General features: G+C 42.9%; 2 protein-coding genes across 2 annotated transcripts; one reads left to right on the top strand and one right to left on the bottom strand.

The window, feature by feature from the left end:
* Positions 1 to 14,081: 14,081 nt before the first annotated feature.
* Positions 14,082 to 17,163, top strand: LOC132874581 (paraneoplastic antigen Ma1 homolog). The gene has a single exon (XM_060910884.1). It carries the CDS (start codon positions 15,692 to 15,694, stop codon positions 17,159 to 17,161), a length of 1,470 nt encoding a protein of 489 aa, XP_060766867.1. The 5' UTR covers positions 14,082 to 15,691; the 3' UTR covers positions 17,162 to 17,163.
* A 7,275-nt stretch (positions 17,164 to 24,438) lies between these two features.
* gls2b (glutaminase 2b (liver, mitochondrial)) lies at positions 24,439 to 94,829 on the bottom strand (the record flags this gene model as incomplete). The annotated part of the gene is made up of 20 exons (XM_060910187.1): positions 94,609 to 94,829; positions 83,751 to 83,756; positions 77,786 to 77,879; positions 76,954 to 77,072; positions 74,665 to 74,794; positions 74,504 to 74,583; positions 74,223 to 74,386; positions 68,855 to 68,913; positions 60,828 to 60,860; positions 60,117 to 60,175; positions 59,965 to 60,031; positions 59,830 to 59,880; positions 52,635 to 52,811; positions 52,211 to 52,342; positions 48,255 to 48,347; positions 34,421 to 34,482; positions 34,256 to 34,332; positions 33,561 to 33,624; positions 33,110 to 33,184; positions 24,439 to 24,535 (listed from the first exon to the last, which is right to left on the bottom strand). Coding segments are annotated over exons 1-20 (1,860 nt in total), but the record flags the coding sequence as incomplete, so codon positions are not given.
* Positions 94,830 to 128,708: the final 33,879 nt, after the last annotated feature.

The raw sequence follows: 128,708 nt of genomic DNA, 5'->3' as shown, positions 1-128,708 counted from the left end.
ATATATATATATATATATATATATATATATATATATATAATACATGTGTGTGTATAAAAAAAACATGACCCCCATTAACAAGGCTACTTAATATGCAGCACCCCTGACCTAAAATGTGTTCCCGCGCGCTTGGTAGTGGTTTCCTGTTGTCTTCTCCTGGATTATTATAGAGGTTTTCTTCTCTCAATTATTCATACTCACACTTATGGACAATTTGGGCGAAAGGCGGGGTACACCCTGGACAAGTCGCCAGGTCATCACAGGGCTGACACAGACAACCATTCACCCTCACACCTATGGTTGTTGTGCACTTTTCCAACTTGACTAAACACACATCTAAGGTCACTGTTGGATTTCTGAAGAAGAACAGGGTGAAAGTGATTCAGTGGCCAAGTATGTCTCCTGATCTGAACCCAATCGAACACCTACACTACCGTTCAAAAGTTTGGGGTCACTTTGAAATGTACTTATTTTTGAAAGAAAAGCACTGTTCTTTTCAATGAAGATCACTTTAAACTAATCAGAAATACACTCTATACATTGCTAATGTGGTAAATGACTATTCTAGCTGCAAATGTCTGTTTTTTGGTGCAATATCTACATAGGTGTATAGAGGCCCATTTCCAGCAACTATCACTCCAGTGTTCTAATGGTACAATGTGTTTGCTCATTGCCTCAGAAGGCTAATGGATGATTAGAAAACCCTTGTACAATCATGTTAGCACAGCTGAAAACAGAGTAGCTCTTTAGAGAAGCTATAAAACTGACCTTCCTTTGAGCAGATTGAGTTTCTGGAGCATCACATTTGTGGGGTCGATTAAATGCTCAAAATGGCCAGAAAAATGTCTTGACTATATTTTCTATTCATTTTACAACTTATAGTGGTAAATAAAAGTGTGACTTTTCATGGAAAACAAATCAATGGACACAATAAATCAATATTTTGTAGTCATTTTCATAATTTTAAAAAAGTAAGGACACCCTGCAAAAAGTACATACACCCTCACATTTATCACACTTTCAAGTCCATAAAACTAGACTCAGATGATCCATATTCATTTTCATTGATTAAAACCTCCTGCAGGTGGAGGTGCAGGTTGAACCTCTTTTTTTTTTTTTTTTTCCCCACAAAAAAACAAAAACACCCATCTAGGGTCTGGTGTTCTCTTTGCTACTAAAGTGTGTGAAGTCATGTCAAGATCTGAAGGACTGTCCAAGGACCTCAGAAAAAAAGGTTGTGGATGCCTATGAATCTGGCAAGGGATTTAAAAGGATCTCTAAAATTATGAGAAATAAATCATTCCACTGTAAGGAAAATCATCCACAAACGGAGGAGACTCCAGCCCCGTCTAGTCCAGAATGAACGATCTAAAGTTGGCCAACTTGCACAATAAATGTTGCAATCTATACACACACCCTAAGAATGCCTACCTATTTTCCAGAAAGGATCCAAAACGGTGAGGAATTGACCGAGAAAAAGCTATTTTTGTTGAATTGCTCATTAAGGCTTAAAGTTAAAGTCCTTCCCGCGCCGTGTGGCGCATCGGGCGGCACCGATCTCCATAGCCCTCGGCCTCTCACCTATTACATAGCTAGGGTTACAGTGGGGGACTAGTTCTCTGGTAACCACGAGAGTTTAACCCCCCACTCACATCTGTATTGCAGCGTGCCTTGCCAGATGGTAGTAGGTACCATTTTTATGATGGTCTTTGGTATGACCCGACCGTGAATAGAACTCACGAACTCCTCCCCTCACGATCTCGAGAGGCAGACACTCTACCACTAGGCCACTAGCCGGTTCATTAAGGCTTAATTGGTCCATAACTTCATTAATAATTGTAATTAAATAAATCTGGGTAGAAGTTATATGCACCGGTACACCTACCTTCATGCCAAAAAGAATCAAAATCCGTGAAGAATTGAGGGAGAAGAAGCAATGTGTGTGGAAACTGCTCATTAGGGATTAATTGCTCCATATCTTCATTATTAATTACAATTATCCAAATTTGGGTAGAAGCTATAGAGAGCGTGCACGTGACATCACGAGGTCACGTGATATTTGTTTATCTGCCATCTTGGACGGCAAGGCCGCGCATAGAACTTAGACGAAAACGTTCTAATTATCAAGTGTGTGGGAGTAGATCTTTCGAGAATGGTTACATCTTGTTCAGCATTTGGTTGTACCAATAGACAGGGCCAAAAGGAGGGCCTGTCATTTTATAGATTCCTCGCAGATGAGGAGAGACGCGCAAAATGGGTATCCGCTGAGCGAAGAGAAAACTGGTACCCCAGTTCTACCAGCCGAATTTGTAGTGAACACTTCATATCAGGTAGGTGTAATCTTCTAATTCAATACTCCTAGTACATCTGTTAAGTTGATTTTCGGATTGAATGATAACTGCATACTTAGAAACTAGACAGTACAGTGTTTGTGGCCGTCAGTCCGCTTGATCTCTAACGTTTAAAATGGCTATGCCTAGCCCTACTACCCTGGCCTAGTCTATGACAATGTTTTATCTTTTTGGCTCATATATGCTTTGAAAGGCCAATCCATAGTAGGGATGGCGAAAACTAAAAAAAATCTTGACCGACCACCGAGCCTCATTAGCTGGTTAAAGTTGGTTAACCTATGAGTTTAAACAGGGATGCAAATGGCAGATGCCGCCTTTTTCACGGCTGAATCGTGCAGATCCGATTTTTTTTGGGGGGGGGGCGTTGGAGTGTCTGAATAATTTCATCAGAGTAAATTCTGTATTAAAATTACTAAATAAGCAAATGCTGTTACAGTCCATGAAACAGGAAGTATGAGAAGAAAACAGTAAATCAGAAAGCTGCGCACGTTTTCGCGGAAGCTGCGCAAATGTGCGCAGCTTTCTGATTTACTGTTTTCTTCTCATACTTTAGAGTTTAGATTTCGAACATTCCTACGATAAAACGTCCTGCATAGTCTCTTTATGATAAACGTCTTAATGCCACTTACCCGTGAGGTTATCAAGTAGACTTCCTTCTTCGGAACCTTCCAGAGGTATAGTTGGGATGCCCATCCCGCAACAAAATATTTATAAGCTTCCAGGCTCTTGTAAGCTTTGAGGGCTTTGCCAGTGTAACACGATTCACGATTAACAAGAAAATTGTAAATGTCGTGGTAGGCCAGATCGGGCAAATCGCCGGCACCGCAGCTCCGAATTTCCCTGAACAAGGATTGCGGCAAGTTGTATGTATCTGCAATCCCCAACCTGGAACACTTTTCCACGTAACGCTGCCTCACGTCACCTTCAAGATGCTGAACAAACTTAGACAAGTAATCGCGCGATGTAGATGGGGTATTTTCCGAATTTTCTTGGGGATTACTCCCTGGATCCATTATGCTCGCGCAAGGTAAACAATCCTGATGCCGTCCAATATGGCGGAGTGCACACATGCAGGTCACGTGACTGCACATCCTCTATATGCACCCCAGGCAGACCTAGCTTCCTGCCAAAAATAATAAAAATCAGTGCAGAATTGAGAGAGAAGTAATTTTCGTGAAACATGGATGCCAGACGGACGCTGGATGACACATGCTGGCATAAGGTCACCTGTCGGCCGGATGAGCTAACAACTGCCAATTTGTCCAAGACTGGCCACCCCAGCAAATCCAGCCAAGTGCAGACCATCTGATGCTAAAAGAAGTCTCCAAGAACTCCAAATTTTTAATCACTGGATCTGCAGGTAACTCTTGCAACTGTTGGTGTGAAAGTGCATACATTTACAACAACCAGAAAGAGACTGGAGATATTTGATCTGCTTCGGAGGCATGCCAGGAAAAAGCCTTTGCTGTCCAAAAGGAATGTTAAAGCAAGACTACAGCTTGCCAGTACATAAAACTAGAAGGGCACATGGTAGAGTGCCCTTCTAGTTTTATATACTGACAAGCCACATATCAACATATCATATCAACATATCATACCTCTGACAAGCCACATATCAACATCAAAATCACAGGGGTGATAGCGTTCCGGCGCCGCGCCGGATTTCCGGCGTACCGTGGCTGGGGAAAAAAAAAATAATCTAGTTCGCCCATTGTCCTGTGTCATTCTGAGATGCGCAGATAGACAGTAAAGGGAATTCCGAATTCCCTTTACTGTCTATCTGCGCATCTCAGAATGACACAGGACAATGGGCGAACTAGATTTTTTTTTTTTTTTTTCCCCAGCCACGGTACGCCGGAAATCTGGCGCGGCGCCGGAACGCTATCACCCCTGAAATCAAATCACTTTAACCTAGGTTAATGCTAAAGCTGTACACTAAATTTCATCAAAGTGACAAAAGTCACTTCTTTTTGAGTTACATTGGGAACAGATAAAAACATCCTGTGTCCACATACATATCTGGATTTGCATCAAAATTTAATCAGTTGTTCCTTGGCCCATGGCCCACCTTGCCCCCCAATTTCATCAAAATCCATTCACTTTTTTTTAGTTACATTGGGAACAGACAAACAAAAAAAACAAACCAACAGAGGCAAAAACATAACCTCCTCCAACAAAGTTGGTAGAAGTAATAAAATATCAATAAGTTAAGCTATTTATATTAATTTGTTTATCTAACATTTTAAATAGCATTTTTAATTTTACATAGCATTTTACACTATGCTTTACACTATTTTTCTTACAATATGTTGTTTTCTTAGGTGAAGCCAAAGGGGCACGAAAACAACAAATACTGTATTTTTAAAAAAATCTTGTATTTTGTTATACACAAGTTCAGTTGATACATTTAAATTTTATTGAAATAAAAAGACTGATAAAATACATGTTTTATGTCACATACTACATAATCTCATCTCATTATCTCTAGCCGCTTTATCCTGTTCTACAGGGTCGCAGGCAAGCTGGAGCCTATCCCAGCTGACTGCGGGCGAAAGGCGGGGTACACCCTGGACAAGTCGCCAGGTCATCACAGGGCTGACACACAGACAACCATTCACACCTACGGTCAATTTAGAGTCACCAGTTAACCTAACCTGCATGTCTTTGGACTGTGGGGGAAACCGGAGCACCCGGAGGAAACCCACGCGGACACGGGGAGAACATGCAAACTCCACACAGAAAGGCCCTCGCCGGCCACGGGGCTCGAACCCAGAACCTTCTTGCTGTGAAGCGACAGCGCTAACCACTACACCACCGTGCCGCCCATACTACATAATTTACAAGAAATTTTAAGATTGTTGAAATAATTTTCATAAAATCCTTAGCCCCTTTTTCCCATTACAAATATATAAAGTAATATAGAACACAGTAATATTCTGCCATTGGCAGAAAAGAAAAACTAAATAAAAAATTTAAATGGGGTAGCATTATCAGAACAAGGAAATTATATCTAACCAGTTCAGTCTCTACTGCAGCTTTTCCCTTAAAGCTAATTTGACAGCCATTTATTTGACAGATGATTTTATCTGAATTGACTTACAAATGATACTCTGACAGTCTGGGGATGTAAACTCACAACTTTCCTGTCACAACCTTAGGACAATGGTACATACAAATGGGTGACAAATTAAAGCATCATGTCCTAAATTGACATTCATCACAAGAACAGGGGCCTTCTGTTCTTCCTTACATATAGCTGTTCCTATCTTGTTCCTTACATAATGCATGAACATTGAATATTTATTTTAATCATAATTTCCAACCCTTTCATTGACAGATGTCTTTCCCAGAGATCTTAATGTAGGAATGTATTTTCTGTTTGTATTGAAACACAGCCAGCTGAGTCATCTTTGTGACTGAAACTTCTGCTATCCAGCCCCACTAAAGTCTCTTAGATCTTTTTCTTTTTGCCATGTTGATCCAAACTCAAACGTAATTTGGTCTACTCAGCATTTTTACACATCGTGTACATGGTAGTGTTACTTGCTTAATTGTATCATACATGCATTATGTTTCTAAGCTCAGTTAATCAGGTTTTCTGTTTAATTCATCATCTGTATATACTGTTAAATACAATTTTGGGGATGTAGCTAAACAAATGAGTCTAGGTAAGATTTTATGTCAATGTGAATCTATACAAGCGGCTCAAAATGTACATGCTATATATACTTGATCCAAAAAAAGGGATTAGGAAGTGGTGATGTGATACACAGATACTCTTGGCCTTTTGAGTGTGTTATTTATTTAGCTTGCTCACTCCATATGTCTTCTCCTGCACTGTTTCACTTAGCTGAACAACCACTCAGTGAACACTGGCCTCTGACAGCAATTCAGCATGCTCAATCAGCCAAACAGAACAGGACACAATGCAAAAATTACAGGTGACAGTCATCTTGATGTGCCAAGGTATTTACAGTGGATATAAAAAGTGTACACACCCCGTTAAAATTATGATAGGTTTTTCTAATATAAAAAATGAAACCACAATTAATAATTTCAAAACTTTTCCCACGTTTAATGTGACCTATAACCTGTACAATTCAATTGAAAAACAAATAAATCTGTTCGGGGGGACATAAAAAATAAAAAACTTAGAATAAGCTGGTTGCATAGGTGTGCACACCCTTAAATTAATACTTTGTTGAAGCACCTTTTGGTTTAATTACAGAATTCAGTCTTTTTGGGTACACACCTTCCATCATTTAAAATGACTCTGATTAACCCCAAATAAAGTTCAACTGTCCTAGTAGGATTTTCCTGATATTCACTCAGTTGCATCCTCCAGCAACGGCATGCTTCCAAAGCATCAAAGGGATCTCATTGTTGAAAGGCATCAGTCAGGAGAAGGGTACAAAAAAATTTCCATGGCATTAGATATACCATGGAGCATAGTGAAGACAGTCATCAAGAAGTGGAGAAAATATGGGACAACAGTGACATTACCGAGAACTGGGCATCAGGGCTCTCAAGTCTCACGCATTGAGCATGACAGTCACGCTTTTCGGTCTTTTGTCACGCACTCCCGCCACACATTGTATTTCTCACGCTGAAAAAAAATTATAATATAAATTTCTCTGGCGCGCCGCTATAGCTATGGAAACAGCAGGAAACAAGAGCGTCTCCCATGAGTCGAGCCTGCCACTTACCAGCCAATGAAAAAAAGGAAAAGGGCGGGGCTACACAATAGCCAATCAGAAGCACTATTGTATCTGGGTTGATAACGCAACAACCAATGAAAAAAGCATTGTTATCCCGGGAATTGTTCACGTGATTCTGCTACAACCATCTTCTGAAAGTTTTGTTCAGTGGACACCATGAGGATGAGCTCCGAGCAGCACAGAGACCAAAGGAAGGCATATCCTGTTTTAATGTTACAACAAATTCACAACTTGTTTGACACAAGAAATGACAACTTGCCTGCTGTGAGAGAATGTTGCCCAGATAATTCGCATGGACATGGTAAGGTTTTACAGGAGGTGAGCTGTATTGCACCTGTTTAAATGATCCCCTGGCGAGGAGCTCCACTTGTTCACAGGCAATAACAGACACTGGTCAGTAATAATAACAGTGACACTAACGTGTGTTTAAAGCAGCATGTGAATACCAGTAAGAGTGAAGATTTTTTTTTAATTTGTCAGCAGTTATGAAAGCTCCGTTTGTGAAAGATTAAGTTTTTATTGTTCATAATATAGAAACTGCATGACTCCAGGGGAAGATATAGGGAAGAGGAAAGTCCAACTATTACAGATTACAGGACCCAACATCCTTTGACGTTGAGGAGTTTTGGGGAAGAATGTCCTCAAAAAAGAACAAAGTAAGAAATTTTTTGCACACGACTTGCTCATTATTAAGATAAAAGTAATAGAGGCCCTTGGCTCCTTTTTCAAAGGTGACTGGCTTGAACCAATTTGGGAGGTTATCAAAGATAACAACCTTGGTTTTGGTGCTTCCTCATTCAAATACTGATGCCAAGAGGGTATTTTCAATGGTCAGTCTGAACAAAACCTCAACCCAAAACAGCTTGTCTCTGGACGGGACATTGGCCCCTATCATGACCCTGAAAATGGCTGGACTTGAGCCGAACTGTTTTAAGTGGGAGCCAACAACACAAATGATGAAGGACTCCAAAAAGGCAACAAACACTTACAATAAACAACACCAGTCATAATATCTCTCTCTCTCTCTCTCTCTCTCTCACACACATACACTTATTCAATACACGGAAATTGAATAAAGACTTTGTATTTGGTTGAGTTGTCAGTGCTGTGTGTTTATCCTTTCTTCTGCAAGTCTGAGCAGTTATTAATAACAAAAACACTAATAATAATATTATTAATGAAAGACCCCCATTCCTGTGACCCGTCCAACCGCCCCCCCCAACGGGGGGAGGGGGGATGTCACTCTTGCCTGCATTCAAAACTTGAGAGCCCTGCTGGACATCCCTCCAAAATTGATGAAAAGACTAGATGAAAACTGGTCAGGGAGGCTGCCAAGAGGCCTACAGCAACACTGAAGGAGCTGCAGGAATATCTGGTAAGTACTGCTTGTGTACTACATGTGACAACAATCTCCCATATTCTCCATATGTCTGGACTATGAGGTAGAGTCAAAGAAAAACATCCAGACCCGGCTAAATTTTGCAAAAAAAAAAACCATAAGCTCTCCCAAAAGCATGTAGGGAAAATGTGTTATGGTCTGATGAAACCAAGGTTGAACTTTTTGGCCACAATTCCAAAAGGTATGTTTGGTGCAAAAACAACACTGTGCATCACCAAAAGAACATCATACCCATGATGAAGCATGGTGGTGGCAGGGTCATGTTTTGGGGTTGTTTTTCTTCAGCTGGAACAGGGGCTTTAGTCAAGGTGGACAGAATTATGAACAGTTTTAAACACCAGTCAATTTTGGCCCAAAACCTTCAGATGTCTGCTAGAAAGATGAAGAGGAATTTCATCTTTCAGCATGACAATGACCCCAAGCATACATCGAAATCAACAAAAGAATGGCTTCACTAGAAGAAAATTAAAGTTTTGGAATGGCCCAGCCAGAGCCCAGACCTAAATCCAATTGAAAATCTGTGGGGTGACCTGAAGAGGGCTGTGCACAAGAGATGCCCTCGCAATCTGACAGATTTGGAGCGCTTTTGAAAGGAAGAGTGGGCAAATATTGTCACATCTAGACTTGGCAGGTGTCACAGTCCGGTCCAGTCCATCCATGCCTGAGTTTGTGGGACCTCCACGCCGGCTCCAGGGCAGATCCGGGACAGGAATTCAGTCCTGCCCTGCTGAAGGCCATTTTCCCTGAAGCGGCACTCCCATACCTGCTACCACATCTCTCCCATCAGCCAGGGTCTTCTTAAGAGCTGTTTGGAGCTACTCCAGTTGCCAGACTGTCTCTTGCAGACTTTCCTCACCCCGCTACAGCCCTTTGGTATTGTGACTTCTTGATTCCCCCCACCTGTATCGCTCCGTGTTTTTGTCTAGTTTTCTGTCCAGTTTTTGCCCCTGTTTTACCTGCCTTTTCCTTTGGATTGTGTTTTTCTTCCTCTGTCTGGGTTTCCCTTGTCCCTGTTTTCTTCAGTTTTTGTGGAGATTTTTCTGGCCTGTTTTTGTCCCTGACCGTGCTTGCCTGCTCTCCTGTGTTTTGACCTCTTGGCCCGTTCTTTGACCACCGATTTTTGCCTGAGCCCTATTGCATCTCTGCCCTGTACTTCATTAAAGAAGTTTCCTTTTGTACACTGCCTGTCTTGAGTCTGCTCTTGGGTCCTCACGTCACCTCAGTTTGCCATTTCTGACAACAGGCTGATAGACTCCTACCCAAAAAGACTGAATGTTGTAATTAAATCAAAAGATGCTTCAACAAAGTATTAGTTTAAGGGTGTGCACATTTATGCAACCAGCTTATTGTATGTTTTTTTTATTTTTTATGGGTTTTCCCCCCCTTACAGATTTTTGTTTTTCAACTGAATTGTACAGGTTATAGGTCACATTAAAGGTGGGAAAAGTTTTGAAATTATTTATCATGGTCTCTTTTTTTTACATCAGAAAAACCTATCATTTTAACGGGGTGTGTACATGATCCTGAGACTTCCTGTTTACGCACTTCCTGTTTCCTGAGTTGTTCGCGCCGAGTCCTTTTTCCCGCGAGTGCCGGCGTTAATTACTAATCCTTTTTTAACTTTTTTTCTATAAATAAATTTCCAGTATCGTCTTCATTTTTATTATACTGTCGCTTTCATTTTTGTACTTTTCACTTTCGCTTTCCTTTTTCCGTTTTTTTTCCGGTTTTTTCTCTTTCTTTTTTCGGAAGAACGCCGAGACCGGAAGCTTTCTTTTTCTCTCCTCCTGTGTAAAGTCCACAAGCGGAGGCCATCTGATCTGCTTTAATATCAACAGATCTTCATTTAAGGTACGTGAATCTTTTCATCATGGCACACCTTCAGCCTGTTCAGTGTGCTGAGTGCAGGATGTTTAGTCATTCTTCCTCCGTCACTAGCGATAGCTCTATTAGCTTTACTTGTGATAAGTGCAGATTAGTTAGCTCTCTGACGGAGAAGATTTCAGTGCTAGAAGCGCGTGTCCAGGCTTTAGAGCAGGTTAGTGAGCGTGAGAACAGTGTAGTTTCTGTAGGGGAAAGTCTGGACGCCCTAGGTGGAGTTAGCAATCCCCCAACTCCGGCATTAGAGCCCTTACAGCGGGGCGAATGGGTGACGGCTCGGCGGCATAAGCGTAGAGCCAAAGCTACCGCTGAGGCTCGCCCACGGGAGCACCACTCCTCTCCGCGTCACGTGTCGAACAGGTTTGCTCTCCTTAGTGATGCACCCACTGAGAAACCTGAAAGAGCTCTGGTTATAGGGGACTCTATCATACGGCACGTGAAATTAGCTCAGCCTTTAGGGGCACCAGCAGCTTTAGTCAGGTGTATTCCGGGAGCCAGGGCGCCGGACATAGCAGGTAATCTTAGGGTCCTAGGCAAGCACAGGTTCTCAAAGATAGTTATCCATGCAGGAGCTAATGATATACGCCTTCGTCAGTCTGAGGTTACTAAGAGTAACTTTGTAGAGGTGTTTAAATTAGCGAAGGCGATGTCCGATGCTGTAGTATGCTCTGGCCCCATCCCAATGCGGCGTGGCGATGTAGCTTACAGCAGGTTATGGTCGCTGAACTGCTGGCTGTCCAGGTGGTGCTCTGAAAACAGTGTGGGCTTTATAGATAATTGGGCTAATTTTGAGGGCACTGCTGGCCTGTTAGGGCGGGACGGTATCCATCCCACTCGGGAAGGTGCTGCTCTCATTTCCTGCAGCATAGGTCATAGTCTCAGAACAGGCCTAGTTAATTTCTGACAATCCAGAGCCAAGGCCAGGGAGCAGACGAACAGGCTAAACCGATTGTCTGCTAGCTGCACAGAGTCGTCACTCAGGGCCCACTACATCGAGACTGTGTCTGTTCCCCGAGCTCAACAAAAAGGTAGAAATTTTCAGAGAGTTTGTTCCAGTAACCTAATCAATATAAAATTAGATCAGACTGACTGTACAGCTGCTGCCAGCACCTTTGATCTAAAGGTGGGGCTATTAAATATTAGATCTCTTACATCTAAAGCGCTAATGGTTAATGAACTCATTACTGATCAGGAGTTTAATGTACTGTGTTTAACAGAAACATGGATTAAGCCAAATGAATATATAGCATTAAATGAAGCGAATCCTCCTGGATACAGTTATATACACCAGCCTCGTCTAACTGGCAGAGGAGGAGGCGTCGCGGTTATTTATAATGATTATCTAGGTGTAACACACAAACCTGGTTATAAATTTAATACATTTGAAGTTCTTCATACTCATATAATGTATGTAGCCTCGAAAAATAAGTCTACCCAGTTAATTCCATTGCTTATTATTTACAGGCCCCCGGGGCCATATTCTGAGTTTCTTTCTGAATTTGCAGATTTTATCTCAGATCTGGTTATTTCCTTAGACAAAGCTTTAGTTGTCGGAGATTTTAATATTCACTTTGATAACCCAGAAGACCCTTTAAAAACAGCGTTTGTGTCCATCTTAGATTCAGTAGGGATTAAGCAGAATGTCATAGGACCGACCCATAATGGTGGTCACACCCTTGATCTAATACTAACATTCAGATTAAACGTAGACAATATAGTCATACTTCCACAGTCTGAAGTTATCTCAGATCATTGTCTCATCTCATTCAAAATATGTCTGAGTAATAATATATGCACCTCACCACGCTACTGTATTAAACGTACTTTCACGTCAACTACTGCACAGAGCTTTATAAATGATCTCCCAGAGCTGTCAACTTTGATTGGGTCACTGTCAGCCCCTGCAGAACTCGATCAGGCAACTGAATGCTTAGAGTCAACATTCCGCCATACTTTAGATAATGTAGCTCCTCTAAAAAGGAAAATGGTCAGAGACAAAAAATTAGCACCCTGGTATAATGATGACACTCGCACATTAAAACAGACCACTCGAAAATTGGAACGTAAATGGCGTCAAACAAAATTGGTAGTGTTCAAATTGGTGTGGAAGGAGAGCTTCCTGAAGTATAGAAAAGCTCTTAGTGCTGCGAGATCAACATATCTCTCCTCCCTAATAGAAGATAACAAAAATAATCCTAGATTCCTATTTAATACTGTAGCAAAATTAACCAGGAATAAGTCCACTATCAACACATGCACACCTGCAGTATGTAGTAGCAACGACTTCATGAATTTTTTAATGACAAAATTGAGAATATCCGACAAAAAATTCAAACTACTAATTTAAGGTTAGACAATGAAAGTGACCTTGTAGTTAACAATATAACTGTATCAGATCATCAGTTAGAATGTTTTACTCCCCTAAAAGAAACTGAATTACTTTCATTAATCTCTACATCAAAAGCCTCAACTTGCGTACTAGATCCCTTACCGACACATCTATTCAAACAGATAATGCCTGGAGTAATTGAACCGCTTCTAAAAATAATAAATTCTTCTCTTATGATTGGCTATGTACCCAAATCCTTTAAACTAGCAGTTATCAAACCCCTGATTAAAAAACCTGACCTTGATCCCTGTCAGCTGTCCAATTATCGGCCAATATCAAACCTCCCCTTTATCTCCAAGATCCTTGAAAAAGCTGTGGCACAGCAGTTATGCTCATATTTACATAGGAATAACATCCATGAAATGTATCAGTCAGGATTTAGACCTCATCATAGCACAGAGACAGCACTGGTTAAAGTAGTAAACGACCTACTGTTGGCGTCTGATCAGGGCTGTGTCTCGCTACTTGTGTTGCTTGACCTTAGTGCAGCATTTGATACCATTGATCATTCCATTCTTCTGGATAGACTAGAAAATGTTGTGGGAGTTAAGGGAATGGCCCTCTCCTGGCTCAGGTCTTATCTAACTGATCGTTATCAGTATGTCGATATAAATGGTGATATTTCTAGACGTACCGAGGTAAAGTTTGGTGTTCCACAAGGTTCTGTCTTGGGTCCACTGCTTTTTTCTCTATATATGTTACCTCTGGGCGATATTATTCATAAACATTGTATTAGTTTCCACTGTTATGCTGATGACACACAGTTGTATGTCTCTGCAAAACCTGATGAGAGACACCAGCTTAATAAAATTGAGGAATGTGTTAAGGACATTAGACACTGGATGCTTATAAATTTCCTTCTGCTTAACTCTGACAAGACTGAAGTACTTGTGCTAGGACCACATACAGCTAGAAGTAAGTTTTCTGATTACACAGTAACTCTGGATGGCCTTTCTGTTTCTTCACGTGCAGCAGTAAAAGACCTCGGAGTGATTATTGACCCCAGTCTTTCATTCGAAACTCACATTGATAACATCACCCGGATAGCTTTCTTTCATCTCAGAAATATTGCAAAGATAAGAAATTTAATGTCATTGCATGATGCAGAAAAACTAGTCCATGCTTTCGTTACCTCCAGGTTGGATTATTGTAATGCCTTACTGTCTGGATGTTCCAATAAGTGCATAAACAAGCTCCAGTTAGTTCAAAATGCCGCAGCAAGAGTCCTTACTAGAACTAGAAAATATGACCACATCACGCCTGTCTTATCCACACTGCATTGGCTCCCAATCAAATTTCGTATTGATTATAAAATACTACTGTAAGGTCCTCTAAAATAACACTGTATTTTATACTCTATATTGGATTGCCCTATTTTCTGTGTAATTAACTCCATTTACCATAATGCCTTGTGGTTTGGAATATTTTCACTGTTCTGATGTGTTGTGACGTTCTGTGCATTCGGACCAATCAGACTTATTTGCTCGTTGTAGTTTTATTTGAATTTTGATGTCAGCCAATGGTAATTGGTATATGTTTAATGCCCGCGAGTTCGCGGGCTTTTTGAGATGTTTCATCACTTCGCGAGGGAGAAGCTCACGGAGTTCCCGCCTGCTGCCGAGCAGAGAGAGATCGCGTTGTTTGTGAGCTCTATTTCAGCACTTATTTTGCAGACAGTTTTTTTTTTTATAGTTTGGTCTGCTTGTGGCCATAAACTCCGGTGTCACTCCAGTGAGTGATCTTGCTGTTTTTTTTTCTGCGGACACATCTGCCCTCCGTGCTGTGCCCACCGGAGCGCTTTCGTCAGTCCCGGGAACTCACTGTGTCGGGTCTGGGACCCAGCCCGCTACCGAGGGGTTTGGGGTGAGCAGCATCTTATTCGAGCGAGCTAACCCACAGCAATAGCTAGCCCTCTGCTCAGGAGCATCTGCTGCGTGACTGTACCGACATCTGTAACCTGATCCGTCTGGTTTGACCGGTGGATTGTGAGTAACGCGAACCCACACTTACACTGACACACACACACACACACACACGCGTTCCTCTGGTCTCGCCTGGATAGCCAGCGTTTTAGAAGGGCATTGCAGCGGTTGCTGTTCTGTCTGCAGTTCACAGAGCTGCCACCTGTGCACCAACGGGCCCCAACTGCGCGCGCGTTTTTCTTTCTTGTCCACTTCTTTTCTTTTGATACTTTACCCAGTTTTATTTTCTTACTATGTACTGCTGGTATACACACTGTTGATGTGCTATCTGTAACATCTCTATTATGTAGGCTAATTGTTTCCGCTCTTCTTGTGCCGGTGTTACTATTTTCTTGGTGATTACATTGCATGCTTCTTTGGGAGCATTTATTGTCAAATACTATTATTATTATTATTATTATTATTATTATTATTATTGCTTATTAATAAATATAATCATTATTATTTAATTATATCTTGGGTGTATTGGCTGCTCATTTGGTTGTTTATATTTGAACATTCTGACATGCACACTGCAGACTAGCTATTAGTTCTTTCACTCATGCTACTGTTATTTTAAAGTCTGAGGAAATACACCATACACTAGCTTCAAAGGTAAGTGTAGTATTTTCGCAGTGGAGGCACCGCGCTGTTAAATTTATCATTTATTAGATTTATGCTTATTATTCTCTCTCTCTACTCATACTTGTACCCTTATGGTATCAGGAATCTCAGCCAGCTCACCACTCCACCGCTGAGAACTTAGGACCCTGTTGCGCCATTATTTATTGGGATTTAGGGTAACTCTTTAGTAGCCTATAGCCTACTGTGCTGGGTAATCAGCACCTGTCCAAAAAAAAAAAAAAGGGGGTTACATTTTGGAGGCACCGCTGGGATTTTCCTGTTTACCAGAACAAGTAGATCGCTGTGTTTTGCTTAGTGTTTGTGTTGTGTTAGTTATTGCTGTTTGCTGGGCAGTTTTTTTTTTAAACATGGACCTTAGTCAGGCTGTTGAGTGGAGCCGTGAGGAGAATGTGGAGTTGTGTCATGCCATTTTACTTAGCAGAGTGCCATTGGAGGCCACTGATGATGTGGTTAGCCGTGTGCTCAGCACAGTTAAGGTTCTGGGTAGGACCCGGATACGCGGTCGCCGTGGTGACAAGACTGGTAGGCACCTGTACATTTTAGTCGAGACTTCTGCTGAGTTGGATCAGAGCTCTGTCCCTCCTGAAGTGGGAATTGTAGGTGAGGCAGGTCCATGGGCTGTTCATGTAGTGAGTAGTTTGCTGCCTGCTAGTCCTGTTCTTGAAAGTGATGGATTCGAAGCCAAGCTATTTTCATTATTACAGCAGGAAGGCAAGTCTATGGGTGATGTGAAGGCTGTTTTGGGCACGCAGCCTCCTAAACCTGATGTCAGCATGGATCTTGTGAATGCCATAGGCCAGCTCGTTGATCGCTGTAACCAGGCATCTGTTGATGTGCCTGGCTATAGAAAACTGAGGCTGTTTTCCGGTTTACGGCCCGTTCCCCCAGGCGAGGAAGAATATGAGGCCTGGATGGAGCAGGCTACTCAGATGATTACTGAGTGGCAGTGCAGTGATGCTGCTAAGCGACAGCGCATTGTTGAGAGTTTGCGTGGGCCTGCTGCGGATATAGTAAGGTTTTTGAAAGTCAGTAGCCCATCTGCTACTGCTACTGATTACTTAACCGCTCTTGACACTACTTATGGATCAACTGAGAGTGGGGCAGACCTTATGGCATCGTTTCGCCATACTTTTCAAGAAGATGGTGAGAAACTTTCTGCTTTCTTGTATCGCTTGGACAAGCTTCTCCACCGTGCTCTTTTGAGAGGAGGGATTGAAGCTGCAGGCCTGAATCGTGCACGTCTGGAGCAGTTGTTCAAGGGTGCTCTCACCACTGACATTGTGGCTTTACGTGTGCGACTTCTGCACACTTTGCAAGCTCCGCCTTCTTTTTCCCAGTTAATGCGAAATGTGAGAGAGGAAGAGCACTGGGTAAGTGCAAGGGAGAGTGCAAAGGTTTCTGTGGCCTCATCTACATTTTGCCAGGTTCCTGTGACTGCTGCTGTCGCTCTTCCTCATGTGCCTGTTACTCCCCTGGCGTCTGAGGTTGACAGTCTGAGGAAAGAGGTCAAGGAGCTGACGTCTTTAGTAACTAAACTTTTGACTGCTACTACCGTGGCTCCTGAAAATCCTCAAGTCTCACAGTTTGGTGTAAGCCACAGCACAGAAACCACAGCCCCAGCTGTTCCCACAAGGGCTGTTTCTTCGAACCTGCCGAAGTCTACGACATCCTCTTCTGTTCCTGCCATTTTTTGTTACAAGTGTGGAGAAGACGGCCACACCAAGCGAGAGTGCACACGCCCTGAGAACTTGAGGGTAGTGAATCAGAAGCTGCTTAAGAGGGTCACGCAGCAGGGAAACTTCCCCGGAGCTCAGTGAAGGAACGGCACAGAGCTCCATCACACAAAACACGTTCCGCTCATTGTTCACCTCCAATCAAAGTCAGCCAATCACAACTGCCGTCTGGGTTAGTGGGGCCCTCGGCTGAGGTGCCCGTGCAGATAGAAGGTATTTATGCTAAAGCTCTGCTTGATAGTGGTTCTCAGGTCACCATCTTGTATCATAGCTTTTATAATGCATATTTGAAGCATTTGCCACTGCAGCCAGTGGAAAATCTGGAAATATGGGGTTTGAGCTCTCACAAATACCCATATGATGGATATTTACCTCTTAGGCTTGAGTTCACTGAAGCGGTCACTGGTGTGCCTCAGGTGGTGGACACTTTAGCTCTTGTGTGTCCTGACCCTCAGACAAAAGAGGGTATAGCCATTTTGGTAGGCACAAACACTCACTTAGTGAAGAAGTTGTTCCACTCTTGTCGTGAACAGGCAGGTGACGGGTTTCTTAACACGCTGACCATACACCCGGTGATAAAAGAGGTTTTTGAGTCCATTAAGCACACAGGTGTATCACCGGAGGATGTGAATAAACACGGTACTGTGTGGTTCACGAAACCTAAGCCTGTTGTTTTAAAGCCTGGGCAGGAGCTGCAGCTTTCAGGACTGCCCAAGTTTCCTGGTGAACTCAATGACTCTTTAGTCCTGGTAGACCAGCCTTTTAGTGCTGATGATACATCTGTCCCTGAGCTTGAGGTTCGGCCTGAAGTCCATCCAGTCTCTGCGGTGTCCTGCCGTCGTATTACGGTAAATGTGAGGAATGTTTCTTCCAGGGATGTTCTTGTGAAGAGAGGTAGTCCCCTCGCTCACATATACCCTGTAGAGATGGTGCCACAGTTTCCGTCCACTTGCAGTCCCATAGCTGCTGGTGAGCTTACTTCTGCTTCTTTTGATTTTGGCACTTCTTCTATGCCAGAGGAGGCAAAACATCGCCTCTGCGAGAAGATGTTGCAGAGGAAGGAAGTGTTTTCTTGTAGCGAGTGGGATGTAGGCTGCTCAAAAAGCACTCAGCATGAAATCAGGTTAAATGACTCGCGGCCTTTTCGGGAGCGATCTCGACGTTTAGCTCCTGCTGATCTAGAGGATGTGCGTCAGCATTTGCTGGAACTCCAGAATCATGGCATCATTTCGGAGTCTCGGAGTCCGTATGCTTCGCCCATTGTTGTAGTGCGCAAGAAGTCAGGTAAAGTCAGGATGTGTATTGATTATAGAACGCTTAACCAGCGGACCATCCCTGACCAGTACACAGTTCCCAGGATCGAAGACGCCCTCCATTGTCTCTCTGGTAGTAAGTGGTTCTCGGTATTGGACTTGAGAAGTGGCTACTACCAGATTCCCATGAGCGAGGCTGATAAAGAAAAGACAGCGTTCATCTGTCCTTTAGGTTTCTATCAGTTTGAGCGTATGCCTCAGGGAATCTGTGGTGCCCCTGCCACATTCCAGAGAGTCATGGAGCGGACAGTCGGAGACATGAATTTTCTGGAGGTTCTGGTGTATTTAGATGACCTGATTGTCTTTGGTAGCACCTTGGAGGAGCATGAGGAGAGACTCTTAAAGGTTCTGGACAGGTTGAGAGATGAAGGTCTCAAACTTTCGTTGGATAAGTGTCAGTTTGGCAGGACGTCTGTGAACTATGTGGGGCACATAGTTTCACAGGATGGCATAGCCACTGACCCCTCCAAAATAGAGGCTGTTGTTTCATGGCCTCGACCACAGACTGTCACTGAGCTACGGTCATTTTTGGGTTTTTGTGGATATTACCGTCGTTTTGTGAAGGGTTTTTCCACATTATGCCGACCGCTGAACGAGTTGCTTCAGGGCTGTCTGCCTCGGAAGAAGAGCTCGAGTTCACAGGCTGCTGACTCGAAACCTTCTTTCCGGCCCTCTGAACCTTTTGGCCCTAGATGGAGCGATCAGTGCGAATCCGCTTTTCAGGAGTTGAAGTCAAGGTTAACTCAGGCCCCGGTGCTAGCTTTTGCAGACCCCCAAAAGCCATATGTTTTGCATGTGGATGCAAGCCTGGATGGTCTAGGTGGTATCCTTTATCAAGAGTACGTTGAAGGATTGCGTCCTGTGGCGTTCATCAGTCGTAGTCTTTCCCCTTCAGAGAGGAATTATCCAGCTCACAAACTGGAGTTTTTAGCTTTGAAGTGGGCTATTGTGGATCGGCTGCATGACTACCTTTATGGAGCCAGTTTTGAAGTCAGGACGGACAACAACCCCCTGACTTATATAACCAAGTCTGCCACATTGGATGCCACTGGTCATCGCTGGTTGTCGGCATTGTCCACTTACGACTTCAGCCTGAAGTACAGGCCTGGGCGGAAGAACATGGATGCTGACGCACTGTCGCGACGCCCTCACGTCAGTCTGTCCCTTGACGATGAGTGGCAAGAGATTCCCGCCCCTGGAGTGCGAGCTATTTGTCAGGTGGTGGCCACACAGAGAGCTGGTTGTTCTCCATTCCCCCGGGTTGCTGATCAGATTTGCAGCCATGAGTCAGCTGTTCCAACAGCATTCTGTCATGTTGCTGCTGTAGCACCTGATCAGTTGCCTACTTTTAGTTCTAGTGAGCTTCAAGAAGCTCAGAAAAGCGACCCTGTTATAGGAGATGTCTGGCAAGCTATAAGTCTGAAGAAGCCTGCTAGTAGTATCCTGACGCGGCATCCTGACTTTAAGATCCTGAAAAAGGAGTGGGCAAAGCTGTCTATTGACAAGGGACTGCTATACAGGACTGTTAAGCAGGGTGGTCAGTGTGTGAGACAACTGGTGCTCCCTAAGCAATTCCATGGTCTGGTTTTTAAGCTGCTGCACGACGATAGTGGCCACTTGGGGTTTGACAAGTCATATAGTCTGGTTCGGGACAGGTTTTACTGGCCTCGTATGAAGCTTGATGCAGAGAAATACTGTAAGACATGTGAGCGCTGCATCAAGCGGAAAACGTTGCCTCAGAGGGCTGCTCCTCTTTCCCACATACAGAGTTCTGGACCCATGGATTTGGTGTGCATAGATTTTCTTTCGATTGAGCCTGACTCTCGAAATGTTTGCAATGTGTTGGTCGTCACTGACCATTTCACGCGTTATGCACAAGCCTTTCCTACTAAGGACCAGACAGCTGTCACAGTGGCAAGGACTCTCTGGGAGAGATATTTTATTCATTATGGCTTGCCCACCCGTATCCACTCCGACCAGGGTAGGGACTTCGAGAGTAGACTGGTGACTGAGATGTTGACAATGTTGGGTGTGAAAAAGTCGAGGACGTCTCCTTACCACCCCCAGGGTGACCCACAACCTGAGAGGTTCAATAGGACTTTGTTAGACATGTTGGGCACCCTAGAGTCACATCAAAAGTCAAAGTGGAGTCAGCATATAGCACATTTGGTGCATGCGTATAATTGCACTCCTAATGAGGCTACCGGGTACTCACCCTATTTCTTGATGTTTGGTCGGGAGGCTCGCCTCCCTGTTGATGTTTGCTTTGGTGTTTCATCTGATGACACGTCATTTGCATCACATTTAAAGTATGTGGCAAAGATGAAAGAGGAGTTGCAAGCTGCTTACCAGCTGGCATGTGCCTCTGCGGATAGGATGAATCAGAGCAACAAGGAGAGGTATGACCAGAAAGTTCGCTATCATAGCCTGAGTCCTGGGGATCGGGTTTTGATTAGAAACTTGGGTCTGAAAGGGAAGCAGACGCTAGCGGATAGATGGAGCTCATGTCTTTACAGTGTTGATGGTCAGCTTTCTGACCTCCCTGTGTACAGGTTGACGCCTGTTGATGGTAATGGACCAGTCAAGGTGATGCACCGTAACCATATCTTGCCTTTAGGACAGGAGGTAAGACTAGGTCCAGGGGTCGCCACCACTCCAGCCGTGGGCCCAAGAGCTGTGAAACACAGAAGGGCTAGGGAAAATCGTAGGACTGGTGTCTCTGAGGTGTTGCCTCCTGTGGTACATGCACAGTCTAGCACTTCTGATTCTGATTCGGAATATGGTTGTTATGCTGAGGATGCAGTGCAACATGCTCCTCTGACTGCTGGCACGCATAATGCCCAGCCTGTACCAGATTCTACTGCGCCGTGTGTCTCCACCACAGTTAGAAGCCCTAGGTTAGTGCCCACACCTAGAGATGTGATAACTCCACTCAACCCTGCACTCCTTACCTCTCCACATAGGTCTCCTGAGGTAGTGAAGGATTTAGTAGCCACAGACCAGGATGTTAGTTGTCCTGATGTTCACTCTGTAGTTTATTCTGCAGCTCCCACAGACTCCGTTCTTCCCTTAGTACGTAGGTCACATAGGGATAGGAAGCCTACTGACCGCTTGACTTATGGCAAGCTAGGAGTGCAGAGCAGGAATGTTGTAGCATCACACTTTGCACTTGCCGAGCCATTCCCTGCACGATATAAAGTTTCTCATGCCTGGTGGTGTAATCCGCAGGCTCTTTGCAGTACATGCACAGACCGGCCATTCCTTATGCCATGCACTTCACCTGCCTTTACACCCATAGCTAGTTTTTAAGCAATAGGCCATGTTTGTTTTGGGTCTTTGTTTTGTTTTGCTTATTTGTTTTCTTACCTATTTTTCCTGTTCACCTTATAATATATGTAACCCAGCATGGGGGCATGCTGTTTGTTGGTGGGGGGAGAGTGTAAGGTCCTCTAAAATAACACTGTATTTTATACTCTATATTGGATTGCCCTATTTTCTGTGTAATTAACTCCATTTACCATAATGCCTTGTGGTTTGGAATATTTTCACTGTTCTGATGTGTTGTGACGTTCTGTGCATTCGGACCAATCAGACTTATTTGCTCGTTGTAGTTTTATTTGAATTTTGATGTCAGCCAATGGTAATTGGTATATGTTTAATGCCCGCGAGTTCGCGGGCTTTTTGAGATGTTTCATCACTTCGCGAGGGAGAAGCTCACGGAGTTCCCGCCTGCTGCCGAGCAGAGAGAGATCGCGTTGTTTGTGAGCTCTATTTCAGCACTTATTTTGCAGACAGTTTTTTTTTTATAGTTTGGTCTGCTTGTGGCCATAAACTCCGGTGTCACTCCAGTGAGTGATCTTGCTGTTTTTTTTTCTGCGGACACATCTGCCCTCTGTGCTGTGCCCACCGGAGCGCTTTCGTCAGTCCCGGGAACTCACTGTGTCGGGTCTGGGACCCAGCCCGCTACCGAGGGGTTTGGGGTGAGCAGCATCTTATTCGAGCGAGCTAACCCACAGCAATAGCTAGCCCTCTGCTCAGGAGCATCTGCTGCGTGACTGTACCGACATCTGTAACCTGATCCGTCTGGTTTGACCGGTGGATTGTGAGTAACGCGAACCCACACTTACACTGACACACACACACACACACACACACACGCGTTCCTCTGGTCTCGCCTGGATAGCCAGCGTTTTAGAAGGGCATTGCAGCGGTTGCTGTTCTGTCTGCAGTTCACAGAGCTGCCACCTGTGCACCAACGGGCCCCAACTGCGCGCGCGTTTTTCTTTCTTGTCCACTTCTTTTCTTTTGATACTTTACCCAGTTTTATTTTCTTACTATGTACTGCTGGTATACACACTGTTGATGTGCTATCTGTAACATCTCTATTATGTAGGCTAATTGTTTCCGCTCTTCTTGTGCCGGTGTTACTATTTTCTTGGTGATTACATTGCATGCTTCTTTGGGAGCATTTATTGTCAAATACTATTATTATTATTATTATTATTATTATTATTATTATTGCTTATTAATAAATATAATCATTATTATTTAATTATATCTTGGGTGTATTGGCTGCTCATTTGGTTGTTTATATTTGAACATTCTGACATGCACACTGCAGACTAGCTATTAGTTCTTTCACTCATGCTACTGTTATTTTAAAGTCTGAGGAAATACACCATACACTAGCTTCAAAGGTAAGTGTAGTATTTTCGCAGTGGAGGCACCGCGCTGTTAAATTTATCATTTATTAGATTTATGCTTATTATTCTCTCTCTCTACTCATACTTGTACCCTTATGGTATCAGGAATCTCAGCCAGCTCACCACTCCACCGCTGAGAACTTAGGACCCTGTTGCGCCATTATTTATTGGGATTTAGGGTAACTCTTTAGTAGCCTATAGCCTACTGTGCTGGGTAATCAGCACCTGTCCAAAAAAAAAAAAAAGGGGGTTACACTACTATTGACCTTTAAAGCACTAAATGGTCTCGCACCACAGTACCTGAGTGAACTTCTGCTCCTCTATGACCCGCCACGCCTACTTAGATCAAAAGGTGCAGGCTATCTGCTGGTACCTCGTATAGTGAAGGCTACATCAGGGGGCAGAGCCTTTTCTTACAAAGCCCCACTGTTATGGAACAGCCTTCCAAGTAATGTTCGGGAATCAGACACAGTCTCAGCATTTAAGTCTAGGCTGAAAACATATCTGTTTAGTCAAGCCTTTTGTTAATGGTGTTTATGAGGTAAAGGAGTAGATCTGGAGGGTCCTCAGACATAGAGTGTTTTGGTAAACTGGGATGTATGGATGCTGTCAGTCCCCACTCGCTTGCTCACTCGAGTTTGTTGACGGTGCAGTGGCTGGCTGCTTTATGTCCCGGGGCTCCCTCATGCCTGTGTTACCTTCTGGCTCTCTCCTTTTAGTTATGCTGTCATAGTTAGTTGCCGGAGTCCCTGCTTGTACTCGGTGCAATATGTATACTGTTCCTACTTATTCAGGTGACATTGGGCATACCTAACCACCTGTGTTTTCTTTCTCCCCCCCCCCCCCCCCCCCCCCCCACCACCCCAAATCTGTCCCTCTGAGTTACATGGAGTCAACAGGAAATCTTTTGGTGGAGACGGTGGGGACCTCGACTGGCTATCGTAGCCTGCAGGGAATCGGCCGTCAGACATTCTGTCGCATGTCCCAGACCCGGTGAAATGTAACTGAATTGTCTTGGCCAGGCCTAAGGGTCCCATCTGCATCTCATCATTGCTGAGGAGTGTGCTCCCATCACCCAATCAAGCATCCAGCCAGAGCAGGTCATGATATATTTTTTACCATATTAACATGCCATTGTGCGTCATGCCTGATGTAAAGACTCTCGTCTCTGCGAGCCTACCACACAGATTTAATACTTGTCATTTTTAGGGCATACCTAACAACGTGTTTTCTTTCTCTCTCTCTCTCTCTCTCTCTCTCTCTCTCTCTCCCCCCCCATCTGTCCCTCTGAGTTACATGTTGATCCTGGGATTGAGATGCTGGCCTCTTCTGCCCCTCGGACCTGCTTGATCCATCCTGGTGCCCTGTGTCTGGTCGGAGTTTTATCGCCCCACTCCTGTGAAGGACGGCCCCATGAGGACAGTTGAGGGTTATACCTGTTAAAACTGTTAATATTATAGTCAGGCTGTCTGTTGTTGCCCAAATGAGGATGGGTTCCCTTTTGAGTCTGGTTCCTCTCGAGGTTTCTTCCTCATGTCGTCTGAGGGAGTTTTTCCTTGCCACCGTCGCCACAGGCTTGCTCATTGGGGATAGATTAGGGATAAAATTAGCTCATGTTTTAAGTCGTTCAAATTCTGTAAAGCTGCTTTGCGACAATGTTTATTGTTAAAAGCGCTGTACAAATAAACTTGATTTGATTTGATTTGTACACTTTTTATATCCACTGTACTTACCTAGTCAATACTAAGGAAGTTCAGCTGAAGAATTCAAACAAGGTTCTTCATCAAAGTCTTAAATACATGACTTGTTCTTAAGGCATACATATCCATCTATTATCTGTAATCACTTATCCTGTGCAAGGTCACGGGCAAGCTGGAGCCTATCCCAGCTGACTATGGGCAAGAGGCAGGGTACACCCTGGACAAGTCACCAGGTCATTGCAGGGCTGACACAGAGACAACCAACCAATCACATTCACACTCTCAGTCAATTTAGAGCCACCAATTAGCCTAACCTGCATGTATTTGGACTGTGGGGGAAACCGGAGCACCTGGAGGAAACCCAGGCAGACATGGGGAGAACATGCAAACTCCACACAGAAAGGCCTCCGTTGGCCATTGGGCTTGAACCCAGAACCTTCTTGCTGTGAGGTGAGCATGCTAACCACTACACCACCATGCCGCCCTGCATGCATATCCATTCATATACAAATAGAGCACTATACTGTATGTGTATTTGTCTTCACATATCATTATCTTTACTTAAAGGTTCTGACTGTAAAGTTGAATTCTGGGCAAAATGTTCTATTTTTGTTGCTGTTGGAGTTCCACTGCTGCACACACCGTGTATCCAAAGTTTTGTCGAAATAAAATGCATCCCACATTTTACGATTCAGGAGATTGCCTGAGCAAGTGAGCAGCAATATCACATGACCACCATGGGGCATGTTTGCCCTACTTTTAACCAAAATAAGTCAGCATGGGGAAACATGGCGGACTATGCTCTCCCACCAACTAAAAGCCAGCGGAACAGAAAAGGAAAGCCTGCCTAGTGAGTGCAACTGCAAGATAGAGCAAGGTTAGATGGCATGTCATTTTTCTGGACAGATAACTAAATCATTCTAGCTAGCAATTAGCTATCTTAGCCTTAGAATGCATGGGCTTGACTCCACGATAGCGAGTATGGAGTTATACACCTAAATGTTTTGATCTTACAGAGAAAGAAATAACACAAAAGCAGTAACTGAGAATATATAATATATATATATTCATCTTTTATTTCACAGATCTATTCATGAATGTCAACCACAAATTACATATTACATTCAAAACTCTCCGAGGTCGATTATAGAGTCACGATTTTATCCATGCGTCGCCATCTTGGTGTGACGCAGTTCCATAGTTATACTAATTAGTTAAAGCTCCTCGCATTCAGCTGTTTCTGTAGGACCATACTGTTTACCTCAAGAGGTAGGATATTCTGTCCCAAAACTGAGAAAAGTGACCCTCAGCACATCAAAATGATTACATCTCATCTGCATGATATTGTTCTTGTAAGACATAGGAAAATGCCATGCACAATAAAAAAAAAAATTTGAAAATTTCAGATGACTTTGCAGTCAGCACATTTAATGTCATACAAGAGTAATTTTACTAACATTGTAAACTAATAATTTCCTATTAATTTATTCTTAATAAAAGTATGAAGAAGCTAATTCTAATATAGTATAACAGCATACACTCGGACACTGAGTGACACTGTGAATAAACATGTTCCAGCCATCTGTAGTGCAATAAAGAATGCAGCATTCACAGCCATTTTATCTGACACCAAAACATATTTGCTTTCAAGATACTGATTAAAGGGCCGAGGCAAAGGTTTTCAATTTATGTACATTTGAAACTTTATATGTTAAAAAAACCCTCTGTAATTTTCTACTGGTCCAAAGAAGTATTGTTAATAAGTAATAATTAAAATAAATTAGAATAAGTTAGTGCGGATCGCGGCGAATTTCTGCTCTTCGATTTTCGTGACCACTCGGCGCGTGATGTCATTCATGGCAAACAAATCGTTTGAGTTGAGTCCACTTCCATTTATTTGCATTGCCATTCAGCTTGAGTGCAGACGTGCTTTCGAGAATTTCCTGTTATGGGTGGCGAGATGTGGCGAGTTTGGATCCAAAAGCAGAACACAGACCAGAAAATCCAATAAATAAAAAAATTATTTAATTGAAGTCAAAGAGTAAATGAACAAAAATAGCAAAATAATCCAGACAAAAAACAAGGCAGGCAAGGACAAAAATGCTAGCGTGAAAAAACATGAAAAATAGTCCTGACAAAAACATAGCACAAAAACATAGCACAAAAAAACATGAAAAAAAAAAGACAAGACATGAGTGCAAAAAACTGTGGCAATGAACAGGTAAAACAGATAGCAAAAATCCAAGAAGCAATAAGGGTGCAGAGACAACATGAAAAACTAACGAGACGTTCTGGCAAAGTCCCCTTCTGAGAACGGCGTTTAAATACACAGCATAGAAAACCAGGAAGTGAATACAGGCCAGATGGAAGTCCTGTCCCAGATCCAGATTAGCGCTGAACTGGGAGATAATAAAATCTCTGGAGTGGATGTCCGGGGCGGAGCATGACATTTCCAAAGAAAAAACATGCCTTATTGTTGTGCAGTGAACTGTAACAACAAGACCAGTTCAAGAAGAAGTTTTTACCTTTTTCTGAGAGAGGAGAAGAGGTGGAGAGAGTGGATTGTGTGCATGAAGCGAGAGGGTTGGCAGCCGGGTAAATACGCCACTCTGTGCTCCGATCACTTTTTGAAGTATCCCCATCTGTTGGAGAGTTTAGGTGTCAGTGTCGGACAGAGAAGGCTCAAACCTGACTTTGTTCCGACAAAATTCGAACACAAAATCAAGCAGTCAAAGAAGAAACAGACCAGCAACGCTCAAGCAAAAAAGGAGAAGATTGGAGGTAAACATTTTTACCTTTGCTTGCAATTGACAAGTCAAGAATCCTAAGGGATCCTGTACAATCATTGTGGAAATGAGACAAAAGGGATATTTCCTCACTTAGAGTAGGATATAAATAGTATAATGCTTGTATTACTCTTAGCAATATATTATATTGGCAATATAAACAAATCCACGTTATACAACCCCGATTCCAAAAAAGTTGGGACAAAGTACAAATTGTAAATAAAAACAGAATGCAATAATTTACAAATATCAAAAACTGATATTGTATTCACAATAGAACATACACAACATATCAAATGTCGAAAGTGAGACATTTTGAAATTTCATGCCAAATATTGGCTCATTTGAAATTTCATGACAGCAACACATCTCAAAAAAGTTGGGACAGGGGCAATAAGAGGCTGGAAAAGTTAAAGGTACAAAAAAGGAACAGCTGGAGGACCAAATTGCAACTCATTAGGTCAATTGGCAATAGGTCATTAACATGACTGGGTATAAAAAGAGCATCTTGGTGTGGCAGCGGCTCTCAGAAGTAAAGATGGGAAGAGGATCACCAATCCCCCTAATTCTGCGCCGACAAATAGTGGAGCAATATCAGAAAGGAGTTTGACAGTGTAAAATTGCAAAGAGTTTGAACATATCGTCATCTACAGTGCATAATATCATCAAAAGATTCAGAGAATCTGGAAGAATCTCTGTGCATAAGGGTCAAGGCGGGAAAACCATACTGGGTGCCCGTGATCTTCGGGCCCTTAGATGGCACTGCATCACATACAGGTAGGCTTCTGTATTGGAAATCACAAAATGGGCTCAGGAATATTTCCAGAGAACATTATCTGTGAACACAATTCACCGTGCCATCCGCCATTGCCAGCTAAATCTCTATAGTTCAAAGAAGAAGCTGTATCTAAACATGATCCAGAAGTGCAGATGTCTTCTCTGGGCCAAGGCTCATTTAAAATGGACTGTGGCAAAGTGGAAAACTGTTCTGTGGTCAGACGAATCAAAATTTGAAGTTCTTTATGGAAATCAGGGACGCCGTGTCACTGGGACTAAAGAGGAGAAGGATGACCCAAGTTGTTATCAGCGCTCAGTTCAGAAGCCTGCATCTCTGATGGTATGGGGTTGCATTAGTGCGTGTGGCATGGGCAGCTTACATATCAGGAAAGACACCATCAATGCTGAAAGGTATATCCAGGTTCTAGAGCAACATATGCTCCCATCCAGACGATGTCTCTTTCAGGGAAGACCTTGCATTTTCCAACATGACCATGCCAAACCACATACTGCATCAATTACAGCATCATGGCTGTGTAGAAGAAGGGTCCGGGTACTGAACTGGCCAGCCTGCAGTCCAGATCTTTCACCCATAGAAAACATTTGGCGCATCATAAAACGGAAGATATGACAGAAAAGACCTAAGACAGTTGAGCAACTAGAATCCTACATTAGACAAGAATGGGTTAACATTCCTATCCCTAAACTCAAGCAACTTGTCTCCTCAGTCCCCAGACGTTTACAGACTGTTGTAAAGAGAAAAGGGGATGTCTCACAGTGGTAAACATGGCCTTGTCCCAACTTTTTTGAGATGTGTTGTTGTCATGAAATTTAAAATCACCTAATTTTTCTCTTTAAATGATACATTTTCTCAGTTTAAACATTTGATATGTCATCTATGCTCTATTCTGAATAAAATATGGAATTTTGAAACTTCCACATCATTGCATTCCATTTTTATTTACAATTTGTACTTTGTCCCAACTTTTTTGGAATCGTGGTTGTATTATAGGGATTATGTGTGTGCCTGTGTGGTTTAATTATTCTTCAAAAGGGCTCTTATTTAGTATTACGAAGAAAGTAAGAATTTATCATAACTACCAGGATAAATCGTTTGGGCTTGAGTCTTGTTGAGGTCCGGGGTCACCATGATCAGAGTTGGCCGAGTCGCTGTCTGATTCCGAGGCCACACGGTCAAGCCAGTGAGCCACATTCACTGATTACTTCCCAACAGCCATAGGTTTATACCTGTATGGTTTCACATCTCAATATTCAATTTGGAGACTTCCTACTGCAAAATCGCTATCGCTTTCAGACATTTTACACAACCTCTCATGACCAAAGTCCGTACACGTGCTCAGTTCGCAAGTAAACACAGAACTGCTCCCAGTCTGTTTGCCTTGAATGACAGCACGGCGACTGTCCCCGGCGGTAAAAGTGCGCATAAGCAGTGTTGGGTAAGTTACTTTAAAAATGTAATTCGTTACAGTTACAAGTTACCTTGTTTAAAATGTAATTGTAGTGTAACTTTTTCAATTACTTTTAAAAAGTAATGTAACTAGTTACTTTTGGATTACTTTTTAATTACTTTAAGGTTTTAATGAATATTGACCCATGTTCACCATTTAATTTTTGAAAACCGACAGTGTGAACCTTAAAGCAGTACTAAGCTGAGAGGGAATTGCTGACAAGCAATCACAGGAGGTCCATAAGAGATGCTTGCACCGTGCATGTGATTCTCAGACTCCTGTCATAGGGGCCATACTCTTCTGTTCCTCCCCTAGGCTCTACCGTTTTCACAGTTTGCAGACTACACAAGCAGGTTCAGAAACCACTTCTTTCCCACAGCAGTCACCTTATTGAACTCTTCCCAAAGACCAGTCTTTCGTTCCCCTCTATCCACACCTTACCATCCATATAGTGTTCCTCTTCAATTCACATCTGTATAGCCCTATCTACAGTGGTATAGGATTACCTGTATAATGATTCCATCTGTATTCATCACATTTATTTATACCATGCTATTTTTCATTGCCCTGTGCATTGTACTGCCATAACTACATTGTACATACTCTGCACATACATGCTCTGCACATATAACCATCTTTACTTACACTAGCTGTAAATAACGGCATTTTGTCTCTAAATACTGCATTATGTGCAGTCTGCACGTGTTGCACTTGATTAGATGCCAAACTGCATTTCATTACTTCATACATGTGCAATGACAATGAAGTGTTCTACTTTAATCTAGTAATAAATAACCAAAGTGAGACTTTTACATCACATTTTATTTTTCTTGTTTTTCTCTTTGCTTGTAAAATGAAACATGGCACAATACAGTCCATCAAGAATTAAGACTGACGATGGGTAGTCAGTCATTGAACATTTAAGAGTCAATGGAATGTTGATTACAAAAAAATACAATAAACAATAAACACATTCAAGTGAATGGTAGTAGCCTAGCACGTAGCTAACTAGGGAAACGACATGTGTGCTTAACCGTTGTTGTGATATATGACATTGAATCAATCGTACATCATTATATTATGTTGCCCACTGGGATTAATAACAACGATGGTATGTAGGTGGGTGTCAGTTGTTCTAGAGCTGGTAGTTCAACATATTTCGTCAGCATAGCCTACCTTGCTGTTAATGTGCTTACAACCTCAAAATGAATGCCTTCTGATCGGAAATAAACCAGTGAGTTGCACTTACCTCTAAATGTTTCCTTAGGTTTGACATAGACTGCTTCGACGTGGACAACTTCTTGATGGCCGGCAAACACTGCTTGCATTGGACAGTTAAATTTTAGCCATTTTCAGTGATGTAGATGAAATGCTTCTTAAATTTCCAATGCTTGAAGGCGTCTGACATGACTGCTGCTTGAGCTGAACTGAACCGAACCGCGTGCTTCTTGCTGCTCGAGTGCTCAAGCACAGAAACAGAGTGGCGCTGCTGCTGGCAAACATGATAGGAAAACCCAGGACAGACAAGGAGCCGTGGCGGGAAACGGCAAAATTATGCGCAAAGCAATAAAAATATCCTTGCTCATGTCGCAAAGGTTTTTGTTTTTCAAATGTAACTAAAATTGTAATTCTCAGTATTTCCATAAGTAACTGTAACTGAATTACATATTTTCCTGTTGTAACTGTAACGAATTACAGTTACACTTTTTTTGTAATTAAATTACGTAACGTCGTTACATGTAATTCGTTACTCCCCAACACTGCGCATAAGTGAGATGTAAACAAACCTTCGGAACTTGCACAAACCAGTATATTTTAACCGTTTTATTAAATTTTAGGGTGCAAATTAGACACCAGGAAGATTGAATTCACTTTTTGGGGCGTTCTTCTAGAAAATAAAGTTGATATTCCACGTTCCACCTCCAACCCTTGCCTATGACCTTTAAGGCTAACTGGGAAGAAAATCGGACTCTGCTGATGTGATTTCATGGCGATGCTCTGTTTGTGGGAATATCTACAAAGAGCCTTTGTTGTATATTTAAGCTTCAGTCTACACAGGAAAAAAAATCCTCAGGACATACACTTGATTATTATAATGAGTATATCCTTTTATCCAACCAAGATTTACAGTATGAGTAAAATATTTTCTTAATTGCAGCTGGTATGTTTATTCTTGACCTGGCAACTCAGCTGGGACAGGCTCCAGCTTGCCTGCGACTCTGTGCAGGATAAGTGGCTACAGATAATGGATGGATGGATGTTTATTCTTTAAAATATATATGATATTTAATGTGACATGCACCACTTTCTTTATAGCAGTATACTAATGTTTTGTCACAGCCCTAGATCCAGTATGTGTCTGGGTCAGAGGTTTGTCTGCATACATGCTGTTTACAACTAATTGGAGTTTTCACTCAATCTTTCACCATAGATCAAAGCAGCAGGATTAAACACACACTGTCTTCAGTACAATGGCATCAATAAAATGCAAGAGCAAGTTACACTGTAAATCCGAATAAGTTGAGTTTACTTAAAAAAATTGAGGAAAGTGGTTGCCTTAAAAAAAATAAGTAATTATTAATGATTGAATTGAGTACCTTAAACTTACAATCTTCTGGTAAGTTTAAGGTACTCAATTCAATCATTAATAATTACTTATTTTTTTTAAGGCAACCACTTTCCTCAATTTTTTTAAGTAAACTCAACTTATTCGGGTTTACAGTGTAGAGATCTGTTCCCTTTCTTAATCTCCTATGTGAGACAAATGTCTTTACATTTAAATGTTAAATGTCTCATACATAAATTACAGTGACAGTTTTTAACACCAGACTCCAAAGCACACATTCAAATCAAATCAAGTTTATTTGTACAGCGCTTTTAACAATAAACATTGTCGCAAAGCAGCTTTACAGAATTTGAGCGACTTAAAACATGAGCTAATTTTATCCCTAATCTATCCCCAATGAGCAAGCCTGTGGCGACGGTGGCAAGGAAAAACTCCCTCAGACGACATGAGGAAGAAACCTCGAGAGGAAGCAGACTCAAAAGGGAACCCATCCTCATTTGGGCAACAACAGACAGCCTGACTATAATATTAACAGTTTTAACCCTCAACTGTCCTCATGGGGCCGTCCTTCACAGGAGTGGGGCGATAAAACTCCGACCAGACACAGGGCACCAGGATGGATCAAGCAGGTCTGCTCTGGCTGGATGAACACATTCACTGCCATGCAGCAGAGCCATGTTTTTGGCTGTCTCTTTCTGCCCCAACCCCCCAGGCCTTCTGATACTCCTGCAGAATCTTCACGATGCTGTCATGACTGGACTGCAGTGCATCATCCAGAGGAATGTTTCCCCACCTGGACACCAAAACACAATTATTAGATGATGATGATGATGATGATCCACAGGTAACAGGGATATGTAACAGTCCTTACATTTTAGCTGTAGCTAAATCTTAAATTACATTCAGTTAGGTAAACATATAGTGCACTATGAGAGTTACAGCTTAAACCCATGCAGTGCAGTGAACAAACCAATTTGCATAAAGTTAAGTTCTGCTGAACTAAATGACCACCACAAGACCAAACATATTTTGCTGCACCACATTCATTGTACAGACCTCTCTATTGATATGACTTGAATGTGGTACAGTTAATTTGCAAATGGACATACACCATAAAAATGAATAAAGGATGAGGATTTGATAGGGGTTTTTTTTGTAAACCCTCTGACCTGTCCTTCACAAAGGGGTTCACTTTACATGTAAGTGTTAAAAACTGCACAACCTCCACATGACCTGAAACAAAACAAAAAACAAATAAATTATATATATACACACAGTATATACATTATCTGTAGCCGCTTACCCTGTGCAGGGTCGCATAGAGACAACCAACCATTCACACTCACACCTACGGTCAATTTAAAGCCACCAACTAGCCTAACCTGCATGTCTTTGGACTGTGGGGGAAACCGGAGCACCCAGAGGAAACCCCCGCAGACACAGGGAGAACATGCAAACTCCACACAGAAAGGCCCCCGTCAGCCACTGGGCTTGAACCCAGAACCATCTTGCTAACCACTACACCACCATGCTGCCTATATATAGAACTGTTGCCTCACAGCAAGAAGGTTCTGGGTTCAAGCCCTGTGGCTGACGGGGGCCTTTCTGTGTGGAGTTTGCATGTTCTCCCCGTGTCTGCGTGGGTTTCCTCCGGGTGCTCTGGTTTCTCCCACAGTCCAAAGACATACATGTTAGGCTAATTAGTGGCTCTAAATTGACCGTACCGGTAGGTGTGTGTGTGTGTGTGTGTGTGTGTGTATGCAAAATTTATTTATTTAACAGAATAGTGGCATTCATTGTCATTACTATTTGCAACATATATAGAAATGCAAACATATTCAACAGTTATTAATTACTAACATACCTTCTGCAGCAGCAATGTGAAGCGCTGTACGACGGTCATAGTCCGTCTGGTTCAAATCCATAGAAGACAATGCAAACCTAAAAGAAGAGAGTTTTTTTTAAATGCAAAAACATGAAAGAGTTACAAGGAATCCAATACTATTCAATTAAATAAGCAGCAAATTACCTCCTGAGGGCTGAAACATCTCCACTATGAGCTGCAAACATCAGGTTCACCACAGACTTGTTCTAAAGACGGTCGATTAAACACAGAGATGAGAATATCAAAGTTGATTATTTTTTGAAAAAATTTATTTATAATGGGTGAATGTTTCTGTGTATCATCAGTAGAAGCAAATAGATTTTTACAAATAAAATATCCTTAATGTTTGTATGAAGATTACAAAATAATTCAACTACATTTAATGCAGTGTTGTTTATGTCCAGCAAATGGAAAATACAACTAAAAAGAGACATTAAAAGCATGTGGTTTTGACTGAAATGCAGAAAGAAACTTTAGGTATGGGAATTGTTCCACCTGAAATCACAAAGACTTGAAGATGATGATCATATTGATGATGATGATCATCATCATATGATCATATTGTATAGGTCTGAACTGTTATATAAAAGCTAGGGTAGGTCACTCTGGAGAAACCAGGAAAAACACACTTGATTTTAAGAATATCCAACTGAAAGATCCAGCTCCCTCCCTTTAGCCCTCTCTCCAAAGCCACTCCTCCAAATCACATGAACGCACACTGCCTGATTACTGCTGGAGGATGAGTTCACAAGAGTCAAGTCAAGTTTATTTGTATAGCACTTTTAACAATAAACATTGTCGCAAAGCAGCTTTACAGAATTTGAATGACTTAAAATATGAGATAATTTTATCCCTAATCTATCCCCAATGAGCAAACCTGTGGTGATGGTGGCAAGGAAAAACTCCCTCAGATGACATGAGGAAGAAACCTCGGGAGGAACCAGACTCAAAGGGGAACCCATCCTCATTTGGGCAACAACAGACAACATGACTATAACATTAACAGTTTTAACATGAAGTCAGTTTCATTGATGTTATAATTCTTCATTGATGGAAACTTGAGTGCAAAACTGTTCATGACAACTGCAGTCCTCAGCCATAAAAGCATTACTGTAAGTGTCCAGAGCGTCCTCCAGGTGTGACTTTCAACTGTCCACACGGGGCCGTCCTCCACAGGAGCGATGCGATGAGACTCCATCCAGACACAGGGCACCAGGATGGATCAGGCAGGTTCAGGTGACAGCTTGGTAGCCGATGACTGCAGGGTGTTGTGGGCGTACTCTGCCCATGGCAGCCAGGTGCTCCACGAAGTCGGGTTATCCATAGCCAGGCCTCGCAGGGTGGTTTCCAGGTCCTGGTTGAGCCTCTCCGTCTGGCCATTGGACTGTGGGTGGAACCCAGAGGAGAGGCTGGCAGTGGCTCTGATGAGCTTGCAAAACCCGTGCCACACTTGGGAGGAGAACTGGGGCCCCCGGTCTGAGATGATATCCTGAGGGAGACCAAAGACTCGGAAGACATGATTAAACATTAGTTTAGCAGTTTCAAGGGCAGAAGGGAGCTTGCACAGTGGTATAAAGCGGCAGGCCTTGGAGAATCTGTCCACTATGACCAAAATGACAGTGTTACCTTGTGACTCCGGGAGACCCGTGATGAAGTCGACTGCCACGTGGGACCAGGGACGCTGGGGAATGGTCAGAGGATGCAGGAGGCCCTGGGGATGCTGTCGTGGGTTCTTGCTTCTGGTGCACACCTCGCAGGAAAGGACGAATGACCTCACTTCCTTCTCCATGCTTGGCCACCAGAAGCATCTTCTCAGGAAGTCCAGGGTCCTTTGAGCTCCCGGGTGGGCGGTGAGAGGGGATGAGTGACCCCATTGGAGAACCTTGGCCCGGGCTTGATGTGGGACGTACAAGAGGCCCGGTGGCCCCATCCCAGGACAGGGGTCCTGGCGTTGGGCTCGTCAGATGGTCTCCTCAATACCCTAGCGGACAGGGGCCACAATCCGGGACACAGGGATAATAGGCCCAACTTCACTCTCCCTGTTGGTAGGAGCGAACAGCCTGGACAGCGCGTCAGGTTTGGTGTTTTTGGAGCCGGGGCGGTATGATAGGGTAAAGTCGAACTGACTGAAAAACAAGGCCCACCTAGCCTGTCGTGGATTGAGTCTCTTTGCTTGCTGGAGGTACTCCAGGTTCTTGTGGTCCGTCCAGACCAAAAATGGATGTTGCGCTCCCTCCAGCCAGTGCCTCCACTCCTCAAGGGCCAGTTTAACTGCTAACAGTTCTCGATCCCCCACGTCATACCGGGACTCCGGAGAACTCAGGCAGTGGGAGAAGTATACGCAGGGGTGCAAACCTTCCTTCCGAGTGTTGAGAGAGGACCGCGCCGATGCCGCTGTCCGAGGTGTCCACCTCGACGATGAAGGGTTGCGAAGGGTCCGGGAGGACCAGAATGGGTGCCGTGCAGAAGCGGTGCTTGAGGTCTTTGAACGCCTTTTCTGCCTGAGGAGACCAGACATACGATCCACCTGTCCCTTTGGTGAGGTCCGATATGGGCGCTGCTACAGAACTGAAGTTCCTGATAAACTTGCGGTAGAAGTTAGCAAATCCTAAGAACTGCTGAACCTCTTTGACGGACTTGGGGGTGGGCCAGTCCCGGACGGCCAGGGTCTTGGCTGGATCCATCTGGAGTTGGCCCGTCCGTACAATAAAACCCAGAAAGGAGACCTCGGGAACATGAAATTCGCATTTCTGGGCCTTAGCGAACAGATTGTTCTGTAGCAGCCTCTGGAGAACCTGGCGGACATGGTGGTGGTGCTCCTGTATGGTCTTGGAAAAGATTAGGATGTCGTCGAGGTAGACAAAAACGTACTGGGTAATCATGTCCCTCAAGACGTCGTTGATTAGGGCCTGAAAAACAGCTGGTGCGTTGGTGAGTCCGAAGGGCATCACCTGGTACTCGTAGTGCCCAGACGGGGTGTTAAAGGCAGTCTTCCACTCGTCTCCCTGTCGGATACGGATGAGGTGGTATGCGTTCCGTAAGTCCAGTTTGGTGAAGACAGTGGCACCTTGGAGCAGATCGAACGCTGTGGACATCAGCAGAAGGGGATAGTGGTTGCGTACAGTGATCTTGTTCAGACCCCTGTAATCAATACACGGTCGGAGCCCCCCATCCTTCTTGCCGACAAAGAAGAAGCCGGCACCAGTGGGTGAGGTGGATGGTCGAATGAACCCAGAAGCCAAGGCATCCTTGATGTACTCCTCCATGGCCTTGCATTCTGGCTGAGAGAGGGAAAACAGTCTGCCACGAGGAGGGGTAGTCCCAGGGAGCAAGTCGATGGCACAGTCGTAGGCACGGTGCGGAGGAAGAACGGCGGCCCTGCTCTTGCTGAAAACTTCCTTGAGATCCCAGTACTCTGTGGGAACTTGAGATAACTCGGTGAGATCAGGAGGCTTGGCAGGAGACACAGGAGAGCTGGAGAGCAGACAAGAGGCATGGCACGCAGGGCCCCATTCCACAACCTGGCTTGTTACCTAGTCTATGCGAGGGTTGTGGCGGGTAAGCCAAGGAAGGCCTAGAATCACTGGGAACTCAGGTGAAGGAATCAGGTGCAGGGATATTTCTTCCTTGTGACCTTGAGACTGGAGGAAGACTGGAGAAGTTACTTGGGTGACTCTTCCGTCACCTAAGGCTTGGCCATCCAGGGCAGACACAGACAGTGGGACTTCAAGAGGTGCAGTAGGGACATTGATACTTTGGGCGAAGTGAACATCCATAAAGTTTCCAGCCGCCCCGGAGTCTAACAAGGCCTGACAAGAGTGGACAGACTCACCCCAGGAGATGGAGACCGGGATGTAGACTCCTTGGCCAGGGAGTTCAGGAGAGAGGGTAGGCCCTGTCACAACCCTCCCTCGGCTGGACGGGGCGGTCCTTTTCCCAAGAGCTCAGGACATGATGCTTGGAAATGGCCAGGCTTGCCACAGTAGATGCAGCACTTGTCCCTCCTTCTGCGCTCCCTCTCAGCTGCGGAGAGACGAGTACGGCCAACTTGCATGGGCTCTGGACAGTCACTGGAGGAGGTTGATGGGCTCCAGGTTGAGGTAGTGAGGCCGGGGAAGCTCAGGACTCGGCGGCGCTCTCTAATCCTGTTGTCAAGATGAGTAGAATGTGAGATCAGAATTTCGAGGCCACTTGGACATCCGATAGAGGCCAGGCCATCTTTGATAGGGTCAGACAAACCATGGTGAAAGGCTGAAACCAGGGCTGCTTCGTTCCATCCGCTGACAGCTGCGAGCGTCCGGAACGCAATGGCGTAGTCCGCGACGCTTCCTTCTTGCTGGATGGACATGAGCTTCCTGGCTGCATCTTTACTGGTGTCTGCCTGATTGAAGACACAAAGCATCTCCTCCATAAACAACTTGAAATCAGAGCACTCGGGTCCCTGTCTCTGCCAAATGGCCGTTGCCCAAGCTCGTGCCTTACCAGCTAACAAGGTTATCACAAAGGCAATCTTGCGGCAATCCGTAGTGTAGGTGGTAGGCTGAAGCTCAAAGGCGAGTTGGCACTGGGTAAGGAACTCCCGGCACTCACCATGCTTGCCGTCATACCTCTGTGGTGCAGGAAGGCTGGGTTCGCGAGGTGAAGGAGACAGCGTGGCGGGAGGCACTGGAGCGGGTGCAGATGGTGGAGCAGGAGCCGGATCAGGAGATGTGGGCAGAGGAGTCAACTGTGCCAGGGTTTTCCCAATTTGCTGAAGCAGTACCTTGTGGCGAGCAAGGGCCTCATGTTGGCTCGTAAGTGTTCGTCCATGAGTGTCCATGGTAGCTCCGAAATGTGTTAAAGAAGCCATAATTCCCTGAAGGTTAGCCGGGTAGACCGTTGACACCTCTGCTGAGTCGGTCATGACGGAGTCTTTCTGTTAGGGTTTTGCTGGGATTTGAACCTGGGTCGCTGGTGTGATAATCTAGCAAACCCCCACTAGGCCACCAGGGGGATGACTCAAGTGCAGAGGCGTGAGGCAAAAGTAGAGTATCAAAAAACAGTTTATTTATACTATATACAATCCAATGGAAAAAACAAAAAGAAAATCCAAAAGCTCAGAAGATCAAAAAGGTACAAAGTCCAAAGAAAGCAAAAAATATCAAAAACACAAGGACACAGGCAAGATACGTGAGACAGAGGAAACTAGCACAAGACAGCATAGCATAAAGACTCCGTGACAAGGGAACAAACAGAGGGGTATTTATACACAAAACAATTAAGGAACAGGGCGGGGCAGGAAACAGACAATCAAGACAAACACAAAACACAGTGGCGGCCTCTAGAGGCCAAAACAAACATGACAAGATAAACATAACAGCGGCCTCTAGAGGCCAAAACAGTCCCAGTCCTAACACGTAGGGGTCAATTCCCCCAATCAAGGCCAGTTTGGCTGCATACCGTTGTCATGAGATGTCGTCTAATGTATCTATATACTTCTATTTGCTTGATTTTGCCGACAATGATCTTTATTTTAGAAAACTGTCTATATAACTTCATAAATTCGGCCGAGATAATGTAGCCGGTAGTGGCGATGGTCCGTTTTGTTTGCCCCCCAAGATGGCAGCTGGGGGGGCGTTCCCCGGAATGCCGTGACGTCAGTGAAAACTATCTATAGCATGCAATAAGTGCACTGGTGGATCACACACAGGTACGCAGGTTGGTAGGTGGGCAGGCAGGTAGTCTATCCAATCATTTCATTTGGACTGAATAAAGGCTTTTTACAGCCCTGCAACTGCCAACAGTGACAGATTTTGTTTTTATTTTTATTGTCAGAGCATTTGATTTATTCACTGTTATTGGGCTGAAAAGAGAATTTCAAGAAATGTAATGAAATTCTTGTGTAAAATAATATATTCTAGCTGTAAATAAAAGAAGTTAGACTTTTGTCAGACTTCGCGAGACTAAATATCATGCACTTTACCATAGACAGTAAAAACAAGATGTTGTAGATGGAAGTGTCATGTTGCACAGATATGATGTTATATTTAAATGTCCATTATATATTTTAGAGACACAAATATTTTACTGGGAAATACACCATTCGTATTCTTCATATGAACTACATCCAGGACATTGAGTAACGTATTTAACAGTCATTTCACAAAATCGAGTCTGCCATTCAACTTTTTTGCTAGGGTCCACACTTTTGGCTCAGTCCCAGCTCAAACACCATGAGCAAATCTGGAGAAATTCAGACTTTATAATGGGTGTCTATTGCGTTACACACCAGTGGGGCTCAGGAATTTAGAGTGTAGGCAGCCTGAAAAAAAAGCTCAAACTTTCTCATTTAAACTGTGTTTTCAGCCACAATTTTCACTCTACACACATAATTTTCTCAAAAGTAGTAGTCACACTTGTCCTGATTCACACAATGTGTCTACCTAAATGATAGGATTTACAGTTTTTGAATTAGAAGCCTGAAAGTAAGGAGAGGACAAGCGCGCTGCCCCATAGACTCCCATTATAAATGTGGCAGCGCTTGTACTGCAAAATCAGAAAAGTCACTCATTTTAACTCGCTCTAGTGTCCTCATTTTTTATACTACAGACAAAAAAATACATCAATGTGTTCAGGAGAGCCTTGTGGCACTCAATATGAAAGGATTTTGTGAATATCTCCTTCCGTTTTCATGTAAATCCCCGTTGTTTGGAGGGAGCACTCTGAGGAAAAACTGCACTTTCTGTGTGACACTCTGTGTCTCTGCTCTCAGGGCGCGGGTGGGGGAGGGGCTGCTCACACTCTCACACACACACACGAGGGAGGGGCTGCTCCCTCTCAGACAGAGACATGCCTGAAGCCTCATGGCAAGTCACACGTTGTCCCACACTCTCTTGCTTAGTTTGGCCAACACACCTGCTGCTTTTGCAATGTGCATGTCGATTTCTCTATCAAGTGACAAGTTGTTGGTGATGGTAGAGCCCAAATAAGTGAAGTGGTCAGTAACATCAAGAGTTTCATTGTCAATTCTGATTGATGGTAGTGCAGGGACATCCTGTCCCATGACTTTGGTTTTCTTAATGTTGATAGTCAGCCCGAACTCCTTGCAGGCATGGGCAAACTGGTTGATAAGGGCTTGGAGACCCTCTTCAGTGTGGGAAATCAGGGTGGCATCATCGGCAAACAATAACTCTCTGATGAGTACAGAACGAACCCTTGTCTTGACCCTCAGTCTGGCCAGGCTGAACAGTCTACCATCACTTCTGGTGTGTAGATGGACACCCTGTGTTGAGTGTCTGAATGAGAAGTCAAGCAGCAGCGAGAAGAAGATACTGAACAGAGTTGGTGCAAGGACACAACCTTGTTTTACACCACTCTGGATTGCAAAAGGCTCTCTGAGACTTCCCTGTCATAGCTGACCACATCCTGCATGTCTTTGTGAAAAGAGGTGATGATGCTAAGCAGCTGTGAAGGGCAGCTGATCTTCTTCAGCAGATGGAACAGACCTTTCCTGCTTACAAGATCAAATGCTTTTGTGAGGTCTATGAAGGCAATGTATAATGGCATCTGCTGTTCACGACACTTCTCCTGCAGTTGACGAACAGAGAAAATCATATCAACTGTGGATCTATTAGCCCTAAATCCACACTGAAATTCTGGATAGATGCATTCAGCAAGAACTTGGAGATGCATCAAGACTATGTGGGCAAAGACTTTGCCAGCTATGCTCAGCAAGGAGATACCTGGTAGTTGTTGCAATTGCTGCGATCGCCCTTATTCTTGTACAAGGTGACTATTTTTGCATTTCACATATATATAATAGGTATATATACATATAATAGGTACCCTATTTTCTCTCCAGCAGAGACACAAGAGCTTGTGTAGTGGCTTTAGTAGGGTTGGCTTCCCACATTTGATAATCTCTGGCAGTATGCCATCCTCGCCTGGTGCTTTTCTGCTGGATAAGGCTTCGCTGAGCTCTTCCACAGTGGGCTGTGAGTCCAATTCCTCTAGGATGGGAAGGTTCACAATGCTGTCAAGTGCTTCTTGGGAGACAAAATTTTCTTTCAAGTTGAAGTCCAGGTAGTGCTTGACCCATCGGCTCATTTGCTTATGTCTGTCAGTAATCACCTCCCCAGACTTGGATTTTAGGGGTGCAGTCTTCTTTGTTGTTTTGGCAGTTGCTTGCTTAATGCCCTCGTACATGCTCCTGATGTTACCAGTGTCTGAAGCACACTCAGACACTTGCAGGCATGGGCAAACTGGTTGATAAGGGCTTGGAGACCCTCTTCAGTGTGGGAAATCAGGGTGGCATCATCGGCAAACCACCTGTGTTATCTGCAAGTTGGAGCCACTAGGTGTTTGCACAGTGATGTGCAGTTTGCTGGGCCTTGCGGCAAGCAGCTCTCAGTGCTTGAAGATTATGCTGACTGGGATCACACTTGTAGCTGATCAGTTCACTATGCTTAGCATCAATGACTGGTTCTAACACAGGAATGTTCACGTCAAATCAGTCAGCATTCTTGCACTCCTTCTTGCTATAAGTCTTGATTACAATGGTGTAGATGGTATTCCAAAGAGACTTCCATCTACCTTCCACATCAGGAGGTTTGTTACTGGTCAAGGACACCTTAAGTTGTTCAATGAACTCCAAGTTTTTGTCTGGATAAGCAGTCTTGCTGATGTTAGTTCTTGGCTTGCATCTTTTCTTGGAATGGTAGAGTTTCTTTGGTTTTAGCTTTACCTTTGAGGTAATCAGGGAGTGATCAGGGTCGCAATCAGCACTGTGGTAAGCTCTGGTGTTGCAGACATTGTTTAGTGACTCACATCTAGTAATGACCAAGTCTAACTGATGCCAATGGCTGGACCTTGGATGTCTCTAAGATGCTTTGTGGCATGCCTTATTCTGGAAGTGGGTGTTTGTCACACATAGGTTGTGACAGCAGTATAGCTCCAGAAGCCTCTGACCATTCTCATTCATTTTCTCTATGCCCTGGTGACCTAATACATTTGGCCAGCATTCATGGTCTGCACCAACCCTTGCACTGAAGTCGCCTAGAAGAAAGATATGCTCTGTTGCTAAAATTCAATTGATAATGCTGTCGATATGCTCGTAAAACTGATCTTTGACTTCAGGAGCAGCAGTTAGTGTTGGTGAATAAATGCAAACAAGGTTAGCAGCACCCTCATGTAGCAGGGCGAGGATTCTCTCAGTGCCACCCACTGGAGGTTCAATCATGGGTAGCAAGGTGTTCCTGATGGCAAAACCAACACTATGTTCCCTGGTTGCCACTGCACTTTCTCCTTGCCAATAGAAAGTATTATAGTTTTTCTTCCTTAGAGATTTGTTGTCTGGGAGATGAGTTTCTTGCATGGCTGCAATGTCTATGTGCAGTCGATATTGTCAGTATATGTGTCTATATAGCAAGAAGAAAATTACACATTGGCTTGAAGATATGAAGCTTATCTTCTCATGTTGAAAAACTCATATTTTTCATATGAAATACATTGCAGATCTGAGTGACATATTTCTCGATATTTCACTCTGATGACATCACTCCCAGTGTTTTCCCGCTGATTTGATGTGCATTGTCAAAATGGCAAACCAGTTCAAAATTAAAATTCTTTTGATTAACTTTGGGTGGTAAAAGAGAGCAATTGGACTTGCTTGAAGATTCTTGTAGACGTTTCACCTCTCATACGAAAGGCTTCTTCAGTTCTGTCTGACTAGTAGGGAGTATCAGGTATTTATCCTCTCATGGATGAAAAGCTCATCTAAGGTGTCATTGAGTCATCCTGTTGGTGTGGGTCACTGGGGGCTGGATGTGAACAGCCTCAAGAGTCTTTAGGGTGATCAATGGATTGCCCATTAAGGTCATCAATGGAATGCTGATTCTCTCTGTCCTCCTGTGAGTCACTGAAAACAGCTGGGTTTTGGTGTGCATTCAGTTGTCTGGGAAGTGTGCCAAGGACTGCATTGTAGGTGGCTGATAAATGATGTCTTAGACCCCCACCTCTGTTCAGTGATGGCTGTTCCAGGTTGACAAAAATGGCTTCTTTAACTCCTCGCTCATACCAGCGATCCTCTCTGGCTAAAATGCGTATGTTGCAATCCTGAAATGAGTGTCCTTTGTTGTTAAGATGAAGGTAGACAGCAGAGTCCTGGCCTGAGGAACTGGCTCTCCTGTGTTGAGCCATGCACCTGTGAAGCAGTTGTTTTGTTTCCCCAGTATAAGTGTCTGAGCATTCCTCACTGCACTGAATTGCATACACTACGCTATCCTGTTTGTGTCTGGCTTGTGTTAGGGTGGACCAGTTTCTGCTTCAGGGTGTTACTGGGTCCGAAATGTACTGGAATGTTGTGTTTGTAGAAGATCCTCCTGAGTTTCTCAGATAGACCAGAAATGTAGGGAATGACAATGTTCTTGCATTTGTTCCTGTTATCCTCCTTGTCCGTTATGTTCCTTTTTCTGCTCTTGAAGAAAGACCAGTTGGGATACCCGCAGTTCTGAAGTGCTTTCTTGATGTGATTCTGCTCCTTTTCTTTTCCCTCTACCGTTGTAGGGATGTTCTGAGCCCTGTGTTGCAAGGTCCTAATGACCCCCAATTTGTGTTCCAGTGGGTGGTGAGAGTCAAAGAGTAGGTACTGGTCTGTGTGTGTGGGTTTCCGGTAGACCTCGATGCTAAGGCTTCTGTTTTGTCTAATGTGTACATCACAATCCAAGAAAGCTAGATTATTCCCACTGACGTCCTCCCGAGTGAAATTGATGTTGATATCCACTGCATTGATGTGCTTAGAGAAGGCTTCCACTTCATGGGTTTTGATTTTAACCCGTGTCATCCACATATCTGAACCAGTGGCTGGGAGCAACTCCTGAAAAAGTGGTCAAAGCTTTATGTTCCACTTCCTCCATGTAAAGATTGGCCACAATAGGGGACACCGGTGAGCCCCTTGTGAATCGGAAGGAGCTCCACTCAGACCTATCATCAGCAGTATAAACTCTGTCACCTATAACATTGCCAAACACCTAGCCACCATCCTGGCTCCTCTTGTTGGGAATACGCTACATCACGTCAAAAACTCCCAAGATTTTGCTACCAAAAGTTGCAGACCTCAAACTAGACTTGGATGAAACCATGGTTTCTTACGATGTCACTTCTCTTTTCACCTGCATTCCCACCACAGAAGCAGTCAAATCTGTTAGAAAACGACTCCTTCAAGACAACACCTTACTGGATAGAACGAACCTCACCACGGACCAGATTTGCACCCTGCTTGACTTCTGCCTGACTACCACTTATTTCCAGTTTAATGAAAGTTTCTACAGACAGAAGTATGGATGCGCCATGGGCTCACCGGTGTCCCCTATTGTGGCCAATCTTTATAGGGAGGAAGTGGAACATAAAGCTTTGATCACTTTTTCAGGAGTTGCTCCCAGCCACTGGTTCAGATAATGTGGATGACACCTGGGTTAAAATCAAAACCCATGAAGTGGAAGCCTTCTCTAAGCACATCAATGCAGTGGATATCAACATCAATTTCACTCAGGAGGACATCAGTGGGAATAATCTAGCTTTCTTGGATTGTGATGTACACATTAGACAAGACAGAAGCCTTAGCATCGAGGTCTACCGGAAACCCCCACACACAGACCAGTACCTACTCTTTGACTCTCACCACCCACTGGAACACAAATTGGGGGTCATTAGGACCTTGCAACACAGGGCTCAGAACATCCCTACAACAGTAGAGGGAAAAGAAAAGGAGCAGAATCACATCAAGAAAGCACTTCAGAACTGCGGGTATCCCAACTGGTCTTTCTTCAAGAGCAGAAAAAGGAACATAATGGACAAGGAGGATAACAGGAACAAATACAAGGACATTGTCATTCCCTACATTTCTGATCTATCTGAGAAACTCAGGAGGATCTTCTACAAACACAACATTCCAGTACATTTCAGACCCAGTAACACCCTGAAGCAGAAACTGGTCCACCCTAAGGACAGAATAGCCAGACACAAACAGGACAATGTAGTGTATGCAATTCAGTGCAGTGAGGAATGCACGGACTCATATATTGGGGAAACAAAACAACCACTTCACAGGTGTATGGCTCAACACAGGAGAGCCAGTTCCTCAGGCCAGGACTCTGCTGTCTACCTTCATCTTAACAACAAAGGACACTCATTTCAGGATTGCAACGTATGCATTTTAGCCAGAGAGGATCGTTGGTATGAGCGAGGAGTTAAAGAAGCCATTTTTGTCAACCTGGAACGGCCATCACTGAACAGAGGTGGGGGTCTTAGACATCATTTATCAGCCACATACAATGCAGTCTTTGGCACACTTCCCAGACAACTGAATGCACACCAAAACCCAGCTGTTTTCAGTGACTCACAGGAGGACAGAGAGAATCAGCATTCCATTGATCACCTTAACGGGCAATCCATTGATCACCCTAACGACTCTTGAGGCCGTTCACATCCAGTCCCCAGTGACCCACACCAACAGGATGACTCAACGACACCTTAGATGAGCTGTTCATCCATGAGAGGATAAATACCTGATACTCCCTACTAGTCAGACAGAACTGAAGAAGCCTTTCGTATGAGAGGTGAAACATTTTCAAGAATCTTCAAGCAAGTCTAGTTGCTCTCTTTTACCACCCACAGTTAGTATGACCTGGATGACTGAGAATCTTCACAGACATGTTTTGATTAACTTGCATATTTTTTTTTTGTGGATGTGTCTATATAATATAAAGAACATTACATAGTGGAGCAAAGATCTGAAGTTTATCTTCCCGTGTTGAAAAATATTTCACTCATTTACTGCACACTTGTAATATATACATTCACCACTTGAAGATAAACTTCATATCTTCACGCCACCATGTAATATCACACACACACGCACACATTATATATATATATATATATATATATATATATATATATATATATATATATATATATATATATTTTAAGATTCTGTTATAAGCAAGTGCTAATATATGTATATTTTAGAGCCTCACAGCCGCTCATGTCTTTAAAGGAAAATAATGCAGTCATTTCTTATAAAACTAGAACTGTTGGACTAACTAGCAAGACCCAATTTTTCAAAGAAAACCTTTTATTTGTTACCAAACTTCTGCTAAATTTAGATCAAATCTTTGTAGCTGATATATAGTGAGACAATTTGAATCTGGATCACATCCTATTCAGAAGTGTGAAAAACCCATATGCATTTTATCAGTTCTAGTTTGGGCATCACAGTCAATGAGCATCTTCTGACTGATAGGAGGAACTTAATCTATTTGGTGTCATGACAATATAGTCTGTCTGCAAGTTGTACAATTTCAAAGCAGGTCTGAAAAGGTTAATCCTTCTGTTCTGTTGGGGTCTAAATAACCCCAAAGCAATTTTTCTGACACAAAACCTTATGTGCTTGGATCCAAGGATGAAGCGAAAAACTCTGGGCCTTCTGAGTCAAGCTTACATCGAGTCCCTGATCCCAACCCAATATGACAGTCTTAAGATGTATGTTCTACAGTCTGTATCTAGGTCTAGACCCTTTGAACCACTCAATGATTTTTATGCTCTTATGGTGTCTCTGCTTGATTCTAATTTCTGAAATAATACTCATAATACATGTATATCACAGAAATAAAAATGATAAAAGCAGCAATGTTATCAGCTACCCTATTCTCACCATTCTTTACGTGCACTCTCATTTGCTATCAGAGTCCTCTGTTCTGTCAATAAAATATATTGTATACTTTATTTTATATAGATTAAATATTAAATGTTTAAAAATTAATGGATAAATTCTTGCTGTAGAATATAAAGACATGGACTGTGTTAATCAGACATCACACATTATTAAGACCTGATTCTTTATATCAGAGTTACAACACCATCTGCTGGACAAAAATCTCAATTACACTGATAGGATTTTGCAAAACAATATTGAAAATTGGTTTTCAATATTTGGTCTCACCCTTTCATCACCAGACTGTCGACGTGGATCCTGTTTCTTCGCAAAGTGTCTCAGATTGTCGTAATTATGGAAGTTGAACAGGGACACCAGTTCCTGATTGCAGAAAATATTTACACAGTATATCAAATCTAATGTCATATGATGCCTGGATCCTTAGTTTTAAAAAATGAACATACTTTCAGGTGCAAAATAGTATAACAACTAAAAGAAAATCTGATTTGGTCAATCATTCATTCAATGATTCATGACGTGCATTTAAAACTCCAGGTCAGCATTAGTGAATGACTCAAGTAGCAACTGAATAAACATTGTTTGTATTTCCAGATTCACTTCTACATATAAATATCAGATAATGATCATATGCATTAAGACACATTCAGTGTAATGAATAAAGATCATATTGATACAAATATATCTATCACTGCAGTCCATTCTGAAGGGATGTACCCTACATCGGGAACTTCAAAGGAGGACCACGCATTTCTAGTGGCAACCATCTCTGATGTAGTTACAAACTGAAGTAATGAAAAGTGTTTACTTTGAAGGGTCCTGAAAATGTCATTTTTGAAGGGAACAAGTAATCTACACTTTTCCCCTGGCCAATTTTTGCACTGCAGAAAATATTCAGCATAAAGCATAGGTCAAGTTCAAGCGAAAAACCATTCATACAGTCAAATGTTTTCAAAACCCCCATATTTTTGTATTTTTACATAAATGATCTCATTGTAGGGCAGCACAGTAGAGCACTGTCACCTCATAGCAAGCGGGTTCTAGGTTCAAACCTGCTGGCCTTTCTGTGTGGCATTTGCATGTTCTCTCCATGCCTGCGTTTCCTCCCACAGTCCAAAGACATGCAGATTCAGTAAACTGGCTACTCTAAATTGTCATAGCCTGTCTCTGTTATCCCCATGATAGATGGATGACCTGTTCAGGGTGTACCCCGCTTCTCACCCAAAGTCAGCTGATGATTGGGTCCAACTCACCTGCGATCCACAATGGAGAAGTAGCATAGAACATGAACGAATGAATAAATAAAATTTGAAAACCTAACAAAGAGAATGTTTATTGTAAAATGTTTAGTGAATTGAGAAATGTTGGAAGTGACTATTTTATTACAACAACAATCTCACACTTTAATCAGGCAGTTGTAGCGCAACACATATTTCTTATCTCATCTCATTATCTCTAGCTGCTTTATCCTGTTCTACAGGGTCGCAGGCAAGCTGGAGTCTATCCCAGCTGACTACGGGTGAAAGGCGGGATACACCCTGGACAAGTCGCCAGGTCATCACAGGGCTGACACATAGACACAGACAACCATTCACACTCACATTCACACCTACAGCCAATTTAGAGTCACCAGTTAACCTAACCTGCATGTCTTTGGACTGTGGAGGAAACCGGAGCACCCGGAGGAAACCCACGCGGACAGGGGGAGAACATGCAAACTCCACACAGAAAGGCCCTCGCCGGCCACAGGGCTCGAACCCAGACCTTCTTGCTGTGAGGCAACAGCACTAACCACTACACCACCATGCCGCCCCAACATTACTACTAGTCTGGTATTTCTATTTATTTATTTATTTATTCTTCAACTTAAGGCCCACCGTGCCGCCCCAACACATATTTATTATTTAAAATTAATACCAGCACTATATGCATCTTTAATCTATAGATTTAATGGGTTTACCCTCCGCATGTGCCTGCCTTTAATAAAGCTTGCATTTAGAGTCCCATTAGGATGTAAGAACAATCAGTTTTAGGTTTCCTTATTTCATTACTATTATGTAGCATTTTGTTAGGTGTGTGTGTGTGTGTGTGTGTGTGTGTGTGTGTCAATAATAGTGATTAAACTGTAGAGAACAAACTCCATGTGTTTATATTTTTTTCTGGCAGTATATTTAGTAATATTAAATTTTAACTACAACCCCGATTCCAAAAAAGTTGGGACAAAGTACAAACTGTAAATAAAAACGGAATGCAATGATGTGGAAGTTTCAAGATTCCATATTTTATTCAGAATAGAACATAGATGACATATCAAATGTTTAAACTGAGAAAATGTATCATTTAAAGAGAAAAATTAGGTGATTTTAAATTTCATGGCAACAACACATCTCAAAAAAGTTGGGACAAGGCCATGTTTACCACTGTGAGACATCCCCTTTTCTCTTTACAACAGTCTGTAAACATCTGGGGACTGAGGAGACAAGTTGCTCAAGTTTAGGGATAGGAATGTTAACCCATTCTTGTCTAATGTAGGATTCTAGTTGTTCAACTGTCTTAGGTCTTTTTCGTCGTATCTTCCGTTTTATGACGCGCCAAATGTTTTCTATGGGTGAAAGATCTGGACTGCAGGCTGGCCAGTTCAGTACCCGGACCCTTCTTCTACGCAGCCATGATGCTGTAATTGATACAGTATGTGGTTTGGCATTGTCATGTTGGAAAATGCAAGGTCTTCCCTGAAAGAGACATCGTCTGGATGGGAGCATATGTTGCTCTAGAACCTGGATATACCTTTCAGCATTGATGGTGTCTTTCCAGATGTGTAAGCTGCCCATGCCACACGCACTAATGCAACCCCATACCATCAGAGATGCAGGCTTCTGAACTGAGCGCTGATAACAACTTGGGTCGTCCTTCTCCTCTTTAGTCCGAATGACACGGCGTCCCTGATTTCCATAAAGAACTTCAAATTTTGATTTGTCTGACCACAGAACAGTTTTCCACTTTGCCACAGTCCATTTTAAATGAGTCTTGGCCCAGAGAAGACGTGTGCGCTTCTGGATCATGTTTAGATATGACTTCTTCTTTGAACTATAGAGTTTTAGCTGGCAACGGCGGATGGCACGGTGAATTGTGTTCACAAATAATGTTCTCTGGAAATATTCCTGAGCCCATTTTGTGATTTCCAATACAGAAGCATGCCTGTATGTGATGCAGTGCCGTTTAAGGGCCTGAAGATCACGGGCACCCAGTATGGTTTTCCGGCCTTGACTCTTACGCACAGAGATCCTTCCAGATTCTCTGAATCTTTTGATGCTATTATGCACTGTAGATGATATGTTCAAACTCTTTGCAATTTTACACTGTTGAACTCCTTTCTGATATTGCTCCACTATTTGTCGGCACAGAATTAGGGGGATTGGTGATCCTCTTCCCATCTTTACTTCTGAGAGCTGCTGCCACTCCAAGATGCTCTTTTTATACCCAGTCATGTTAATGACCTATTGCCAATTGACCTAATGAGTTGCAATTTGGTCCTCCAGCTGTTCCTTTTTTGTACCTTTAACTTTTTCAGCCTCTTCTTGCCCCGTCCCAACTTTTTTGAGATGTGTTGCTGTCATGAAATTTCAAATGAGCCAATATTTGGCATGAAATTTCAAAATGTCTCACTTTCGACATATGTTGTCCATGTTCTATTGTGAATCCAATATCAGTTTTTGAGATTTGTAAATTATTGCATTCCGTTTTTATTTACAATTTGTACTTTGTCCCAACTTTTTTGGAATCGGGGTTGTACAATGTTAAAATAAATAAATAAATAAATAAATAAATAAAATTGTGCTGTGGTACAAGTAAATAATCTCTGTGATGTGGAATTGAAGGGTGTTTTTTCTGCTAAATTAAAAACCCAGAGCATTTATATTTGTTTGCCTCTGCAAATTTACAAAAGTAGACTAAGTGAACAGAAGCTCCTAAAAGAAACTGGTGGCAACGTCAAGAAAATTTTGTTTCTTAGTCTGTTTGTCCCTTAATAAATTGCAACAAGTGTCCTTGTGTGCATGAGCATCATTTCGGGGGGGAATTTGGCTTTATAAAATTGGTCCAAATGAGGGGACGAATCAGAGTTCTTACTGTGCAGTTTGGAGTATTCAGAGGAAATAGAGAATTGTTACAATTACTTCAGAATGAACTGCAGTCTATATTTAGGAGAAATCGGAGTTTAAGCTGACCTCACAGAAGCGGATGCCTCTTATACTGTTCCCCAGCCTGTCCAACGGTGGTGACCAGCACATGACCCCCATCACATTGGGCACCACTAACAGCACAGCTCCTGACACTCCTGACTTAGCAGGCAGTCCCACCTGACACACAAAAGAACAAATTTATATTTTCATTCATTATAGACAGAATATCTTAATTTTAAACAATAAGGCATGAAGTACTAATAGCATAAGCTTTATTTATATGGCACCTTTCCTTTCCAATAAATGCTCAATATCTTATTCAGTGCATTCCTAGCCTGCTTTTTTCCTTATACTCTTATCAGCTTACACTCTTCCAACATACTGCATAATCAATCAATTGTAGTAAATAAAATGATCACATGAAAAAGATAAAATTAGAATAAATACATAATATCCAGGAGCAACTTACATGAAAAGCAAAGTGGCCAGAATAGTCATACATGCCGCACGAGTGCATGAGGCTGAGTGTGTTCCTCACAGCCTCAGAGCTCAGTACTTGCTCGCCTGTGATGGGACAAATTCCTCCGTTGGCCAGTGTGGCCGCTATCACGCTGCCTGACTCACATGTCACCTCAACAGAACACAGCTGAGCAGGGAATAAAACACAGAGCTTTCTAATTTACCATCATAAATAAGTTTGTAAAGTAACCCAACATTTTAATTCTGATTCTTTGACCTCTCCCAGCAATTTAGAAGTGTGTATCAACAAATTTCTCAATCATTTTATCTCATTAGTCTGTTATACTCTTCTCAGCTTCATCTCATCTCTCATCTCATTAACTCTAGCTGCTTTATCCTGTTCTACAGGGTCGCAGGCAAGCTGGAGCCTATCCCAGCTGACTATGGGCGAAAGGCGGGGTACACCCTGGACAAGTCGCCAGGTCACCACAGGGCTGACACATAGACACAGACAACCATTCACACTCACATTCACACCTACAGCCAATTTAGAGTCACCAGTTAGCCTAACCTGCACATCTTTGGACTGTGGGGGAAACCAGAGCACCCAGAGGAAACCCACGCAGACACGGGGAGAACATGCAAACTCCACACAGAAAGGCCCTTGCCGGCCACGGGGCTCGAACCCGGACCTTCTTGCTGTGAGGCGACAGCGCTAACCACTACACCACCGTGCCGCCTTCTGAGATTCAATTAATCAATAATTATTAATTTAATAAGTAAAAATATTAAACAAGTGTTCCACAAAAAGACCAAACTCTTTGTATTTCAGGACTTATTAACAGGCTGCTCTCAGAACTCATGGAACTGTAAAAGATATCCCAGGAAGCAGTCTTTTCTATTGTATCCTGCTGATATCAAAACAAAACTAAGTAATGGCTGAGTTCAACTATAAATCGCAGAACAATGAAATAAAAATATAAATGATGTTTAAAAGACTTTTTTTAAAAAACCTACATACATGTTATAAGCATGTATCCTACTAAGGATCAAGCATAACTTGTGTGGCCACAAGCCTTACACAATAAGCCCTACATTATACTAAAGTTCAAATGATGTCATGACTATGCCTACATTATGAAGACACTCCCATCTCTTATCCATGTGAATTGTTTCACATCTGCATCTGCTCATACTCAAGACTCCACTTCCCAGAGTTCCTCACAGTCCATAAATATGATAGCCATGGTCAGAGGCGGGTAGTAACGCGCTACATTTACTCCGTTACATTTACTTGAGTAACTTTTTGGATGAATTGTACTTGTAAGAGTAGTTTTAATGCAGCATACTTTTTACTTTTACTTGAGTATATTTGTGAAGAAGAAGCGGTACTTTTACTCCGTTACATTGGGCTATATTCTGCTCATTACTCGCTACTTTATTTTTATTTATCCGTGCGATGCGTGGCCTGTTTGTTTATGTTTTGTCGAGACTTCCAGCAGAGGCTCTGCCACATGACAGCATCTCACCGACCAAATGTAGCAGCCAGAGTCATAGTGGGAGGAGCTATGGTTTGACTCCGATTCGCCAATCAAACAGAGCCAAGCCGCCGTGCGCGCCCACACACAAAATTCCCGCAGCAAGACCAGTCCAGGTGGAAAAGAGCATGGAAGCAGAAGAAAAATGGCAGAGACAGCGGCCCGCGTTTCTCATCAAGCCGAAGAGGCACACCCCTGGCCACACATACAAACCATGTTCACTCTCCAAACAACAAAAAATAATAATGTTATGCGGTGTCATATGTGTCTCCCCAAACCAGTGGACGTTTCAGCTTATAAAAACTCAACGTCAAATTTGAGGAAACACATTGCGGTAAGGGCGGCACGGTGGTGTAGTGGTTAGCGCTGTCGCCTCACAGCAAGAAGGTCCTGGGTTCGAGCCCCAGGGCCGGCGAGGGCCTTTCTGTGTGGAGTTTGCATGTTCTCCCCGTGTCCGCGTGGGTTTCCTCCGGGTGCTCCGGTTTCCCCCACAGTCCAAAGACATGCAGGTTAGGTTAATTGGTGACTCTAAATTGACCGTAGGTGTGAACGTGAGTGTGAATGGTTGTCTGTGTCTATGTGTCAGCCCTGTGATGACCTGGCGACTTGTCCAGGGTGTACCCCGCCTTTCGCCCGTAGTCAGCTGGGATAGGCTCCAGCTTGCCTGCGACCCTGTAGAAGGATAAAGCGGCTAGAGATAATGAGATGAGATGAAACATTGCGGTAAGTAGGCTATGTGCTTTTGGCTGTCTTCGTAGGCAGACGTTAGCCCTGTTGTAACATCATAAATAACTGTAAAATACATTGTTTTGTGGAAATGTATTGACGCACTGCGGCCTCTGACGGCAAGATAACACACACACACACACACACACCAGAGAACCAAGAAATAAAACTACAAAAAATCTTCCTAACAATCACTTTTTATTGATGTGAAACCAAAAAATGCTCATGAAAATAAGGTTGCTTGCCTAATGTCAGCTTCCTCAATAGTGTTACAGTTGTACACAGCTCTGGTCAAAAACTGGGAATGGAAGACTGGTGAAAACTTACTAAATAACAAAACGCGTAACATATCGTTTGTGAAATCTCCATTTTTCAAGCTACTGTATTTGTTGTGGATTAGAGAGATTTGTGAAGACTTTAGGTGTTTTTTTCTATGAGATTTGTTTTATTATTTGTCTACAAGTGCTTGTTCACAAAAGGAAGGGCATTAACTTGTTAGTTTGACCACTTGCTAGCAATCCCCACCACCACCCAGCCAAGCTGGGCACTGGCAGCTAGTTAGCAACCTTTTTGCTTGTTACTTGCACTTGCTAGCTCCTCTGCGAGATGGATCCAGTAAACAACTTTTTGGGAGATGAAAGGATTAACATCATTGATCGCATCTTACAGGATTATTTCCAGTCTTTTTCGTACAAGGAGATATTACGTGTGATGTTCAGCTGCTGTTAAAGCTGAACAGTCACTTCACGGAGTGAACACGCACGCGCACACACACACACACACACACACACACACACACACACACACACACACACAGTGTTATGGTTTATGTGCAGACTGCCTTTTTCTTTTTCTTTGTAACCTCTACCCATTGTTTTGTTATTGTTACTTTGTAAAGATTTAATTAATTAATATTTAATTTATTATTGTTTTCACCTGTTCACAGCAAAAAGGTCACAGCTTCACAGTGCAAAATTGAGAGCCAGCTGCTGTTAAAGGTCCCATGGCATGGTGGTTTGTTGATGCTTTATGTTGAGGCTTCCGGATGTTATATCCGCAGCCTTTCTCGAAATGAACCCTCGGCACGTAAATATAGCCTCCTGGGAGAAAGCCCCATTTCAGCGCTTTTCCCAGTGCATCGTTTTGCTAATGAGAAGCAGGAGGCGGAGAAGGGTAGAGGGTGGGCCATGGGGGGAGGGGGAGGGGCTTGACCAAGCTGCGCACACACATACTCGCTGCTATCAGCGCCTGTAGCCATGCTGCTAAGACAAAACCCCGTTCTCCCTCGGACTCCTTTCGTAAACTCAACGTGACACAGAGAACAGAGAGTGAGAGTGTTCGGAGTGGTAGTTTACGAACGTATAATACCCTAGGCTTGAACACGCACTCCATAACCAAAGAGGATAGAAGCAGCAACTACAACAACATATTGCTTATCCAACAGAAGACATGCATTGCGGAGCAATAGTCAAACATAAGCTCATAAGTTAGTCAATTTCCAGACTAAACTCAGTTTAACAGAGCATGCTGCATGCTCTTTAGTTTTGTAGCGCAGATTACCTGGCTAACTGCAGGAAGCGGTTAGCTGCACAGCTAATGTAGCCATTGCTAGGCTAACGCATCGATTTTAAAACACGGCAAAATGACCAGTTATACACTTACTTGTTCGGTGTTTGTTGCTGATGTGGCAGGGATGCTTGGTATGGACCCAGGCTTCAGTGACAGTTGATGTGCAAAACCTGCCCTGTACTGTCCCAAGTTGTGGAAACATTCCTCAGGAAAATGCTTCCGACAAACATACACCATCTTAGGTAGACTTGACGGCGTATTTTTGAAGTAAATAAAATTAAGCCACTGCGTCTTCAGGGGCTCTCCCGTCGGCAGTAAAAACAGACTCTTTTCTGTGTTGTCACATCCATGTACAGCGCAATTTCCATGTTTCGCTCGCTTAGGTGATGCCATGTTGTTGTGTCCTCTATGGTCTCCTCACTACAACTGGGCGGGGCAATCCATACAGTGGGTGGGAATCCAGAGGGGGGGCGTGGGGATCCTCTCCCTTGCTGACGTAGTAAAGGGAAGAGCTTATCAACGTGCCGTTTTGACGCGCCATTCTCAAATGTTGGGCATAATTTGGTTTACACATTATCAAATTTCTAGCCACTGGGGTGACTTAAGAAGGTCAGAGGAACTCATTTTAACGTTAAAAAACCTCAGAAAGTGAAAATTTCATGCCATGGGACCTTTAAAGCTGAACAGTCACTTCATGGAGTGAACATGCACATGCACGCACACGTGCACACAGTGTTATGGTTTATGTGCAGACTGCCTTGAGCTTCTTGTTGTTATTGTTAATACACAGAACTACACACACACACAGTTTGTGTGAAATGTATATGAAATCTCTGCCTGTTATGACATCCTGATCAATAAACAAAAGTTACTCAGCAGTTATTCAGTACTTGAGTAGTTTTTTCACTTAGTACTTTTTACTCTTACTCAAGTAATTAATTGGACGACTACTTTTTACTTTTACTTGAGTAATATTATTCTAAAGTAACAATACTCTTACTTGAGTACAATTTTTGGCTGCTCTACCCACCTCTGGCCATGGTCTAAAACAGGTCTCCGGAGTACTGATTATTACACACTGTTCCGATCACAGCCTCATCCCTACTGACTATGGACCCTTTTCAGTCATGTGACCTTCGTAAACGCGACTGCCATTTTGGACATGTAGTGGACTTCGGCTCGAATCGGTTTGAATGCGAGGAAGGCGACAAACGAAAAACATAAAAGAAAAAGGAGCGAGATGCAGAAAACACCTTCACTATCCAGCGACGTAGGGCATTTACAGGGCGAGCAGAGGGAGAGGTATTTGCAAAAATTGAGGTTAGCAGGCTTAGAGAACGACGTTTACCTGCTTCCACCAGGATTGTTCACTGACGTACGGAAGTACACGAAGCCCTCGTCTTTACCTGACTTCGGCCCACATGATCTGTATACCTATGTCGTTAAAAACCCATCGCCATACACAGGTATTGATCTGAAAGCGTATAAGAGTTTGGATGCCTACAAATATTTTGTGTCAGGCTGGGTAACATGCCTACATCAGTGGGTCGTCCCTGGAGCCGGTGGTCACCATCTTATTACAGCTAAGGTTTGTTCACATTTTCATTTACTTTCGGTCCTCAGGATAAACAAAATGTTATTAAATGTCATTGAAATAACTTCTTAGTCTGTTGAGACATGGCCCGTTATAAATTTGCTGTTACCAGGCAATGACCAAGAACTGTATTATTAGGGTCGGTGTCTGCGTTGTAGCAGTGTACTAGCAGCTAGCTGTTAGCACTAGCTAATGTCAACAACATAGTAGCTAGTATGTTACTGTAGCAATGTTTACGTTCAGTCATTTGGATGACTGTTAAAACCTTTCAGTCTCAAGTTTCCTTTACTGTATTTACTAGTTTACTGTAATTATGATCTGGCAGCTATTTACACCGGATCCAGTGTAAATAGCTGCCAGAGCCAATGTTCGAGGTTCCGGAGTGTGCTCCGGCTTGCTCCCCCTCAAATTAAGCCCTGTACAGGTAAATAGCTGCCGGAGCCAACGTCCGAGGTTCTGGAGCGCGCTCCGGCTTGCTCCCCCTCAAATTAAGCCCTGTACAGGTAAATAGCTGCCGGAGCCAATGTCCGAGGTTCCGGAGTGCGCTCCGGCTTGCTCCCCCTCAAATTAAGCCCTGTGATGAGGGGGAGCAAGCCGGAGCGCGCTCCGGAACCTCGGACGTTGGCTCCGGCAGCTATTTACACTGGATCCGGTGTAAATAGCTGCCAGATCATAATTACAGTAAACTAGTAAATACAGTAAAGGAAAAACTTGAGACTGAAAGGTTTTAACAGTCATCCAAATGACTGAACGTAAACATTGCTACAGTAACATACTAGCTACTATGTTGTTGACATTAGCTAGTCAACAATAGCTACTACAGAAGAACAAAGAGGTTACAATGGGTTATTTTAACCTATTTGGTTACACACTCGCCGCCACAGAATGTTAACAGCAATGTAATGCCTTTTCTGGCTAATTTTATTCGTCTTACCTCCAACAAAGTGGTCACTACACAAGCGTTGGTATGCCGAGGGCTGCCAATCTTTCCTGTTAATGGCCGCTATCCATCTTCTCTGTCAGGATCCGATAAAATGATAAACCTTGCCTTGTTTGTTGATGGTTACTACATCCAGGTGCACAACAATATAGTGGCATGATGGAAGTCTTGCTGAAAGTAAAAACTTTCTTTGCTGCCGTTCCTCAATGTTGGCTGTGGTAAACTACTGGTAGTACATGTCCAAAATGGCGGCCGCGTTTGTCGTGACGTCACGTGAAAAGGGTCTATACAAGGACTCTCTGTGCACATTATGATTGTGAAGTAAACGCTCAGTGTTTCCTTGCCTGACTTTAGCAAGCCTTTATTGTTTGTGCTGATTTCCTGGTTTTGATCTAGTTTTGTACTTTGGTTTTTCACTTTCTGTCTTGACCTTTGATATCCTGTTTGTGCCTCACCTGACCATTGCCCGTTTAATGACTCTGCCTTTGTTAGTTGATTTGGATTTGTCTGCCAGCCTTGCCTTAATAAAACTCTCTACTGCTTTTAAATCTGTCTGTTGCCTGCATCCCTGACAAATTGACTATAATCATATGATCTACACAAACATTAGGATACAGCTGAACTCCTGTTGGAACCAGAAGTCATTTCTGGGATAGAAAAATGTGTGCATGGCTATATTGCAAATCACAGGTGTTATCTTTAAAAGTAAATAATTATTAGATACACTTTGAAACATTGCAGTCTTTATTAAGGTTGTTCTCTGCTTTTCCAATCACCTTGGATGATTTTACATCAATTACAAATGATCATTTTATATACAGTTTTCTGTATTGCTCACCTGGAAGTAGAAGTCTAGAGCATCAATCATATCTGCTCCAGGAGGAAAACACTGCAGACACAAACAGGAAGCCAATAATTGTTTTGTTGAGTGGTTTATTTGAACAAAAGCTTGAAAAACAATTATAGAACAAACCTTTTTCTCTTTCAGGTAGTAGCCGATTGCAAAGTTTCTGTCTCCTGTCTCCTTTTCTGATTGAAACCTATCTAAAGAAATTGCTTTACACAAAAGCAAGGCCAAGAACATAAAGCCAGTTAAAGGCAACAATATAAATGTTAAGGACTCACGTGGCATTACTGAAGCCTACATATTCCTTTCCTGCCATTTTCTGCACAAAGTCCATCACCTGGAGAAGAAAAATAGACTATTTGAACGAAAACCTGTTTTAAAAAATAACAGTAAGGACACTTTTACATGCAGACTAGTGCTGTTAAAACAAAATTCCCTTTTTTAATATTGTTCACATTTACAAAAACAAAAACGGGGGGAAATCACATTCAGATGTTTAAGACTGCAGGTTCTATATTTAGTCACCTAAAGTAAATCTGTCATAGCATATTACATGCACTTTTGTCTGTTAGTTGATATAAAAAAAACAACTCATGAACAGAATATGCTCATGTCATTTACGACATTCTTTTATTCTTCACTCAACTTTGTTGCATTGCCCATCCTGCCTGCTTCACCTCCTGTTGCTGGTAATTTCCAGCTGTCATGAAAAACAAATTACTTTTGGCCACTTTGTCACAGTGACCAGTGTAAGTGCAGAGTACAGGTTATAATTATGATTAGGACTGTTTTATGCAAATGAACCTGATCATGTAGCATTGGTGTTCAAATGGGTTTGAACACTACATCTTTTAATTAAAAAAATTGAAAGAGATTTTAAACAGATGTATCTATTTATTTGTATTAATACAGCTGCCAGTGTTTCCATCTTGTCCTAAGAAAAATGTAAAAGTTATATTTCAGCAACAATTTTTTATTGAGTTACTTACATAGTCAAATTTCTCTGCTTTGTTGGCCCCAGGCTGAGGAGAAAAAAAAAGAAAAACAAACATTTAACAATCTCAAACAAGACAGTATACAGTACGCCTACAACTTACCTGACTGGGTTACTGTAATTTGTTCAAACTGGCTTTATATACAACCATAATTCCAAAAAAGTTGGGACACTGTTTAAACTGTCAATAAAAACAGAATGCAGTAATTTGTAAATCATGGAAACCATATATTTAATTGAGAATAGTACAAAAACAACATATCAAATGTGCAACTGAGATTTTATTGTTTTTGAAAAAATATATGCTCATTTTGAATTTAATGTCAGCAACACATTTCAGAAAAGTTGGGACAGGGGTAACAAAAGACTGAAAAAGTTGTGTAATGCAAAAAAAAAAATCATTTGGTTAATTGGCAACAGGCCAGTCACATCATCTATGGTATATCATATCATTAAAAGATTCAGGACATACAACTTGGCTTTGGTGGTTGGTGCTTGAACAGTTATAGTCCTGGGTATGACTTTAAACTGCAACCGGTGCTGAGTCTCAGGTCTGGGAGGACTTGAGTATTGGGGAAAGTGGAGTTACCCCTTAATCACCATTGCTCTGTCTGGTGTGACCCGGAGTGGTAGCACCTGCCTGGGTTCCAGCTATGGGTTAAATAGTACATCACCAATAAGGCACTGGCAGCAGGGCGCTTTTCAGTGCAATGTGGCAGATGAACCTAACAGGGTCAATGGCACACCACCAGATGGCATGCGGACGAGCCACTCAAATGGCCAACAGATGGCATCACTTGGCAAGTCAGTTGTCACTGCAGGGCAACTTTCGTACCTGTCAGGTCTTTGGCACTTCTGTGCACCACTTGGCATCAAGTCTAGAGGTCCAGAGAGACAACACGATGGGGGTATGACATCGTTTGTCTTATGTGAATGTGCAAGGTGCTTCGTTAGGAGAGGAGAATAGTATGCGAGAGCTCACAAGCTGACATTCCGTGGCAGTTCGGCTGGGCCATTCATGTCGCCACTGCAGGCGACTCTGTCGCTCTGGTGAGGGCCTTGCGACCCATCTGTGTTTCTGTGCATCCTAATGAAGCAGTCATCATTGCTAGCGATGGACAGCCGATGACAACAAAAAGATTCAGAGAATCTGGAGAAATATCTGTATGCAAGAGACAAGGCTGAAAAAAGACATTGGATGCCTGTGATCTTCAGGCCCTCATACGGGCACAGATAGAGGGGGGGACGGGGGGGATTCGTCCCACCCAGATTTAAATTCACCTCGTTCGGTCCCCCCCACTTATAGCCCCACTTATATGTCAACCTATACGGAATGTCCGTATTTTATACGGATTTGATTCAATAAACGTAGTATACGGGCATATAAATAAAGTTATACGGATTCTTTTAAAAAAACTTCAATATTTATTTAGAGCTATAATCAATTCCCACGATGATAAACGTACTGTACAGCACAGACAGCCAGTAAAGAGTCTTATGAAATCGCTCGTTATCTTGTGGTAGCGAGACTTCGTTCCACTTTTGATCATGCGCACACCGCATTGCGAGAATCCCGCCAACCGTGAAGTCATAGACATATAAACATAGACGCCGCCTTCTGCGTAGAATCATACGTCATCCTCGCCGCCATATTGGATGGGGCAAAGTGGAGATTCTTCAGCCATCTCTGGTATACAGTAGCCGAGAATAAAGATGCCTCATTCATGTGCTGTGTTTAACTGTACCAATAGGTTTACCGTCCAAACGAGATCACATGGGATTACCTTTCACAGGTGAGACTGGAAAAATACTTTGTATTCATTCTGAAGGTTTATTGTTATTAATATTGAATAAAAAGTAACTGGGATATATCATTGCTAATTATCATTCAAATTTTAGGTAAATTATTTTAATTTGCATCTTATACGGATTTTATAAGGGAAATACGGATTTTGGAGGTTGGTTATACAGGTTTGATTGACCAAAGGTTGACATGTATGTTATAGGGAGGAAAAAACATCTATGTCTTTCTTTGCATAAGGCAAACCTCACGGAAAAATCAAAAGACTAATTACCATTCGGTTTATTGAGGTGCACAGCAGTACATACATAGTTGCAACTGCGCAGACTGCACAGGTTGCGAGCTCGAGCTTGGTTGCTATGGTTACCCACAACAAGTTTGACAGGCATATCGGGGACAGCTCCTCCTAGTTCAGGACCCCAACACGGCATGATGAAGGGTGCCAAAAGGCAGAAAACGATTGCATCGTTTTTCAAAAAAAAAAGACTGTAAGTAAACTGTGCCTTACTTTATCATATCACCTTGCAATTTTTTGATAGTCTGTTCAAAGTAATGTCGTAGTGAAAGTAAAATTGTACGGAGTGATGCCTTTCTGGTAGCCTCCTTCTTTCGGTGGTAGCCTGTAGATACAGTGCTCAGAAGGCAGTTTTAATGTTTAATCTGGCGTTCCCTGCCATAATTTCAGCGAGCATATTGTTTCATAAGGAAACTTTGCGAAGAGTTGTTGACTGACTGCCGCTCACGCAACACACAGGCATAGTTAGAAAGTCAGGATGCACTGGTTTACACTTTACACACACACACGTAGCCCAGCCTCTCGCTATGTTTAACAGTTGGAACTTAGCGGTTTTAAAACTAGTTTTGCAGTTTTGCAATTTCTGTGCGTGATGATAATGTGTAATCTTTGGATTTCCATAGGCTATGTTAAAATGTTATCATTGTCCTGGCCTGCAGGTAGTTCCTGGTGATGGCAGTGAGGGAGGTGAAATAACATGTATACACACTACCGTTCAAAAGTTTGGGGTCACCCAGACAATTTTGTGTTTTCCATGAAAAGTCACACTTTTATTTACCACCATAAGTTGTAAAATGAATAGAAAATATAGTCAAGACATTTTTCTGGCCATTTTGAGCATTTAATCAACCTCACAAATGTGATGCTCCAGAAACTCAATCTGCTCAAAGGAAGGTCAGTTTTATAGCTTCTCAAAAGAGCTAAACTGTTTTCAGCTGTGCTAACATGATTGTACAAGGGTTTTCTAATCATCCATTAGCCTTCTGAGGCAATGAGCAAACACATTGTACCATTAGAACACTGGAGTGATAGTTGCTGGAAATGGGCCTCTATACAGCTATGGAGATATTGCACCAAAAACCAGACATTTGCAGCTAGAATAGTCATTTACCACATTAGCAATGTATAGAGTGTATTTCTGATTAGTTTAAAGTGATCTTCATTGAAAAGAACAGTGCTTTTCTTTCAAAAATAAGGACATTTCAAAGTGACCCCAAACTTTTGAACGGTAGTGTATATATTATATATATATATATATATATATATATATATATATATATATATATATATATATATATATATATATGCACACATACATATATACACAAAATGGAATCATTTGCTGACAGCTCAGTCCCCCCCCAGTTCAAAAATCCTATCTGTGCCCCTGAGCCCTCAGGAGACACTGCATTAAAAGCAGACACGTGTCTGTAGTGGAAATCACTGTATGGGCTCAGGAACACTTCAGAAAACCATCGTCTGTGAACACAGTTCATTACTGCATCCACAAATGCAAGTTAAAGCCATATATAAACAATATTCAGAAACACCACCACCTTCTCTGGGCCTGAGCTCATTTACGATGGACTGAAGAGAAGTGGAAAATTGTCCCAAGGTCTGATGAATCAAAAATAGAAATTCTTTTTAGAAATCATGAACACCATGTACTCCAGGCTGAAGAGAAGAGGGACCATCTGACTTATCATCAGTGTACAGTTCAAAAGCCAGCATCTGTGATGGTATGAGGATGCATGACTGCACATGACATGGGTAGCTTGTACATCTGGGAAAGCATCATTAATGCTGAATGATATATACACGTTTCAGAGCAATATGCTACCATCCAGACAAAATCATTTTCAGGGAAGGCCTTCCTTCTTTCAGCAAGACAATCCCAAACCCGCTTTCTGCACATATTAAAGCTGCATGGCTTCATAGTAAAAGAGTCTGGGTGCTAAACTGTCCCCCATTTAAAACATTTGGCACATTATGAAGCACAAAATACAACAAAGGAGACCCCAAACTGTTGAGCAACTGAAATTGTATATCAGGTATGAATGGGACAACATTCCTCTTTCAAAACTACAGCAATTGATCTCCTCAGTTCCCAGACGTTTACAGAGTGTTGTTAAAAGTAGAGGTGATGCAACACAGTGGTAAACATGCCCCTGTCCCAACTTTTTTGAAACATGTTGCTGATATTAAATTCAAAATGAGCATATATTTTTCAAAAAAGCAATAACATTTGATATGTTGTCTTTGTACTATTTTCAATGATATAGAGGGTTTCCATGACTTGCAAATTATTGCATTCTGTTTTTATTTACAGTTTACACAGCGTCATGACTTTTTTTTTTGGAATCGGGGTTGTATTATCAAAGCCTCACCTTTAAATGATTGGACAGATTCCCATATACATACACCCAGCCAGGTTCAGCTTATCAGTCAGTGCTGCGTCATCTTTGATTGTGGGGTCAGTGACTCACCAGTGTGATGTACACTAGCTACAATCAAAATATGATGGATATGTGTTTACCTTTTTTTTATTCGTATACCATATAATTATACAAAACAAACAATACAACTACACAAAAAAACAAAAATCAAACACAACAGCGAATTTAAAATTGAGTGAAAAACCAAAATTAACAGTGAGGAATAATGTGTATATGGAGATGTCCGTGTGTGTGTGTGTGTGTGTGTGTGTGTGTGTGTGTGTGTGTGTGTGTGTGTATAAGGAGTAGTACTGACTTACTGTTGGACTGGGGAGATGGAGGCTAGATCGCAGAGAAGGAGGGTTCCAAAAGAAATTAGTATTATTATCTTTTTGTAGGATAATAATAAGAGAAATAAGAATAGGATAAGAATAGGAATAATTTGATTAGCTGACTAATTATACAGATTGCCTGGGCACCCAAGTGTAGGGTGACCAGACGTCCCGGTTTTACCGGGACAGTCCCGATTTGGGGTTGTGTGTCCCGAGTCCCGACAAAAGTCTGTCGGGACACGGATATGTCCCGGTTTTCGCCACTCGCGATGTTTGCGACTGAGCAGCGTGGGAATCATTAGCGGAGAAATGTCTGCATTTACTGTTTTGATGAATTGACAGGAATCGCAAACTTTCCTGGTTACTGCCCCCTGGCCCTGTGGCATGGGTGTTTATTTAGCCACATTATTCCAGACAACAGAACATGTTGCCATGCAACAATAAAATAAACATTAACTGGCGTGAATGTTCTTTGTCTAGCAGCTAGCAGCAGTAATGCCACAGCAATTATGCCGAAAAGAAAATGTACCTTTTCCAAAGATTTACAGGGCACCTACCCCTTCCTCCGAGAGGTGCAGAACAATGTGCACGAAGCCTACTGCACACACTGTAAGTGCTTTGTTCTTGTACTGAGTTGGTAGCCTATGTTGCAAATGCTGTGTGCTCCTGTGGGGGCTTTCCTCGGGCTGTCGCCCCTCTCCTTCTTTATTGCTGTTTTGTTTGAGTGTATATTTACGGAAGCCGCGAGAGGCCCTTCATATAATTTTTTTTTATTCACCTTGTTATCCTGAGATAACGCCATAATTAATTCAGGATCTCGAGAAAACAACACAACTAATTCGAGATCTCGAGAAAACAAAACCGTTATTCTGAGATCTCGAGATAACAAAGCAATTATTTCATGATCTCAGCTGGATCACTGTATCTCCGTAGGTAGAGACAAAGCCAGGCCAGTCTTCTCCGGAGGTGCCGCGGACTAATTTTGAAATTATCCCTTATTAAAAGACTTAATGCAATCTCTCCCTGTGTCAACCCCTGATCAAAATATTGCCTTATTAGGTGATCGATTATTCCAGACATTCTAATAACCAAAGTTGCGTCTATACAGAATGAGAACTAGCCCCAAAGTCAGCATATCACAAGTCTCTTGGCGTACCTGAACGAACCATTTCTCAGCTGTTTACTCGAGATCATGAAATAACGGTTTTGTTTTCTCGAGATCTCGGAATAACGGTTTTGTTTTCTCGAGATCTCGAATTAGTTGTGTTGTTTTCTTGAGATCCTGAATTAATTATGTCGTTATCTCGGGATAACAAGGTGAATAAAAAAAAGGATTATATCCTCTCTCGGCTTCCGTAGTATATATTCTCAAATCACTTGTCTCTTTTTTGTTTCTGTTTAACATACCATTCTGACAGTTTGGCCATATTGCTGTGTTGAACAGCTTGTTGCACCTTCCATTAAAGTGTTCACTTTTGTACACATCTTCTTGCTTTATTCATTCAGTTGTGGGGAATGGTTAGTAAGGTTGATTCTGACCTAGGCTATGTTGAGGTCACATATCTACTTTTTAAGTTCATGCTATAGTGCATACAATTTTAGAGATATAGCCTACATGTGCATATGCATTCTTCTTGGTGTTCTCACAAACAGGTGAAATAAATCAGTTTAAATTTGGCCTATGGACATAGCCTGGCCTATTCTTAGCCATTACAAAATCTGTTGTCTGATCATAATTTAACTGATCTGTATACCACTATGCTACTAGATAACAAAATGCCTGTTTGTTTTATTTCATGTGAGATGTTGATAAATGTGAGCTTCAACAAAATGATAAGAGCATCTCTCTGAGTGTCACGTTTACATAAAAAAAAGGTGTGCGTGCACGAGCATGGCCGCGCGCAAAAGTTTCCCGGTTTCAGACTAGGGAAATTTGGTCACCCTACCCAAGTGTGACCGCGGTGTCATCCCGCCCCCGCACAGGATATACCACAATGTGACGGCAGAGGGAAGGCCCTGCGTGCTAACCAGCCCACGGCCCATGGCCTCCAGCACCCCCCTCACCCCTCACGACCCACCACACCTCAACTCCAGACCATCACGCAACACGCCATATTTATCCTATGTAAGAATGTAAATGGCTATATTGTGGGCTTTCTCTAATGTATTGCATTAAAAGAAGTGTGCATGCAGGGTGAGTCTCTGCCCAGATTTCACCCTGCATGCCACAAGAACCCTGCGTGCTCCTAGATATATGCCTCCTCTAAATTGTGTTAGCATTAAAAGAAGCGAGGCGTGCAGTGAAACACCTGCAGAGGCATCTGCATGCATGCCTCGCTTGCCCTAGTCTATTTGTTGTTCTTGGTTATTGGTAGATGTATGATGTATGCAACCTAATATGTAGTGCATTTAAAAGAGAATAAGGCGTGTTGCGTATTGCCAGGAAGAGGTACGTGTGTGTGCGCAAAGGGCGAGTGCGCAGCGGGGGCCCAGAACCCACGAATACCCCACAGCACCGACCAACACCGGTCCCACATGGCAACCCGACAGGACCAGGCCGCCCGAGCCACCCATGGGGCCCAGGCAGAGCAGGGATGAGTGAAGTAGAGGGAGGCAAAGAGAAAGAGAAGGGAGGAAAGGAGGGGGAAAAAAATAAATAAAATAAAAAAATTTAAACCAAAAATAATTTAAAAAAAAATTTTAAAAAGGGGAGGGGAGAGGGAGATTATATCTATCTATCTATCTATCTATCTATCTATCTATCTATCTATCTATCTATCTATCTATCTATCTATCTATCTATCTATCTATCTATCTATCTATCTATCTATAAAATAGTAAAAATAATTGTTCCAGCTACCATCCGCCGCCCTATTATATATAGCTATTTACATGTGAATGTAAAGTTGTGAGTTGGATCTCAAACACAGAGAGGGTCAGGTCATAACTGTAAGAAGGTGATGAAGGGTAAGCGTCATGACTTTTTTTTGGAATCGGGGTTGTATTATCAAAGCCTCACCTTTAAATGATTGGACAGATTCCCATATACATACACCCAGCCAGGTTCAGCTTATCAGTCAGTGCTGCGTCATCTTTGATTGTGGCTCACCAGTGTGACGTACACTAGCTACAATCAAAATATGATGGATATGTGTTTACCTTAATAAGAGAGCTGATGACAATTGCTCCTGCATTCACCATGGGATTATGAGGTTTATCTGAGAATAAATAAAAAAAAGGTACAATACAAATACAGATACCAATCAAATTTTCTCAAGCTTGCTAAAACCTGTGATGTTACAAAAGGCCCATAAACCCTTATCTGACCCTTAATCTCAAACTGTACCCGTGAAGCCCTGCAACTCCTCTTGTTTATGAGAGGGGGATTGGAGTATGTGTAGAAAAAAATACATAGTGATAAAATAACCAGTGAAGGATGTTATAAACCTCATAACACATTTGCTTTGATCAGAGGTGGACAGTAACGAAGTACATTTACTTGATTTACTTAAGTACACTTTTTGAGTATCTGTACTTTACTTGAGTATTAATTTTTTTTGGAAACTTATGACTTTAACTTCACTACATTTGAAAGACAAATATTGTACTTTTTACTCCACTACATTTCTATCAAGGTCCTCGTTACTTGTTACTACGAAGCAGCTTTGAAAGTGGATGTTTTTTGTTTTCTTTTATAAAATGTGATTGGTTTTTTCGCAGGTGACACTGAGACAGCCCATCAGTAATCACTAGGGTCACATCATGTCCATAGACTGTATAAAATCAAGTTCAATTTCTCAGTCTGGTTAGTCAAATGACTTTCTATGGATTTTCCCGCCAAGTTGCTACAGCCTTGTCCACGGCTAACATTAACACATAGCTAGTTAACTTGGACACTTTTAGTTGCATGTAAAAACGGAGTTACGCTAACATTAATAACTTTAACTTTAGCATAATCTTGCCAAATGAACAGAATGTAGAAATCTTTCTTTCTAGTAGCATTAGCTACCAAATATGATTTCGAGTTTGAAAAGAATTTGCTAGCATGTTTGGTGGAGCTTCAGCTCTACATTTTCTACAAACTAGTCAGAAAATCCAGTCGGCTGCTTCAGAGGCATTTGGTATTATAAGCGTTGAAACAATAATACAACAGTGCATTGACAGAAAATGTACTTTTAATACTTAAGTATTTTTAAAACCAAGTACTTCAGTACTTTAACTTAAGTAAAAATTTGACTGGACAACTTTCACTTGTATCGGAGTAACATTTAACCAGTGGGATCAAAGGACTTAAGTAATAAACTTGGGTACTTTGTCCACCTCTGGCTTTGATTAAGGGGAATGAATATGAATGTACAGGTTTGTCAAAGTGTAAAAACTGTCACTGCAGTTGACATTTGTGTTGGAGAATCTGTGTTAATATTAACCAGTTATTGCATCCTAAGATACAAGCAATCAAGGATGTAAATGCAAGCAACTGAACCAGGGATGGGAGCAGGCATATTTATAAATTTTGAGGGAATTTCCGATTTGAATATTTATACAACTTTAAATTCTTGATGAATAATAAATTATATTTATCTTTGAACATAGATGGCTGACTCTTATAAAGAGCTCTATAATTGGATTTTGGATTTTTTCAAGGATAAAATTGATAGTATTTACCAACACTTTCATTCTGAAATTCATTCTTCTGTCTTGCAAGTAGCTCTTTCTGATAAAGCTGACTGCCATCTCTCTGCTTTCTCTCCTGTTGATTCTTCTAAAGTATTGGAAATCATGACTAAGTCCTCCTCCTCCTCATGTCTGCTGGACCCTGCATTCACTGTACTTCTTAAAACCTGTGTATCTGCTATCTCCCCTTATATTGCTCATATGATTAATCAGTGTTTTGCTTTAGCACTGTTCCCACCTCCCTCAAAATTGCTTCAGTTACACCAATACTAAAGAAACCTGGTCTAGATCCTCTTTCACTGTCTAATTACAGACCCATTTCTAATCTCCCTTTCTTAACTAAAGTAATGGAGCAAGTTGTAGCCTCTCAGCTTCATACTTTCCTTGTTCATAATGATCTCTATGAACCCTTTTAGTCAGGCTTTCACAATATGCATAGCACTGAATATGCTCTCTTAAGAGTTGTTAATGACCTCCTACTCTCAACTGATGCTGGTCAATGTCCTTGTCCTCTTGGACTTCACAGCTGCCTTTAACACTGTACATCATGAGATACTCATTTTCAGACTATCTTCTTTTGATATTACTGGCTTAGCTTTAGCCTGGTTTCAGTCATACCTGGCAAACAGGCAACAGTTCATCTCTATTGGTGTTTATAAATCATCCACTGTTACTGTTGCTCAAGGCGTGCCTCAGGGTTCTATCCTTGGTCCCCTTCTTATTATATGTTTCTCCTATAGGCCAGATTATTCGCAACCATGGCCTTAACTTTCATTGTTATGCTGATGACATTCAAATCTACATCACTATCACCCCTTCCATAGCCTCTGTTCAGCTGCTAAAGACTTGCGTCACTGACCTTAAGCAATGGCTACATAAGAACTGCCTGAAACTTAATGCTAGCAAAACAAAGGTTCTATTAGTAGGTACCAAAAGACAGGATCTGAACTTCTCCAATTTCACTATTGACGTTGATGGTGTGTCTATAAGTCCTTCCCAAGTTATTAAAAAACCTTGGAGTTCTCTTTGACTCTACCCTTACGTTTGAACCCCATTTTAAACTCATGACTAAGAATGCTTTCTTTCACCTCTGCAATATTGCACATCTCTGCCCTCTTCTCTTTGAAACTGATGCCAAAATGTTGGTCAATACGTTTACCTTTTCTCATCTTGACTATTGCAGTTCTCTCTTTTATGGTCTCCCTATCACATTGCTCAACTGTCTGCAGTACATCCAAAACTCAGCAGCTAGAGTCCTCACACTCACCAAGCGCACTGCTCACATTACTCCTGTTTTACAGCAACTGCATTGGTTGCCAGTTATCTCTCAGATTAAATACAAAATCTTGCTTTTAACCTATAAAGCTCTTCATGGTCTCACCCCTTCCTATCTCTGTGAGCTAATTCATTTGTACTGTCCCTTCTGCTCCCTCAGATCTTCTGTCTGTGGACTTTTGACTGTCCCACATTTTAAACTGGCATCTATGGGTGGTAGATCATTCAGTGTTGCTGCTCCTAAACTTTGGAACTCATTACCACAATTGCTTCATGACTGTTCCACTCTCTCTTCCTTCAAAGCTAACTTGAAAACTTTCCTCTTTACCTCACACTACTCTTCTTTGTGTGGCCTTTGTGTGTGTGTGTGTGTGTGTGTGTGTGTGTGTGTGTGTGTGTGTGTAACTCCTGTGTAAAGCATCCTTGGGTTTGTGAAAGGCGCTATATAAATTATTATTATTATTATTATTATTATTATTATTATAAATTGCATTTCAAGGAGCTTGTTTACATTGGCATGTACTTGTGTACTGTAAATATGTACAGGCAAACTCTTTCTAAATGTTTGTCTATGTGTGACAGAAACAAACGCTGCCCTTCTCAAGGCCACTATGCACGACAGCTGAGTGTTCAAGGGCTCCGTAAACACTGATCAGGCACTTTTCCCAAAACCAGGAAGGGTTTGTTGAGAAAAATCCTGAATCAAATCCCCAGCCATTTTCTAGGTGAAGGGTTACTAGAAGAGAAAGCATTTTTCTTCAGTAGGACATTTGTTTTGCTTGCGATGCATAATATTAGTAGAATAATACTATAGTTATGCTACAGTGGTGCTTGAAAGTTTGTGAACCCTTTAGAATTTTCTATATTTCTGCATAAATATGACCTAAAACATCAGATTTTTACAAAAGTCCTAAAAGAGATAGAGACCCCAGTTAAACAAATGAGACAAAAATAGTATACTTGGTCACTTATTTATTGAGGAAAATGATCCAATATTACAGATCTATGAGTGGGAAAAGTATGTGAACCTTTTCTTCAGTATCTGGTGTGACCCCCCCGTGCAGCAATAACTGCAACTAAACGTTTCCAGTAACTGTTGATCAGTCCTGCACACCAGCTTGGAGGAATTTTATCCCATTCCTCTGTACAGAGCAACTTCAACTATGGGATGTCGGTGGGTTTCCTCATATGAACTGTTCGCTTCAGGTCCTTGCACAACATTTCGATTGGATTAAGGTCAGGACTTTGACTTGGTCATTCCAAAACATTAACTTTATTCTTCTTTAACCATTCTTTGGTAGAATGATTTGTGTGCTTAGGGTCATTGCCTTGCTGCATAACTCACCTTCTCTTGAGATTCAGTTCATGGGCAGATGTCCTGACATTTTCCTTTAGAATTTGCTGGTATAATTCAGAATTCATTGTTCCATCAATGATGGCAAGCCGTCCTGGCCCAGATGCAGCAAAACAGGCCCAAGCCATGATACTACCACCATCATGTTTCACAGATGGGATAAGGTGCTGGAATGCAGTGTTTTCCTTTCTCCAAACATAACACTTCTCATTTAAACCAAAAAGTTCTATTTTGCTCTCATCCACCCACAAAACATTTTTCCAATAGCCTTCTGGCTTGTCCATGTGATCTTTAGCAAAATGCAGATAAGCAGCTTTCTCCTCGCAACCTTGCCATGCACACCATTGTTGTTCAGTGTTCTCCTGATGGTGGACTCATGAACATTAACATTAGCCAATGTGAGAGAGGCCTTCAGTTGCTTAGAAGTTACCCTGGGGTCCTTTGTGACCTCGTCGACTATTACACGCCTTGCTCTTGGAGTGATCTTTGTTGGACGACCACTCCTGGGGAGGGTAACAATGGTCTTGAATTTCCTCCATTTGTACACAGTCTGTCTGACTGTGGATTGGTGGAGTCCAAACTCTTTAGAGATGGTTTTGTAACCTTTTCTAGCCTGATGAGCATTGATAACACTTTTTCTGAGGTCCTCAGAAATCTCCTTTGTTCATGCCATGATACACTTCCACAAACATGTGTTGTGAAGAGCAGACTTTGATAGATCCCTGTTCCTTAAATAAAACAGGGTGTCCACTCACATCTGATTGTCATCCCATTGATTGAAAACACCTGACTCTAATTTCACCTTCAAATTAACTGCTAATCCTAGAAGTTCACATATTTTTGCCACTCACAGATATGTAATATTGGATCATTTTCCTCAATAAATAAATGACCAAGTATAATATTTTTGTCTCATTTGTTTAATTGGGTTCTCTTTATCTACTTTTCAGACTTGTGTGAAAATCTGATGATGTTTTAGGTCATATTTATGCAGAAATATAGACAATTCTGAAGGGTTCACAAACTTTCAAACACCACTGTACATGAAAACATATTCACAAAAAAAATACTAATATGCTCAACATGTGTAAGGCAATTTACATGATCCAGCTGCAGAATATTAATAGTTCACCACTGGCTTACACTTATTAGTCAGGTTAGCATTCCTTATGTAGGCATATTTTGTTATTATTGAAACAGAAGTAGCATTGATCTCATGCCCACCATTGTCATCAAGGGACAGCATGTTGAACTTTAGCCCACTGGGCTCTTTCCCTACAAAATGGTGCACGTGTTCAGTTCCAAGCTCGTGTACCGCAATGGCATATTCAAGTGGCTTCACACATGACTGCAGGCAAAATGGCACTTTGGTATCACCTGCTGAGTGCCTTGTAAGGAGATAGAATTCACAAATAATAACAAGATCACTGATGTGCAATATGTGGCCTACAGCACTGGTGGCTCAATGCATAAGATTTTGTGCAATAATTAATTCTTCTTTTTACCTCTGACCATCCACTGTGCACAGTGAAATCCCCCAAAGACTGGGGCTGAACTTTGCAAGGTGTGGAATGTAGTCTGCTACCTGACTTACAAAAACATGCAAATTTCAATTTCACTAAATCAAACAGAAATACAAGATTTGATGAAAACTATAAATACTCACTTGACCTTCATGCTGCTGTTTAGCTCTGTTGTAGATCTGATTTATGACACCAACAAATGTCTCAAACTCTGGAATGATAAATTTCTTTCTGAAAGCTTGGGAGAGCAGGACGATGTTTCCGCCTACACATCTGACAGAGACACAATAGCCTGAGTTTTTGAATTGAATTTCTCACTATTCTTATATTCAAGTCAAGAACTATAGATAGATAGATAGATAGATAGATAGATAGATAGATAGATAGATAGATAGATAGATAGATAGATAGATAGATTAGAATATCCAGAGAATAAATAGATCGATTGAATAGACTAGGAAAGTCTAGATTGGCTGGACAGATGTCCACCACCCAATCAGATGTTTGAGATGTTCTTCACATTACATAAAAAAAAAAAAACACCCTGACCTGGATATTTGTCTCAATTTCAATCTTCTCATTTGTTTAAACAGTAATCTACTTCTGAATAAGACCAACTAACCAGTCATCTCATCTCATCTCATCTCAAGCCGCTTTATCCTTCTACAGGGTCGCAGGCAAGCTGGAGCCTATCCCAGCTGACTATGGGCGAAAGGCGGGGTACACCCTGGACAAGTCGCCAGGTCATCACAGGGCTGACACATAGACACAGACAACCATTCACACTCACATTCACACCTACGGTCAATTTAGAGTCACCAGTTAACCTAACCTGCATGTCTTTAGACTGTGGGAGAAACCGGAGCAAACCCACGCGGATACGGGGAGAACATGCAAACTCCACACAGAAAGGCCCTTGCCGGCCCTGGGGCTCGAACCCAGGACCTTCTTGCTGTGAGGCGACAGCGCTAACCACTACACCACCGTGCCGCCGCTAACCAGTCAGTTGTCAAAAAAAAAAACCTACTTTAGCCTTATTCCAAGCTATTTAAACTAATTGGAGGTCAACTGTTAGTACTAGTTTCCTTACCATTAGATTAACCTGTTAGTACCAAATAATGAATTAATAGTCAATAGCAGTCAAGGAACAGCCAATTATCATATTTCTCTTAAACTATTATTCAGAACTTTTACTTGCACAAACCATTTGATTTTTTATGTATGCCATAATTAATCTGTCTTCATTATGACTAATTAAATAACTAAAATTTTAATGCAAAATAGAAAGCATACAGAAAAATGTCTCATCATCAAACTAAATAACGTCTAACTATAAAATAATTTATATACACAAATAAAATGTATATCAGAAACCAATATCACGGATAAGAGGGATGACCAACAAGCTATTAAACAGTTTTCTAAAAACAAAAACTTGAAGCAAATATTTAGTCTTTCTGCTTTAGGAAACAGAGAAAGGATACAATTGAAAGCACAGATTTAGAGGGGAAGGAGTCTGCAGTTTCTCTATGCTGCTGTTATGTTCGGGTATTAATGCTAATGTTTTAGTCCACATACATATAAAGCTGTCTATATCAAATCAGTGTCTCTGTGTGTTTTGGTGAAAACCCCTCAAAGGCACCATTCAGTATAAAATAATTAAAGACAATGTAATAAAGAACTAACCCTCCAAATTGTATTTTTTATTAGAAATGTTAAAATTTACTGATTCAAATCTATCGTCCAGTAGATAGAATATGACTCCACTAACTCACAACTGTGTAATGGGCAAAATGTGTTCAGTGATGGCGAAGTTTCAATAAAGTTTTAATTTACAAGTTAAATCATGGGGCGGCACGGTGGTGTAGTGGTTAGCGCTGTCGCCTCACAGCAAGAAGGTACTGGGTTCGAGCCCCGGGGCCGGCGAGGGCCTTTCTGTGTGGAGTTTGCATGTTCTCCCCGTGTCCGCGTGGGTTTCCTCCGGGTGCTCTGGTTTCCCCCACAGTCCAAAGACATGCAGGTTAGGTTAACTGGTGACTCTAAATTGACCGTAGGTGTGAATGTGAGTGTGAATGGTTGTCTGTGTCTATGTGTCAGCCCTGTGATGACCTGGCGACTTGTCCAGGGTGTACCCCGCCTTTCGCCCGTAGTCAGCTGGGATAGGCTCCAGCTTGCCTGCGACCCTGTAGAAGGATAAAGCGGCTAGAGATAATGAGATGAGATGAGAAGTTAAATCATAATTTGGCTTGAAGTTAGGTTTTCATTATGCAGCCTCTTAAAATGTTCTGTAGATGCTGTCCTTTCTCACCTTTGTATTTATACATCATAAGGTCTGCCTACATGTAGTTTGGATTTGTGTGTGTGTGTGTGTGTGTGTGTGTGTGTGTGTGTGTGTGTGTGTGTGTGAGAGAGAGAGAGAGACACACACACACCTGCGAAACAGTTTGTGATCCATCATCACATCACTGGATTCTCGGACAGCTTGCCGCAGTTTTACCATACAGTCCCGCAGACGGGGGTCAGATGTCAGCAGACCTGTGCTTTTAATAGCCTGAAGCACAGGAGAAACAGGGTGAGCGCAACTACACTGACACAGCACAGAACACTTTATGATATAACAGGTTTATAGCCAATCAGATTTGACTTTGTCTTTTGCATTGTATTGTGATTTAGTCTTGAATTAATAAGTACAGTGGCGTATCGTGTTGACTAAACTAGTAATATTTGTGAGACTCGACTCTATCCACCATAGGAAATAGACCACCATAGGACCACCAGTGAATGTTGTATTTCATTTAAAAAAAAAAGTTTTAGAAAAGTGCAACAAAATGTTTGGCATACCTGATAATATTGGCAATTAGTGATTAGATATTTTAGGTGTAGCTAATAAAATGGCAGCTTTAGATTTATTATGCTTTAGATTTCTAAAATCATGTGTGATTTTTGCATGCAATGAGTGTGACAATTGAATTAAGTTTTTGAATAGTTACATGAAATAGCAAAATGGACATAAGAATAACCCACTGAGTTTGCATATACACTGTCCATGATAAGTGATCGCCTGCACCATAATAATGAAATTCTAAACCAGTACTGCACTGTATTTAAAGGTCAATTCAAATCTTGCACATTTTGCAATCAGAGGCACAGAGTTTACTAATAAGTTTTTAGGTGAGTTATGAAATATCATCATCTTTTGTGCGTGTGTGTGTGTGTTCAGACTTTGAACACCACACAAGTTGACAGTGTTAATTATTGACTCACATTGATGAAATGAGAAATCGGGATCCTGTCCTGCCCATCAGTTATGGTGTGGAATAGTAAATCTTCCAGTCCTGAGAAGAGGCCTTCACCTGCACTTAATCTGAGTAAACAAAGTGAAAAAATTCACGGCCAAGCGATGTCTGGTGTTTTGGTAGCCAACATTTGGTTTTTTAGTTTTGCACTGGAGCTACAAGCCTAATGTAGTTAACAAATATAAAGTCTTGTTAGTCTTTAGAATCTCATTTGTACATAAACAATATTGTAACAGATCATCCATAAATGCAATGTATGGAATGGAATATATGTGAGGTAGTGAGCAAAACCCGATTGGATGTTGCTGTCAATGGATTCTGGAAAACTGGTCAAAAGTGACTTTTTCTGATAGTAACATAACATGACATATCTACTTTAGAAAAGATCAATATATTTGACCAACACCGTGTGGGAATGTTTTTATTGCTACTTTCTAACCACTCTTTTGGCTTTCTTACTGTTGTGGAAGAAGTCAGTCGAACAAATACAGTGCTAAAAACAATCATTATGCTTTAGATTTCTAAAGTCATGTGTGATTTTTGCATGCAATGAGTGTGACAATTGAATTAAGCTTTTGAATAGTTACATGAAATAGCAAAATGGACATAAGAATAACCCACTGAGTTTGCATATACACTGTCCATGATAAGTGATCGCCTGCACCGTCACATCATCAAAACACAGAAGAGTGATTATACACTCTGTACAAATGACAGCGGAAAAGGTTATTAAAAGTTTTAAGGACCTCATTTAAAATTAACAAGAAGACAGAGTGATCTATATCCCCGCCCTATATACCAACTATATACCAAATTTCAGGATATTATTTGTCACAAGTTTTCAAGTTCTGCTGCAGGAAACCAACCCTACCTCTTTACACTGACCTCAGTAGCCCATGACATAAGCCCACCAGACCTTTGGTCCAGGTGAGCTAAAAATTAAAATTTCTCACATTTCTTAGTATCAAAAGGCACATATGCATTACTTAATCAACACATATACCAACTTTCAAGACCATACCACTCATAGTTTTCAAGTTCTGCTCTGGAAACCAAACCTACCCCCAAGACTAACCTGAGAGACTGTCTGAAATTGTTTCCATGGAAACATGGAAAATAAAAATTTCTCAAATTTCTTAGTATGAAAAGGCACATCTACATGACCTTGTTAACATGTATACCAAGTTTCAAATCCGTATCATGAATAGTTTTGGATATATGCTCCAGAAACGAACATTGTTCTTAGAAACTAAGTCTAAATCTATTTTTTATGCAAAAATTTGAAAAATGCTTTTTTTTCAAAAATACAAAATAGCAAAAGGCACCAGTTCACATGTTTCTTGATATGTATACAAAGTTTGATGAAGATACCCTCAGTAGTTTTAAAGATATGGCCTGGAAACGAAAACGTGATCGAATGGACGGACTAACGGATGGACGGAACCCGTTTCTATATCCCCCACCAAACTTCATTTGGGTGGGGGATAATAACAAGTTAGTGTAAATAGAGCTCAGTCAAGAAAAGAAAAAATGATGAAGCTCATGTTCAAATGCAAATTTGTAAAGATTTGTCAGTACCATAAGTAGATTAGGTATGTATGTAGAGGTGACGTGTCTTTCAGTGGAGTTGAAATGAAATCTTTAAATAGGATTTTCTCCCTTTTCACATTCGGGGCAATCAGGCTTTAAAATTGTGTATTTTTACTTCTACTTGAGAAATATTCAAAAGTGAAACATATTTCAGTTCAGCAAATTGTAGCCTAGAACCATATGTCAGAAACTGACTTTGTCAAGGGTTTCCCCAGGCCACCACACCACACATATATCATAAATATATCTAATATATCTAATAAACACACACACACACACACACACACACACACACACACACACACATATATTACATACAGAGTGTGGAGTGTGGTCAGAAATTTACATACAGTGACATGAATGTCATCTTGGATATGAATGTCATGGCAATATTTAGGCTTTCAGTAATTTATTTGAACTGTTCTTTTTCTGTGACAGAATGATTGTACAGCATACATCTTTAATTAAAAAACCACTAGAATTTGGTACACAAGTTTTAATTTTCTTTGGGTTTTCTGAAATCAACACAGGGTCAAAGATTTGCATACACTCACTTATGGCGTATTCACACCTATATTGTTTGGTCCGGACCAAATGACCAAACGAACCAAATTTCCCTTGGTCCAGACCTTTTGGGTTGGTCTGAATACAAACCACCGAACTCTGGTCTGGACCAAACAAGCGGACCGAGACCGAGCTGCAAGGTCGGACTCGGTCCGGACCAAAGGAACCCTGGTGCGGATCTTTTGGAGGTGTGAAAGCAGACCGGACCTAATCCGACAGTTTTGCTTTTTTGTACCTCGGGAGCTTCCATCGTTTGTCGAGCATTATGGGAAACAGAGTCTTGACACTCCACCGCAAAGTGCAAACACTGTTTCGGTTGTCAAGGGAACCTTACAACAGTCATTCAGTCATTCAGACCAGTGGTAGGCTAGACTACAGAGTACAAAAAATGAGTAGGGGGCAAACGTGGGCCGAGGAAGAAATGCGTACCCTTGTGGATATATGGGCAGATGTCCACATATCTGAGCTTCTGGAGAGAACACACAAAAATGCCGACGTGTTTGCTGTATTCAGTGAGAAAATGAAGAAGGGGTTCACGCGCTCCCCAGAACAATGTCAGCTAAAAGTGAAGAAACTCCGTCAGACCTACATTAAAATCAGGGACATTCTTTCAAGAAGTGGCAGTACTAGCGACGCAAAAAAGAAATTCATCTATTGCGTGAAGAGCCAGAACTGTCACAACATGATGTGCGCTCATCAGCACTATCCTCCGTAGCTGCCTTGCCCTTTGTCGTCGTCGTTGATAAATTACTTGTACAACAGCATAGTAATCGCACAATTGTGAAAACAGTAAAAACTGGAAAAAACATATAGCTTTGATGACATTAAAAAGAATAACAGCACAGAAAGCCTCCATGACTACTTTTGAACTTAATGCTTTGTGCGTGTGTCGTCTCTGACCAATAGCTGAACGACCTCAGGGTGCGTGGCTTTGTTGACAGATTTTGGTCTGCTTACTAAAATGTACAGTGTGAAAGCGAACCGCACCAAAATGAAAAAATAAAAAAAACATTTGGTTCAGACCAAAGCAAGTGAACTATCGAACTATCCTGGTCTGAATACACCCTTAGATTATTAATTCAGAGGTGCTGAAACTTCCAAAATGTCTCTTATCTTGCCAAGGCCGAGGTCTCTTAACTTCCTGTTAGTGATCATGATTGACTACAGCTAGAAGCTTCTCTGTGCCTTCATAAAAAGGGTTTGTTTACAACACTCATTGGATTGACCAACACAGTAAAATGGGAAAGTTCAAGGAGCTCAATGCAGATCTGAGAAAGATGATTGCAGATATACACAACTCCTGAATGTCTCTTTTCTTGCCATTTCTTAACAACTGCAAATTCCAAGATCAGTTCAAACAATTGTATCCAAGTTATTGTGAGGTGTAGTCACTTTGCCAAGCCACTTTGCTTCAAGAAAACCCAAACTGTCACCTTCAGCTGAAAGGAAATTGGTTTGGATGGTCAAGAACAACCTGGGAACCAGCATGGCACAGCCCTGCCATGAACTGGAAGCTGATGGATCACTGTTTACAGTTCAGATCACCATGGACTAAGAGGCTGCTATCCAAGAAATAACCCCTGCTCCAAAATTGACACCTTCAAACTTAACTAAAGTTTGAAGCTGACCACATGGACAAAGAAAAGGCCTTCTGGAGGATAGCTGTATGATCAGATGAGAAAATGATTGAATTGTTTGGCCACAATGACCACCATGTACAGAGGGACACTGTACCAGCTGGTTGTGGTTTTAGGATCATCGTGCTCTGGGGCTGTTTTGCTGCCAGTGGAACTGGTTCATTGTACAAAGTGGATGGAATAATGAAGAAGGAGGACTACCTCAGAATTCTTCAGCATAAACCATCAAAAGCTTGAACACGACTTAGGACTTGGGAGTTACAACAGGACAATGAACCCAAACACACATCAGAGCTGGTTGTGGAGGATAAAGCAGGCTAACATTAAGCTTAAAACAAGTCCTGACTTCAATTGGCAGAAGGTATTGTCTGTGGAAGATCCTGAGAGCATATGTGCCCAGATCACAGAAATCATCCAGACCGCCATGGAACAGTTCATCCCCAACAAAACTGTCACCAAAAAAACAGGAGACAAACCATGGTTCGATGAGAACTGCCGAAGAGCTGCGAGAAAGAAGCAGCATCTCTTTCGAGAGCTTAAAAGCAACAACTCGCCCACCAATAAGCAGCAGTTTGCAGATGTCAGACACGTATTCAACCAGGCAGAGAAGCAAGCTAAGCGGAACTACAATGCCAAACTCACCAAGGAACTCACTGGCAATAACCTGACTGGCAAGAGATGGTGGAGGCTTGTTAACTCTCTCTCTGTGAGAGCTGCTACCTCTGACATCCCTGTCATTATCCACAACAACACAGCCCACATTACTGCCCATGAAAAGGCAGAAGTGTTCTGCAAGGCATTCGCACAAAAATGCCATCTCCAAGATGCAACTGCCCCGGCACCTCAAATCCAGCAATCCACCTCCTGCACTATCGACACCATCACATTCAAACCTAAGGACATCAAGAGGCTCTTGAAAGGACTCAAACCGGACAAAGCTTCTGGGCCAGATGAAATCCCTACCAGAGTCCTTAGGGAATGTGGTGCAGAGCTTGCAAGCCCTGTGTCACCTCTTTAACCGCTGCTTTTCAAGTGGACTCTTCCCAAGTCAGTGGAAGGTGGCCTGTATTACTCCAGTGCACAAGAAAGACTTGAAAGTGGACCCGTCCAAGTACTGCCCCATATCCCTGCTTTTAGTCATCAGCAAGGTTATGGAATCAGCAATGAACCAACAGCTACAGAGATACATTCTCAAAAACAATCTCATCTCCCACAGACAGTTTGGATTCAGACCAGAACACAGCACAGCTGACCTCCTAAACATCATGTGCTAGAGGTGGAACAACTCCCTAGACTTAGGCGAGGAAGTCTGCATAGTAGCCTTGGACATCCAGGGGGCATTTGACAAAGTGTGGCATCACGGTCTGATGGCCAAACTCTATTTGAGAGGAGTGTCTGGAAAGCTACTCCAATGGCTCCAAAGCTACCTCTCGAACAGATCCATCAGAGTGGTCCTGTCAGGCCAGGCCTCAGAACCCTACTCTATCAATGCCTCAGTAACTCAAGGATCGATCCTCAGCCCTCTCCTCTTCTCCATCTTCATCGATGACCTGGTTGATGTATGTGAGAATGAGATTGTAGTATGCGAGTGGGTGGGTGGAGCACAGAAGTATGGCAGGCCAGAACTGAGTTCCAAAAAAACTCTTTATTTTATTTTTACTACCCAGGAGGTAGTATTTATTTATCTCATCTCATCTCATTATCTCTAGCCGCTTTATCCTTCTACAGGGTCGCAGGCAAGCTGGAGCCTATCCCAGTTGACTACGGGCGAAAGGCGGGGTACACCCTGGACAAGTCGCCAGGTCATCACAGGGGTGACACATAGACACAGACAACCATTCACACTCACATTCACACCTACGGTCAATTTAGAGCCACCAGTTAACCTAACCTGCATGTCTTTGGACTGTGGGGGAAACCGGAGCACCCGGAGGAAACCCACGCGGACACGGGGAGAACATGCAAACTCCACACAGAAAGGCCCTCGCCGGCCACGGGGCTCGAACCCGGACCTTCTTATTGTGAGGCGACAGCACTAACCACTACACCACCGTGCCGCCCGTATTTATTTATAAAAATAAATAAATTTATTTTATTTATTTTATTTTTACTACCCAGGAGGTAGTAGCGGAGGGCGAGGACCGCCCACTTGATCGCAAGGCACTCCTTCTCTATGGTGCTGTAGCACCCCTCATGCACCGACAGCTTCCTGCTGATGTAGAGCACGGGGCGGTCCTCCCCCTCCACCTCCTGGGACAGAATGGCCCCCAGCCCTCTGTCTGAGGCGTCTGTCTACAACATAAAGGGGAGAGAAAAGTCAGGGGAGTGTAACAGTGGCCCCCCGCACAGTGCAGCCTTTACCTCAGAGAAAGCCCGCTGGCATTGCTCCATCCACTGGACCGGATCTGGTGCCCCCTTTTTAGTGAGATCAGTCAGTGGGCTGGTGATGTCCGAATAATTAGGTATAAATCTACAATAGTAGCCAGCCAGCCCCAGGAACTGTCTCACCCCCTTTTTGGTCTTGGGCCTCGGGCAGGCCGCAATCGCTGCTGTTTTATTAATTTGGAGATGCACCTGCCCATTGCCCAAGTGGAAGCCCAGATACCGTACTTCCACCCACCCAGCTGCACACTTCTTCGGGTTGGCTGTGAGACCCACTCACCTCAGCGACCCAAGGACGGCCCTCAGGTGTTGCAGGTGCCGCGGCCAGTCGTTACTATAGATTATGATGTCGTCTAAGTACGCGGCCGCATAGGTGGCGTGGGGGCGGAGGACCCTGTCCATAAGCCGCTGGAATGTAGCGGGCGCCCCAAACAACCCAAAAGGAAGTGTGACAAATTGGTGTAAGCCAAACGGTGTGGAAAAGGCCGTTTTTTTCTCGGGATAGTGGAGTCAAGGGGATCTGCCAATAACCCTTTGTCAAATCCAGTGTCGAATAAAAGTGAGCCGTGCCTAGTCGATCCAGCAACTCGTCAATACGAGGCATTGGGTATGCATCAAATTTAGACACCGCGTTGACTTTTCTATAGTCCACACAGAACCAGACCGACCCATCAGCCTTGGGAACCAAGACCACCGGGCTGCTCCAGTCACTGTGAGACTCCTCGACGATGCCCATTTCGAGCATGGCCTTGAGTTCTTCCCAAACCACCTTTTTCTTGTGTTCGGGCAGCCTGTAAGGGCGGCTGCGCACTACCACCCCCGGGGGCATCTCAATGTGGTGTTCTATGAGGCGGATGTGGCCGGGTAGGGGTGAGAATACGTCTGAAAATTCGGTCTGCAACTGGGCAACCTCCATGAGTTGGGTCGGGGAGAGGTGGTCTCCACAGGGGACCAGAGAGGTACGCGATGTCTTTTGAACCTCCGGCTGCAGCTCCGCCTTCTCTGGAACCACCGACACCAATGCCACGGGGACCTCCTTGTTCCAGAGTTTGAGCAGATTGAGGTGGTAAATCTGTAGCACCCCGCCCCTGTCCGTCTGCCTCACCTCATAGTCAACATCCCCGACTCGCCGTGTGACCTCAAAGGGTCCTTGCCACTTGGCGATCAATTTGGAGCTCGACGTAGGCAACAGTACAAGTACTTTATCTCCCAGTGGGAACTCCCTAAGGTGCGTACCCCTGTCGTACAGGCGGATTTGACATTCTTGGGCCTGCCGCAAATTCTCCTGGGTTAGGTGTGAGAGTGTGTGGAGTTTTGCATGCAGGTCGATAACGTATTGGATTTCATTTTTGCTTGATGAAGGTCCCTCCTCCCAATTTTCCCGCAGTACATCTAGGATGCCGCACGGCTTACGCCCATATAATAATTCAAATGGGGAGAACCCCGTGGAGGCTTGTGGGACCTCTCGCACTGAGAATAACAGGGGTTCGAGCCATTTATCCCAATTATGTGCATCCTCACGTACAAACTTTTTAATTGTGTTCTTGAGGGTGCGATTGAACCATTCGACTAAACTGTCCATTTGTGGGTGATAAATGCTGGCGCGGATCGGCTTAATTCCTAGTAACCCGTACAGTTTGTGCAGTGTGCGTGACATAAACGAAGCGCCTTGATCAGTCAGAATCTTTTTGGGGATTCCGACTGGGGAGATGACATGGAACAGTGCTTCCGCAATACTACGTGCTGAGATATTGTGAAGAGGCACTGCTTCCGGGTATTGCGTTGCATAGTCCACCAGAACTAAAATAAAGCGATACCCTCGTGTTGACCGATCTAATGGCCCGACGAGATCCATCCCAATTCTTTCAAACGGGGTCTCGATTAATGGTAGAGGGCGCAAAGGCGCTTTTGGAATGGCCGCTGGATTTACTAACTGGCATTCGCGGCACACTGTACACTACCTACGGACATTGCCGCGAATCCCTGGCCAATAGAACCGGGCCATTATTTAGGCTAGTGTCTTATCCTGCCCCAAGTGTCCAGCCATGGGATTAAAGTGAGCTGCCTGGAATACCAATTCCCGGCGGCTCTTTGGGATCAAAAGTTGTGTAATCGGCTCCTTAGTCTGAGTGTCCTGCGTCACTCGGTATAACCTATCCTTAATAATAGAGAAATAGGGGAAGGACGGGGTGGCATTTGACTGGAGCATTTGACCATCGATTACTCTCACTTGGTCAAACGCATGCCGCAGAGTCTCGTCTCGCGACTGCCCTAACGGGAAGTCTGCGAGGGATTCCCTGAGAGAAGGAGGAGGAGCCAGCAGCTCCTCGCTCTGACGCGGAGATGACGTAGATGGCTCTGTGACAGCTGCTCCCGCCAATGCCACACCGGGACCTCCCCCTGCTGAACTACGTCAGGACCCACTTTTCACTAAATGAGTCATTAATTCCCGAAATCCCGGCCAATCAGTCCCCAAAATTATCGAGTGGGTAAGGCAAGGATTAACCTCCACCTTTACACTAGATTTCTCCCCTCGAAATAGAATGTGGACCGACACTAAAGGGTAGTTGTGAACATCCCCGTGCACACACAAACACCTTCACCGATTGTGCTCCCCCCAATGCCTCTTCTTGCACCAGGCTTTGGTGGATTGAGGGCTGATTACAGCCGGAGTCCACCAAAGCCTGATACGCATCCCCTTGGACACTCACCGGTATGCGATACGCTCCGGCCTGATCGAGGGCAGTTCCTGGTGCGTCAGGGATCTGGACCACCGCGCCCACCTCCATTGCCGAGCACTGATGCTGGAGGTGCCCCGGCTCCCCGCAGCACCAGCAAACCGGCCTGGGCTCTCTCTCTGCACCTGCGCTCTGGGGCTCACTCACCTCAGGGGGGAGAGAGACAGACATGGAAGTGGGAAATGATAGGGCACCGCGGGTGCGGTGGGCCGGCTGGGGTGGAGCCGGCCCCTGCCTCCATGGTGGGGGAATGGGGCGAGGACGAGGAACAGAAGGGGAGAGAGAGAGGAGAAGAGGAAACATGCTGTCCTGCCGTTGGAACAGCCACCACATGGTCCTCTGCCAGCTCGATGGCCTGATCCAGTGACGCCGGGTGATGGCACTGGACCCACTCCATGGTCCCCTCGGGCAGCCGGGCGATGAACTGCTCCAGTACCACCAGATCAATGATTCCCTCGGCGTCGTGGTTGTCAGCCCTCAGCCACCGCCGGCAGGCGTCCCGGAGTTGCTGGCCAAACGCGAACGGCTGGCCGACCTCCTCTAGGCGTAGAGCGCGGAAGCGCTGGCATTGTTGTTCAGGGGTGCGCCCCAAGGCAAGGCAAGGCAAGTTTATTTATATAGCACATTTCATACACAATGGCAGTTCAATGTGCTTTAAAGAAGTAAAAACAAAAACAGTAAATAATAGAGAAATAAAATTACATAAAATAATTTTATTTTTATTCTAAAACAATTAATTAAAAGAATTAAAAGAAAATAATAAGAATTAAACAATAGTAGAAATAAAATAATATAATGAAGTAGTAGTTCAAATAGGAGGAGAAAAAAGAAACCAGCAGAATAGAATAAAGAATAAAATAGAATAAAGTTAAAGTAAATTTAAAACATGCAGAGAAAGTAAAGATTATAAAAAATGTAAAGGAGACAATATTAATTATTTAACAGAAAGCATCTGAAAACAGCTTGGTCTTTAACCTAGATTTGAAGCTGCCAACAGCAGGAGCATTTTTAATGTCCTCTGGCAGTTGGTTCCATAGCTGTACTGCATAGTAGCTAAAAGCTGCTTCACCATACTTTGTTTTAACAACTGGTTTTAATAGTAAATTTTTCTGTTTTGATCTGGTAGATCTGATTGGGTTAGGCCGCTGCAACATATCAGAGAAGTAATTGGGCCCTGTACCATTTAGAGATTTGTATACCAACAGCAATACTTTAAAGTCAATTCTGTAGCTTACTGGAAGCCAGTGAAGGGACCTTAGAATTGGAGTAATGCGCTCTGTTCTTTTTGTTCGTGTGAGAACCCTAGCCGCTGCATTTTGAACCAGCTGAAGTCGTTTGATGATCTTTTTTGGCAGGCCTGTGAAAAGGCCATTGCAGTAATCAACCCTACTAGAGATGAAGGCATGTATTAGTTTTTCCAGATCATTTTTTGACATAAGTCCTCTTAGTTTGGAAATGTTTTTTAGGTGATAAAATGCCATTTTAGTGATTGCTTTCATGTGACTGTCAAAGTTTAGCTCGCTGTCAATGAAAACACCAAGATTTTTAACAATTTCTTTAGTTTTAATCCCTTTTGTGTCAAGAATAGTGGTAATCCTGAGTCTTTCATCTTTTTTTCCAAATAGAATTACTTCTGTTTTATCTGTGTTCAGCTGAAGAAAATTTTGTGACATCCAGCTATTGATTTGATCGATACACTGGTAGAGACATTCAAGGGGGGCATAATCATTAGGTGATAAAGCAAAATAAATTTGGGTGTCATCTGCATAGCAGTGATACAAAATTGAATTTTTATTGATAATTTGCCCAAGTGGGAGCATATAAAGGTTGAAAAGTAATGGTCCAAGAATTGACCCCTGGGGGACACCACAGGTCAAGAACATTGACGTTGAGGAACAATTTCCCAGGGTAACAAAGAAGCTTCTATCTTTTAAGTATGAATTTAACCAATTGATAACTTTACCAGTCAATCCAACCCAGTGTTCAAGTCGATATAGCAGTATGTTGTGATCAACAGTATCAAAAGCTGCACTGAGGTCCAGTAATACCAGGACCGATGTTTTGCCTGCATCAGTATTAAGACGTATGTCATTTATAACTTTAATCAGCGCTGTTTCAGTGCTATGATTGGCACGAAATCCTGACTGAAAATTATCAAAACAGCTGTTTGATATCAAGAAGGCAGTTAATTGATTGAAGACAATTTTTTCAAGGATTTTCCCGATGAATGGTAAATTTGATATTGGCCTGTAGTTATTTAATACTGAAGGATCCAGATTATTTTTTTAAGAAGGGGCTTTACAACGGCTTTTTTTAGGGACACAGGAACAACGCCAGTCTCCAGGGATGTATTTATAATTTGAAGCACATCTGTAATTATAAGATGAAGAACAGACTTAAAAAAGTTGGTGGGCAGAATGTCCAATTCAGATGTTGAGGAACTGAGATTTTGTACAGTTTTTTCAAGTCTCATAATCAATTAAACAAAATTCTGACATTGTGTTGAAGTTATCTATCTGTGTCATTGGTGATTGCAGTTTTTCAATTTTTTGCAACTGAGATATATTATGAGGAATATTCTGCCGTATTTTATCAATTTTACCTTTGAAAAAGGATGCAAACTCATTGCATTTATTAACTGAGAGAAGTTCAGGTGCTAATTGTGGTGGGGGATTAGTTAGCTTCTCTACTGTTGAAAATAGCACACGGGCATTGTTCATATTCCTGCTGATGATGTTGGAGAAGAAAGACTGTCTTGCTTTACGAATTTCATAATTATAATTACAAAGCATCTCTTTATGGATTTGATAATGGATGTGAAGTTTAGATTTGTGCCATTTTCTTTCAGTCTTTCTACATTCTCTCTTTAGCAGTTTAACAGCCGGGTACTGCTTCCATGGTGCTTTCTGCTTATCATTGACTCTTTTGATTTTGAATGGAGCAATATCATCCATAATTTGGGTCATATTTAAATTAAAAAATTCCAGTAAATCATCTACAGAGTCTGACATTTTGGTTGAGTTCTGAGAGAGAGCTTGCTCAAAGAGAGCACACGTGTTGTCTTTTATGACTCCCCTACCTATAGTCGTTGAGCTGTTCTGAATGTGAGGAGATATAGAAACATCAAAGAAAACACAGAAATGATTGGATAAGGCCAGGTCAACAACAGTATTAGAAACAGTAAGACCCTTTGTGATGACGAGGTCAAGAGTATGACCACGAGAGTGGGTCGGCCCCTGTACATGTTGTACTAGGTTGAAGTTGTCAATAATTGCAAGTAGTTCATTGGCATAAATGTTATCAGTATTATCTACATGCAAGTTAAAATCCCCAGATATAATAAGACAATCAAACTCTAAGCAAATGACTGATAACAGTTCACCAAACTCTTCAAGAAAGACTTTGGCTGAATGTCTCGGAGGCCTATAAATAGTTAATAATAATATGTTAGGAGAGCATGTAACAAGTGCACATAAGTGTTCAAAGGACATAAAATCACCAAGTGAGGATTGTTTACATTGAAAAGAGACTTTGAATATATTTGCGATCCCTCCACCTTTCCCTTGTCGGGTAACATTCAAAAAATTAAAATTTGGGGGAGCTGCTTCAATAAGGGTGGTAGCACTATTTGCTTGATCCAGCCAGGTTTCAGTTAGAAGCAAAAAATCAAGATTGTGTTTGCAAATAAGATCATTAATTAAAAATGACTTGTTTAAAAGTGATCTAACGTTCAGAAGAGCTAGCTTTACAGAAAGTCTAGAAGTAATATCTGCTTGTGCACTCTGATGCTGTTTTAAAACAGGAAGGAGATTAGATTGGTTCACCCCCAGGGTTAAATGTGCTCTATGTTTTCTGTTTCTTATCAACACAGGAATAGAGAGTGGCATAGGCACATTGGGTCCCAGCTGGTTTTCAACACTACACCCATTTGCAGGGACCCAGAGTACATCAAACAAGACTTTCTAAATGTTCCATTTGGTTTGAGGGTGAAAGGATTGGAGATGACATGTATCTTTTGGATGGTGAAAAAGATTTGTAGCCAGCTGAAAGTCCTGGGCGAACACAATTTTGATGAACTGGGTACACTGCTTGTTGCGACAGATTTGGGCTGGAAAAAGAGAGTGTAGCCATTGGGAGCAATTTTTTCATGCTATTTGGGAAATCCATCCGAGGGGAAGTGGAGTCATCTGTCTTTGAATGTTGGGAGTCTTGCAGGTCAGATGTCTGTGTGTCCTTGATGACGACTTGCAAAGATGATTGTTTAGGCTCTGTAACTATGTCAGTCTGCAACATCTTATCAACTGTTTTCCTCAATGCTGGCTGAGAAAAGATTGCAAGTCTGTAATGATCTACTAAGACTTTGGCTCCAATCCAGCTGAGTTCAGTGCTATTTGGCTTGTAAAATTCTCTGCGATTCCAGAAAAGGTTAAAATTGTCTATGAAGTTCATACCAAATGAAAAACAAGTTTTTCCAAGCCAGGTGTTAAGACTGAAGAGTTGAGAAAAAGCAAAACTTCCTCTCGCTGGGAGTGGGCCACTGATAAAAGATTGAATTCCAGTCTTATAGAGCTCAGAAAAAAGTTTTCTGAAATCATCTTGGACAAACAGCTGTTCTCTGAAAACATCATTTGCTCCCACATGCACAACAATACGTTTAATAGTTTTATGCTCGGACATGAGTTTCAAAATGCTGTCTTTGGTGTCAGAGATGGATGCATTTGGAAGGCAACAAATAATCATCCCATAACCTTTTAATTGTCTGACAGTGGAATCACCAAGAACAAGGGTTGTGGGATCAGGTGGTGTTACGAGCTGCTTTTTGCCTCTTCTCACAGCTCTTCGATCTTGGTGCGATCTCTTTTTACTATGTGTTTGTCCACTTGAAAAATCCTCTTCCACATCCCTGAGGCATTCAAATTTGTTCTGAAGCCTTATGGGCTGTGGATTTTCCATAGGATTGTAGATCCTATTGTAATTTGTAGAACGAGCTGGTGCTGAAGTAATTACTCTTCTGTTTTTATTTTTGGGCTTACCACCCATCATTTGCCAGTATTCTGTACTCACATTTTGCCCAGCTTGATTGATGAATTCTTCCACTTGATCTGCAATGTCCTCGGTCTGTCGGAGTGCAATCTCTGCATTCTCAGCCACTGTTTCTGTACTCCTTTCCTGAGATATCGCTTATAATTCATCCGTCTTTGGCAGAGCATCAATCTTTGATTCCAGAATATAAATCCTCTGTTCTAGTTCCATGCATTTTCTGCAGGATTTTTTGCTCCCTGGCATTTTGTATTAAAAAATAACTTATCTTATAAAGATGAAAAAAAAAATAGTGGAAATTAAATTAAAATTAAATTAAAAGCTTATAAAGATGATAAATAAAATGAGAAAAAAATAGTGGAAATTCAATGAGAAAGTAAAGTATAGAAATAAAGATCAAGAAAGCAGGAGCAAAGCAAAGAAGCGTCCTACTCGCTTGAGTAGGAGGAGCAGAATGGACCCACACACTGGAGGACGGCCCGGTGCAGGTCTGCGTAGACCAGCTGGCTGTTGGCAGGGAACTGTAGCGCGGCCAGCTGCGCCTCGCCCATTAGCAGGGGGAGGAGGCGCGCCACGTGCTGTTCCACCGGCCAGCCCCAGGTCTCTGCTGCTTGCTCAAAGAGCGCTAGGAAGGCCTCGGGGTCATCATGCGGGTCCATCTTCATTAGGGCGAGGTGGGGAGGGCCTGCGGTGGTGGAGGTGGTGGACCCCGCCGACGCGAGTTGGTGCCGGAATGCCTGACGATCTTCCTGTTGCGCCAGCACTAGGGCCTCAAACCTTTGCTCTTGCTCCTTTCGGAGAGCGATCAGCGCCTGGTGCTGGCTCTGTTGGGCCGTGGCGAGGGCGTGAATCAGGTCCGCGAAGGGGTAGGACTCCATGGGGCTGTTCTCCTCTGTGCTCCAATTCCCCGGGTTTCGGCACCACTGTAGTATGCAAGTGGGTGGGTGGAGCAGAGAAGTATGGCAGGCCAGAACTGAGTTCCGAAAAAACTCTTTATTTTCCACTTTTCAGTGTAACGTTATTCTCCCAGCCACACGCGCGCGCACACACACACACACACACACACAACTCGCCTGGTTAGGGAGAGAACTCCCTTCCTCTGCTCTCTCTCTCCTTATATAGGGCGCAGTCACTGGGGAAGACACACAAACACAGATTAACAGACATCAGGTGCAGTGACTCTGCCACTTACCTTCCCTGACTCCGCCCTCCAGTCACAGACTGATGCTTGACCATGCCCCCACTGCCATAGAGATGTACATGTACGCTGACGACTTAACCCTGTATGCACGCATCAGATCTCCAGCAGACAAGGCCGAAGTGGAGGTGAGCCTGAACCAGGATCTCCAACAAATCGCCATCTGGGGAGACCAGTGGAAGACCACTTTTGAGCCATCAAAGTGTAAGTTTGTTACACTCTCAAGAAAGAGGACTCCATCTGCACTGGACCTGCACTTCAATGGTCACCGGTTGACCACGGCAAATGAGTTGGACATCCTGGGGCTCACAATAGACAAGAAGCTGTCCTGGTCGAAACATCTGACCAAAATCTCCATACGGGCAGGTCAGAAACTAGCAGCGCTGAGGAGAGTGGCCAGTAAACTCACCACGGAGAGCCGAGCAACTGTCTACAAGCTACAGGTACGCAGCTTCATGGAATACGCCTCACTCAGCTGGATGAGTGCCTCACCAACACATCTTGGCCTACTTGACAACATCCAGAAGAAGGTCCTAAAGAATAATCTTTAGGGCCTTCTTCTGGAGTGGACCAGGACACTGCCAGCACAAAACTCTCCATCCCTAGCCTTGGACACAGAAGATAGGTTGCTGCTGCTACAGTCCTGTTCAAAATGCACATCCACCACTGCCCTACAGATCTCCGGGATATGCTCCTCCCGCCATACCCTAGACGGCGAACCACCCGCCTATGCACAGCTATGCCAGATCATGCCCTGGACCTCCCAGCCTCTAATACTCACACCCTGGACAGAACCTTCCTCCACACTGCTGTCCAGGTATGGAATAGCCTTCCAGAACATGTAGTTGGACCCGTAGACACTGGTCCCCAGGCCTTTAAATGCAGGATCCACAGGCATCTTCTGACCACTCCTCACACTACCAGATGAGCTATAGTGAACCAGATGATTGGCCAAGTGGAATTGTATTCTATCTTGCTATTGTTCACAATTGTATATAATAATAAAAAAACCTATTGAAAATATATGGACCGTGCTTATAAGTCAAGTCCATGCCAAGGAAAAAAAAATTTAATTGAACTCTACCAATTCTACCATGAAGAATCGTGAAATATCCAACCAGAATTCTGCCAGAAGCTTGTTCATGGTAAACAAAAATGTTTGGTCAAGGTGAATCTTGCAAAGAGACATTTTACCTAAATATTAAGTGTGCTGTATGTATATTTTTGACTCTGTACTGTATGTGTAATTTTGACCCTGTGCTGATTTCAGAAAACCCAAAGAAAATTAAAACTTGTGCACCAAATTCTAGTGTTTTTTTTTTTTATTAAAGATGTACGGTATGCTGTACATTCTGCCAGAGAGAAAGAACAGTTCAAAGAAATTACTGAAAGCCCAAATATTGCCGTGACATTCATGTCCAAGATGACATTCACGTCACTGTATTTAAACTTCTGACCACAACCTCTGACCTCTCTCTCATATATATATATATATATATATATATATATATATATATATATATATATATATGTATGTGTGTGTGTGTTTATAAAATTGTGAATATTAATTAAACATTGTAAGCATTATGAGTTTAATATGGCTATTGAACTACATGTTTTGGTGTAAACTGTCTTAACTTACCTCTCTGATATTGGGTGTTCAGGATGTTCAGTAGTTACTCTGCTGAGGTAAAGTTGTGAAGAACGGTTACTGAAACATCGCCTCTGTTGCAAGACTTGCCACATGCTTTTGCTGCTGTACAAACCCAGTGCACCGTTTTTAGTGATGTTTTCCAAAAGTAATTCCACCGTTGTGACATTAATCTGCCCAAATGTTCTAAAACAGTTCAGCATCAGCATCATCATCCGCTTCCACACAAATGAAGTAGAGTTTGTCGACAGACCCTTTATTTTCAGAAGAGGCTTGTGCAGAAGAGCAGTTTGCACATGTGGCACTCAGCAGCAGCAGAAATTTTTATATGCACAGTTCTTCCATGTTAATTTATGAGTAATTGTATACAATTGCCATTTATCATTCAGTTTAGACCCTGTTCATTACAATCTGACTCGCATGTAGTGTGAAATGGTGCTCTGTGACAGGACTATGTGTTTGCCCACAAAGTTGCTAGATTATTACGTATGCAGATCAATTCTGTTTGAATAGTCAGGTCAATATCAACTTTGACCATTAATACAGTGCTGACCATTTTCCAAGGGAATTGGGCCAACTTTTAACTGCTACTACTAATCCTACTTATTTTTTGGTTTGGGAATTGGCCTGTGGCATACATTAGTCTAATTATACAATATAAATATTCTGCAAGTCAAATAGAGTTTTTTGAATGTAAACAGCCAAATTGGTAAGTTTTTACACATGCATTGGCTGTACTGTGGTTATGATTGTATTGAATTAATTGCTGAACTGGTGAAATTGTGTATCATATTTATTTTTCATGCATGAATGTATTATGTTGTTTTCTGTGTACTCAATTTCATACCTATATGTTTAGTTGCTAGTTTACATACATTGGGGTCCAAAAGTGTAAGGACACAAGTGAAAATGCTTATATTTTGCATTGTTTTCTAATTTAATACAACAGTTTTCATTGCAAATTACATCACTGACAACATGATTGAAAAGTAGAATATTTGAAATATTTACATGAATTTCAGAGCTTCTTAATATTTGGTATGTCATCCTTTATGCTTTAATGACAGTGTGCACTCGAGCTGGCATGGATTCCACAAGTTTGTGGAAAATAGCTTATGGTCCATTTTAGATCAGATCTACTGAAGTGTTGTCTGAACACCTGCTTCAGTAGAAGAGATTGGACATGAGGAAATTCTGACCTTTTGTACAGAGCAGTTCACATGGTCAATATCACACGTTTGCTTACATTTAAATAGGTATCTAGAATTAGTGCAGAATTGTGACTATTAAATGTTCAAGCTATTGAACATTTACTTATTTCAAAATTCTAAAACCTTCTCTTTAGTGAGGTAAATGAATTTTTATTCCAGATTTTCAATATAATCTCAGACTTTAGGACCCCACTGAATATTATTGACTTTATCAAGTACACTTATCATTATGTGGCACTGCTACAATTATGATCAGGTACAGTAGAGGTTTTTAACCCCATTAAACATTTTACATATATAACATTTTACACACACACACACACACACACACACACACATATATACTGTATATATATATACACATACTATGTGTGTATGTGTATATATATATATATATATATATATATATATATATATATATATATATATATATATATATATACACACAACTCGAAACTGCCAAACAGCGACTAACAGCTCTGGCCACCCGGTTGAAGAGATACACCAAGGAAGGAGAGGCCAGGAGAATAAACAAGCTGTTCTCCACTGAACCAGCCAAGGTGTACTCTCAATGGCAGGGGAACAACAACCGGTCAGACCCACCAAGAGCTGAGGTGGAAAAATACTGGAAAGACATATGGGAAAGAAAGGCATCATACAACACCGATGCCCAATGGTTAGTGGACCTAAGAGCTGACCACAGCAACCTCCCAGAACAAGAACCAGTAACCATCTCAATGGCAGACGTCCAAGAAAGAGTGTCAAAGATGAAGAGCTGGACAGCACCAGGCCCCGATATGATCCATACGTACTGGCTGAAGAAGCTAACTGCACTCCATGAACGCCTAGCAGCACAGATGAACCAGCTGCTGAGGGATGGGACCCACCCAGAATGGCTAACCCAAGGCAGGACAGTCCTAATCATGAAGGACCCCCAGAAGGGACCCATCCCATCCAACTACCGGCCAATTACCTGTCTCTGCACAACATGGAAGGCCCTGTCAGGCATCATTGCGGCAAAAATGAGTAAGCATGTGGCTCAATACATGAGCGAGGCACAGAAAGGAATTGGCAGTAACACCAGAGGAGCCAAGCACCAGCTACTGGTCGATAGAACAGTAGGCCTGAGACTGTAAGAAGAGACAGACCAACCTGTGCACTGCCTGGATTGACTACAAGAAAGCCTACGACTCAATGCCACACACATGGATACTGGAATGTCTGGAACTGTATAAGATCAACAGGAACCTAAGGACCTTCATACAGAACTCAATGGAAATGTGGAAGACAACCCTAGAGGCCAACTCAAAACCCATTGCCCAAGTCAACATCAAGTGCGGCATATACCAAGGAGATGCGCTATCACCACTGCTGTTCTGCATAGGCCTGAACCCCCTCAGTCAGATCATCACGAAGAGCGGCTACGGGTACCGATTCCGTAGTGGGGCAACAATCAGCCACCTGCTCTACATGGATGACATCAAGCTGTATGCCAGGAACGAGCGAGAAATAGACTCGCTGATCCACACCACCCGGATCTACAGCGATGACATAGGGATGTCATTCGGATTGGACAAGTGTGGCCGGATGGTCACAAAGAGAGGCAAGATGATCCAGACTGAAGGGATTGACCTACCAGAGGGCAACATAGGTGATATCCAAGACAGCTACAAGTACCTTGGCATCCCACAGGCTAATGGAAACCATGAAGAGGCCACAAGGAAGTCAACCACAGCCAAATACTTCCAGAGAGTAAGGCAGGTCCTGAAAAGTCAGCTGAATGGTAAGAACAAGGTCCGAGCCATCAACATGTACGCACTACCAGTCATCAGATACCCCGCTGGTATCATAAACTGGCCAAAGGAGGAGATAGAAGCCACAGATATCAAGACTAGAAAGCTCCTCACCATGCATGGAGGGTTCCACCCCAAGTCCAGCACCCTGAGACTATACACTAAGCGGAAAGAGGGAGGCCGAGGGCTAGTGAGCGTCAAGACCACAGTCCAGGATGAAACATCAAAAATCCGAGAATACATCAGAAAGATGGCCCCAAAGGATGAACTGCTAAGTGAATGTCTCAGGCAGCAGAACCCTGATGAGAGTGCAGAGGAGCAGGAGGAACAGACAACCTGGAGAGACAAACCCCTACATGGCATGTACCACCGTCAGATAGAGGAAGTGGCTGATATCAAGAAATCCTACCAGTGGCTGGATAATGCAGGACTGACAGACAGCACAGAGGCACTAATCATGGCAGCACAAGAACAGGCCATAAGCACAAGAGCCATAGAGGCCAGGATCTACCAGAGTAGATCAGACCCAAGATGCAGACTGTGCAAAGAAGCCCCTGAAACAGTCCAGCACATAGTAGCAGGGTGTAAGATGCTAGCTGGATCAGCGTACATGGAGAGGCACAACCAAGTGGCTGGGATAGTATACAGGAACATCTGCAACCAGTATGGAATAGAAATACCCAAGTCCCAATGGGCCATACCACAGAAGGTGGCTGAGAACAACAGGGCCAAGGTTCTGTGGGACTTCAGCTTCCAGACTGACAAACAGATCCTGGCTAACCAACCGGACATAGTGGTGGTGGACAAAGAGCAGAAGAGGGTGGTGGTGATAGATGTGGCGATCCCAGCTGACGCCAACATCAGGAAGAAGGAACATGAGAAACTTGAGAAGTATCAAGGGTTGAAAGAGCAGCTAGAACGGATGTGGAAGGTCAAGGGTTGCGTGGTCCCCGTGGTAGTGGGGGCACTTGGGGCAGTAACCCCCAAACTGGGAGAGTGGCTCCAGCAAATCCCAGGAACAACATCTGAAGCCTCAGTCCAGAAGAGCGCAGTCCTAGGAACATCGAAGATACTGCGCAGAACCCTCAAACTCCCAGGCCTCTGGTAGAGGACCCAAGCTTGAGGATGACATGGATACCACCCCCCCGCTGGGGGTGAGAAGGAGATTTTTATATATATATATATATATATATATATATATATATATATATATATATATATATATATAATACAGGCATATGATATAGCCATGATGTTTCAAAATATGGCAAAGAGATTCATGTGTACCTTCTGTAAATGTCAATAACACAAGAGAGAATGCCACTTCCAGTCAGACTATAAACATGGCCAATCTACAACACCCAAGAACCACAGCACCCTCTATCGCCTGTCTATTAATTACACCTGTCACTCATTTCCTGGTTAATCAGCCGACGCTATATAAACACTTCTCCCACACTCACTCGATGTGAAGTATCGTTCAGTGTCTTACCTGTCATACCAAGCCTTGTTATTCTGCCTGCTTTATCGTGTTCCCGACCCTCCTTATTGCCTCGTTCTTGTTACTCTTTAGTCAAATCAAATCAAGTTTATTTGTATAGCGCTTTTAACAATAAACATTGTCGCAAAGCAGCTTTACAGAATTTGAACGACTTAAAACATGAGCTAATTTTATCCCTAATCTATCCCCAATGAGCAAGCCTGTGGCGACGGTGGCAAGGAAAAACTCCCTCAGACGACATGAGGAAGAAACCTTGAGAGGAACCAGACTCAAAAGGGAACCCATGCTCATTTGGGCAACAACAGACAGCCTGACTATAATATTAACAGTTTTAACAGGTATAACCCTCAACTGTCCTCATGGGGCCGTCCTTCACAGGAGCGGTGCGATAAAACTCCAACCAGACACAGGGCACCAGGATGGATCAAGCAGGTCCGAGGGGCAGAAGAGGCCAGCATCTCAATCCCAGGATCAACATGTAACTCAGAGGGACAGATGGGGGGGGAAGAAAGAGAGAAAGAAAACACGTTGTTAGGTATGCCCTAAAAATGACAAGTATTAAATCTGTGTGGTAGGCTCGCAGAGACGAGAGTCTTTACATCAGGCATAACACACAACAATGGCATGTTAATATGGTAAAATATATCATGACCTGCTCTGGCTGGATGCTTGATTGGGTGATGGGAGCACACTCCTCAGCAATGATGAGATGCAGATGGGACCCTTAGGGCTGGCCAAGACAATTCAGTTACATTTCACCGAGTCTGGGACATGCGACAGAATGTCTGACGGCCGATTCCCTGCAGGCTACGATAGCCAGTCGAGGTCTCCACCCTCTCCACCAAAAGATTTCCTGTTGACTCCATGTAACTCAGAGGGACAGATTTGGGGTGGGGGGGAAGGAAAGAAAACACAGGTGGTTAGGTATGCCCAGTGTCACCTGAATAAGTAGGAACAGTATACATATTGCACCGAGTACAAGCAGGGACTCCGGCAACTAACTATGACAGCATAACTAAAAGGAGAGAGCCAGAAGGTAACACAGGCATGAGGGAGCCCCGGGACATAAAGCAGCCAGCCACTGCACCGTCAACAAACTCGAGTGAGGAAGCGAGTGGGGACTGACAGCATCCATACATCCCAGTTTACCAAAACACTCTATGTCTGAGGACCCTCCAGATCTACTCCTTTACCTCATAAACACCATTAACAAAAGGCTTGACTAAACAGATATGTTTTCAGCCTAGACTTAAATGCTGAGACTGTGTCTGATTCCCGAACATTACTTGGAAGGCTGTTCCATAACAGTGGGGCTTTGTAAGAAAAGGCTCTGCCCCCTGATGTAGCCTTCACTATACGAGGTACCAGCAGATAGCCTGCACCTTTTGATCTAAGTAGGCATGGCGGGTCATAGAGGAGCAGAAGTTCACTCAGGTACTGTGGTGTGAGACCATTTAGTGCTTTAAAGGTCAATAGTAGTATTTTATAATCAATACGAAATTTGATTGGGAGCCAATGCAGTGTGCATAAGACAGGCGTGATGTGGTCATATTTTCTAGTTCTAGTAAGGACTCTTGCTGCTGCATTTTGAACTAACTGGAGCTTGTTTATGCACTTATTGGAACATCCAGACAGTAAGGCATTACAATAATCCAACCTGGAGGTAACGAAAGCATGGACTAGTTTTTCTGCATCATGCAATGACATTAAATTTCTTATCTTTGCAATATTTCTGAGATGAAAGAAAGCTATCCGGGTGATGTTATCAATGTGAGTTTTGAATGAAAGACTGGGGTCAATAATCACTCCGAGGTCTTTTACTGCTGCACGTGAAGAAACAGAAAGGCCATCCAGAGTTACTGTGTAATCAGAAAAATTACTTCTAGCTGTATGTGGTCCTAGCACAAGTACTTCAGTCTTGTCAGAGTTAAGCAGAAGGAAATTAATAAGCATCCAGTGTCTAATGTCCTTAACACATTCCTCAATTCTATTAAGCTGGTGTCTCTCATCAGGTTTTGCAGAGACATACAACTGTGTGTCATCAGTATAACAGTGGAAACTAATACAATGTTTACGAATAATATCGCCCAGAGGTAACATATATAGAGAAAAAAGCAGTGGACCCAAGACAGAACCTTGTGGAACACCAAACTTTACCTCGGTACGTCTAGAAATATCACCATTTATATCAACATACTGATAACGATCAGTTAGATGAGACCTGAGCCAGGAGAGGGCCATTCCCTTAACTCCCACAACATTTTCTAGTCTATCCAGAAGAATGGAATGATCAATGATATCAAATGCTGCACTAAGGTCAAGCAACACAAGTAGCGAGACACAGCCCTGATCAGATGCCAACAGTAGGTCGTTTACTACTTTAACCAGTGCTGTCTCTGTGCTATGATGAGGTCTAAATCCTGATTTTGCTACAGTATTAAATAGGAATCTAGGATTATTTTTGTTATCTTCTATTAGGGAGGAGAAATATGTTGATCTCGCAGCACTAAGAGCTTTTCTATACTTCAGGAAGCTCTCCTTCCAAGCTAATTTGAACACTACCAATTTTGTTTGACGCCATTTACGTTCCAATTTTCGAGTGGTCTGTTTTAATATGCGAGTGTCATCATTATACTAGGGTGCTAATTTTTTGTCTCTGACCATTTTCCTTTTTAGAGGAGCTACATTATCTAAAGTATGGCGGAATGTTGACTCTAAGCATTCAGTTGCCTGATCAAGTTCTGCAGGGGCTGACAGTGACCCAATCAAAGTTGACAGCTCTGGGAGATCATTTATAAAGCTCTGTGCAGTAGTTGACGTGAAAGTACGTTTAATACAGTAGCGTGGTGAGGTGCATATATTATTACTCAGACATATTTTGAATGAGATGAGACAATGATCTGAGATAACTTCGGACTGTGGAAGTATGACTATATTGTCTATGTTTAATCTGAATGTTAGTATTAGATCAAGGGTGTGACCACCATTATGGGTCGGTCCTATGACATTCTTTAGTCTAGCCCTTATTACTCTGTCTGCTGATCAATTGACCCTGGCCTGTCCCTCAACTTCGATTTCATCTAGTGTTTTGGATTTGTTTGCCAGTCTGCGTTCCGTGCTCTCCCCTGCACATACATCCATAAGTCCTGCATCCTGACAGGATACTTCGCTGCATATGGATGCAGCAGAGGAGGCATGGCAGACTGCTTTGATCGCTCAAGGAGAACATCAGCAGATTCTCACCAGTCTCAACAACAAGATGGCTCAGCTCACTGCTATGATGCTGCAGGCCCTCCTAACACACCCCGAAGCTCCTCTGAGTCCCGCACTCCCACCGGGATACACTGGGGATGTGCTCAGCTGCAAGGGGTTTCTGCTTCAGTGCTCCATGTACTTCTCCTCGCTCCCGCACATCTCAGATGAACGCAAGATTGCTGGATTTCTTTCGCTTTTAACTGGCAAAGCGCTACAGTGGGCCAGCGCAGTGTGGAGGAGCAGAGGCGAACACATCACCTCCTACGACAGCTTTCTGGAGTTATTCAAGCATGTGTTCGATCATGAACCAGAGAGAATTGAAGTTGGCAAGAGCCTACTCACCATTACCCAAGGTTTAAGGAGTCGCCAATTATGCCCTAGTTTTCCAGACTCTTGCAGCTGCCAGTGGATGGAATGAGCCAGCGTTAAAGGTGGTGTTTCACCAAGGACTTCACTCCTCAGTATTGAGTGAACTAGCATGCCATGATGAACATCTCACTCTGGATGCTTTCATTGATCTCACCATTTGGCTAGACCATCTGCTATCCAGCCTCCCATCCCTCCGGGAGGAAGCCAAACCTGCCATGACCTCTGATTCTCCCTCTCCCATGGAAGTTTCTCATGCTTGCCTGAAAGGCTCCGAACGAGATTGGAGAAAGAAGGAGGGCTTGTGCTTCTATTAGAGCCCTGCACTCCCGCGGGAGTCCCGCGGGACTCGCGGGACCCGCCGCAAAGCAGTGCGGCGCGGGAAAAATTTTGAAAGCTCATTGTGGGCGCGGGCGGGACCGGAAGTGCACATATGCAGGCGCGGGCGGGAGCGCACATATGCAGGCGCAGGTGGAAGCGATGATAAGCTGCAGTCCCGCTAACTAAAAACGTGTTTTAAACAGGTTACACAGTGACGGTAGGCTTGACTCAATGCTATCCCAGAAATCCTTCCTGTAATATGCAAATTTGGCTGTCCAATCAGAGGCGGCCAAATTTGCATATTACAGGAAGGATTTCTGGGATAGTATTGAGTCAAGCCTACCGTCACTGTGTAACCTGTCTCTCTGATTAGAGTTGTAGACTAACTCAAGCAGTAAATCACTTCACTCATGGTACAAAGCAAGCCCATTCACTTTTTTATGCTGATCAGAGAATTACAATGGTTTCTCATGTGACAAAAATGTGCGATTCGCGATTAAATATTTTAATCACTTGACAGCACTAATTATTATTATTAGAGACACTACATGCTGAATTCAGAAACAAGGTAAATAATAACAAATGTGAACGTGAGCTGTAGATATTTATGCTCAAATCCACTCAAAGTAGGGGGCGGGGCACCATCACGCTGTGTCAAGACAAGAACTTTCCTGAGAAATAATGCGAACGTCTGCATCATGCGGGATTTGCGGGTGGGAGCGGGACAAAATATGGCAGGCGCGGGCAGGAGCGGGACTGATAATCATAATTCTTTGTGGGCGCGGGCGGGAGCGGGACTGAAAAATCATAATTCTTTGCGGGCGCGGGTGGGAGTGGGACTGAAAAATCTGACCTGCGCAGACCTCTAGCTTCTATTGCGGGAGCTCCAATCACCCTATCATCCAGTGTCCAGTCCGCCTGCCATGCACCTGCCCCAAGGAGACTAAGGCTGATTCAGTGAGTCCCATGAGATCACTAAGAGCTTGATCTTTCAAGCTTCCAGTATTACTGAAACTGTCTTCCTCTACCCACATGCTGTCTATGTTTATTGACTCGGGGCAGAGGGAAACTTCATCATCAGCTCAGTCATCCAGAGGTTCAATCTGCCCACAAACTCACTGCAGAGCCCACTCAGCATCTGGTCCATTGATGGAGGCCCCATGGGGAGGGCCTTTTTCCTCCTGGACTGCTTCCGTGCATATTCAGGTGGGAGCTCTTCACTCTAAACAAATCTCACTCCTCGTCACAGCTACCAAGCATCACGACATCATCCTGGGCTATCTGTGGCTACAGTTTCATGACCCACTCATCTCTTGGATGAGATTCTCCAGTGGTCCCTAACATGTTTCCAGAACTGCTTCCAATGTCTTCAGTTAAATCTTTCCTCCAACTCCGTAGAGAGTCCTCACCCTGAATCTCTGGAAGGGATCTCTGTGTGCTACCTGGACCTAGGGGAGGTCTTCAGCAAGGGCAAAGCATGCAGCCTACCCCCGCATCGTCCATATGATTGTGCCATTGACCTCCTGCTGGGTACTTCTCCCCCACTCAGCCACATTTACCATCTGTCCCAGAACAAGCTGCTATGGAAAAGTACATACAGGAGGCCCTCAAGCAGGGGTACATATCCCCATCCACTTCACCAGTATCAGTGGGATTCTTTTTCATGGAGAAGAGAGGGAGCGGACTTTGTCCATGTATAGACTTTCAAGGACTTAATCAGATATCAGTGAAATACCCATATCACTTCCACTTGTGCCCTCCACATTGGAACAGCTCTGCAGCGCCACGATCTTCTCCAAGCTTGACCTATGTAGTGCCTACAACCTGGTCCTCATCTGTGAGGGTGACAAGTGGAAGACTGCTTTCAGTACCAGTGCCGGCCATTTTGAGTACCAGGTCATGCCTTATGGCTTCTCTTCGGCACCAAGCGTGTTCCAGTGCCTCATTAATGACATGCTGCAAGACATGTTGAGGAGGTATGTCATAGCTTACATCAATGACCTCTTTATCTACTCCCCTGATGAAGAGAGTCATCTTAATCATGTTTGATCAGTACTCAAGCACCTGTCTAAGAACCATCTCAGTGTCAAGGCTGAAAAGTGTGAATTCCACATGCATAAGATCTCCTTCCTGTGGTACATCATCAGTGCTGAAGAAGTCAGCATGGAGACCTCCAAGGTAACTGCAGTCACATCCTGGCCCATACCCACCTTGGTGAAGGAGTGCCAATGTTTCCTAGGCTTCGCAAACTTTTATCGTCATTTCATTAGAGGTTTCAGCACCCTCACAGTTCCCCTGACCTCCCTCCTGAAGAAGGGACCCAAACGCCTCCACTAGAACCCCACAGCTGAAGAGGCCTTCGACAGGCTCAAGACAGCTTTCACCACAGCCCCTATCCTTCAGCATCCGGACCCGACCCGACCTTTCATGGTCAAAGTGGACGCCTCCAAGATTGGTGTAGGAGGGGTTCTCTCCCAGTGCTTCGGTGAAAGGCCCAAGCTCCACCCAGTAGCATTCTTCTCCAAAAAGCTCACTCCAGCAGAGAGAAACTATGACGTCAGGAACCAAGAGCTACTGGCCATCAAGCTCACCTTAGAGGAATGGAGGCACTGGTTGGAGGGGGCCACACACCCCTTTGACATTTTTACTGATCATAAAAACCTTGAGTATCTCAAGAAGGCAAGGAGACTGAACCCACGCCAAGTTCGATGGGCACTGTTCTTCACCCATTTCAACTTCACGATATCCTATTGTCCTGGCACCAAAAATGCCAAGGCAGTCATATCCTGCCCTGTCATGCATCTTCAGCCTGTCTCTGCAAGACCAGGAACCTCATCCCATCCTGACACCTGAATGCTTCGCATACAGGCGATCACTTGAGACCTTGACAAGGAGATAAGGGACTCACAAGCACAGAATCCTCCAGTCAACTGCTCACCGGGCTGCCTGTATGTCCCTAATCATCTCAGGAGCAGACTCATCACATGGGCACACACTTTTCCTACCAATGGTCATCCCAGCAGCCATCGCACCCACCAACTGCTGCAAAACAAGTACTGCTGGGAGAACATGCTGACTGAGATCATTCATTTCATCTCTTCATGCACTGAGTGTGGTCAAGCCAAGGTCCCTCGAACTCCTCCGGCTGGCAAACTATGCCCTCTTCCTGTGCCTCAGAGACTTTGGTCCCACCTGGCAATCAACTTCATCATTGACCTGCGACCATCCCAAGGCAACTCCACAGTTTTGGTCATTATTGACCACTTCTCCAAGGTGCTGAGACCCATCCCATTATCCAGCCTACCCACAGCATTTCAGACAGCCAAATTATTGCTCCAACATGTGTTCTGATACTTCGGCATCCCAGAAGACATAGTCAGTGACTGTGGCCCTCTCTCATCTGTGGGCCAGCTTCATGGAGTGGCTAGGGGTCTCAGTGAGCTTTACTTTGGGATATCATCCCCAGTCAAATGGCCAGGTAGCCAACCAAGAAATAGAATGTTTCCTCAGAATCTTCTGCATGCAAAACCAAGGGAACTGGGCATGATTTATCCCATGGGCCGAATACATACAAAACTATCTCAAGCACTCAGCCACACAATGTACACCATTCCAGTGTATGCTCGGCTACCAACCTCCCCTGTTTCTTTGGGACGACTCTCCAGCATGGGTACAGGCCATGGAAGAGTGGTTCACCCATAGTCAGTCAATTTGGGAGGAAGTTCACCAACGCATCATGTCAGTTAATGCCAAGTACAAGGAATACGCTGATAAGCACTGGAGCAACAACCCCGAGTACTCTCCTAGCAATCAGGTATGGGTGTCCATCAGGGACCTTAGGGAACCCAACACATGCCGAAAATTACAGGCAGGCTACATCAGACCATACAAGATGCTCCAGCACATCAATGAGGTTTCCTATAGACTTGAGCTCCCACCTCACAGTCATCTGTCACCCACCTTCCATGTCTCCTGCCTCAAACCCTCCATCCAGGGTCCCCTGTCTGAGAGCATGCCCACCCCTGACCACCCATCTCCTGGCCCAGAAGGAAAACCCATCTACCAGGTAAATCGGATCCTAGACTCTAGACATAGGATGTCTTTAGCTCCCACCCAGCTTTGTTGCTCTGGTCCATAACCCTCCCAATCTACCAGGTAGATTGGGAGGGTTATGGACCAGAGGAACGAAGCTGGGTGGGAGCTAAGGACATCCTAGACCCTCTCCTTACTCAAGAATTTCACAACCAACACCCCAACAAGCCCACACCCAGAAGGAGAGGGCGTCCTAGGAAGAATGTAGCTCCTAGAGGGAGCTCCTCGGGGGTGGGATGTTTCTGTCAGTAATGCAATAGAGAGTGCCACATCCAATCAGACTACAAACATGGTCACTCTGTAACACCCAAGAACCACAGCACCCCCTATCGCCTGTCTATTAATTACACCTGTCATTCATTTCCTGGTTAATCAGCCCACGCTATATAAATACCTCTCCCACACTCACTCAATGTGAAGTATCATTCAGTGTCTTACCTGTCATACCAAGCCTTGTTGTTCTGCCTGCCTTATCATGCTCCCAGCCCTCGTTATTGTCTCATTCTCATTACTCTTTAGTCTAGCCATTATTAATCTGTCTGCCAATCAATCAACCCCTGCCTGTTCCTTGACTTCGATTTCGTCTTGGGTTTGTTTGCAAGTCTGTGTTCCCTGCTTTCCCCTGCACATACTGTACATCCATAAGTGCCTGCATCCTGACAGTAAATTTTTATGATTTCATAAAACATTTAATTAAAATAATCTCATCTCATTATCTCTAGCCGCTTTATCCTGTTCTACAGGGTCGCAGGCAAGCTGGAGCCTATCCCAGCTAACTACGGGCAAAAGGCGGGGTACACCCTCGACAAGTCGCCAGGTCATCGCAGGGCTGACACAGACAACCATTCACACCTACGGTCAATTTAGAGTCACCAGTTAACCTAACCTGCATGTCTTTGGACTGTGGGGGAAACCGGAGCACCCGGAAGAAACCCATGCGGACAAAATGCAAACTCCACACAGAAAGGCCCTCGCCAGCCACAGGGCTTGAACCCGGACCTTCTTACTGTGAGGCAACAGCACTAACCACTACACCACCATGCCGCCCTTATTAAAATAATGTGTAGGATTATTCTAAATGTATTCTTTCTGTTGTCTTCTGTCTCAAATAATAATGATGAATGTAATGCTAAAATTGCAAACCCATGGGCAGTTTAGTAAATAATCAGTATATTCAGTACAAATACTTACTTTGTAACAGATTTCATATACAAATTTCCTTTATGACATTTTCTAACATTACTCGTATTTTCTGTTTGTACTTTAAGTCTCACTTTATGGTAATATAGTTTATCGTTTTAGATGTTGTGTTAGAATAATTTGTAGCTTCATGAGTTTATAGGTTTGAAACTTTTAAGCCTCATACATCAACTATTAGCAGTTTCAGTCAAAACCCTTACTTTGTAATCATGTGCTAAGGAATTATGTGATTACCAATGTTTTAAGATCTGCAATGTAGTTCTGTCTGTTTTTAATGGATCACAGATGTCTTAACAGTGGGGGAAACCACAAGGAAATCTATTTGATATAATTAACAACCTGATACAGTTTGAGGCAAGAGTCCAATGACTTATGCCCCATGATATTAGTCCCATAGTTCCAGTATAAAACGTATGAAGCAAAGTTCAGACACCAGACATGTCGTGTCTAATTAACTACATTTGAGTTAATTGGTAAATTTGATTTTTGGCAGAATTATTGCTTTAATCATTTTGCAAAATTATTATTTTTACACTGTTTACAAAATTCAATCAATATTTCACCAGTCATAAACACTGAGAAAACTTAAAGCATATACGCAGAGCCATGGCTTCACTTTCATTTATAAATGTCTTGAGGACCTCAAGAATGGCATAGGAATAGTTTTAAGTGTTAACAATAAATCTAATATCATAATTTTTATGATTAAAGTGATTCATATAGGTAGCGGTCTGAGTGAATGACCTTAACGTCCGTAACGTCACAACAGGAAGTCTATCAGTCTCATCACCAATTCCGCTATACTAAAACACAGAGCTGACTGCAACTTCGATCCTCCATTTTGAGCTAACTTATCACCATGCCACGAAGATGTGTTGCTGGCTGGTGCAGCAACATGACAGAAGCTGGATTTACGTTGCATTCATGGCCCAAGAATGTTCAAACTGCAAAGTTTTGGATGCGTTTTGTGAGAAGTTCACAGGCACATTGGGCAGCTACGAAGTGGTTTCTCCTCTGCTCTGCACATTTTACTGAAGACTCGTACAAGACCTCTGATCTGTTGAGGAGCGTTGGCTATAAGCCCGTATTGAAAGAGGGTGCAGTATCAACAATTAAAGAAAACTACAAGAAAAGGAAAGTATTTATTTATTTATTTATTTATTTTTAAAGGAAAGTGAGTTCAGTTGCACCAGTCCTCCCGGAGTGAGCCGAGGGTTGTTGCTTAAACCCGGGACGGAATGGGACGTGACATATCGCTCGGGCAGTAACCTCCCAGTGGTTGTTGCTAAAACTGGTGACATCCCGTTCCGTCCTGGGTTTTAGTAATTGCCTGAGCCGAGCAGTAATGGCGGAATACACAGCATGAAGAAAACAGTGAATGAGTGGACCAGCCGTCTTATTTCTAAACTGGATATTGCTGCCATCTCTCCCTTACATGGAAGAAGTGAATGAACAGAGAACTAAACGAACAACTGAAAGTCAGATTGTTTCAAAAACAATCGCCCACAAAATCGGCCTTCAAGAAACGAGAACACATATGGGTAAGCTTCAACTCTCATTTGGATAAAAAAACAGCACATTGTTTACCTGCATTTAGATTAATACATGTAACTTGTATTGTGTGTTTAAGTTACCGGTATAAGATTATTTATTTGCTTCAACTTGTGATTGTCTCAGTCCATCTGATTATTTAATTAGCCTTTTACGTTTTATCAGTGAAAATGCATGCATGTACATGTATGTTGCAGAAGTTATAACACCTATCCTGTTTTAATGAGAGGTCAACCCACAATCAATGAAGTCAAATTAGTCTTAGTTGAGCAAGTCAGTAACAGTATTTCTTACTTTCACCATAAATTTTTATTTATATGACTTTGGTCTACAGCTGTAAAAGGCCTCGGACTTAAAACCGTTTACCACAGTGATGTCACACACTCAGGGCTGGCTGGCTCAGCGGGGCAGTTCAAATGGCAACTTTGCGGTTGATTTTAACTCTCAAAAATATTTATATTTTTATTCCCATTTTTGCATTAAAGCTAGATAGCCTTTTAATTTCATAAAATTAGTGAAATTTAGTTCCCTCTGAAATTTGGTCATTGTGATATGTTTATTTTTGGAATATCTCAAAAAAAAAAAAAAAAAACAGGCCATTCTGTTGCTGGGAACTTATTTAATTTGAGGAGATTCCTTAGCAAATAATGTGAATGAAATCACTTGCTTCACGCAATCAAGCAGACAGGAAGTCTGGTGTGTGCATGTGCAGCTTTACTTTCTTCGGCTTCATCTTCTTCTTTTGGATTTTATGGCAGCTGGCATCCAGTGTTGCATTACTGCCATCTACAGGTTTACCTTGACTGTGCACTGGCAGTTACATCATTCTGTCATTAAACAAACAGCTGATCACACCGAGGTGCTCGCTGACCGCGGATATTTTTTAGTTTGGTCCTGCATTTCCTTTCCGTCGCAACATAATGTCTTTTCTTCTCGCTTTCTGTTACTGTAGTTGGTCTTTCACATTTCATTCACACACTCATGTCCTCCATTTTTCTCTCCTGTTTCAAATTTGTATCCTACAATGTGTTGCGCAAACGGGGAAAGCCCAACACATGATGCATGATGTAATATCTTGAATTAGGTCATGGTGAAGCAAGAAAAAATAGCAGAGAATTTAGGGCCATGTGGCCCTAAATTCATTAATTGTTCTATTTAAAAAAAAAAAAAACTAATAAAATTGGAAGTCTGTGATTTGAATTCAGTAGCTTTTGGTCCACTAAACAAAAATAATTGGGTGTCAGGGAAAATTATTTTTATGACCTAACCTTGAAAAATCTAAAAGGCAGTCTACCTTTAATAAAAGAAATGTGACAGAAATATATACAGTGGCAAAAAAGTAAACGAAACCTTTGGAATTGCCTGCATTTACAATACCAGTCAAAAGTTTGGACACACCTAATTCAATGTTTTTCTTTATTTTTATTAATTAAAAGACTTCCTGTCTGAAAGTAAAGATGGACTATCGTTTCTCTTAGTTCAGCAGTTCTTGACACAATATGGATTACTACAGTTGTCCAATAGGGCTATTTACTGTATTTTTATTATTTACTATTTAGTGTGCAAAGCTGTCAAGAAAACGGTGGTTACTTTGAAGAATCTAAAATATCAAACATATTTTGTTTTTAAATTTTTTTTGTCTCCCACATAATTCCATATATGTTCCATATGTTATTTCATACTTTTGATGTCTTCAGTATTGTTCTACAATATAAAAAATAGTCAAAATACAGAAAAACTGTCAGTAAAGCTGTTGAAAATGACACTAGCCAGACTACAAACATGGACACTCAGAACTACAACTCCCAGAAAGCACAGCACCCCCTGTCACCAGCTTACTGAAGTCAACGGTCATATCAGTCATGCTACTTAAGCTCCTCAGTCACACACCTTCAGTGCGAAGTATCGTTCTGTGTTTCACTAGTTCATACCAAGCCTTTCATTTCTGACTGACTCTCACTTTTTCTGACCTTCGCTGTATCTCTTTATTTATGTTTCCTCTCTTGCCTGTATTGCTCTGGTTACTGATCAGCTGACCCTTGCCTGCTTTCTAGATTAGATTAGATTCACTTTATTCATCCCACATCGGGGAAATTCACGTGTTACAGTAGCAAGAAAATGTCAAACATATAGCAAATAAAACTGAAATAAAAATTAGACAAATAAATATTTGTCTAATTTTCTGACTATGCTTCCTGTCTCACAGTTTGGTTTTGTCACCAGTTTGCATCCCGCTCTCCCCTGCACATACTGCACATCAGTAAGTGCCTACACTCTGACAAGATACTTTGCCTATCATGGATGTAGCAGAAGAGGTGAAGCAAACTGCACTAAATGCTCAGGGATGATTTCTAGGAGAACATCAGCAGATGCTTGCAGACCTCAACACCTGAATGGCACAACTCACAACTGTGATGTTGCAGACCTTCCTAACGCATCCTGAGTCTTCTCCCAGTCCTGCGCTGCAACTCCCCATTCCAGAAAAGTATTCTGGGAATGCTCTCGCCTGTAAGGGATTCTTACTTCAGTGCGCCATGTACTTTTTCACTATGCCTAATCTCTCCGACAAACACAAAATCACTAAGTTTCTGTCATTTCTCACTGGCAAGGCGTTACAATGGGCAAGCGCCATTTGGAAGAATGGTGGTGAGCATACAACTTCGTATGAACGTTTCCTCATATTGTTCAAGAGAGTGTTTGACCAGGAACCTGAGGGAATTGAAGTCAGGGAAAGTTTGCTCACCATATCGCAAGGTTCCAGAGGAGTTGCCGAGTATGCTCTGGACTTCAGAATGCTAGCGACTGCCAGTGGATGGAATGATCTAGCATTGAAAGCTGTGTTTTGCCAAGGTCTTCATCCAGAGATCCTCAGTGAACTGGCATGTAAGGATGAACAACTAACGCTCGACTCCTTCATTGACCTAGCTATACACCTAGATCATCTATTGACCCACCAGCCCTCAATAAGGGAAAACCTCAAACCTGTCCAAGTTTCTGAAGACAACACACCAATGGAGGTATCCCACACCCGTTTGAAACATGCTGAGCATGAAAGATGGAGAAGAGAGGGTCTGTGTTTTTACTGCAGGAGTTCCAAGCATTTGATTAACCACTGTCCTATCTGTCCGTCCCACACCGGCCCAGCTGAAGGTCCAGCTCATGCGGTAAGCAGGGCCGTAACCAGGATTTTTCAAATACCGAGGTCAAACATTGCGATACATCTTATTTGCCAAAAAAAAAATGTCCTAATATGGTGACTTTTCATACATTTTGGAAACGAGTCAAAATCACAAGCCCAACAAGATGAACATGTAGGTGAACATGTTTATTTTAACAATTTCAAAACTGCACGATCACAAAAGTATTTTGTGTGTGTGTGTGCGTGCGTGAGTGAGTGAGTGAGAGAGAGAGAGAGAGAGAGAGTGAGTGAGTGAGTGAGTGAGTGAGTGAGTGAGAGTGTGAGAGTTTGAGTGAGTGATGGAGTGTGAGTGAGTGAAAGTGAGTGAGAGAGTGTGAGTGAGTGAGTGAGTGAGTGAGTGAGTGAGTGAGTGAGAGTGACAACGCAGTCTAGCCGAGCCTGAATGGACTTCAATTGCTTTTTAAAAAATATATGCCCTTTTCAGTAGCAAAATACTAGACGGTTATTGGACAAAACCGACTAAAACGCCACATTCGGAGACTGAGCCTCACTGGAGATGGGAGTCAATAAGAGGGGCGGGACAAGACTTCTCGAGAGGAGGCTCATTTCCAGCTGGTGATCGGAGAAGGAGCTGTGAATGCGGCTGGGCTGTTCATGATTGACAGAAAGCAGTCAGAGGTGGTACATCATGTTGTAAATAAAATGTGAACATAAGTTTGCTACCCGTTTTCATTTCCGTTCGAAAATACAACCAATAATCAAAACAATAGTGTCTTGTGTTTACGTTAGCCTATAGTCTGGTAAGTTAGCAAAATAGCTCAAGTCTCGTCAGTACCCAATAACTTCATAAACAACAGGTCACGACTGTCCAGCCTTTTCTGATCTGAAACGCACCAAATCAAATCGAGAGAGAGAATAAAAGAGTTTGTGCCGCCTGGAAAACGAAAATCCTATCTAGCTAAGTGGCTTCGACTGTTGCTTGAAATGCTAATTAAAATTGCACTGTTAATGATCATAAGCATTCCGGCACATAACTGTCAGTGACTGGCAAAATTAACTCACCTTCTTCCCTCTTTTTCTCTCACTTGTTGACTTTCCAAAGCTGAGTTTGGTTTGTTTTAGTGTAGTAGACTTCTTCATCTTATGTCAATTTTCAGATTCCATGACTAATTGACAAACTGACTGGCTGCGGAGTCGGACCTCGATGAGAACACTTCTCAGCTCTTGTATATCCCGTAGTGCTTAGCTGACTATCGCGAGGCTGCCTAATATGAAATGTTTCCAATGTCGGATATTTCAGCTTCGTTTAAAAATGATTATGGGGACTTTATTTTTAGACAAACAAATGAGAACAGGGGGATGCAAGCCGAATTTAGAATTTTCCACCAATCAAAGTCAGAACGATTTTCATCATATATTAATTTCACATTTCTGAGTGAAAAAAAAAATACCGTGGGAAAAAAATGCCGAGGACATGACCTCGGTGTCCTCAATGGTAGTTACGGCCCTGGCGGTAAGTCCAGTGAGAAAATTCAATACAAAATCCTTTAATGTTCCAGTATTACTAAAATTCGCATCCTCCACACACGTTCTTTTGTCGACTCATGGGCATAGGGGAACTTCATTAGCAGCACAATTGTCCAGAAGTTCAACCTGCCCACAACCCCTCTGCAAAGTTCATTCAGCATCAGAACCATCGATGGAGGACCCATAGATGATGGTCTTGTCACCACTCACACTGCTGCCATTCAAATACAGGTGGGAGCACTACACTCGGAACTCATCTCCCTCTATGTGACCACAACCATAAACCATGACATCATTCTTGGTTACCCCTGGCTACAGCTTCACGATCCACTTATCTCTTGGCAGAATAAGGAAGTTCTCCAGTGGTCACCCACCTGCTTTCTGAATTGTCTCTCTTGTCCCCAAATCAATCTTTCCTCCACCTTAGTAGAGAGTCCACAGACGGATTCCATGGAGAATGTTTCTGAGTGCTATATGGACTTGAAAGAAGTTTTTAGTAAAAGGAAGGCCTGCGGGCTACCACCACACCAACCTGATGACTGCGCTATCGATCTACTACCAGGTATGTCACCACCACGGGGTCACATCTATCCCCTATCCCAGAAGGAATACTCTGCCATGGAGGAATATATCCAAGAAGCCCTCAAGCAGGGTTACATTCATCCCTCCAAGTCTCCCGCATCAGCTGGCTTCTTTTTTGTGGAGAAACGAAGTAGTGGTCTCTGGCCATGCATCGACTATAGAGGATTGAACCAAGTCTCAGTCAAGTATCCCTATCCTCTGTCCCTTGTTCTAACAGCTCTAGAACAGTTCTGATCTGCCAAGATCTTTTCTAAACTCAACCTATGTAGTGCCTACAAGCTCATTTGAATAAAGAAGGGCAATGAATCAAGACCGCCTTCAGTACAACCACAGGCCATTTTGAGTACCGGGTAATGCCGTATGGCCTTTCTTTGGTGCCTAGTGTGTTCCAATGTCTTATCACCAACATGCTAAGGGACATGCCAGGTAAGTTTATCATTGCTTATATCAATGATATCCTCATCTACTGTCCTGATGAGAAAAGCCACCAGGATCACGTCCAAGCCATTCTCCAACACTTGCTGGCCAACCATCTCTACATGAAGGCAGAGAAATGTGAATTCCATCATAGCCGAATCACCTTCTTAGGCTATATCATCAGCGCAGAAGGGGTCAGCATGGACTCTGCCAAAGTATCTGCTGTCATGTCCTGGCCCCACACCCATGTTGGTAAAGGACCTTCAACGTTTCTTAGGCTTTGCCAACTTTTATTGCCATTTCATTAGGGGCTTCAGCATGATTGCTGCTCCCCTAATGGCCCTGCTCAAGAAAGGACCTAAGTGCCTTCAATGGAACCCTTTGGCAGAAGAAGCATTCAATCAACTCAAGCACGGCTTTACCTCTGCCCCAGTTCTACAGCATCCTGAACCAGCCAAGCCATTCACTGTTGAGGTAGATGCATCTGACACAGGGGTAGGAGAAATCTTGTCTCAGTGCTTCGGTGAGAGACATCCAGTAGCTTTCTTCTTGAGGAAACTCACCTCTGCTGAGAGGAATTATGACGTTGGGAACAGAGAACTGCTCACCATCAAACTAGCCCTTGAGGAGTGGAGACACTGGCTGGAGGGAGCTACGCATCCCTTCGTGATTCTGACCGATCACAAGAATCTCGAATATCTTAAAAAGGCTAAGAGGTTAAATCCACATCATGCCAGCTGGGCACTTTTCTTCACTCATTTTAATTTTACAATCTTGTTCCACCCTGGCTTGAAGAACACCAAGGCAGATGCCCTTTCCCGAACCTTCGATTCATCGCGTCAAGATTCATTCATTCACCCGATTCTTCCATCCCAGTGCTTCATACAATCCATTTACTTGGGACCTGGACCAAGAAACTCCTAACCACAGACAAGCCCCGTTAACCTTCCACAAGGCCTCCTTTATGTTCCCAAGCATCTCAGAGGCCGACTCATCACTTGGGCCCACACATCTCCCACCATGGGACACCCTGGCAGCCAACAAACACATCAGATGCTCAAGAACAAGTACTGGTGAGAGAATATGTTCACAGAAATTAACCAGTTCATCGCCTCCTGCTCTGAGTGTGCCCAAGCTAAAGTTCCCAGAACCCCTCCTATCAGCAAACTGTTTCCCCTCCCAATACCTCAAAGACCCTGGTCCCACCTAGCCCTTGACTTCATTACAGACCTCCCCCCCCCAAGGCAACACCATCATCATGGTAACCATTGACAGATTCTCCAAGTCTTTGAAACTCATCCCATTACCCGTCATCCCCACAGCATTCCAAACAGCAGAATTACTTTTTCAACAAGTATTTAGGTACTATGGTGAGAGAATGTTAAAAACTTAAAAGTTTTTTATTGAGATTTTATGTGATAGACCAACACAGAGTAGCACATATTTGTGAAGTGAAACGAAAATGATAAATGGTCTTCAAAATTTTAAACAAATAAAAATCTGAAAAATGTGATGTGCATTAGTATTCAGCCCCCCTGCGTCAATACTTTGTAGAGCCACCTTTTGCTGCAATTACAGCTGCAAGTCTTTTGTGGTATGTCTCTACCAGCTTTGCACATCTAGACACTGAAATTTTTGCCCATTCTTCTTTGAAAAATAGCTCAAGCTCAGCCAGATTGGATGGAGAGCATCTGTGAACAGCAATTTTCAAGTCTTGCCACGGATGCTCAATGGGATTTAGGTCTGGACTTTGACTGGGCCATTCTAACACATGAATATTCTTTGATCTAAACCATTCCATTGTAGCTCTGGCTGTATGTTTAGGCTCATTGTCTTGCTGGAAGGTGAATCTCCTTCGCAGTCTCAAGTCTTTTGCAGCCTCCAACAGGTTTTCTTCCAGGATTGCCCTGTATTTAGCTCCATCCATCTTCCCATCAACTCTAACCAACTTCCCTGTCCCTGCTGAAGAAAAGCATCTCCATAGCATGATGCTGCCACCACCATGTTTCACAGTGGGGATGGTGTGTGCAGGGTGATGAGCAGTGTTAGTTTTCCACCACACATAGCGCTTTGCATTTAGGCCAAAAAGTTCAACTTTGGTCTCATCTGACCAAAGCACCTTCTTCCACATGTTTGCTGTGTCCCCTACATGGCTTCTGGCAAACTGCAAACGGGACTTCTTATGCCTGTCTTTCAACAATGGCTTTCTTCTTGCCACTCTTCCAAAAAGGCCAGATTTGTGGAGTGTACGACTTATAGTTGTCCTGTGCACAGATTCTCCCACCTGAGCTGTGGATTTCTGCAGCTCCTCCAGAGTGATCATGGGCCTCTTGGCTGCTTCTCTGACCAGTGCTCTCCTTGCTCGCTCTGTCAGTTTAGGTGGATGGCCATGTCTTGGTAGGTTTGCAGTTGTGCCATACTTTTTCCATTTTTGAATGATGGATTGAACAGTGCTTCTTGAGATGTTCAGAGCTTGGGATATTTTTTTTATAACCTAATCCTGCTTTAAACTTCTCCAGAACTTTATCCCTGACCTGTCTGGTGAGTTCTTTGGTCTTCATGATGCTGTTTGTTCTTCACTGTTCTCTAACAAACCACTGAGGCCTTCACAGAACAAGTGTATTTATGCTGAGAGTAAATTACACACAGTAGGACTCTTAACTAATTGGATGACTTCTGAAGGCAATTGATTGCACTGGATTGTATTTAGAGGTATCAGAGTACAGGGGGCTGAATACTAATGCACACCACATTTTTCAGATTTTTATTTGTTTAAAATTTTGAAGACCATTTATCATTTTTGTTTCACTTCACAATTATGTGCTACTCTGTTTTGGTCTATCACATAAAATCTCAATAAAAAACTTTTAAGTTCGTGGTTGTAAGTTGGAAAAATGTGAAAAAGTTCAAGGGGTATGAATACTTTTTCAAGGCACTGTAAGTATAAGGAGTATGCAGACAAGCACAGAGGTAACAATCTCCCCAGCGACAGAGTATCAAGTTTATTTGTACAGCGCTTTTTTTTTTAACAATAAACATTGTCGCAAAGCAGCTTTACAGAATTTGAACGACTTAAAACAGTATGGGCAGCCACAAAGAACTTCAGAGAACCCAACACTTGTCAGAAGCTTCAACAACGTTACATCGGACCATTCAAGGTACTTTGATGCATTAACGAGGTCTCATACAGATTGGAACTCCCACTTCACAGCAGAATATCCCTCACATTCCATGTCTCATGTTTGAAACCTGCCATTCCGGGCCCTCTTGCCAAAAACACCCCATTCATGAACACCCAGCACTCAACCTAGAAGGTGAGCCCATCTACTAAGTAAACAGAATACTTGATTCCAGATGGAGAAGAGGTCAAGTTGAATACCTGGTAGACTGGGAGGGCTATGGACCTGAGGAACAAAGCTGGGTAGCTTCAAAGAATATTCTGGACCCTTTGTTCAAACAAGAATTTCATGCTCAACATCCTGACAAACCTGCACCGAGAGGAAGAGGCTGCCCCAGAAATAATGTAGCTCCCAGATGGAGCTCCTCTGGGGGGAGGGTTCTGTCAGTAAAGCAGTTGAAAATGACAACATTAGCCAGACTACAAACATGCACACTCAGAACTACAACTTCCAAAAGGACAGTGCTCCTGTCACCGGCTTACTGAAGTCAAATGTCACTAATTATCAGTCATGCTACTTAAGCTCCTCACTCACACACCTTCAGTGTGAAGTATCATTCTGTGTTTCACTAGTTCATAGCAAGCCTCTCATTTCTGCCTGACTCTTGCATTTCTAACCATCGCTGTATCTCTTCGTTTATGTTTCCTGTATTGCCTGTATTGCTCCATTTACTGATCGACCGACCCTCGCCTGCTTTCTGACTATGCTTCCTGTCTCACGATTTGGTTTTGTCACCAGTTTGTGCTCCGCTCTCCCCTGCATATACATCCGTAAGTGCCTGCACTCTGACAAAAACCTATGCATATGTAGGTGTATCCAAACTTTTGACTGGTACTGTATGTATAAATTTATCTTAAAATCTGGTCTGATCTTTGTCTAAAAACAATAATGAACAAACAAAATCTGTTTTAACTAATAACATACAAATAATTATAATCTCATGTTTTTATTGAGCACAGCCATTAAACATTCATAGTGCTGGTGGAAAAGTGGAAAAACCCTTGGATATAATAACTGCTCGAATCTCCTTTGACAGCAATAACCTCAAACAAACACTTTGCTGTAGATCAGATGCTCAGGAGGAATTTTGGACCATTCTTCCTTAGATAACTACTTCAGCTCAGCCATATTCCTAGGATGTCTGGTGTGAATGGCTCTTTATTGGGTTAAGGTCTGGGCTCTGACTGGGCCACTCCAAAAGCGGATTTTCCTTTTTATTTTAAGCCATCCAAGCCTTGAGGCAGCAAACTGTTGGGATGATGTTTTCATGTGTCCTAGTGCTATGTGTTCTTCCTGAATAATTTAGCGTTTGTTTCATCAGTCCACAAAATATTTTTCCAGTAGCATTGTGGAGTGTCATGGTGCTCTTTGGCAAACTTCAGGGACTCAGAAATGCCCTTCTGGAGAACAGCAGTTTCCTCTGTGATGTCCTGCCATGGACACCCTGCCTGTTCAATGTTTTGCATATGGTAGACTCCTGAATGGAGATATTAGTCCAGTTCCAATGATTCCTTCAAGCATTTAGCTGTTACTCTAGAGTACTTCTTTACCTCACTGAGGATTCTATGGTAAGCCTTTGGAGTAATCTTTGCCTATCACCCACTTCTAGGGAGATTAGCCACAGTACTAAATCATACCATTTGCCTAACTGTGGACTGATTAATATCTAAACTCTTTGAGACTGCTTTGTAACCTATTCCTGCTTTTTGCAAATCAACAATTTTGGTCTTAGGACTTCTGAGTGGCTCTTTTGCGAGGACCCCCCGTAAGGATCATTATCTTGTCACAGGTCAGGGGGCTTGCATGTCTCAATAACCCTGAGAGCTATGCCGGCAGTAGACTTATCTCCCAGTAGGACCACCCAAACTGGATTGGTCTAAGGGATAGAGGCCAGACTAAAAATGATCCAAACCTGGTGATCAGACTAGGACAACCATCCTACTCCTGGCCCCACACCCTCTGAGCATCATGAAAAGACCCAAAAAGAAGAGACATACTGGCTTGGTCGTCGCCCAGGATAAAAAAGGACCACAGTGCTGCTGTAGAGAATCCAGCACAACTGACAAGTGAGCAAGATAAACTCCATACAAATTGGCACTCAACTAACGATTTTGTTCCTTAATGTTGAAGGGCTATCAATGCCAAAACGTGAATACCTATCTAGATTACTTACCAAGCACAATGTGGACATCCTTGCCCTCCAAAAGACCCATGTGGGAAAGGAAGTGGCCTTTTCAAGGTACAGTATCCCAAACTATACTCTCATACAATGACTAAACTACAACCAATATGGCACCATGACACATGCAAAAGACCCAGGCCTAGTCACCCTAGGTGAATCTACCATCACAGAAGGGAATGTACATAAAAAGTACAATACAAGTGGGAGGAGTCACTATAACAAATATCTACAAGCCTCCAAATGCTGAATGGCCAAACCCCCCTCTACAAAAGCCACAAAATCCAACCATAATAGTTGGAGACTTTAACAGCCACCACAATGAATGGGGGTATCATAGAAATAATAATGCTGGAGAAACAATCAGTAATTGGGCAAACTTAAACAACTTACACCTACTATACCACCCAAAGGACAAAGGAGCCTTCTCAGCAAGATGGCAAAGAGCATATACTCCTGACTTAACCTTTACAACCAAAGATGAAAACCTCCACCCTCTCCCGGCACAGAGAGAGATCCTAGATGATTTCCCAAACAGCCAGCACAGACCTATTCTCATCACAGTTGGAACAAGAATCCCAGTGATAACATCACTGCCAAAACCAAGGTGAAACTTTCAGAAAGCCTCCTGGAAATCCTACACTGAGCACATTGAAAAAACATACCACCTTCATATGACAACATAGAAAGATTCACCAACCTCTTGCTCAAAAATGCCAGGAAATATATCCCAAGAGGATACAGAAAACAGCATATCCCATGCTGGACAGAAAAGCGTGGAACTGTTACAGCAGTATGAAACCATACAGGACCCAGACATAGCAGAGGAACTACTGAACTCCCTCCCAGAGGGCAGACAGAACAGATGAATAGAGACCACAGAGAGCCTAGACTTTCGACGATCCAGCAGACATGCATGGAAACTGCTCAAAAAGCGAGAGCCAGATGATTCCATACCCAGAGAACAAAGAGCTCCTATCAGTGCAAACACCATAGCCAAACAAATAAAATGATGCAGCATCCATATGCCAAATCACACTTTTGAAAAAGCTGCCAGATTCGAGTATCAACACCTTATAAATACTAGCACAGAAACAGGAGATACCACTGCAGCACCAATAACCAAAGAAGAAGTAGAAGAAGCAATTAAAAGCAGAAAACTAGGCAAAGCAGCAGGGCCCGATGGAATTTACCCAGAAGTGATAACACCTCTGCCCTATAGCAGTCTTTTGGCTCGCCCAGGCCCTACCAAACATCCTAGAAAAATCTGACTACCCCAAAATTTGGAAACACACCAAAGTCATAGCAATATTAAAACCAGCAGATGACGCAACCAGCTACAAACCTATTGCACTACTTTGCTTCCTTTTCAAACTGCTGGAGCACATTATGCTCACATGACTGTCACCTCTACTTGACCCTCACATCCCCCTTGAGCAAGCAAGGTTCAGATCAAAGAGGACCTGGCACTCACATCATACATTGAAGCAGGCTGTGTGTTAGGGTTTTGCTGGGATTTGAACCTGGTTCACTGGCATGATAATCCAGCAAACCCCCACTAGGCCACCAGGGGAATGACTCAAGTGCAGAGGCGTGAGGCGGAAGTAGAAAAGTATCAAAAAGTTTATTTACAATATTTACAGTCCCAAAAAATATAATCCAAAAAACGCTCAGAAGATGAAGGGAAAAATAAAATATCCAAAAGTTCAAAGTCAAATACAAAAGCCAAAAAACTAGAAAAGGCAAAAATACCAATGCTCAGAAGATCCAAAAAACAGTAAATACAAAGTCCAAAAAGAAAAGCAAAGTGTAAAACCAAAAAGACAAAGGCAAGGAACACGGAACCAAGGTAACTGAAGCTAAACATAACAGCACAAAGACTCCATGACAAGAGGACTGAACTCAGGGGTATAAATACACAAACTAATTAAGGACAGGGTGGGGCAGGAAACAGGCAATAAGACAAAAACAAAACACAGAACACAGTGGTGACCTCTAGAGGCCCAAAACAAACATGACCAGAAAAGGAAATAACAGTGGCCTCTAGAGGCCAAAACAGTCCCAGTCCTAACAGGAACAGAGGTGGCTGGAACCCGAATTGGCACTGGAACGGCGACAGACAGACACCTGGTATCTAAAAATGAACACCACAAAAACTCTGACAACTCTCTTCCATTTGAACAACCACCAAGCAAATCAAAACCTATAGGTGTTAGTAAATAATTAACCATTTCCACCAGAGACATACCCTAAATATCTAGGAGTGGTCCTCGACAGAGGCCTAACATGCAAAAAACACCTGGAAGACACCGCACAGAAACTGAAAAAGAGAAACTCACTCATCAGGAAGTTAGCAGGGACAACATGGGGAGCATCCCAGAGTGTGCTAAGAACATCAGCACTAGCATTATGCTACAGTGTAGCTGAATATTATGCTCCAGTATGAGCACATAGCATCCATGCAAAAAAGATTGACACCAAACTGAACAAAAGCATGCAAATCATATCTGCTGCCATCAAATCAACACCAGTAGAATGGCTACCAACAATGAGCAACATTGCTCCACCATATCTTCGCAAAGATCACTCAAAAACAACACCAGCGCATCTCAAACACAGAAAATGCCATACCACTCAAACAAATTATAGAAGTAGCACCTACCATCTCAAGATTAAAATCAAGAAAACCCTTCTATAAGACCAAGAAGGAAAACTTCAGCATCAAAACTTCCTGGAGAGAGGAATGGAACCAAAATGTTCCCAGAGGTGGGGAACTAATAGAGGACCCCACCAATCCATTACCTGGCTTCCTCAACCAAATTAGAAGACCATGGACTCAAGCAAACAGGCTTAGATCAAGACATGCCAGAACAGCCACCAGTTTGCATCGTTGGGGCTACATAGAGTCCCCTATATGCCCTAAATGTCAGGAATCCCCACAAGACACTGACCACCTAGTGTTGCATTGCCCAGTAACAGCAGTGCCAGGGAGCTTCGCCACTATACATGAAGGAGGCGACACCTTTAACAACTGGCTCAGAAATGCTCATCTGGAAGTATGACACCATATGAAACTACTACTTTTGCGAGGAAGGGTTCACATTAGCAAATGCTTCTTGTTGTTAGGTTGTGAAGTAAATTTTCTCTTTCCCCAGCAATAAAGATTTGCAAGCAGACACCAAGACCTAATGAGAGAGAGAGATTTTATTAAAGAAGCTTCATGAATATACATCGGTGTTGTCCAAGTCTGAGACACTCTCTCTGCCCCAGATGCATTCTCTCTGCCTGCCCAAAAACACTTTCACTCACTTTCTGGTTTTTCACAAAAACCTCTTTCTTGAAACATTTAATCCATAACAGATAAGGATGTTACTGTGGGCACACACATACCATTTTTCTCCATCAGGCAGAGGATGACAAATATTCTGAAATAATAAGAATTTTAAGAAGCCTTCACTCCCCCTTTTTTGATTAATTAAGTAATTAATAATCAAAACAAAAGAATGGGTATATGTCAGGTACGCGAGAGAGGCGGATGTATGTGCAGAAGTGTTCAGTTTAATTATAAGAGTGCAGATATATACAAGGTGCAAGACTATACAGATACAGTATATACACAGGTAAACAGTCCAAATCAGCAGGCAAGATCAGAAACAAGAAAACAGGCAAAGGGTTGGTTGAGGTGCAAACAGAACATCAAAGGCTAAGCGATAACAATAACGAGAGACGGGCACGAGAATCAAGAAAACAAGAACAAGGGTGGAAAGGCTTGGTAATGCATACTTAACGTAGCATAATACAACCCCGATTCCAAAAAAGTTGGGACAAAGTACAAATTGTAAATAAAAATGGAATGCAATGATGTGGAAGTTTCAAAATTCCATATTTTATTCAGAATAGAACATAGATGACATATCAAATGTTTAAAGTGAGAAAATGTGGGGGCGTCATGGCTCAGGTGGATAAGGCGTCATACTCATGGACCCGGGTTCGATTCCGACCCGAGGTCATTTCCTGATCCCTCCTCATCTCTCTCTCCTGCTCATTTCCTGTCTCTACACTGTCCTATCCAATAAAGGTGAAAAAAGCCCAAAAAAATCTTTTAAAAAATAAAGTGAGAAAATGTATCATTTAAAGAGAAAAATTAGGTGATTTTAAATTTCATGACAACAACACATCTCAAAAAAGTTGGGACAAGGCCATGTTTACCACTGTGAGATATCCCCTTTTCTCTTTACAACAGTCTGAAAACGTCTGGGGACTGAGGAGACAAGTTGCTCAAGTTCAGGGATAGGAATGTTAACCCATTCTTGTCGAATGTAGGATTCTAGTTACTCAACTGTCTTAGGTCTTTTTTGTCGTGTCTTCCGTTTTATGATGCGCCAAATGTTTTCTATGGGTGAAAGATCTGGACTGCAGGCTGACCAGTTCAGTACCCAGACCCTTCTTCTACGCAGCCATGATGCTGTAATTGATGCAGTATGTGGTTTGGCATTGTCATGTTGGAAAATGCAAGGTCTTCCCTGAAAGAGACGTCATCTGGATGGGAGCATATGTTGCTCTAGAACCTGGACATACCTTTCAGCATTGATGGTGTCTTTCCAGATGTGTAAGCTGCCCATGCCACACGCACTAATGCAACCCCATACCATCAGAGATGCAGGCTTCTGAACTGAGCGCTGATAACAACTTGGGTCGTCCTTCTCCTCTTTAGTCCCAATGACACAGTGTCCCTGATTTCCAAAAAGAACTTCAAATTTTGATTTGTCTGACCACAGAACAGTTTTCCACTTTGCCACAGTCCATTTTAATGAGCCTTGGCCCAGAGAAGATGTCTGCGCTTCTGGATCATGTTTAGATATGGCTTCTTCTTTGAACTATCGAGTTTTAGCTGGCAACGGTGGATGGCACAGTGAATTGTGTTCACAGATAATGTTCTCTGGAAATATTCCTGAGCCCATTTTGTGATTTCCAATACAGAAGCATGCCTGTATGTGATGCAGTGCCGTCTAAGGGCCCGAAGATCACGGGCACCCAGTATGGTTTTCCGGCCTTGACCCTTACGCACAGAGATTCTTCCAGATTCTCTGAATCTTTTGATGATATTATGCATTGTAGATGATGATATGTTCAAACTCTTTGCAATTTTACACTGTCGAACTCCTTTCTGATATTGCTCCACTATTTGTTGGCGCAAAATTAGGGGGATTGGTGATCCTCTTCCCATCTTTACTTCTGAGAGCCGCTGCCACTCCAAGATGTTCTTTTTATACCCAGTCATGTTAATGACCTATTGCCAGTTGATCTAATGAGTTGCAATTTGGTCCTCCAGCTGTTCCTTTTTTGTACCTTTAACTTTTCCAGCCTCTTAATGCCCCTGTCCCAGCTTTTTTGAGATGTGTTGCTGTCATGAAATTTCAAATGAGCCAATATTTGGCATGAAATTTCAAAATGTTTCACTTTCGACATTTGATATGTTGTCTATGTTCTATTGTGAATACAATATCAGTTTTTGAGATTTGTAAATTATTGCATTTCGTTTTTATTTACAATTTGTACTTTGTCCAAACTTTTTTGGAATCGGGGTTGTACTTCGCATCACATTTGCATTAGTGCAGTCCTTAAATAGCCAAACATATAGTTCTCTAATCAAGTTCAGGTGCGCCTTGTACATGGCGTGCGTGCTGGAGCTCACTCGGCACACGCGCAGTCCAAGGCATGCCTTCAGGTGCACACGCCACAGTGCACAGGACTGACAGAACCCCCTCCCAAAGAGCTCCTTCTGGGAGCGAAAATCCATCATACTTGGCCCCAATGGGGGTTCAGGCTCAGGCTCTGGATACAACTTGGGTTCTTGGCTTGGAGTAGGCTTGACCTTGGGACTTGACTTGGACTCTGGACTGGAAGTGGGCTCGAGCTCTGGAGATGACTCTGTCTCTGGACTGGACTTGGGCTCTGGAGATGACTCGAACTGGAGTTCTGGAACTGGCTTGGACGTAAGGCTGGGTTTGAGCTCAGGAGATGACTCAAGTTCTGGACTTGGCTTGGACTGTGGACTTGGCTCTCTTTTGAACTCTGGACTTGGCTCAGGTACAGGTTCAAGCTCTGTCAGCGCACTGCTTTGGTCCGGGTTAGAACCTGGCAACGGGACAATGCAGATGTCTTCCTGGCCAGGTGGTGGCAGAATGATCCAGACGTCCTCCGACACTGGTTCAGGAACAGGCTCAGGTTCTGGCCTTAACTCTGGCACCAGCACTGAAGCTGGTGCCGATTCTGGCACTGACTCTGATGCAGGTTCTGATGCTGGCTCCAACACTGGCTCTGGAGTAGACTCTGATGCAGGCTCTGATGCTGGCTTCGGCCCTGGCTCTGGAGTAGACTCTGATGCAGGCTCTGACGCTGGCTCCAGCACTGGCACTGGAGTAGGCCCTGACGTGGGCTCTGGCACTGGAGTAGGCCCTGACTCTGGCTCTGCCTTTGGAGCAGGCTCTGGCATGGGCTCTAGCACTGGAATAGGCCCTGACTCTGGCTCCACCTCTGGAGCGGGCTCTGGCACAGGCTCTAGCACTGGAATAGGCCTTGACTCTGACTCCGCCTCTGGAGTGGGCTCTGGCACTGGAGTGGGCTCTGGCTCCACCTCTGGAGCAGGCTCTGGTGCTGACTCTAGCTCCGCCTCTGGAGCAGACACTGGCGGTGACTCTGGCTCCGCCTCTGGAGTAGACGCTGGCATGGGAACAGACGCTGGCATGGGAACAGGCATGGATTCTGATACAGACATGGGTTCAGGCATTAATTCAGATGCTGATTCTGGCTGAGAAACCAACTCAGGGGAGACAGCCTCCAAGAGGGGCTCAGGAACAACAGCCTCCTCTGCTCTACATAGTTCTCTAATTGAGTTCAGGTGCGCCTTGTTCATGGTGTGCGTGCTGGAGCTCACTCGGCATGCATGCAGCCCGACTTGCACCTTCAGGTGCACGTGCCACAGTGCGCAGGACCGACAGTATATAGGTGGTGTGTGTGTGTGTATATATATCATCTCATCTCATTATCTCTAGCTGCTTTATCCTGTTCTACAGGGTCGCAGGCAAGCTGAAGCCTATCCCAGCTGACTATGGGCGAAAGGCGGGGTACACCCTGGACAAGTCGCCAGGTCATCACAGGGCTGACACATAGACACAGACAACCATTCACACTCACATTCACACCTACGGTCAATTTAGAGTCACCAGTTAACCTAACCTGCATGTCTTTGGACTGTGGGGGAAACCGGAGCACCCGGAGGAAACCCACGCAGACACGGGGAGAACATGCAAACTCCACACAGAAAGGCCCTCGCCGGCCATGGGGCTCGAACCCGGACCTTCTTTCTGTGAGGCGACAGCGCTAACCACTACACCACCATGCCGCCCCGTGTGTATATACGTATATATATTTTATATAGATAGATAGATAGATAGATAGATAGATAGATAGAGTGGGGCAAAAAAGTATTTAGTCAGCCACCAATTGTGCAAGTTCTCCCACTTAAAAAGATGAGAGAGGCCTGTAATTTTCATCATAGGTACACTTCAACTATGACAGACAGAATGGGGCAAGGGTGCCCAACCAGTCGATCGCGGTCTACCAGTCGATCGCAGGCGGAGTTTCAGTCGATCGCGAGAATGACAAAAAAAAAACCTTGTTCAAAAAGCACACTAATAAAACCATCGTTCATGAGTGACCAGAATATATTTTCATATTAATAAAATTAAGAAATATATAAATAATTCTTAAATATA

Source organism: Neoarius graeffei, chromosome 26 (assembly GCF_027579695.1).
Source record: "Neoarius graeffei isolate fNeoGra1 chromosome 26, fNeoGra1.pri, whole genome shotgun sequence".
NCBI classification, from domain to species: Eukaryota; Metazoa; Chordata; class Actinopteri; order Siluriformes; family Ariidae; genus Neoarius; species Neoarius graeffei.
Note: the sequence above shows the minus strand (reverse complement) of the source record. Positions and strands in the feature narration are given on the sequence as shown.

Excerpts from the sequence above, each read along its gene's own strand:
- LOC132874581 (XM_060910884.1), top strand. The coding sequence starts at position 15,692 with ATGGACCTTAGTCAGGCTGTTGAGTGGAGCCGTGAGGAGAATGTGGAG.